The sequence below is a fragment of the Copidosoma floridanum genome, unplaced genomic scaffold (assembly GCF_036245765.1).
Source record: "Copidosoma floridanum isolate Cflo_tuat_1 unplaced genomic scaffold, Cflo_Japanese_pri ptg000020l, whole genome shotgun sequence".
Taxonomy (NCBI): Eukaryota; Metazoa; Arthropoda; class Insecta; order Hymenoptera; family Encyrtidae; genus Copidosoma; species Copidosoma floridanum.
The window spans coordinates 20,374,199-20,497,407 of NW_028321897.1; the positions used below are offsets into that span (position 1 = coordinate 20,374,199).

The 123,209-nt window shown below is 33.8% G+C and overlaps 1 protein-coding gene across 3 annotated transcripts; it reads right to left on the minus strand.

Annotated features, from left to right (window-relative positions):
• Positions 1–7,898: 7,898 nt before the first annotated feature.
• On the minus strand, positions 7,899–109,774 carry Rrp5 (Ribosomal RNA Processing 5). Of its 3 annotated transcripts, XM_089593898.1 has the most exons (7): positions 109,572–109,774; positions 63,957–64,016; positions 62,613–63,861; positions 61,165–62,358; positions 59,872–61,089; positions 59,631–59,796; positions 7,899–8,218 (listed from the first exon to the last, which is right to left on the minus strand). In XM_089593898.1, exons 2-7 carry the CDS (start codon positions 64,011–64,013, stop codon positions 8,044–8,046), a joined length of 4,059 nt encoding a protein of 1,352 aa, XP_089450024.1. In that variant the 5' UTR covers positions 64,014–64,016; positions 109,572–109,774; the 3' UTR covers positions 7,899–8,043. The 3 variants fall into 3 exon arrangements, with proteins under 3 accessions (XP_089450024.1, XP_089450023.1, XP_089450026.1); XM_089593897.1 differs by having other exon boundaries at positions 59,872–62,358; XM_089593900.1 differs by lacking the exon at positions 59,631–59,796 and having other exon boundaries at positions 8,158–8,218; positions 59,872–62,358.
• Positions 109,775–123,209: the final 13,435 nt, after the last annotated feature.

Consider the following 123,209-nt stretch of genomic DNA (forward strand, 5'->3'; position numbering starts at 1 on the left):
TTTTACTTCAGATAATAAATGTAATCTACCTCCGTAAATTTATGGCTTTCGTCGAAAATCAAATTGATCACAAACTCAAAATTTTGAGAAGTGACAACGGCAGTGAGTTCGGAAATCAGAATGTGAGCGAGTTGCTCAGTGCAAAGGGCATACAAGATCAAACCAGCGTACCTTGTACTCTTCAACAAAACGGTGTGACCGAACATGTGAACAGAATGCTGCGTAAAAAAGCAAGCACCATGTTGTTGTGTGCAAAGATAAAGAAGATTTTTGGGCCTGACGCCATCTTCACTACTGTTCACATGTGTTTTCGCTCTCCTCACTGTAAATTGAATGGCCTCATGCCTTACCAACTATGGCATGGCTATCCACTGGATCTTTCCTTGGTTGTACTGCTTACGGCTTAATCCCAGATCAATTCAGAAGTATGATTGAGTCTAAATCCAAGAAATGTATTTTCTTGGATATCCCATCAACCAAAAAGGCTTTAAACTTTGGGATGAAAAGGCTAAAAAAAGCCAGTACGGACAGAAGTGTCAAGTTTGTGGAGAGGTGCACTTCAGACACGTCACGTTTTTTTCCGGTAGACGTCACCCATGCTGCCACATCACTATTCTTAGTACCCCAAACGTTACAGCCATATCTACCTCCTTCACATGAAACTTGCATGGATATAAGCCAGGATGAGGTACAAACATACACCTCTGCGAATACGAGAGTTATTACGCCAGAGTTTAGATCAACGGCGAAACCTACAAGAGCAAAAAGAAAGCCATGATATTTAAAGGATTTTCAACTTTATTTGGCTGCTCTGGATAATCTAGATCTTTTAACCTATAAGGAGATTGTCAGTGGCTCAGAGGCAGAACAATGGAAACAGGCAATGGAAAAAGAAATTTCCTAAATTTACAAAAACAAGGTCTAGAACACATCTGACGTACCACCAGGATAAAACCATTTGGGTATTTAAAAGGAGAATAGATAAATCTGGAAAATCAGTCTATAAATGTAGATTGGTTGCAGAAGGATACGTCCAAATCCAGAGTATTGATCAGGATTAAACATATGCTCCAGTTATTCAGCTAGATTCTCTTCACCTCATATTGGCGGCTTCATCAAGATCAAAAATATTTTTTCAGAATTTGAACACTGAGACAACGTTTCTGCATGGAGCGGTTGAGGAGGAGATTTATCTTAAGCAGCTAAAGGGTTTCTAAAATTCGGATTATCCTGACCAATTCTGCAGGTTGAATGAAGCATAGTAGGGTCTGAAACAGGGGAGCAGGGTCTGGAACCAGAAGCTCCAGGATATGTTTCAGACTATAAATCTCACCAGATCCAGGAATGATACCCACGTCTATTACTATTGATCTACACCAAATCTTTTCATTATAACAGTCTTTGTCAATGATATACTAATTTTTACAAATAATAGCTCCTATTTGGAGGTTTTCAAAGAAAATTTTAAAAAGTTTTTTTTAGTAAAGGATTTAGGCCCTGTAAAAAAGTTTTTAGGTGAAAACATTTCATTTAATTAAAAAAGGACTGTTGAACTGGATTAGCTAGAATACATAAAGGATGTTTTGTTCAAGTTTAACATACAAGATTCGAATTCTGTTGAAACCCCCCTAGCTCCAGATTTTAATCAAGACTCTCTAATTCGATCCAGTGTCATCAATGAAGCACAACGAGAAGAATTATCGACCATACCATATAGAACAATCATTGGATGTCTTCTACACATAAGCCACTGTACTCGTCCTGTCTTATCTAATGCCGTAAGTCTAATAAGTAGATTTAATGATTCGTTTATTCAGAAATACGAGAATGTGATTAAGAACATCTTAAAGTATTAAAAAGGCTCGTGTAACCTAAAGCTGAAATAGACAGGCACTGATACAACCTAGCTCGAGGCATACTGAGATACCACAAATCTGTTACTGACTACGTATTTCTTAAACATGATGGACCTGTCAGTTGGAGTACAAAGACCCAAAGTACAATTTAAAGTACGGAGGTTAAGTACTGCTCTTTAACAGGAGTAACCCCGGAAGATCTGTGACTGTGATGGCTTATACAGGAACTGCAAATCAAGGACTGAAGGCCCAGTCATCTATTGTGACAACAAGGGAGCAATCTGCCGAGCTGAAAACGCTAGTTACAGCCAGCGCACGAAGCAAATAGATACTCGTCACCAGTTTCAGCAAGATTTGATCAGCAAAGGGGAAATCAAAATTAAATCTGTACCGTCTACCAATGTGCTAGCTGACAGTTTTAGCAAAAGTATTAGTAAAGTAATGTCAAAGAAAATTAGTGAAGAAACTGGATTCAAATGACTTTTTTTTTCATTAAGTTTTTTTAGTAGAAAATGAAAAGAAATGTTTTAATGTATTCGAATATTTATTTATTTGTTAAATGCGTTTTTTCGAAAGGAAAAAAAAAAAAAAGAATGACAGCTATTGTACGTAATTTTTTTTTGGGTTTCGTATAAGAAAATCATTATTCAAATAACAAAGTTCTAGTGAGTTACACTTTGACAAAAACAATCTTAAGTGTAAGCTTTTAAGAAGAGGATGCTATAACATCACGCCACGATGAAAATTATCCCTTCGCATCATGTTGTTACAAAATCTCAACGCGCTGTAGTGTGCCGAAGACTCTTCTATCGTGCTTAGTTGGATCGAAAACTATTCTAGGGCTATACGCTGCACCGAAAACAATCTCATCAGGTAGAATTGCGACGAAAAAAATCTGACAGTACTGTGCGACAACGAAGACAATCCCAACAATAAGCTTTTTTAAAGAGAATCTTAGTCCGTAACGCTGTGACGAAGAGAATCATGTGACCTCATGATTTCACGAAAATAATCGTACCGTACTATCCCACGCTGAAAACAATCACACCACTTTATGCTGCGATTGACGAATACTACTGAAATAATAACACACAAGTATTTGCTTATAATTAACTAAAAAAATTAATAAGTGGTAGCTCCCTTGCTTACATGACTAATAATTCTACAAATAATTTATGATAAGGATCGTTAAACAGCAAGTTATGTAACGTTTCAACCATCAGCTTTCCAAAGCCATATAATCCAGTTTGTTTAAGATCTTGTAATTTTTAAATAATTTTTTAATATTATATGAAATTATTAATAAATAGTTATACAACTCAATACCTTATTAAATAATAAAAAAACTATGATGTAACCGAAGAGCTAGTTAACTTAACTCTCGTTCAAGGAATACTTATCTGAAGGGATATTGATTTTAATTACAGATTTGTTACACCACGTTTTCCCATAAATAGGTTAATTATAGAAGCAATGATAGAATCGGTGCACTATTAGGTCTCAACATTAGGTATCCTATGATTATGACTCTACTAGCTGGTTCGCTTCATCTATCGAGTGATAAATAAATAAACGAATACATAAATAACGAAGTACCGGAAAGAATGTTAACAATCTTAATGAACAGGCAAGTGAATTCTAAAGGTTCTGTGGTTTTTGAAAAAATACATTAACAAATAAATAAAAAAATAGTGGAATGGCAAAGCTGACCATTTCAGACCCAAAGTAACCTAACCTTACATCTACATCACCCTGCCGACAGACGCACTTTAAGAGTTAAGTGAAAATAAATATTTTAATTCTGTTGGCCACAATAACCAATAACAATGACGCTTTTTATTATTTACCTTTCCCTTTAATAAATAAAAGGCGAATAAATACTGTTGCGGCCTTTTTAATTTCAATGTACGTTATAAAAGAATAAATTTTAAAGTACGTTAGAAACATTTCATGTCTTTCATGAATGAATTGTCAAGTTATTAACGTAATTCGAATATAAAAATGCTGAAACCATTTTGATAATTAAATTAAAATACCAAAACTTTAAAAATAGATATTCTGAACGTCATTGACTTGTATGAATTAATCGCTAGTTTTATAATATTATGGATAAAATTAAAATGAACCATAATGTAGACTTATAAAACCAATTTATTCATCAAACATAAATAAGTTTAATGTACGTTTTGCATTATTTTTCAAATTTTTAGTATAATAATTATAATTGAGTCGTCGTGAAACATTTATGACTAATTATACCTTTTACATTAAATACAATGTTTTAGTAAAAAAATAATTGAGCGCAGTTAAGAAACTCAAATTTGTCCATGTACATGTTATATTCGTTTATTTGAAATACGATAGTTTTTAATTATAAAAATATTTTTTTCGCACTGTCCGTGACCAAATAACCTTAAATTTTTTGGGCCCTACTTGATCTGCACGAGAAAAAATGTTTACGAATTTATTTTTGTTTACGAAAAAATAGGAGTGTTTTAGGCTCTTATACTATTGCAATATAACAAAAATAACAGCGCTTACCATTAAAATTGTATCTTATTTTTACATTGATGTTATACATTTGCAACCAACATTAGTTGATAATCCAACTTCAACTGAAAATATGAAGCGTTTCGGGACAGTCTTACGAGCTCTTGGCAAAAAAGGAGCGTTACGGGCATTTATAAATTTATTGAAAACTCATATTGTGACGCACCAAAAGAAAATAAAACTTTGCTTTTGTGCTTCTATTATGTAGAAAACAGTTTTATTTTAAAGAATGACCTTATAATTTGTCATACAACACTTAGATATATATAAAAATGCGGTATATCAAGTAAAAATTGAATTAAAGCGAGATGATGGTGAAACCATCAATTTCTATGCTACTTCTAAAGTATAAAAAGGAAGGAAATGAAAAGGTATGAAATTCAAATCTTTTTTTGCAAACCACTCAAAGAAAAAAAAATTTTTATGAGATATTACCAATTAAACAAACGTACACAGAAACACAGACATATTCTAAAATTTTTTTACATATTTAAAAACATCAGTTGGCAAACAGATACCAGTCTATTCAATGTAGGTAATGTATAGTCGACAGCTTTTCTTTCTGGTAGCTTGCGAAGTATTTGAGCAAGTTTATGTGACTCCTCATCAGGTTCTTCATGGATTTTTGGCGAAACCCAATTAATTATGCACTGCCGCTGTTTACAATTATCTCCTAATCCATAATAGTCATTAAAAGCAGATAATCTTTTGATTTCAGATATTCTGTCATTGCACTTAAAACGAAGTTTTTCACTGCATCCAGATTCTATGGCTTGAGGTTTAATTGACCCTTTTCTATCTATACCTTCATATTCTTAAGCTTTAGAATTTTTTGCGTTCGTGTCTAGACGTTCGTTGATTTTTTTACCCTTTTTCTTTTAACATTATCTTGCTCTTTTTTTCTTTTGACTGATCGTTGCATTATTTTTCTTCTGATAACACTGGAACTTTCTGTTGTGATCGAGTCTAGCAAAAAAAACAAAAGGGTGTATTGTATTATATGAAGCTAAACATTTTGCCTCAAAAAATAGAGACAGTTGTGTGAGTTTAAAACTTAAAAGTCAAGGTTTAATTTTGTTGTTTTTAAGGTCACTCAGCTTTGCATAGTGTTTTAAAAAATTTCCGTATGTATGTGTGTTTAAAACTGCGAGTGTGCATTCTTATAAATGTTTGTACGTGCGAAAATACCTACATGATACTTTTTCCGAACTAGTATGACTTTATTTACAAATAATTATTCTTCAGAAAGTTTAGTATACGTAACTATATTGGATGTACAAATACACGAGATGTACAAATACATTTTTTTGTTGATTAAGAGACCGTACTCGTAATAGAGCACCCTTTATAAGAACATGCACGTTAACTTTTGTTCAGAAACATCAATATCGTTGACGATCACTGAACAGTCTTTAAATGCGTTGTGCTTCGTGAAACATTCTTTTTAATTTTTTTTTATACTCTTAAAATTTTTATGAATATGATTAGGAACACATACACATACGCACAAGATGTACAATTATTGTGCTTTAACATACTTTCGAGATTCTAGGGCTTCGTCAACATCTCAAATAACTAAAATCTTTAATTTTTAGTTTCCAACCTCTACTATTATTTTTATTTAAAAAAGCAAAACTTGTATTTGAAATGAGTATGTCTAAATGAAAAAAAAAAATTTTTTTGAAACACTACGTAGGAAAAGAGACAACAATATATACGATAATCTTTTTTTTCTATTTTCAGAAGACATAAATATTATTCATTAAAATCGTTTTTATTGTTACAATACCCACCGCAGTGAGCAGCTTCAAATTTTACCGTTTCAATATTGCAATCGTCAACCAAGCTATTGGTATTTGTCAACAAATGACTAGACCAAGAACATATGCTTTCAGTTGCTAAAGTGGATAGTTGTACAAGCAATTGTTCTTCATCTAATTTTGTCGGAAAAAATAATTTTTTTGTAGTAATGAGTAAATTTTTTACAACTTTTTTAAGCCTACATAAAAAAATTTTGCAATTACTGCCAGCTAGCTGTTTCCTCATGTTTTTCATTCGTTTGAGCTGATAAACTCTACTTACAACACTATTACTGATAATAACGTTCAAAAATAAAAAAGTAAATATCATTTTAAGTTTTTGCCCGTTAAGAAAGTTGAAAATAATCTTTGCACATTACTTATACCACGAGAAGGTATATCAAAAGGCTGATTAGATCTCCTTCCGCCGGGAGTCGTCTGGATCTGTTAGCGCAAAGTAAAAGCCGGATGGTACTGTAAGGTTACACATGCGCAGAAGGGCCTGATGCCTTTGATGGCCTTCATGCTGATTTACCAGCAGACAGAGCAGTAGGACATTAAGAATATAGGCCAGAGTTTTTACTTTACCGATATCCCTACTTGGAGAAATTATTGTTAATTACTAATTATCTAGCTGTTCAAACTCAAAATAACAAATACAGCCCCTAAGCTGTTAATTTTTAAAATCAATCAAGCCCAAATTCAGTAGAATCCGATGTGAATTGAGAGAGAAAATCTACATTGCATGATCATGAAAAAGTAACTTCTTAATTATTTCAGGTATTGTAGGTGTCAGTTTTCTTTGCAGCTTACACGCGAAACATTTTCTGCGCATACAGCAGCAAATACAGTTTGAGTACTACTTACACCAACATCAGTAATAGTACTAGAAGTTGAAGCAGAACTAGAAGCAGAAGTTGACGTAAGCTCAGTTGTATTTATTAATTAAAAAATTAAAGTAAATTATTTTTAAAAAAATCAATGAATTAATTATATACAATTGTAATTTAAATAAGAAATTGGTATCGTATAATCATAGTAGTCATACATTCGTAAGTACACTCAGTGAGTAATAGTCGGAAAACATTTTTTTTGCTTTTGAGGCTTGTTTTAAGTAGATATTTTTGGAATTTAGAATACATATCTATGTCTAATTCTGCATGAAACAGAAAAAAAACTTCTAGATATATTTTTAACCTTTTCACCTTTTTTAAACATTTATAAGTATAAAATGCATGTTGGGCACCTGACGATTTTTACTGAACACAACGGGAAGAATTGACTGAATTGTTAGGTCGAACAGTTCCGTGATATCGCGTCAGCACGGTAATTTTTGTAGGACAATCACAATAAAAATCATAATTTTTTCTCTCAGTGTGATTTTGTATACTTATGTACTAACATTTGACATTAATTAAATGGTACCTTTTTTTATAGGACACCTTAATCATAAAAAGTTAATTTTAAAAATAATAAATATATCAGATAATACATCAATACTTTTAATATTCTTATAAAATTTGATAATTAAATTATAACTCGTTTAAACATTATTAAACAAAGAAAAGACGTTTCTGTACATATGCCAATTTTTTTTTTTTTTTTTTTTTTTTTTTTTGAGATTTTTTTGAGATTTTTTTGAGATTTTTTATCGTAAAGTAGATAGGATGCTGATTAACAGAAATATTTATTTTGGGTGTATCTTTAATTTTGTTGCTAGCATCACTAATATTAACATGAAATTTACTGTTTTTTTTAAACACTTATTATTAATGCAAATAATACACATCAGAAATCTGTCAATAAATGACGTTCTTCCAAGTCATTCAAAAATCAACTCATCTAACATTTATTACATCACACTGTTTCTCAATGTATTTTATAGCCATTTGTTTTATCCGGGAAACATTTGCTGGTGTACCAAATCGTTCTTCAAAATCCACATATTTTTTAAAAATGAATTTCATTTTTCGTAGAGGCATGGTGTTAGATAATGCTCTATCCAATACTTTCCTGTTGAAACATATAAGATATTTAGTACTTATTATCGACATTGTTGAAATAATTTAGACTACAATTATTTTACTTAGCTCATGTAAGTCTAAAATTATAGTAATAAAATTGTTTTATCACAATAGTATTTGACTTCTTGCTAAGACAACATTAAAAGACCCATTCCCACGAACAATAAAATACATAGTTATCTAACGAAGATAGAAGATAGAAGACTTATATTATTAAATCAAATGAGATTAGTAACGATTTAGTAAGTAAATCAATATACATCAGTCAATTTAAAAAATAAAAAAATTATTATGGCAAGAAAGAACTAAAAAACTTTTTTTTCTTATACATTCAACATAGATTCGTTCTCTTACAGAATTATTTATCAAGTATCTCTAACAAAATAAATTTATCAAAGAATAAACTGTTACAATAAATATTGTAAACAGTGGTTTTACTAAATGTATCACACATAAAGAAATACCACAAGCTTTTATCCACATCCTTCTTGTAAACATACTTGTCTTTCATTATCAAGACATACTTGTAGCATTTTTGACTTTTTTCGTGAGCAATATCAGCTAACATAAATATACATAAAAGTAGTCATTATACTTAACTATAGAAATATCCATGTTATTCATGCAAAACTGAAGCGCCCTACCGTAATAAGGTCGTGCAACTATAACACAAAAAGCATAAGACGCGTGTATGGTAGCAGGGATGACTTCAAGTGTGTTTTTTTCGACTAAAATGACCAGCCAATCACAGCGTTAAAACAAGCAGTCAGACATACAGATATTTCTAAAAATTGTCATAGTGGGAAAACAATACAAATAAGAATGATTTATACAAGAAAAATTATGTTGAAACAATTTCCCCGTTAGTTAATAATGATAATATTAATAATAATAATAATAATAATAATAATAATAATAATAATAATAGTTATAATAATTATAATTATAATAATGATAATAATAATAATAATAGTAATAATAATAATAATAATAATAAGTAATCACGTATCAATATTTACAAGAAAATCAATATTAGACGTTTATTTTAAAATTTGGTGGAAAGTTTGAAAAATGATAAATGAAAAAATGAACTTACTTCTTTTTTTTAACATTACAATTTTGTATAACTTTAAATAAAATTTGGAAATGAGTGTTGGGTACTGATTTACTTGTAAATGTAACTTACAAACTATATATTATTGTCACTATGAATAGTGTAAGAATATTCGAATAGTACAATACCTTGAGAGCAAATACATAAAAATCTGACTTTTCCAGAAAGATTTTTTTTACTTTGCGCCTATATTATAAAAACTACTATTTTCATACAACTACAAATTTCACCAGAAAGCATGTCAGTTCACTAGTGTGAGTTCAGTATAACACAAAGTCAATAAATATCATCACCGTGTTAAGAGCTTCCATGGCTTATTATTCAGCCAAAGTTTATTGTTTGGACTCTTAGCCGAAGAAGCTTAAGAGGTCGTGCTTTTGCATCTTGTCAATGGTTTCAGTCAAGTTTTAGATAAATTCTTTACATTGCGATTTCTTAATGAAAAATAAGTAAAAAAGTTTCTAAAAGATAATAAACGTGTGCATGTGTTCGGTTTCTTATAACTCAATTAATAATGTGTATGTACACATTTTAACAATTAATTTTGTTGCAATGATTTCTTAAAAATCTCTACTATTTATAGTTACATATCATAAACATTGTATTCTTTTTCTTATACGATTTTTTGTTTACAGTCATGTAACTACCTCAAGTCGTATCATCGGGTATTACGTTGTTGTAGTATCTGTAACATACCTGTATTCAAAATGCATTTTTGATAAAACTGTTTGTAAAGAAAAGAGTTCTTAAAATTTTTGTTTTTTTCACCATCCTGCATTCAGTGCATTAAGCTATGCATTTAAGAGCAGTGAGTCACCACTTTCCCTTTGAAAATGATACAAATCTAGTAATCGGGTGTCATGCTAACGCATACTAACCACGCCTGCATTAAGTAAGACAGCGTTAGTCAGTTAAGAGGGCGTTTGCTTTTCCTAATGAAAAAGTATCCGTTTTCTCTCCAACAACTCGATAGGCCATCTCTCAAGAAGAAGAGATTTCACTAAGATGCCTTAAATAATAAGCGAAAGAAAGAGAGACAACATCCGCTAACAAAAAATACTCGTTCAGGCTTGATCTTTATTCTCTCGCTACACGCTGAACTTCTTAGTAGCCTAAACCTCTCAAATATTTTGATACCAGAGTTTGATTTTCAGCCAGGAACGAAGGCAGTCTTTGGTACCATCCAACGTCACAGCTAGCAGCATCCAGGTCATGAGGCTCAGCCTTACCGCCTGAGAAAACCTCACCACCCTCTACCTTGTTGGTAACATCTAACGTGACAGCTACCAGCATTCGGATCATAAGGCCCTACATTACCGCCCGAGTAATCATCTTCACCCACCACTTCGTCGGTACCACCCAACGTCACAGCTACCAGCATCCAGTTCACAAGGCCCCATATCACTACCCGAGTAATCTTCAACGCCCGATTGCTCAATCTCCCCCCCCCCCCGACACCACAAAGTGGCCTGACCCCGCCCCATCAACCAACTCTCCCCGCGACCCAGTCGTGCTATAGCTCGAACCTCTCCAGCCACCCGATCAGCCTTTCTCCCACCACCACCTCTCCTCCACAGCCTTTCCTCCCACCACCAGGATAAGGGGAGCTTGGGGGGGGAGGAATGCTAGAACCCTTATGGTGTGCCTACTACTGCCTGTTTTTTACATCTTTTGTTTGATGATCCAGTACTACTTCGAATACTTGGTCATCATTTAAAGGTTACTAATTGGGTGTACCTATTTATCATATATCTGGCGTTGTTATAACAATACTAAAGTACAATAACGTACTTTTGCATAATCTGAGCATGCCTAGCCGTCAAAGCAAAGTGATACAATTTATATAAAATAATAATTACTAGCTTATAAGCAAAAGCGTAGTATCTACGCAACTAAAAAGTACTTAAAATAAAAAAAAAAAAATATTACTTTCCCACGGTTAAAACTTTGCAAATTTTGATTTGGTAAAACTGGTGGCTTATCTAAGCCTATGTCTAATTGAAGTCTCTGGATTGGTTCTATGATGTGAACATTTTCAATGAGTTGTGGATTATTTATCTGCCAAATTTTGATCGGTATAATCATTATTTGTAGGCTCAGCTGTTTTATTTTTGAATCTTCTAACATTTGTAGTTCGTTATCGCTCCACTGGCAATCTCGACATTTACACGATTTTCGTAACCAGCAGCCCTTCCTCGTTCTCTAGCTGCAAGAGGAACAGCTCTAAAAACGTTCTCTGCATCTTGTTGAATTGCTTTTAAGTCTCGTTTTTGAGCTAGAGGCATTTGAACTCTTTCTGGGCGTCCTCTGCGTCGCTCTTGAGCTGGAACTGGTTCTTGATTCTCACCACCCAACTCCAATTCAGGTGCATTTGCCAGTAAAGTTACATCTTAAACTGAAATATATAAGAACGTTTCGTCTGTATCTTAGAACTTTCAGCATATAATAAAGAGCAGTTAAAAAATAATTCTAATGCTATACAGAGGGATAGTAATCCCAATATCGTTGCTTAGAAAAAGGACAGAACCAATTCAAAAAAGCGATAAGAAACCTCATGAAGATGCTGAAATGCAATGTCTATGAGAAATCAGAGAAAATAGTTTCACATATCATTTATACTATGTTTGGTATGCTTAGTAAAAAATACATACTGTGAAAACAAACTTATACAATTTATTACTTACGCACTAGGAGGCGTTGTCTTTTTAAACTAACTATCTCGTTTTTAAATTATACCCCTAGTTAATTATAAAAACTTATTATAAATGGTTAAACATAAAAAATCTAAACGTGGAATTCTCGAGTATAGTTTCATTGAAAGCTTTTCAAAAACTTATCGGATAAAGAAATCCGAACAAGATACAATCAAACAATTCATAATACAAATACTTTTTTTAAAATCCATATTTAATCACAATGTTTATTGTTTGAAACAGACAAATTACAGAAATCATGAATTGTACTGCCGAGAAATGCAAACGGGCTTTAAGAGGCCTCTGTGATGATGCACCCAGGTGCATTATAGCTGGCAGATGTAATTGGTATGGATACTAAAGCCAATCTTAGCACCCGACGAAATGAAAAAGATTTTAACCTAATATTTATAGTATTTTATTGAGTAACTGCACTATTTATAATTTTTATTATTTGAGTGTATATAATGGTTCATTACGTCACTAGGGGCACAGTAAGTACAAACATGATCGCCCGAAGGGCGCAATTTTGGTATGGTGGTGCCCGAGTCACGTATAATGTTTTTCTTACCAAGGGCGCAAAGTGCAATTTTGTGCCCGTGGGCACACTTTGCCCCAGTAAATTACTTTGGGCCCTAGGGCAGAAAAGTACTTTGGGCCCACAGGGCGAAACTTTTTTGCCTGCGGGCCCAAAGTGATTCCAAGAGCGAAAAGTGTGAACCAAGGGCGCAAAGTGGCAGTTGCACTTTGAGCCCATGGTCAGAAAATAAAATATTTGTGTTCGAAAACCCTATCAATAACTTTATTTGAAGTTACAACGTCAAAGAATTTATCAAGAGGATCGCAAGTTCAAGATAACTTGAATTGGCTAAATGTAAGCATTGTTGTAGCTCAAAAAATTAACAAAATACATTGGAAATATATTCTGTAACACATTAGCCAGGGATTGCGACTAACCTGTGTGTACCGCACCGATGGCAGAACTTCCACATCTTGGCCCGGCGACAGTGCGCATACTTATGTCCCGACCCACCGCATCCCCAGCATTCAGAGTCATGGGCTGGTTCTGGTGTTGAGGGCCACTCTTCCATCGGGACTGGAGAGGGATTTCGCGTACTTCAAACTGGCGGGCATGGAATGTTGGCGGGCCACGTCTGTAGCAGCGTTTTTCAACAATGGCCGCCGGTGTGCAAGAAAAGTAGTCGTCCTGCTCCTCTCTACTAAATCCCTTTACGCAGAGAGACCGGTGTCGAGCGCCATTTGTTACACGTTAGCTGGGGACTGCGACAAACGTGTGTGTATACTTGAAACTTTACCTTCAATATTTTTACGTACTCTATGCCATGCAACTTTTTTGTTAAAGGGGATTGGGGAAGAACTGGGTATCACCAGTATTGTGCAGCACCGTGCAGCAATCGTAATTGAATAGCTTTTTTCTTTAGTCGGAAGCATTTAATACCCGAACACTAAGGCACTACTCTGTCACAGCTGCACTCGGTGCTGCCCAAGCCAAGACACGACAACAAGACGCACTTGATAGTTAACTGCTTATTTATTATTTATTGATGTTAAATAATAACGGTCATTGAGGTTACACGTATGGCACGGCACACCACAACGGCAACGATTCCTGTGTTGTGGCTTGCTGTTGCCACTAATTAGTAAATCGAGGTGTCGTTCACCTAGTAACTAGCGATAGGGGATTCGGGCTGACTCTATATAGCATAAGGTAAGGGTAATGAGGGACGACTACTTTCACGCACGCAATACACAACACCAACACTGTATACGTTCACCTACCAGTCTACTGCTCCAGTGGAGTACTTGGTGATGCTCCTGGCGATGCTGCGAGCACAAGTGTCTGTCCTTGTTTCGCCGCGCAGGTGCACCGTATGCTATGCGGCCCAGCACACACTATCAGCCAACAAAGCACCACACATAGGCCACCCCTACCACATTCCTGCTCCCGGACACCAACACACCGATAGCTGCCATTCACAGATTCATTCCTTTAGTAATGCACACACACATCCCCAAGGTACAGGTACAGGGCGAACGGAAGGAGAGTCAGACCAAGCTCTATAGTTACTCTTAATGCTACGGCATACGGGCCTGATACTGGAATTTCGTACGCTACAGCAAGCCACATGCAGGAGGGAACTAGCTACCTATGAGACTCTCGCTATTTATTGTCAGTGACAAGGATTCCGTGACGTGTTTAGATGTATATCTAATTCGCCACGTAACAATTCATAAATGGTAAAATACATCATAAACTTTTCTTTTAATTAACAGTTCATCTTCAAAATGGTCATGCAAAAAAAATTGTTAACAACTTCAGTGCCAGTGAACTAAGCGACAACGATGATGCTGATAAAGAAAATCAGGATAAAAATAAAGTGATAAATGATGTTTAACTATTTATGATAAGTTTTTATAATTAACTAAGAGTATAATGTAAAAACGATGTTGGTTTGTTTTCACAGTACGTATTTTTTACTAAGCATACTAAACATAGTGTAAATAAGTAAAACTATTTTCTCTGATTTCTCACAGACATTCTATTTCAGCATCCTTATGAGGTATTGTCTGTTGGAAGGAAAAAGGTACCATTAAAAAAAAAAAACGATAAATAGTACCAATTGAAAAAGCTGTGAGGTAGGTACCACTTTAGCCGAAGTGCAAAAAAATTATAAATGTGTAGGAAAACTACCGTGCTGCAGAATCGACCAATTCGGTAGCTTTTTACAGCTTTTTAAATTGGTACCTTTCTTATCGCTTTTTTGAATTGGTTCTGTCCTTCTTCTAAGCAACGATATTGGGATTACTATCCCTCTGTATAGCGTTAAAATTATTTTTTAACTGCTCTTTATTATATGCTTAAAGTTCTGAAATACATACGAAACGTTCTTATATATTTCAGTTTAAGATGTAACTTTACTGGCAAATGCACCTGAATTGGAGTTGGGTGGTGAGAATCAAGAGCCAGTTCCAGCTCAAGAGCGACGCAGAGGACGCCCAGAAAGAGTTCAAATGCCTCTAGCTCAAAAACGAGACTCAAAAGTCATTCAACAAGATGCAGAGAACGTTTTTAGAGCTGTTCCTCTTGCAGCTAGAAAACGAGGAAGGGCTGCTGGTTACGAAAATCGTGTAAATGTCGAGATTGCCAGTGGAGCGATAACGAACTACAAATGTTAGAAGATTCAAAAAATAAAACAGCTGAGCCTACAAATAATGATTATACCGATTAAAATTTGGCAGATTAATAATCCACAACTCATTGAAAATGTTCACATCATAGAACCAATCCAGAGACTTCAATTAGACATAGGCTTAACTGTGGAAAAGTAATTTTTTTTTTTTTAATTTTAAGTACTTTATAGTTGCGTAGATGATACACTTTTGCTTTGGTGGGGGAAGGAGAGGTTTGAGCTGTAGCACGACCATGTCACGGGAAAGGCGGTGGGTCGGGCGGAATTGGGCTACTTGGTGGTGGGGAAGATGAAGCCATGAGGTGATAAGGATTATTCAAGCGGTAACGTAAGGCCTTATGACCCGGATGCTGCTCGCTATGATGTTGGGTGGTACCAAGAACTGCCTTTGTTTCTGGCTGCGAATCGACCTCTGGCGTCAGAATGGTACGAGAGGTGTAGGCTACTGAGAAGCTCAGCATGTAGCAAAAGGAAGATGATCAAGCCTAAACGAGTATTTCTTTTCAGCGGATGTTTTTAAAAGCAGACGCCATTTTCACTGACCAACGCTGGCTCGCTCGACACAGTACCTATGGAGCTATTATTTCTTATCCACACAGATGCGTTAGCCGTGACCAATGGCTTTTTGCTTGTTATCTAGGCGAATGAAAAGTCAGCGCAAAAATTTTCTTTTCAAGAGCAGGTGCATTACATGATGCAATTTTTTCTTTTCGAGAGCGGGCGTATCAAGTTGTTGGAGAGGAAACGAATACTCTTCTATTGGGAAAAGCGGACGTGCTTCCAACTGATCACTGCTGGCTTACTCGATGCAGTACTTTGCCAAGTAATAGAGCTATTATTTCTTATCCACACGGATGTGTTAGCTGTGGGCGATGGCTTTTCACCTTTTATTAAAGCTTATAATGTACCAGAGTCATATTTTTTTTTTTTTTTTTTCGAGAGCGGGCATATCGAGTGATGTGAGCTATCAAAGAAAACATGTATACTATATTATTACTAAAAGTATTTCAGGTATCCCTCTAAATTTCTCAACGCTTACTCACTCATTCTTTTTTTTGATGCAGTACCTTGCCAATGAATACAGCTATTATTTCTTATCTTGATGCATGTATCAGCTGTGACCGATGATTCACCGCTTCTTACTTAGGCGTATAGTGTGCTTGCGTTAGATTTTTTTTTTCTTGAGAGCAAGCGTTTCGAGTGACGCAATCTTTTCTTTTCGAGAGCGGGCGTACAGAGTTGTTCGAGAGAAAACGTATACTCTTTCATTGGAAAAAGTGGACGCCTTTTCAACTGACTAACGCTGGCTTACTCGATGCAGTATCCTACCAAAGAATACAGCCAGTTAATGTACTTAAGTTTAAGTTTATTAGGATAGTATGTAAATGGTTGAAATAATAACAACAATTTTTTTTTAATTTATATTTTTTAAGTAGCTTTGAAAATACACCAATTTTTGATAGTCCTAGCAAGGAGTGATTATTTATTTATTTTTTTTAATATATCATATCCATCTTTTTTTAGATAAGAGCGAATATTTTAGGAATAATAATTTCCCTTGACTTTCAGTTGAGATGCTTCCACGTGCTTTGCTATAAGAGGTTTTCAGCTATTTTTATTCCACTCCTCTTTCTTACTGAGGCTTTCGTATTTTGGTTTGTATAAGTGCGGACCTATACTTTTTGATATTGACTGCTTAATCATCAGAGGATAACTGGAGCTAAACGAAAATTTTCATTAGCTTATAAGGCACTAATTTTTTTGTACTACACACAGTCATCTTTTTTGACTTTAACATTATCATCAGTTTTATAGTCACTATCAGTATAAGCAGTATTAAATTCATCAACGATATTCCAACTGAGAGGCATTTTAGAAATTTTCTTTTTATAACTATTAAGTGAGCCTATAAAACATTCTGTGTCTGCTTTAATGTTGTTTTTCGACAAAGACCACAGAAATAATTTAATTTAATAAGCTATATTAAGTACGAAAAATTTCTTTCTACGTAGACTTTTATGTACCTCATGAGTACTACACATTAACGCCTTTTGTTTCACATCCCATACTAAGAATATGACGTGATGGCATCATATATTGTTGAACGTCAGTAACAACACACATTTTGAGCGTTAAAGGGCAGAGAAATCTTAGAGGATCAAATACGGACATTATAAGTTTTGAAAATTCACGCACTGATATCGTGCTAGTTTTTTAAATTTGTTTTTCAATTATACATTTAAATCTCACGTTAAGCTTAACGGTGACTGCATTCATGTCCCAATACAACTCCAACGCTCGAGCTCGCTCTTTGTTGCAGAGAGGTAGACTCCCGTTCACGCTCAGCTGGTTGACGGTACGGTCGGTCATAGCATCAACACAAGGAGGGCAAATACTATACGCACGCGTTGCGCGTCGTATATAAAATCCAGTTGACGTGGACGGTAACAGCTGTTTCTGTGAAACTAGCGCGCTTGAAAAAATCATTCACGATTATTCTCAAATCAAAAGCCTCGGGGTTCGCAAAGTCGTTCAGCCTGATTTGTAACACGAACGTGCTTTAAAAAATTTAAAGGACACTAGTGAGTACTATGGAATAATTTAGGAAGCTGGTCTTCTGTAAAAGAGCCACAAACCTCTAGATTAATGATGCTTGAAAAAACATTAGATAAAGACGCAAACTACGTGATTTTGTGTTATATCGAGAATAAATGACTTACTAAGATCGGCTATGCCATAAAAATATACGACGTACCACGAAATATAATATAGTACCTGCCACACTTAGGCATGTGCAACGTTAGTACACCGATAAACTTAGGTTAGTCTTCGATTCGGCGACCAAGTCATCAGGCATGAGTCTAAATGATTAACTTGATTCAGGTCCAGACTTATTGCAGTTTCTTCCAGTAGTCTTGATTCGCTCCCGTCAGTTTCCAACAGGCCCATAAGGTAGATACAAAGAATATGTATATGCGTGTCTGCGTCCGTGAAAGAGATCGTGAAGCGTAACAATTTGTGAGGCAAGACGCGAGTCAAAAGGAGCATCTGTCTATGTACGCAATGACTTGTTGGTCCTAAGTCTTCGCTCTGTAGTGCATTTTTTGCCAAAGATTGGTCGCGTTTGCCGTAATTGAACCAGACGCAGTAAGAAAAATTGTGCAAAATACGTATGTAGACGACTTTTTGGCTAGCAGGTCCACACTACAGGAGACAAAAAATATAATCATGGATGTCGTAAAAATAAATTTAGGGGCTTATTTTATACTGTAAAGTTAGGTCAGCAACGATGCGTGTGCCGTTAAGGAGGTTATCGCCAACGAGCCGAGCGTTAAGGGGAATCTACCTCTCTGTGACAGAGAGCGAGAACAAGCGTTGAAATGAAATTGGGACACGAACACAGTCACCCTTTGGCTTAACGTGAGACTAAAGTGTATTACTGAAGAACAAATTAATAAAACTCTTACGCCAACAAAGCATGAATTTTTAAACTTATGATGTCCGCGTTCGATCTTGTAGGATTCTTCTGCCCTTTCACGCTCGAAACGAAACTCATCATGAAGGACGAGTGGAGAAGCGATGTTGTATGGGACGAACACATTTCAGCACCAGGTTCAAAGCAGCCTAAATTAATGACCATATCAAATAACAAACATAAATATGTACTTCATTATGAAGGCCTCAAGCAAGCCACAAATTATGGACTACGACTTACAAAAATTCATCGAGCCTTAAAATTCTGGCAAAGTACATGGCTTTAAGAATATATTGGTCTCAATAGCGTTGAGAGGAAAAAGGCTAAAATGTGTTAGAAAAAATGCTTTTCAAACTATTCAATAATGCGATTTTCGGAAAAACGATGGGAAACGAGAGAAAGCGTATCGATGTCAAACTTCTTTACCATTGGGATGGACGCTATAGTGCGTCAGCATACATTGTAAAGCCAAATTTTTACAGCTGTGATATTTTTGATGAAAGTTTTGTAGCCATACAGCTCCAACGTAGTGATGATGAAAAAGCCTATATACATTGGGTTTTGTGTCTTGGATTTATCTTAGACTATTGTGTATCGCTTTCACTACGATTATATGCTTACCAAACTCAAAAATGATTGTAAACTCTTACACACTGATACGGACAGTCTGATATATGAGATAACAAACCACGATATTTATAGAATGATGAAATCTGATATTAATGAATTCAACACATCAGATTATTCAGAAAATATCAAGTTTATGATGCCGTTAAAAAATAAGAAAATCATTGGGCTCATAAAATACGAGTGCAATGCAATAATATACTGAAATTTGTTGGGCTCAGAAGTAAGATGTTTAGTATTCTCGTTGAAAATGAAAATGTGATTAAGAAAGCGAACGTTGTGATGAGTATTATCGTAAAAGCAACTATCGGTTTCAGCGACTACACTGAATCGCTTCAAATCAATTAAAAGCAAATTAATGTAAGATCACGTCATCACGAGCTCTACACTGAGAGGCAAAATTAAATTGCTCTTAGTTCCCGAAATGATAATCGATACCTTTTATCAAATACTACAGATCTACTGACTTGGGGCCATTATAAAATCAAAATAATAAAAGAATAAAGAGCTAGAGAGTGCGTGGACAATCATAACAGACTAGCAGCCAATGAAAAAGCAGCCAGTGTAGGGGGAGAGATTTCTCCAGTAGTGGAAGAAAATCTATATCTTGAGCAGCGTCAACCAGCAGAGCTTAGTCAGAATTGTAGTGAGCAATTGAAAGTATTGACTAGTTCATCATTCAACGAAGGCAGTTCAGGTCAACAACAAACTCTTGAAAGAACAGGCTTGGAGTTGGAAAATTTCTACAGAAATAAGCAGATTTGTATAAGACAGCAAAGCTCAGATATAAAGGTTTGTAATATGTTTTCTTATTCATATTTATATTTTTTTACTGTTTTAAAACTCATGTAATTTTCTTATGTTTTAGGTAGCTGAGTTAGCAGTACTCAATCGACTAGCCTGTGGAAGATTTTTTTCAACAAAGAAGATTAACGAAATGGTCAAGGAGCGAAGTCATATGGTCACAAAGCTAAGAAAAGGTAACACTAAATTCAGCACGAAAGCTATCGCTGAACTAGATAGCCACTTACAGATATTTTTACCTCATGAAGTACTTGAGTATCTTGTGAGTAGTAAACTATTATTTATTAGTTTGTTAGAATCTATCGATAAAGAGAAGCTGTCAGTTTGCTATGATGGTGATAGCGTTGATTTTTTTAACTATAAACGTTTAATTCGACAAATACAAGAAAAAATTTTCTTTGTGGAACTAGTTAATCATGAGAAAAATGAATGATATAATCCATTAAATGTTTAGAATTTTTAATCATCTCAATGAACCTTGTGTAAGATATAACATTTGCACGTATAGTAAAAAAATTTTCAGTTGCACACTAAGTGGATTACTTTGAAAAACTAAAATAAGTTTTATACAAATTTCTTAAAATTTCTCACTTTTAATAATTTTTAAGTACATATTATTTGAATTCTTTGTTATTATCAACCTAACTGTCATGGGTATTATCGAAGCCCAACCACTTGACGAATATTTGACTTCCTTGTCAACGAATAATTTTTTCAACAAGATAAGTATTAGGATACTTGGTTTTCTGCAGCTTCTCCAGAAATTAGATGGCTTTGATAATCCTTCAAATGTTGGGCACAGCTCATGCTTACAAACATATGTGAAAATTGATGGTTGGAGTTCAATTATCACGATCTTTGTTAGAGCTCGGGAGAAGTTCTCTACGAGGATTTATCTACAACCTTTCGGGTCATTATTAAAGAATATGATGTTATTTACGTAAAGGTCTTAAAAAAATTAAATGGTTGCACTGTGTGCTATTTAATAGGTACATTACTCATAGAATGAAGTATATGTTTCACTAAATATTCACATAATATAATTATTTTATAGGTACATTTATGATATTAAGTAATGTCCATCTTTAAGAAAAAGTTAGCATAGATGATATTGAATGCATAAATCACAAATTTTATTGAGCTCATTGTGCTGTGGAGAATACTGCAGCTTTAAAAAATAGATTTTAAAAGAGAAGCAACGACACAACAATGTTCTTTACTCAATGTACACCTGATACACAATACTTATGCAATAAATTAGTTCTTCAGGAATTTATGTCTATTTTTTGAATTCACACCTCCTAATCACTGCACCGATTAAAATTTCTTTATTATATTAACTGACTCTATTCGTTGGTGAGGTACTGCAATGGCGAGGAGTAAGCCTAGCAATATTAGGATACGCTTTCGGTTATGAAATGTATACATGTTTTTTCTGGCAACTCTTATCACTCGATACGTCCGCTCGTGCTAAAAAAAATATTACGCTGGTGCATAATGTGACCGACCAAGTAAGAAGCGGTGAATAATTAGTCACGGCTAAAGCATGCATGAAGATAAGATATAATAGCTATATTCATTGGCAAGGTACTGCATCAAAAAAAAGAATGAGTGAGTAAGCGTTGAGAGATTTAGAGGCATACGTGACTTGCATTTAGTAATGATATAGTATACTTGTTTTCTTTGATAGCTTGCATTACTCGATATGCCCGCTCTTGAAAAAAAAAAAAATATATTTATGACTCTGGTACACTATACGCCTTAATAAAAGGTAAAAAGCCATCGCCCACAGCTAACATATCCATGTAGAAAATAAATAATAGCTCTATTACTTGGCAAGGTACTGCATTGAGAAAACCTGCATTGGTCAGTTGAAAATGCGTCCGCTTTTCCCAAAAAAAGAGTATTCGTTTTCTCTACAACAACTCTATACGCCCGCTCTCGAAAAGAAAAAATTGCACCACGTAATGCGCCTGCACTCGAGAAGAAAAAGTATTACGCAATCACACTATACGCCTAAGTAAGAAGCAGTGAATGATTAGTCACAGCTAAAGTATGCATGAAGATAAGAAATTATAGCTATATTCATCGGCAAGGTACTGCGTCAAAAATTGAGTGAGCAAGCTATAAAAATTAAAAGGAATACGCGACCTAATTTTAGTAATAAAATGGTATACACGTTTTTTCTGACATCACTAAATACGCCCGCTCTCAAGAAGAAAAAAATATGACTCTGGTACATTATACGCCTAAATAAGAAGCAAAAAGTCATTGGTAACGGCTAACATATCCGTGTAGATAAGAAGTAATGGCACCATTACTTAGCAAGGTACTGCATCGAATAAGCCAGCGTTGATTAGCTGAGAGGGCGTCCGATTTTTCCTATGAAAGATTCTACATTTTTTCTCCAACAACTTGATACGCCTGTTCTTAAGAAGAAAATATTGCATTACTCGGTGGGCCTGCTTTCTAGAAGAAAAAATATTACGCTAGTACATACACTATACGCCTAAGTAAGAAGCTGTGAATCATCGGTCACAGCTAATGCATGCCTGTAGGTATTAAATGATAGCTATATTCTTTTTTTTTTTTTTCTTTATATTATAGTGCTTTACGTCCGGCTCCTTTAATAAGGGCACTACTATGGGCACTTAGCACTTGGAAAGGGGACAAGGAAAGGGATGGGAGTCCTCCTATTATTGGGAGGGGGGTAGGGAGAAATTAGGCAATTATGCTGCGAGGAGGTCACCTAAACCCTCCTCGAGGAGCATTGCGTGGTGAAAAAGCACATGTGAAAGATCACAGAGGTACTTGCCCGAAAAAGTCGCACTATGGCCGGGAATCGAACCACGGTCTCCCGCGTGCCAATTAACGACCTAGCCGACCGAGCCACCGCGCGCTCTTGATAGCTATATTCGTTATAAAGGTACAGTGTCAGAAATAAGTGAGCAAGCGTTGAGCAACTAAAAGGGATACTCTATCTGCTTTCGTAATAAAATAGTATACATGTTTTCTTTGACATCTCGCATGACTCGATACGCCCATACTCGAGAATAAAAAATATTGCGCTGATTTATTATTACTGTAAATAGCAAGCCAAAAGCCATCGGTCACAGCCAACGTATCCATGTTGATAAGAAATAATTTTTCCGTAAGTACTGTGTCAAGCGAGCTATAGGTGGTCAGCTGAAAGGGCGTCTGCTTTTCCCAATGAAAGAGTATGCACTTTCTCTCTAACAACTCGATACGCCCAGTCTCGAGAAGAAAAGATTTCGCTGAGACGCTTTAAAAATTTAGCGGAAGAAAAAAAAACATCTGCTGATAAGAAATACTCATTTAAACTTGATCATCTTTCTTTCGCTTTACGCTGAGCTTCTTGGTAGCCTTTCAAACCATCCTGATGGAGGTCAATTCACAGCCAGAAACGAAAGCAGTCCTCGATACCATCCAACGTCATAGCAAGCAGCATCCAGATAATAAGTTGCTACGTTACCACCCGAATAATCCTCACCACCCACCACCTCGTCGGTACTATCCAACGTCACAGCTACCAGCATCTGGTTCACAAGGCCCCACATTACCACCCGAGTAATCCTCACCACTCGATGGTTTAATCTCCTCCACTACCAAGTGGCCCAATCCTGCCCGACCAACAGCCTCTCCCCACCACCTGGTCGTGCTATAGCTTGAAACTCTCCAGCCGTTTGATCAGCCTCTCCCCTTACCACCGCCTCTGCTCCTATTACCACCACAGAGGGGAGCTTGGGGAGGGGGAGGGTGCCAGAACCCCCATGGTTCACCTACTGGCAGTATTATAAATCTTTCTTTACTCAATTAAAGCCTTATTTATTTAAATCTACGTATGATAGAGGGACGTATTCATGTTTATCAACAAATTCCGCATAATAGTAAACCACTAACTTCATAAAATAATGTAGATACTAATGGTGAACCAGCTACCTTACAATCGAATAATCTTAAAACTGCTAGTAGGAACTACACCGGAATCTTGAAGTTATAAATACAGGTGATAACTCAAGCCACACGCAGTGTACGTAAAGGTAGATTTTATGAACTCCGAAAATATTTTTGAGGAAGAGTAAAAAGTGGTGTCAATCAACAGTACAATAATAAGACTTTAAAACTCTTTCATTTTGCAAAATTAAGAGAAAAAAGAAGACGTGGGTCAGGAAAAGCATTACGTACGTATATTATGTTGTTTCAAAGCGTTATTTTAAATAATTAAGTCCTCATACATTAATTTTAAGAAATCAGTACTTTATGTTACTATTTAAACTCACTAGTATACACGAAATGATGAGAGCCGTAGCATTTAATTATAGATGGTATGTTGTAAGATTGTCCTAAATATACATTTAAGGATCAATTTATTTCTCGTGTGTTTGTTTACTACCCAATTTGATTATATTTACCCAATACTAATTTTGTTGTTATTGATTTTAAAATAATATGTACTATAAATGAATGTATGTTTTCATAGCTGCATAATTAGTACATAATCGCATTGGTCAGTTGAGCTCATAATTCACGTACTACGTAAAATAAAAAAAAATTTGGTTTTTTCGCAGCAGTAATTCAGTTATGCAAGTAATGTAGTTAAAGACATTATGTTATCATATTTTTTCTTCTATCACACAGTAATCACGAAAAAGCTCTAGCCCTATTTATTATTACGCTACCGTTATCCTAACAACCCACGTAAAACAACGTATATACGTTATAAGATCTCTCACCAAGAACCCATGGTAATAGGGAAAGTTCTTTAAAAACTTATCAAGCTACCATGCAAATAGTGTGTATTCAAGCATATAAATTTACGTATAAATTCGTGTATTTTTACCATTATATCGTGTCTCTGCAAGTGGGATGGCTTACAACATCAACTAAAAGTTATAACTGCAGCGTTGCCAGCACTTTTCAAAAACAACGTAAGAAAGCAGAAAAAAATTCTATAAACTGTGTTAAAAAAAACTCGTTAAGTCAGATGGAAAAACGCAGCACTCACCAGGTTTACAAAAAAAAAAAAAAATGATTTGTGCAGCAAAACCAAAAAAAAAACAGCTGATCAAAAAACTCTTTACAGCTTATAACTTCAGTTGCTACCTTTATATATCGAATATTATCTTAATTTATCTAATTAACTATGTGTTTAAGTATCAACCAACTGTTTTAAGTTATTTTTAGTGAAGCGCTAAAGTATCTGTTGTGCTGCTTTATGTACGAACCATTTAAATGGTAAAAAATGTCGTCAAATGAACGTAAGACGCTAAACTCCACAAAAGTTCTGATTTACAAAACTATTTTGCATTATACTCACTTGTAGAAACTTAAAAAACTTAAATAGCTATATTAAAAATGACTTTGAAAAAGACGTACTTTTAGAACTCATAAATAAATGGAATAACTTTTTTTGTTTTTGGTTTTACGTTTTTAAAAGTTGAGTCATTTGAAACCTTTAATTTTTCTGCAAAATTAAAAAAAAAGTAGCTTTAGTTAACTGGGGGGCTTAATGAATTTTTTTTTCGATTGGGCATAACTACTTCAGAAATAATTTTTTTTATTAAAATTTTTGAATAATACACTCAACCGGTTAATCTTCAATGTACGAAATTTTCTGACAAACTGAATGATCGTTTCTGAGCTAAACCTTCTCCAAGATAATCGTACTTATATTAGACAGCATCGATTCACGACCAATGACATCATTGATAGTGCTTGGAAACCCACACTTATTCGATTCTGGCCGCTTAAAATCGAACCGACCGGAAAAAAGCAGTATCTCCTTTTTTTTCATCAACAATTTTCAGATGTTGCTGAAGACGGATATGCGTTACTTTACCGCTTATCTATACGACCATACTTTTGTTGGTGAAGTATTTCTCATTATTTGAAACGGGGTCCCAATCTGGTTTTTCTATTATACTAACATAAATTTAAATAATTAAGACTGAAGAACCTTATTCGAAAAATGCACTTCTTGTTCCAAAAAAAAAAAAAAAATATATATTTACCAAAAAAAGCTAATTGCAGTATACATGCCAACAGAAAAAAAATTTGCTCTCCACAAAATGTAAGTCATAACAAGGAAAATAATAGTGTTGTTACATTCATTATTATTTCTCTTCTACTTTTTAATTATCTCGGACCTAAATAAAAATTTACTGGTTCTTACGCCAATGATGTCAAATTTTGGCAGTGTTCTATTTTTTTGAGACCTAAATAGTCGTCGTCAACACTTATTTTTTCTGCAAAATAATTACAGCAATGTCAGTTAAAAAGACAGAATCGGTACAGAAAGCAAATTTATTAATATTTGGACTGCTTTTACGGAAGTTTAGCAAATGAGACGTGAGAATATTAGATAAGTAAGCTATGACTTCTTTTTAAAATATACATCTCCACCAAATTATTGTTATGTTGCGGTGTGTTAAAGTAAGTCAACGCTTGTGATACTACTAGTAAATTTCTTAAACTTTTGTTATGTACAATAATAATGTATAAAATTTACAGTGCACACGGAATAAAAAGTGTAAGATTTGTGTTGTGTACAGAAAAAAATCAAAAATTTTTTTTCGTGTACAAAAACTATGTGTACAATAAGTTGTTTCGTAGTATCTAGCATGTACAATTTTCTGTGCACGTCTAAATTTTTTTTATCTTACGAGTTTTAAAAAATTTGTACAAGAATGCGTGAACAATTCTTAGTTTGAATCATTATTACGTGAACAATTAAATTACCATTGTGTTTAAAAAGTTTAATTGAACTTTTGGCAAGCAACTACTCTGTGTCCAATTCTTATGTGTCCAACTCATACCGATGTGCACAAGACTGCATGGTCAATTTTTATTTAGAATAAGTATTACGTAAAAAATTAAATTACCATTGTGGTGAAAAATTTCAACCAAACTTTTGGTAAACAACTATTATGTGTCCGATTTTTATGTGTCTAACTCATACGCAGTCTAGTAAATTTGATAAAATGATTCTGATTCTATGTGGTAGAATACTATTTTTGTTAACTACCTATTTTTTTGTTACTGTTTTAAAAGAGACAGCTAAATAAATTTTTTAACAATTATTTACTGTTTAGAGGTAAATAGACGCCGTCATATTTTTCCTCGGCTTATCATCAGATTATCAACAGAATCTCGTACATTTGGTTTTTAAGCACTACAATAGCTCCCGAGTATTGTAGCAATGCTATGAATACCAAAGAAGAAGTGACAATGTGTAGCATACGCAACAAACTAATCTCACATCGATGAAAAGAGAGTGATCATGCAAAAAAAATATGTACGGCTTCATCAAGAAAATCATTATTATATTACAAACCAATTAGTTTATTCGGAAGGAAATACGTATAAATCATTATAAACAATCTGCCATTTTTATTTCGACGTGCATGTTGCAACTGTTTATTGTAATTGATCGTTCACTTGCTTGCATGGTACAACGTGCAAACTGTTTTGGAGAGAAAATTGACATTTTCCAAATGACAGGCTCGATATACACTATTTTTTTATCAAGTTTCTATGTATAGAAACATTATTCATAGATAGTTGCATCGATAAATTGGAAAAAGAAATGATAACCATGGCAGTAGAAATTAAAAAAAAAGGCTGCGTACCATCCGAAAAATATGCCAACAAGTATGTATCACCTACTACATTCTTGGGTAACATCAACGCAGATATTCCACGTGCCATCAAAAAACTTGTTGAAGCGATTGTTCTGAGAAATACGGCAGCTATGGTTTAGGGTATTTCCAAAATCTAAATGCTCTGTCAATCGTTGCTGATGTTGGTTCAACCTGCGTATATATCTAGACTGCATTTGGCTTTAGGGATACACCTCCTACGAAAAATGGGCAAAAGACAAATAATTGACTTACTGAACAAGTTGAAAGTTTGTGCGTCATATTATGCAGTACAGCTATTTGAATCATCTGCCACGTTCAATCCTCTAAAAAATCAGGTATCAGATGGCTCTTTTGATCTGTTTGACAATGCGGATCACAACGTCAGCACGTTTCACGGAAAAGAAACGTCTCACTATCTTAAAGGTATAGCCATTTATACAGCGAAGCATGCGTTATGTTTTGAGGAACATTTAAATAAATTGAAAAAAAGACCCTCAGGCTATTGAGGTATCGTCGCAGCACTAAATTAAAACAGTTTCCTTCAGCAGTTTTAATTGCAAAGTGTCAAAAATTTTATTTTTTGCCTAACGACTGCAATTAATTTCATGAAACCACCAGTTTTATTTCCAAGCTATGGCATGTACTTGTGGAGTCAAACTTTTAGACTCCCTAGTCCTTTCAGTTGGAAAGGGCTTATAAAGTTTTCATCTTGTGAGGTAGCGCTCAAAAAATCGTCTATTCTGTGTTAGCCTTTCATCAACCTTACACCCTCCGACTACACAACTATTGAAACAGGTTGGGATTCTGCAGCAGGGAAACGTCAAAAAAAAACTTGATGACATGCTTTGCCACTTTTAATTAACTGCTTTACTACAAAGTACACTGTATCATAACTTAAGGGACTAATAATAAAATAAAAAAATGTTAAAGTTCCTCTTGGTAGTTTCACTTGTTAATGTCCTTTTCCGGGTCGATTGGTGTGACCATGGACAGTTCTGAATTGGAAATCTTGTGGTCAGAAATATATGCGGAGAATTCAGAAAAGCAGATGATGTCCGGTCATGCCTTTGTGCGTGCCATGCGAGTGCACATTCTTTTTTCACTGAAATAAGTACACCATTTGCCGAATGATTGACAATGCAAGTACGCAAAAAGATGATTTCTTCGAAATTTTTAAAGAGTTTTGGAATACCTCTGTGGTTGACGGTTCATCAGCGCCTTCAGATATAAATTGATTTCTGCTACAAACATTTAGAGCCAAATTCGTTGAGTGTGAGACTGACAAGACTGTGCAAACCTAAACAAATTTTCTAATCGAAAAGATGAATGGCCTGGAAACCAGAGGCTCAACAGCGAAGTGGTGGTTACAATATTTTAAGTGCGTCACGATGGTGCTACTTTGTAGAAGCTGATAGGAAATTTCAAGCTGCACGTACAAAGTATACGATAAATTTTGCCACTATTTCATGCAACAGGTCGTTTTCCTTATGCTAACCTGTAGGATTTTGTAGAGTTGGAGAGTAAAATACCTGAAGTAGAATTTCAGGCGTACGCTCACAGAAGGTGATTTTACCACTCGCAGGTCTGACAAACCATGATCAGGTATATGGTTTGACATGGAAATTGAAACATTTTTAAATCGATTTTTTGGGATTCACTTAAAACACGGTCAAGAAGTTACGCCCAGTGTGGTGACTTGCTATTTAGTTGCAATGCTATTGGCGTTTTGATTTATTGAGAGTCTGGAGAAGTATTGCAGACAGCGAATAACGTCGAGTGAGCAGCACATGGACCTTAATAGGTCTCGAAAAGCACGTGATTTGTTTGATGTGAACAAGCTACTTTCGTGGCTTGGTTATCACGAGCCCTTTGATACGTGTACAAACTTGAAAACTGTAAGTAGTGATTTTATTGCAGATAAGCAAATCAATTGTCACTTGGCTACAGAGAGGGGTGAGAAAAGCACGGAGATGATGGTCGGCAAGGCAACTTCACAAATATCTTTATCAAGAACATTTAATGTAAAACCGCTGACAGCTGTAAAGAACCCTGTGCACTTTAACGACGTACAATTATTTACGATTGACACTAATTTGCTTTTTCATTGATACATTTAATGCATCTTTTTTCAAAAATCAGATATAATGTTACCTTACTACAAAAAAGAACGTTGATAATTTTTCAAGAAAACTACAGCTGAAGCAAAGACTACTTGTAAAACAAAGTATCCTTTATCATGATTATCCAAAAACCTTTCCGAAACAATTCGCATAAAAGCACTAGTATTGCTGATACAAAGCATGTTTCTATCATATACTAACTTCTTCTCAATCATCTTCTAGAAATCCATTAAGCATACATATAGTACGTACGTGTAGACCATGCTCCATGTATACGAGATTTTACATGGCATTTCATTTCCTAAATGTGATAATACAATTTAATACTGTATATTTATAACTATTATAGTATTATAAAACTTATTAGGAACGTCTCATGTTATGCACATGTATCAAACCATATTTAACTATCATAACTAATAGAGCAAAGGCCGTTTGAATTTTAGAGAATCCGTTTACTTCGAAGACCGTTAAACCGGATCGATATACTTAACAGTAAGCACCCAAGATGCGTGAAAACCTTGGGCAAGCAATACAAGCTCACAGTATATTTAGAATATAACCGCTGTTCATTACTTAGTCTTGCTGTACACATGTCTGAAGAAGGTAGTGTGATACCAAAATTTCCGTAATGTTTTCAAAAACGAATATGGTAAAGATCGACTATTTTATTATAAATCTATTTATTTAATCAATCTCTCAAGCAAATTTTATTAGATTGGCTGCACATAAGTATATCGGTTATAGGTAAAGATTGGATTTGTAAATTAATCATGACTAAAAAAGATAGCAATTCGGGTAGTATTTTCATAAATAAAATTGTAGACTACCGCTGGAGTCGGAAATTCTAAAAGTTCTTGACAGTAAGCTGGTGTCGTATAACGTTAAAGGGTTTTAAATTTTATTAAAGAAAAATGCTGCACCAGTTTTTCAAAAAACTCGCACCGTGTCACATGTTGATAAGAGAAATAGTCAAAGAAAAGTAGGAGGGGGGTTAGCCGCCCGAGCAGATTACCGAGTGACGTCCCGTGTGATGTATACTATTTTTCTCAATACTTTGGCCTACTACTACAAAAATTCGTGGTTCATCAGCCATCAGATAACAATAAGCTTCAGTAGTTAGTATAGTGATAGGTTATGTTGGGGGCAAAAGTGAAGGGCCTGTATCATCCGCTAACATTTACTAACATTAGTTACTAACAATAGTTAATAACATTAGTTGGTTAGCGAATGTTAACAGGCCGGGAAAGCAAAAGAAGTCGGTCAGAACAACTTTATTTTATGAGGTACTAAATGATATCATATAAATTTTATTATTTAATAAACATTTTTGCATATCAATAGCATTTAAACATTTATAAGCTAATATATTTATTAATGAGACTTCTGGGCATCAGTTGCTGCAGAAGTCACATGTTTGATGTTTATAAGATTTTCCAACTATCATTTAATCATGCTTTTTATATTGAGATTGATGTTAGAAATTTACTACGTTGCATATTACCAAAAGAGATAACATGCACTACACGACAAATTTATTGTTATACCCAAGTTGGACGCCTGCTCTGTATAAAAGTTTTCTCACAGCTCGAAAAAAAACAAATAAACGCAGCATAGGTAAGTACCTACTTAATACTTACGCACTTTTGCACTGCTGCTCGCGCTCTTTTTATCTCTCTCTCTCAAACGAGGAGAAGTAGGGAGCAGTAAAGCACTGCTGCTCGCTTTTCTATCGCTCTCTCAAGCAAGGAGAAGTAGGGAGCAGGAAATTTTTTCTTCCGACCCCCCTAACCGATATAGATGTCACGTCGATAGGGAAGGAACATTGGCTTTTGTTTCCATGCACTGCCACGAACACTCGAATTTTTGGGTGAGGTAGTATGAAAAAGAATATTTGTACCAGCACAATCTAGCGAGCGGGGTACTCCCATTAATTTTATTTTTTAAAGAAATGGTCGAATAACATTAGTCTCTTTCCTGGAAATAGACAGGCACCCGATACCTCTTGTTCAAAATGTTTCAAGTTCCAACAACCATAAGCGGTCATGCAGTACATTCACAATTAGATCTAAGGTAAGCGTATTACCCGATTAATTTTAATGCCACATTACAGGCGTTGAGAGAGCTGGTTCGCTCCCACGAGGAGGTGAAGGGGAGCACGTGTACGTGCATAAGGCACCGTGATGAAGTCTGGTGTACTAACCTAGTCTAACAACGTCCACTCTTTCGATTACAAAAAATGCATTTGTGTTCAACTCGCCAGTACTTATCAATGTATCAATAATACACTTTAAAAAGTTACAGAATACTCTTTAAGTTACCAAGTTTCTTAAAGTACAAATTAAACTTCATAAATTCTTTTTCTATGGAAAAAAAAAAAAAAGTAAACAGTGCAAGGGGGCACTTCTACCATCTAGAATTTATAATACCCGCTTTACATTTATACTTATATTCTTTTATTTATATTAAAAAATCCGTCTAATAGACAATTCAATTTTTTTTGTACATACATATATTTTATTTTATAAAAAATTCCTATTTTCAAATTCAAATTTGAACGCCGCGCGCGGGGAATGTGCGTCTAGTACGTTAAGAAAACGCTAGAGCGCGGGAAAACCTGCTACTCAAAAGGAAATAACGTTAGCATAAAAGGCACCAGTGCGCAATGCAAAGGCAGTTCATCTTCCAGCGAGCCTGGGATGCGGTATATCCGTTGCTCACCCAGACCTGGAACTTTCCCGTGCACCGGTACAATACTGCGACGAGCACGAAGGGAGAGAAAGAGACGAAATACGAAGGCTGATAGCTGAAAAGTAAGTGTGTACACTACCAGCAAGGTAACACTTCCACTAATCGGTACCTTCTTGGAATTTCGGTGCTCGACCGCTTTAAGCGTGGAGACGACGCATCCCCAAGTAGTCGAGGCACTAGGGTTAGCGACCACGTTCTTAGGCGAAGTTCCTGGGTTGACGACTTGAGCAGTGCTCAAGACACCCAAGGGCCCTGAGAACGACCTAACCTTACGTGACTTGATCGGATAGGTACCTAACACTAACTTTCCGCGGTTGTAATAAAAATTCGCATTAGTCTAACCTAACGTGTTCAAGCAGAGATACTAAGGAGGGAAAATTCAAATTGTCATTTTTGTAAAATTTTCTATTAAAAAGGCGAATAAATTCTAAGTCAATTGTCGAGTATATTATATATTGTTTTTTATTATTAACGTAAAAAATTGCGATCACTCAAATACAATTATTACATGTAAAAATTTAAGATATAATTTCCTTAGAATCATATGATTGAATAAATATAAGATAATTAAAAATAAATTGATTGTACTTATTTAAGCAAACCTTCCCCTTCACATAAGATTGCGAGTTCCTTTTTATAGTTTAAGATAAAAACTAGAAAAATAGCTGTTAAGATTTGAAATCGTTTAATAAACTGAGAATATTATCTGGACCCCAAAAAGAGACAGGAATAAAATAAAAAAGATATTAGATTAGAAAAATATTGAATAAGTTGAAAAAGATGTTAAATTATTAAATTAATTAAATTAAGAAAATATTCAGGAGAACTCAATAAAGTAATAATCAATAAACAATTGCTGTATATGGTGCAGGAATTAATTGATTATTCAACAGGTAAATTTTGAAACTTGATAATAAATATTTTTAAGTATTGTATATAATCGGCAATTTGAGTAATTTGTCTCTTTTACACAGGGCCACGAACCCGCCCTCCGACATATAAACACAATCATTGTTTGTATGTTGGTTCCTAATCTTAGAGTTTCCTCGGTACAGATAATATTCTTAGCCGATTGTTACCACCACAAATTAACCGGGGTTATACTCAAAGAAAGGGAAGTCGTAAATGGTACCCCTGGCGGGACTCGCAATTGTAAGAGGGAGTGTTGAAATAAGTGCAAAAAATTTATATTAGTTTCCCCGCAATATGTTGTAGATGCCAAAATCCAAGGCTAATAATAAGCCAACTGCGTACTCTGGGCTCCATTATCAGGCAATAGTGCGACGAATTGAGGAGCTCGAGAGAGAAAACGCTACACAAAAACAACAACTACTAGAACTCGAAGCACAAATCAAACACATATATTCCCTAGAGCCAGTCATAGATACTATTAACAGAAAAATAAATAAATTAAAATTAGTCCGACAAAAAGACCTTACCCAAATAACCAACGAACTCAACAAATTTTATTTAACTGATTGTAATTTTAACAGATACTTTACCTTCCTTGATTCGGAAATTACACACATTTATAAAAAACTCCCGAATTATCGAGCACTACGGGATTTTTCAAACGAATTTGAAGCGGCAGAGAATTTGAAAAGCGATCATAAAGTCACAGAATAGTTTAGTACCACTTCGGCTTGTATTATATTATAAATAAACACATTATTAAATTTTATTGAAAGTTTTGTATTATTTCCCTTAAAAATGGTTAAAACACGACGAGGGGGCAATATCGAAGAAACACAACAAGTAACGGCTCAGATCCACGGGGAAAACGAAGATAACTTAAGTGGAATTTTTCCATTAGAGGAGTCACCTCAGTCAAATACAGTGGGTGGAAATGATGGAAATATTTTCGAGGTCATAGGGGTCCAAAAGCAGCTAATGGCTGAAATCCTACCTCTCAACCCCGAGAATAATTCGGAACAAATTATTGACAAAGTAAATAAAGTCATTACACAAACGAACACACTGAAAGAACAATCGATGCGACTTACACATACGTACGATGCACTGGAGACCCATATAGAACGACTCACACAAACACAAAATCAAATACGTACTAAAAACGCACAACGTCAGGCAGAACTTATTAGACAATCAGAAATACTCGATAACTTAAATAAACAATTCGATCAACTTGCACTAAACATAGGGAAAACAACACAAACATTCCAAAAACTCAATCAAACAGTCACGGCACAAACACAAGCCATTGTCAATTTAGAACAGGAAGATGATCGCATATACGAGGCTATCGCCCAACACAAAAAAGACGTGGAATCGATCATCACCCGAAAATTAAATAACGTACAAGGCAGAGGAGTTTCTCAATTAAAAGTAGATTTACCCACTTTCAGCGCAGCTGCAAGTGATCGACCAATCAAATTCCTTAAAGCCTTAAAAACTTACATTGAAATAACTTCAATAGAAACTGACACGATTAAATTAGTATTATCTCAAGCATTAAAAGGCCCGGCACTTGATTGGTTTGAGCACACCGAAGAAAGAATAAATTCCATGAATGATTTTGAAACTTTGTTTTTGAATAAATATTGGAACGCGACGGTACAAGCTAAAGTTCGTCGAGCGCTCGAATGGAATGCATACGAAGCCACAAATAATATGAGCCGTAGTGAATACGTGTTAAATTTGTATAGTTACGTGAAAATGTTATCAGCACCACCCACTGAAGCGGAGGCCGTTAAGAAATTTGCAAATCATTTTGACGAAGTCATACAGCAGTCTATAATTCTTCAGAAAATTAACAAAATTGACGATCTCATAAAACTCTTAGATTCTATGGATGCAGTAGGCGCGTTAAATAGCTCAATTTCGATTCGAGAAAATTCATACATAGATTCCGGGAGACAAATAAACTCAAGCCCTACGCAGAATCATAGCAACTTCCGAGCCTCAACACCAAACCCTCCCAATAGCAATTAGTGTGACCGCAGTAACAATACAAGTAACACCACCATAAACCGAAATACGAACTCAGGCCAACAAACCAACAACAACATTAGTAGTTCCGATCGACCATACGTAGAAAGACCACAAAGTAGCTCATACAATCGAGGGATCCAGGGAACTCAAATAAATTTAATTGAAGAGATCCCAAATCAGGAAAACGAATAGACGTTGTATCCCAAACCCCTAAAGATTATCAAACCTATACTTCATGGGATACAAAGATCAGAGGGGGCATTACAAAGACGAGTATATTAAAAAATTATGAATCCAAGTCCGAACAAAAAAATAACATAAACACCTTACACACTACCACGCTACCACATGAAAATAAAAATTTAAAAATAATGTCGAAAATTAACATTAATCAAGGGAATCTACTTATCAAGGCCCAAGAATGTTTGATACCCCGTACATATACAGTTTTGGTTCCATTTCATAACCAGCTGGAAAAAAAAGTAACTAATGAGAATAAGTCTAACATTGTTACAAATGCATGCCATTCCTACTCAATTTGCCATAAAAATCAAATAAAAAGTTATTCAGTAGTCAAACCAGAAATACATACAGTATTCGAAGATTTAAGACAGACACTGCTAGAAGAACCACACAGCGAAAATCAGTTAACCAATAAAGCTTTTTTATGCCCGGAAATCAATATTGAGATAAAAGGCGTTGAACTAGAGGCCTTAATAGATACGGAGAGTAAACTCACATGTATATCCGAAGACACTTATGAAAAATATAACGATGCATGGAAAATTTTCCCTACCCTTCCGGTAATTGGATTCCAAGCATGCGGTTTTATCGGTGAAAAATCACTTAAAGTTAAAAAACAGTTCAGAGCAGAAGTAAAAATAAGAAATATTCATTTAAAAATTGACTTTCTTATAATACCAAAACTGATTCGTGGTTGCATACTAGGAATTGATTTTTTAAAGAAAAATAAAGTAGAAATCCACTTAGACAAAGACGAAATTATTTTCTCTTACGAACACAAACATAAGGTAATACAATTTAATACATATATAAAAGAACAAGACACAATAGAATTTATCCAAAACGAATCAGAACTCAGTAATTCCAATGATGAGGTTCCAGTTACAGATTCACAAATATCTGACAACGAGATATCTGAGAAATTACAAAAGCTAAAAAACATTAATAATACACATAAGAACCAACTTGAGTGCTTAATAAAACATTATAGACATATTTTTTGTAAAGAACCGGGACAATTTAAGTCATACACATACAAATTAAAAGTCACTAATGATGAACCTTACTTTTTATACCCTTACCCTGTATCCACCAAGCTAAAAGAAAAGGTCGATAACGAGATTAAACGAATGCTTAAACTTAATATAATAGAACACTCGGATAGCGTATACGTAAGCCCGCTTACTATAGTTCAAAATCTGACGGTTCGGTACGAATATGCCTTGATGCACGAAAGTTAAATGAACGACTATTAAGTGATCACGATGGAGCCGAGGAAATGGACGAAGTGTTAAGGAAATGTAGTAATATTGGGGTAATGACAAGCGTTGATCTAACAACAAGCTTTTGGCAGATCCCGTTGCACAAAGAATCACGGAAATACACGGCATTTTCGCATAAAAAAAGAACGTACCATTTCAAGGTTGTGCCTTTCGGTTTGAAGATAAGTAGCGCTGCTTTAACTAGAGCATCTGATTTTTTACTCAATGGTATCCGAGATTTTATAATCGATTTTGTAGATGATTATTTATGTGTGTCTAAAACATTTCCTGAGCACTTGAACCACCTCAGGATCCTTTTTGAAAGAATTTCAAACGAAAATATAACTATAAATTTTAAAAAAAGTCGAATTTTGTCGGGAAGAAATTAAATTTGTAGGACATATGCTATCTCTACATGGTATTAAACCCGACCCGAAAAAAATAGAAAAAATTAAAAACTTTCCAATACCCAGAAACGCCAAAGAAATCAAAGGATTTCAAGGGTTAGTAACCTTTTGTGCCACATTCTCACATAGTGTTTGGGGACAAATGTAACCATTACTGGAATTGATCCGCAAGGAAAAAACTTGGAACTGGGGAGACAAACATTTATAGGCCTTTAACCGGGTAAAGGAACTGTTCCACGACGATTTATTCTTAAATCACCCCAATTTAAACAAACCCTTTGTATTGTATACCGATGCAAGTAATATCGCACTTGGAGCTATCCTATGCCAAAAAGATCAAGATGAAAACGAAAGGGTAGTGTACATGGCCAGTCGTACGATAAAAGGGGCGGAGAAAAATTACTTTACTACAGAACTTGAATTATTAGCTATCGTTTGGGCATTACACAAATTCCGTTCCTTCATTTTGGGTACCAAGGTTTATATTAAATGTGACCATCGTGCGTTATCATGTTTAATGTCATGCAAATTTTTAAGTGCCCGATTAACGCGATGGATGCTTTCAATTCAGGATTATAATTTTGAAATAACATATATCAAGGGAAGCGAAAACGTTGCGGCCGATTGATTAAGTCGATATGCATATGAAAAGGACCAAAACAGGGTTGAGGAATTTAATATATTTACAATATTAACTAGAAAACCGGATAATAATATATTAAAACAACTTAAAGACATATCAAACTTACAATCAACGGATAAAAGAATACGCGCCATTAAAGAAAAAATAAAGAATGGACATGAATATACCCGGTATAAACTGGAAGGAGAAATCCTCTATCAATTATGTAATCATAGAAAGAAAATTTTCCTACCAACATGCCTCGCCAAAGAAATTATTATAGAAGTGCATGAGTTATATGCACACATTGGGGCCAATAAATGTGTAGCAATGCTCAAAGACGATTTTGCATATCCAAAATTTAAAAAATTTGCAGCAAGAACACTTCGTACTTGCGATACGTGTCAAAGAACAAAAAATATATACTACGGGATCACACTTTGAAACACGACCAATCATACCCGATGGACCCAAAGATTTAATTTCAATTGATTTCTATGGACCATTGCCCATTTCACGGGGAGGGGTGCGCCACATTTTGGCCGTAATCGATGTTTTTACGAAGTTTGTGGTATTGTATCCGATTAGGCAAGCCGACACGACAACAACAATTAAAAAATTATTCAATCACTACTTCCCGACATATGGTAAACCTAATCGTATACAGTTAGATCACGGAACTCAGTTCACCGCGAATGAGTGGCGGAAAACACTCGAAGAAGCCGGGATTAAAATTTGTTTTTCCTCTATACGACACCCACGAAGTAATACAATTGAACGGGTGAATCGGGAGCTAGGACGATTTTTTCAAGTATTAGTCAAAGACAAACACAAAAATTGGGGAAACTGGGTAGATTTTATCCAAAATTTTATAAATGAAAGCCACCATGACACAACAGAATACACCCCTACAGAATTACAACTAGACACCTTACCTATACGATTTTGGCATAAGCATATCGAGGCCCCTGATAAAACACCAATACCCTACATTGATAAAGTTAACTTAGCAGCTAATAGGATTGAAAGAAAAGGAAGGAAAAGGGCAGATAAATATAACACACTAAAGAAACACACAGATTATAAGTTAGGAAGTCTAGTCCTAATAAAAACAAACCCAGTATCGTTTTCGGAAAGCGGGATTACTGCTAAATTTTTAGAACTATATGAAGGCCCTTATACCATCACAAAAATTATAAATCACTCCACCCATATTTTAACTAACGACCAAAATAAAATTAGGGGAATGTTTCATGGTATTGAATTGCGTCCTTACCTTACAAAGAATGAGGACAAAGAGACAACAACAACGGCTCAACCGCAAAATAAAGCGGACTAAACAACGCCTAGAGACGTTATTACGGGAATTAAACCAGTCACAAATAAACCCTGGTCCATCAGAAGGCCCACTTAACTCATCACAGTCGCCTACAAAAAATCCGCCGCGAGAAACGAATACTGAGACACACGATGATTATATCGACATCGAAAATGACATCGCGATTGAGGACCTCGAGCGCCTCACAATACAATAAAAACAGCATGAGGTGAGGGAAAATGTGTTGTCAGTGTCGTCAGTAGTTTGGGACAAATATCAACCGTATAAGTATAAATACATAAATAACAAACCCTTAATAGATGGGGAAGAATGCCGAAAGGAGAATAAAAAAAAAAATAGAAAAACTGAAGAAAAGGGAGAAACAACTCCAAACACTTTACCATAGGCCACGTGACCAACGAGGACAGGTTGCAATGGCACGAATGGAAAGGGAAAAGGAGAAACATCTAGAAATGATGAAGATCCAGCAGATACGAGCGGAGCAATGGGTCATGGGGCTCCCGCACCCAACAGATACTCAGGCTCCAATCGTCGCACCTTCTAAATCTATCCTTCCTACGATTCCCCTTCCCCCACTTCTAACCCAAACCCCACCACCACTCACGACTCATCTTTTTCATAAAACCCCCACATCAACACCTATCAAAGAAAAATTGACAGTAAAATCTACCCCACCAACCATAACCCCAAATAACGAAAAAAAATTACGAGACGCCCTCGACACACTTTTCGGTCCCCCACCAAACAAAACAAAAATCACCTGCTCCCGACTCTTTGACTGCGCTCCTGTTAGAATCAACCAACCCATCATTCCAACCACACAACCAAAAATCAAATCAATCATAGTTATCCCACCCCATTCCAAATTCAGTCAACAAAACAAAATAACAACACATGAAAACACAACAAGCACGCCACCCAAACCCAAGTTGACACCTACAACCACACCCATCGCTACACCTACAAAAACCATCACACAACTCCATCCCTTAAACAAGCCTCGACCACATCGCCTCCGTAAAAAGTACAAGCCAGTACAAAACATTCAGAAATACTTAAAAACCGATGTAAATAACAATCAATAAAGCTCATTACTTCTAACCTAATTTGTTCAAAGAAAAATATTTTTTTTATTTTCACAAATTAGAGGGGGCAGATGCAAGGGGGCACTTCTACCATCTAGAATTTATAATACCCGCTTTACATTTATACTTATATTCATTTATTTATAATAAAAAATCCGTCTTGTAGACAATTTAATTTTTTTTGTACATACATATATTTTATTTTATAAAAAATTCCTATTTTCAAATTCAAATTTGAACGCCGCGCGCGGGGAATGTGCGTCTAGTACGTTAAGAAAACGCTAGAGCGCGGGAAAACCTGCTACTCAAAAGGAAATAACGTTAGCATAAAAGGCACCAGTGCGCAATGCAAAGGCAGTTCATCTTCCAGCGAGCCTGGGACGCGGTATATCCGTTGCTCACCCAGACCTGGAACTTTCCCGTGCAACGGTACAATACTGCGACGAGCACGAAGGGAGAGAAAGAGACGAAATACGAAGGCTGATAACTGAAAAGTAAGTGTGTACACTACCAGCAAGGTAACACTTCCACTAACCGGTACCTACTTGGAATTTCGGTGCTCGACCGCTTTAAGCGTGGAGACGACGCATCCCCAAGTAGTCGAGGTACTAGGGTTAGCGACCACGTTCTTAGGCGAAGTTCCTGGGTTGACGACTTAAGCAGTGCTCAAGACACCCAAGGGCCCTGAGAACGACCTAACCTTACGTGACTTGATCGGATAGGTACCTAACACTAACTTTCCGCGGTTGTAATAAAAATTAGCATTAGTCTAACCTAACGTGTTCAAGCAGAGATACTAAGGAGGGAAAATTCAAATTGTCATTTTTGTAAAATTTTCTATTAAAAAGGCGGATAAATTTTAAGTAAATTGTCGAGTATATTATATATTGTTTTTTATTATTAACGTAAAAAATTGCGATCACTCAAATACAATTAATACATGTAAAAATTTAAGATATAATTTCCTTAGAATCATATGATTGAATAAATATAAGATAATTAAAAATAAATTGATTGTACTTATTTAAGCAAACCTTCCCCTCCACATAAGATTGCGAGTTCCTTTTTATAGTTTAAGATATAAACTAGAAAAATAGCTGTTAAGATTTGAAATCGTTTAATAAACTGAGAATATTATCTGGACCCCAAAAAGGGACAGGAATAAAATAAAAAAGATATTAGATTAGAAAAATATTGAATAAGTTGAAAAAGATATTAAATTATTAAATTAATTAAATTAAGGAAATATTCAGGAGAACTCAATAAAGTAATAATCAATAAACAATTGCTGTATATGGTGCAGGAATTAATTGATTATTCAACAGGTAAATTTTGAAACTTGATAATAAATATTTTTAAGTATCTTACTAATATATAAAGCAGAAGCGCTAAAACCGTTGTAATCGCTAACCGCGAAAACTACTGAACCGATTTTGCTGAAATTTTGCACACTGATTCATGATACTTCCTAGATGGTTTAAGTATAGTTTTTATCTTGAAAAATTTAATAACAATAGCAATAAATGAGCTCAAAGTTTTGCAAAAATACGCCAGCTTTTTACTCTAGTTTAGTAAAATCCGCTAGCTGGCGTCGACATAAAATCGAAGCTACCTGCAACATAATTAAATAAGTGTGGTTATAATAGGCCGGAGCGTATCGATAGTGGTATAGTCGAGCTTCGGCAGCTCAACAAACTGTTCAGAGAACGCTGGTGATACTCCTGCAGCTGGATATCCCAGTTACGGACGACACTTTTCTCTAAGGGGGCAGGGACCTAAGTGTCCCTTCACCCTGAATTTCGACGAGTGCAATCAAAGTAAAATAAATTACTTCCAACCGATGCCGTCTCTGCCAGAATTACCAGGAGACATATCTAGCCAGAGCACAATCTGCACCAACTCTTCAGAGTTGTGTGGCAGTCCCACCTTTACTTCCCTCTGGTGGTAGTAGTGAATTTTTTGGGGGTTTAAAATCTTAACAGCTTTAAAAAATAGCCCTTTTCGTGAATTACACAGAAGAAACTAAATCAACAACTTCTTATAGCCATTAATTATTTTATGGCATAAATTTTGAGCATAATTATTTTTTTGAATTTTTACACCTTATTATTTCACCAAATAAACTATATGGATTACGAAAAAATATGTTTTTAATAAGAAGATTTTTGTTCTGAGATGTATCGGGAATGTGCGTAAAATTTTCTAACTAAAAATGTTTTACATTACATGTCAACAAACTACGGTGTTTTATTTAGTAAGTCTCGAGCGAAGCCGAGACGGGGGGCTGCTAGTTGTATATAATCGGCAATTTGAGCAATTTCGCTCTTTTACACAGGGCCACGAATCCGCCCTCCGACATATAAACACAATCATTGTTTGTATGTTGGTTCCTAATCTTAGAGTTTCCTCGGTACAGATAATATTCTTAGCCGATTGTTACCACCACAAATTAACCGGGGTTATACTCAAAGAAAGGGAAGTCGTAACAGCATAGCCAATCTGATCCTCTATCAATAAAAGTGTGCCATGAATTTTCGAAATTAAAGATTTTAATGACATAGCATTAAAGTACAAGGTCTCATTAAGCCCTATACCAAGTTTTAGATTATAATTTTAAGGAGAACGGCTTCTAGAAGTGATTTCGTGAAGAGCCATCGTGCCATGTGAAAAATTAAGCTGACGCAGACAGTGTACACAGTGCATCCTTGTCTCCCACATTAATGTAGCATACGAGCTGGAAACACATTTGTCTACGTTTGTACAAATATCTCCATAACTGCAGACTTGATTTCGTTGAAACTTTGTTAGAGATTCAATGAAATTATCATAAATAACATATCAGTTTTTCAAAACATTCTCATCGCTACGTCAAGCGTAATAGATAATATTGCATAACTTTTTTACAACTTTCGTTTGAGCCCACGTTACAGACGACAGAAAAGGAAAACTTCATACATTTTTTCTTGAAATCTGTAGACGCGATTGTGTTAATATTTAGTGACAATGTCCATACAATGTTTCTGTACAACATATATTTTTTTTGAAACATTTTCATCGTTAAGTGAATGGCGCCCTAACTCCCTTTACTAGTATTACGACACACAGTGGCTTCCAACGTTATACTCGTTCGGCTTATGATATCGCATCGACGCACAGTGGGAGATTCTGATTTTTTTTTTGGGCAGAATCGTAAATCTCGAGACAGAGTGCAGCAATCAAATTTATTTTTTTTTATTTTACAGATACGATGATAGCACTTGCAGAAAAATTACAGCCAACGAACTACTATTTTTATAAACAATTATAATTTTGCATAAACATTGAAAAAATTTCTTAAAAACGCTAGAATAGCTTATAAATAAACAAGTACATTAAAATTATCTTGAAATTTAGCAAATATTAGTTTTTGAGATCGCTGATTACGAATTACGGGTTACTTTTAGGAAATTAAAAATGGCGGATCCAAAATAGCGGAAAAAAATTATTTTTACTCTTATTATTCAATTAAAAGTGCTCTATACAATAACTATCATCTAGAAATTTGGCAAATATTAGTTATTGAGGTCACTGATTACGAATTAAGGATTATTTTTAGGAAATTTAAAATGGCGGATCCAAAATGGCGGACTAAATATATTTTTTTTTTCATTATTCAATTAAAAGTTTTTTATCGAGGTTTTTGTGGTCACTGATCTTGAATGAAAAGTCAGTTCTCAGAAATTTAAAATAGCGGATCCAAAATGGCGGGCGAACAATTTATTTCGCTTTTATTATTCGATCCAAAGTGCTCTGTAGGGGTTTTTGTTGTCGCTGATTACTAATTACCAGTTATTTTTTCGAATTAAGAAATGGCTAATTCAAATTGGTGGACGAAAATGGTTTTTTTACATACTATTTCGTGAGTAATGCTCTATAGGGGTTATTTCCGTCACGAATAAAAGGTTAGTTTTCGGAAATACAATAGTTAATTACATAACAAGTGCGGAAAAGACGATTTTCCGCACGAGTCATGATTGACTTGCACGAGTGGCTGGAGTTGACGGGAACAAGTGCCAGTTGAGCACACGAGTGCGTAGCACGAGTGTGATCGCACGGCACGAGTTACCGTCACCAGCTACGAGTGCGAGTCTATCACACGAGTGCGGGAAATTGTCCTGCACGAGTTGCGTACAAGTTTTTTCGCAATAGTGTGCGGAAAATAGGTGTTTTCCGCACTGACATTAGTGTGGAAAATCGATTTTTACACAAAGTGTGCGGAAAAGGTTTTTGTTACACACCTTTTCTGCATACTGTGCGGAAAAACCTTTGCCACACACTTTTTCTGCACACTATGTGGAAAAATCGATTTTCAACACTAATATCAGTGCGGAAAACACCTATTTTCTGCACACTATTGCGAAAAAATAGTACAAGGAATTTTCATTAAAAATTTAGTGTTTTTATCAGCACAAATGTTCTAGTGAGTGAGGAATAAGTAAGGCAAAGGGGCCAAAATATATTATAATGAGTTATACAAATCCCGAGATATGGCTGGTTCTAGACGTAAGCCTACTCTCACCTCCGCATACCAACACAATCAAGTTTTTAAATATAATCTTAATTCATTTTCCTAAATGATCAACAATTTTTTCGTCCGCGATTTTAAATCCGTCATTTTGAATTCAAAAAATAACCCGTAATTCGTAATCAACGACATTAACAACTAATACTTGCCAAATTTCTAGATAATTGTTAATGTATAGAGCAGTTTTAATTGAATAATAAGAGTAAAAATTTTTAGTTCGCCATTGTAGTTTTGCAATTTTGGATTCACTATTTTCAATTTTAAATAAATAACCCGTTTTTCATTATCAGTGCCCTTAAAAGCTAATATTTGCCGAATTTCAAGATAATTACTGATGTATACAGCACTTTCAATTGAATAATGAAAGGAAAAAAATTTTTTGTCTGCTATTTTGGATCTGCCATTTTGTATTTCCTAAAAATAACCCATTATTCGTAACCAGCAACCACAAAAACTAATATTTGTAAATTTCAAGATAAGTGTTCATGTATAGAGCACTTTTAATTGAATTATAAGAGGAAAAAAACTTTTCATCTGCTACTTTGGATCCACCATTTTAGATTTCGAAAAAATTACCCGTTATTCGTAATCAGCGACCTTAAAAACTAATATTTGCTAAATTTCAAGATAATTTTTAATGTACTTGTTTATTTATAAGCTATTCTAGCGTTTTGAAGAAATTTTTTCAATGTTTATGCAAAATTATAATTGTTTATAAAAATAGTAGTTCGGTGGCTATATTTTTTCTGCAAGCGCTATCATCGTCTCTGTAGGATAAAAAAATATCAAGTTGATTGCTGCATTCTGTCTCGAGATTTACGATTCTGCCCAAAAAAAATTCAGAATCTTCCACTGTGCAGCGCCTGTCTGATTTTATAGAGAGAAAAAGAAAAGAGAGAGAGAGAGAGAGAGAGAGAGAAAAAAGGGTTTGGAAATACTTTTGTTGCATGTTACAGGTGTATGAGATCTAATAAATTTTGAAACCCTAACTTGTTTAAAAATACTAAAAATATTTGTCAATTTTTGGTGTATTTTTCCAAGGTACTGGCAGTAACTGAAGCATCGACAATCGATATACTTTTTTTTCAATGGGGGTAGCTTTTGATAACATTAACTTTGTACATATTATTAATTCCTAGTAAGAAATTTAGTCATCCGTAATAAACGATCGTGGTTATTGTATACTTAAGCTTTTTTTGTTCTGCTACCATACTGTGGTTTACTTTTTTTTGAGAGTAAAAAAATGTTTCAAATTGATAAAAAATGATAACTATATGCAAAAGGTTTTTTATATGGATACTCCTATTTTTTATCGCGGATTCGCACACATCTTCAAATTTTTCTTCGAAATCGATATTAAGCTAATTTTTATTCAATGACTACACAAAAATTTATAGGTCACTCTACTTTTAACTAACCACTTATGTATCTCTTCATAAAAGTAACCAATTAAAAAATGAGCTTTCAAAAGTTGTTAAATTTGAAGGGGGGCATTAAATGGTGGAGTCAAGTTTAACCTTGAATTTGTCCTTAAAGTTTATTTGAAGGTAAATTTTTGTTAATTTATAATAAAACGTTTATTTATCCACTGATACGGGCCACCAATATCTCTAATTACCTTTGAAAGACTTTTTAAGGACAATTTATTTTTAATTTACGCATTCTGTTATTTTCTCTGGAAAGCCCCTATTTCGAAAATATTTTCAACAAATCTTGTTGAGTTTCAAGAGAGCCATCATATAGTGACCTTTATGTAGAACTTGACTTTGACCATTAAGGTCACTTAAATATCATATTATTTCCCAATGTAATGTACTATTTGTTACAAATCTATAAAAGGCGTAAAAGTAAACGTCGAGATTTTTTGTTGTAAAATTTTTGAAGCGAAGCTTTTTACGTCACGTTCTGACTTTTTGCTAACATGGCGACAAATAAAAAATCTGTCGCTACGGAGATGTCGCCACAGTGGAACGAAACGGGTTTCTTCCTTTAATATATCCTCACAACAAATTCAACATTCGCCATGATTTTTTTTTGGAGACTGCAGCTTAAAATAAACGCAGAGTATTGGAAAAGTGGTCAGGATTGTAAACACCTCCGAGGAAGGGTAAGCAGTAAGCAGCCCTTGAAGGCGCTTAAATTTGAAGAAAATTATTTAAAACTGACATTTTCTACTATAATTGTCAAAAATCTTTTGAAATTCAAGAAAGGGACGAAAAGTATGTAAAAATAAAAAAAAAGTGGATGATGGAGGTATATTGTATGGAGTTAAAACAACCCATCAATAGGCTTCATTTAATTAAGTTCCGTTAACACTTGAGAAAAAATTAAATCATTCAACTAAATCAACTAAACGTATATTTGCTCGAATCATGTACCCACTCTAAGGGTTGAAATGACTTAAAAGGGTAGAAACAACCCATAAGGAATATTAAATTATAAAATAATAAGATTAATCTACCATTCTTTAGTATAATTATTAAGAATCATTGAAAATTATGAGTTAAGATGTTAAGATTAATATATTACACAACATTTGTTGAGTTGGTATGTTGCACGGGGTAGAAACTTCTCTTAACTGAGCTTTAATGGACAACTTATCAGAAATACTATAGGAAGAATTTTGTTCGGTTATCTGATTAAGCTCAACCTTAAGATTTTTAAATTATGTTTAGACTGTATATAATATAATGATAGGCTGAAAACACTTCTATACGATGATACATTATACACGGAAATTTTTTTTAATTCGAATTTCGTTCCTAAGATTCTAAAGAATCGATAAAATTAATAGAGGATGAGAAAGTGCCGAGTAATCTATCATTTTGTTACAGGTCTAGGGCATTGAATCTACTTTTAAATAAGCTACAATAGACTGAATATTACAACTTTGGGTGATTAAATAGTTGGTAATCTAAGTAAGCTAAATGTCTGCATTGAAACATAACGTAGAAAATTTTTCAAATTGAGGAGACATAAGGGGCATAAACAACCTTTAAAGGTCCTAAAGTAACAAAATTATAAGTCGCACTTCAATTGTCGTATCTTAAATCACTAAGAATTAATTTTTTGTACAGAGAAAAAATATAATATGTTGTTACACACAAAATATTTATTAAGTACGTCCTAAAAAGGTCAAAACTATACAGAAAAAAAGCTAAACTAGAAAAATAAAATAAAAACTTTCGGAAATAACTGTTTTACTCATGTGGAAACTGCACGTATCAAGATGTATCGACGTCAAACAGCCATTAAATATATTAAAACCTTAAAAACTTATAAGTTTACAGCTTATATGTACTTACCAACAACACTGGAAAATGACCTAATACACCAAAAGTATCCAAACAAACGAAGGATCGGTGGTTTCAGTTAGATTTTTGGAGTTGACTTACAAATCAAGGGATTGAAGAAATGTTTGACAATTAAATAAAAAAGGTTTTTTTAAATAATTTAACGTAAGTAGGAATTAGATCTTATTTTTGAAAACAGTTCCAGGGTTGGGAAAGTTATAACTCTTATTAAAGTCACAAAAATAAAAAATAAAAATTATATTAGCAAGTTTTCAAGATACAATATTGTTTAGTATAAATTTTATTTCAATAATAGATGAGCCGAATGATTAAAACTAATTCAGAATTTGCTTTTGAGATTTTAAAATTATATCATTCATTGTGTTCAACAAAAAATGTTTCATTTATTCAAAAAATGCTTTTTCACGACAATTCATTAAATACCTGGAAAAAAAATAATTTAAACATTACCAAACTGTACACATTGTGCTCGTATAATCATCAAAACAGCATGGTTTAATTTTTTTGTATACTTTCATAAGTTCTGTTTGGATTCCCTACAATTCTTATTGGCTATAACGGCTTTAGCGCCAATTTTCATATCTATTTTATTTCAGTAAAATATATAAGTATTAATGTAAATGTTAGGTTGCGTAGTATTAAAATTTACAGCATTCACTTTATAATTAATCCTTTCACATTTTATGTCAAAAATCGTGAATAGAAATTCACTGTTAAAAATCGACGTAATTGCATTTAAAAATGATGAAGCTTATAAAAATTATAAGGACTGTTCCTAATACTTATGACTATGCTTTCATGGGTGATGATATATTGTTAATAAAATTTCATTATTCAGGCAAAGTTTCAAAGACTGTCATTAAACGTACATTTGTTGATGTCATTATGATAAGAGAAAAGGCTACTTTTGAGCCGTATATCATATTTTTGAAATATTTTTCAGCATCCTTACTTCATTATTTGATCTCATGCTGCTCCATACGATCTTTGATGTAGTTTAACGATATTTTGGGGGTTACTCATACTTAGCACTCTATAAAATGTATCATGCAGCTTCGCCTTTCGGGTATTCTGTCAAGCGTGTAAAACAAAGTTTTTTTTGATAAATTTAATGACATGCTTCTCGGGAATCTTTCGTAACCTGTGAACACTTGGACTTAAACGAATCCATTGGTATTCATCGTTGTGTAGTTTGTATGTCTCTTGACACAGCTCATTCAACTTCTCTAGATCAATTTCATTTTAAGAATTTTTTAAATTTTGCAAAGAAACAATAGCTTCATTCTCAGACATAGCAGTTTTGTGACTTGGTATCTTTGAGTAAATTTTGATACTTTTCTTACTGTACACTCAGAGAGCTATTCACAACGGAGACGAGTGATGCGCAGTACGCATACAGCAGAGTACTCAAAACCACGTAAGATGGCGTGACGCTAGCTTTTGTATCGTTGCTGCCCCTCTCGTGTGCTGTGATATAGTCTCCCAACGCATAGAGTAGCTGTCCTACCGTATAGCAGTGGAGGCATGTTTTTTCAACGGTTCTGTCACTGCTATACGCCGTGACAAGTTATAACTGTGCAGCAAGGTGCTTTGTACTAAGTATATCGCACGTATTTCTTTTGTATTCGTTGCATTGTAATATACTTTTATATAACTGAGTATTACGTTACTTTACTTCTAAAAACTGTGCCATATTTTCTCATAGGTAAATACTGTATTTGCTATATTCATGTATGTAAATAGTCTGGTAGGCCATAAAAGTGATTTAATAGTGACAAAAGTTACTTAATAATGACTAAATGTATACTATTAAGTATAATTATAATATAACAATGCTTTCTTTCTTTAAGAACACGTTATTTTAGAGGATCGCCAACGTTGAGAGAGCAGATGGTTAAAATATTATACTTCGAGTACTTAGTACAAAGCACCTTGCTGCACAGTTATAACTTGTCACGGCGTATAGCAGTGACAGAACCGTTGAAAAAACATGCCTCCACTGCTATACGGTAGGACAGCTACTCTATGCGTTGGGGGACTATATCACAGCACCCGAGAGGGGCAGCAACGATACAAAAGCTGGCGTCACGCCATCTTACGCGGTTTCGAGTACTCTGCTGTATGCGTACTGCGCATCACTCGTCTCCGTTGTGAATAGCTCTCTGAGTGTAATCATTTTCAAGATAAAATGCGAATGCAGATTAATTTGTATGTTCCACAAGAATATTTTGTAATAGACAATCACTTAGGCTAACTATTTCTTGTAATTTATTTCGCTATTCATATAATTGTAAAGACACTTTTAACAAATTAACATCACTTTTAGCTATATTAATAATCTCATCGGCTCGCTTATACAAAACTGTTTTACAGGCATTAGATACTGCTAGACATTTTCTACCACCTTTGGTGCTGTGCAGCGTTTTCTATTTTTTGGTCGACCATTTTGTCTGTCTGAATTCCTTTTTTTTCTGTTCCTTGAAGTCCTAGGCATTCTATAGAATTGAAATACATTTAGAGTACGCTTGTAAAAATAGCAATAGTTCTATCAAGAAAAATTATTTGTAAGTATAGAAATTTCAATCTTTTTAAAAAAAAAAAAAAATTATTTCTATGAAAAAAACTAATTTTTCATCCTGTGCTGGACCCCAAAAGAAATTATTAGCATCTAGTCCTTAGGCTGGGTAGAATTTCATGTGCAAAAAGGTGTCAAAAAATATAGGCCGATTTCTGTGTTATTTTTGGCGTAAAATGTAAATTATCTGGTAGATTTTGATTGATGGTCTGGGACATTTAAGTTAAACGCAATTGTTTCAACAGAAGAGATGAACAATTTTGAAAGGAAAATATCTTTTGTGATTTTTTTGACGGTTTCCCTATTATTTATTTGCAAAGTTTGAAAAAAAAATCGTTTTTTAATCAATACGATTGTTTTGTGGGAAAATTGTAAATTCATCAAAAAATTTACAAGAGAACTGTTCGGTTTAAAAGGAGGCAAAGAATAAAGGTATACATTTTTTTCTAAGGACATAAAAATTTTTCAAATGTCTCTTATTTGTTGAAACAAATTTTAAAAAGTTGCAAATAACTTGCAAAAAAATTTTTTTTTATTCCTTGACTCCTTTAAAATCGAAAAGTTCACTTGTAAAATTTTTTTAACAATCTACAATTTTACTGCAAAAAATTCGTAAAGACTGAAAAAACGCTATTTTTTCGAACTTTGAAAAATAATAACGGGAAAACCATAGGTTTTTCGCAAAAATTACAAAAAACTTTTTCTTTTTAAAATATTTGAATCAACAAGAGCAATATTTTTTAAAGGCAGAAAGAATGTTTATCTTACTTGTGTAAACCATTGAGTTTTGAAACAAATTTTTCGGGCCGTTAACCAAAAACGGCCGGAGGATTTGGATTGTACGCCCAAAATTACATAGAAATCACCTTATAAATCTTTTGATACAATTTTGCACAAGTGTGGCGGCCTCACCATCATTAATCCAGATGGACAACAGGCAACCTTGCCTAGTAAGAGAAAACGATCTGGCAACGGAGCACAAACGGAAACAAGTCCTCAGGCCGCTAATAGCCTTCTCTACAGCTGCGGAGCTACCAGAGCCCTCCCGATGGTCTACCTAGTCAGAGCAAGCTCGCGTACCGCGTTGGCTCAATAGCTTCGTCTGTTAACAATACAGCGTTTCGTTTCAGTGTTCAAGTGTGTTAAATATCATTATCTCACAAAGACTTTTGAAATAGTCCACCTGATCAAAGGTGTGCACATATATTGTAAAAAGGTTGTAAACAAATAAATCATACTAAATCGCTCAAAACTAAATAATTGTTTAGTGCTACCCAAAACAACCGCACAAGAGATTCTATCAAGCCCCAGAACTAAGTGCCATCATCGGTCAATTTAAAAACGATCAGTGTAGAATAATACATGCTTATAACAATTATGCCTCTATGTACCTAATTGTCAAGACTCAAAAGTTGCCCTTCTATAAACAAACCAGAATCAATGTTTATTTTATCTTATTTTGATGTGAGTCAATTGTTCTGAACTTATCTGATGTGGTGGATAAAAAAGTTTAAAAAATGAGAGAGTCCCAAAATATTGTAAGGATCAAAAAGAATGTCACGGCGACCATATCAAAGAAAATTTTCAGAATTAGGCAATTAGAATTGAGAAAAAGTAATGAATTTACTATTAGATGACTTGGTGTCAGAAACATATCATACATGTGCAAAAATGTTTCTTATATTAATAGACTCTACAGAAAAGTATATATCTTATTTACACTATAAACGTATCTGGTGTTGAACTTGGTGGCGGACTAATGAGCACCGTTAGAGATGTATACAGTTTAAACGGACCGTCCATAGCTCATTTAGATACATCTACAAGTAAAGTATAGTATTCAATTTTGAAAGAACATATGGGGAGAATCACGTCAACTGTCCCAGCGCCGCGGTGGACGGCCCGCGCGGGCATCAAACACGACGTTTTCAACTCGTCATTTTGGTGTCAAAACTTTGATAAAAAAATTATCTAAAAACATTTTCTTACGTATTTTTTCCTCAGCTTTCCAGTGGTGGCATCAGTTTTTCGAAAATTTGCTCTCATCACCTTGAAAAATGCACTTGTTTGAAAAACACGTTTTATCTCCATGATCTTCAACTTTTGGAATTTTTTTGATAGTCTAGATTGAAAGATGAGACATTTTTACGTAGATATTGACAATAAAAAAAGAGGGGTTTTTCGTTTTTATAACGTATTTAAACGATGAACGAGACGATGTGAGCCGCGACGGAAGGAGAAATTTGCATCATCTAACGATAAGCGAGAGAATCACGTTGCTCACCCTCGCCCCGAAATTATGGAACCGAAGAGAGCTTATGAAAGAATTTGGTTTCACAGATAGAGAAGCTAGGCATGCTTTAAATTTAGTTGCAGAACGTGGCATACTCTCATGGCCCAATAAAAAAAAGGAAAAGTTTTATCTGCTGATGTTGAGGTCTGCGTAAAAAATTTTTACGAGCGTGACAATGTCAGCCACTTGATGCCTGGATTAAAAGATTATGTTTCTATGAAACAGGATAATGGTCAACGTGTTCATGTACAATAACGATTATTACTTGGAAATTTGAACGAACTATTCATTTTATTTAAAGAAGAGCATGAAAATGTCAAAGTGGGTCTCACGAAATGAGTACAGCTCAGACCTCCCCACTGTATCTTAGCCGGAAGTAGTGGTACGCATAACGTTTGCGTATGCGTGCATCATGAAAACGTAAAACTGATGCTAGATGCACTAAATTTAGAAGAATTAACGAAACCCATGGCAACACCTCTTAAAAATTCCACGGACTGTTTGAACGCCATTGTTTGCGACAATCCTTCCGAAAATTGTTTTTTAGGAAAATGTTTAGATTGTCCCAATTTCGGAAAACTTTGAAGATTATTACGAGATTCGCTAGAAGCTGACAGAATTTCAATATTTAATCAATATTAATCATTATTTATTTCTTTATTATAAAAATTGTTGTATATATGAATAAATTTTATCAAAACATTTATTATTTATCCATTGTAAACCCTGGTTAACTAATTGTTATTTACATCGCCACTACTACTTTATATATTATATAGCCAAACAGACTCACCGTAGCAGACGACACGCGGAGGACGCGCTGCTGCCGCGCGTAGCCTGGCGGCTGCGGCTCGCATCGTCTCGTTCGTCGTTTAAATACGATATAAAAACGAAAAACCCCTTCTTTTTTTTTATTGTCAATATCTACGTAAAAATGTCTCATCTTTCAATCTAGACTATCAAAAAATTCCAAAAGTTGAAGATCATGGAGAAAAAACGTGTTTTTCAAACAAGTGCATTTTTCGAGGTTATGGGAGCAAATTTTTAAAAAACTGGTGCCACCACTAGAAAGCTGAGGAAAAAATACGTAAGAACATGTTTTTAGATAATTTTTTTATCAAAGTTTTGACACCGAAACGGCGAGTTGAAAACGTCGTGTTTGACGCCCACGCGGGCCGTCCACTGCGGCGCTGGGACAGTTGACGTGATTCTCCCCATATATAAGCTTCTTGTTTCTTATGTTTTACGTAACGTACAAAATCTTTACTGCAACACTTTACAGCAGTAGTATAAAGAAACTTTTAAAAAGTACGAAATTCGGATGTTCTTTTTGAAGCGCCACGATCAGAATGGATATCAGGCGATAGTCAAAAGTGTCTGTTAATGAATTTCTTTTGCTATTACTCTTACATTAACCTATAATGTATATATTTACATATCTAATAGACCATAACATAAAGAAATAACTACCTTTAGCAATAACCACTCACTGAATACAAACTAAAAAGGATTTCACTATCCTTGTTTTACTTTTGTTCATGCAGGCTTTTGTGTATAGTATATAAAATTTTAAGTTTACTTACTTATAATGAAATTAACTCAAGAATAACTTATTCTGCTTTCAATGAGAGACGTTGCTTAAACTCAATGTAGGGATGGGGATACTCCGGAGTTAAGAGATGAAAATCCTAATCTCATTCTGGACCTCGTAAACATAAAGGCCATTATACGCTTCCTTAGACTGCAGACAACTACGGCCTGATCACAAGGACAGTAATGCACTATAAAAAAGTATCCTGTACCAACACTCATTCATAACGGTGTATTCCTATATCAACGGACGCTTTTAAAACAATAAGTAATAATTCAATCTGTCTCTTAATAGCATACAATCAGTTTATATATAACTTGTATATCTATATATATATATATACACATTCATACATAATTTTAAAATATGTTAAAAACATCGTGCTGTTTATCGTTATCTGTAAATAAGATCCCATAAAAGCTAACTGTAAAAAAAAATTGAAAAATGTAATGTTAGTTTAAGAATTATGAATTGTGTTTTGTTTCGATCCTTTTCGGAAAAAGTAAAGAAATCTTAACAACCAACATAACAAATGTTACGTAGTATATCATACGTAAATACGTAACATATTAACTGGTAATTTTCAATGATTCTTAACAATTATACTAAAGAATTGTAAATTAATCTTCTTATTTTATAATTTAAAATTTCTGAAGGGTTGTTGCTACCCTTTTAGGTCATTTCAACCCTTAGAGTGGGTACATGATTCGAGCAAATATACGTTGAGTTGACTTAGTTAAGTGATTTAATTTTTTCTCAAGTGTTAACGGAATTTTATTAAATGAAGCCTATTTATGGGTTGTTTTAACCCCATAAAACATACCTACATCATCTATTTTTTTATTTTTACGTAATTTTTGTGCCTTTCTTGAACTTCAGAAATTTTTTACTATTAGAGTTGAAAATATCAGTTTTAAATAATTTTCAAATTTTAGCACCGTTAAGGGCTGTTCAACCTCTCTCCAGGGTGTTTACAATCCGGACCACTCTTCCTATATTCTACGTTAAATAAGCTGCAATCTCCAAATTAATCATGGCGATTGGTGATTTAGTTTTGGAGATATTTTTTTGACGGAACAAAACACGTTTTGTCGGTGTGACAGAATGAGTACGCCAAAAATTTCCGTTAAAAAAAAAAAAAAAAACGCTCCCACCGGGATTTAAGCTGGCAAACCTTCTGATTACTGCGCGAAAGCTTTACCACTGCACTAACGAAAGACTAAGAAAGTATTGAACTTATTGTCTATATTTGGTCCAGGTGTCTAACAATAATTTTCTGTAGATGTTTACGACGTGATCATTGAAAAATTTACGATTTGAATTATTGTTATAAATATGTTTAACAATTGCGCAGCAAATTCCTAAAACATAAAAAGATTTAAAAAGCGTGTATTATTTACAATTTCTTAAATTTATTTACTATTTTTTAGCACAATACAAATACTTGTGATTTTATCAATAAACAAAACTTTTTTATAACTTAAAAAATATTATGCTTAAATTTAAAGATGCGTATAAGCTTTCTCCAACAAGGGTATTTGGTAAGACCTGTAGCTTGTGTTAGTTCTGGACCTATGTAAGTTTCCGTCGGCCCTGGTAAAATAACTAGCAAAACATGTACGTTACATTGTATTTCTGTCCGTAAAATATGAATCTGCTTGTAAAAATGTCTAAAAAGGGGTACAATTTGTTTAAAATTCCATTGTTGAAAGAAATACAAAAATATGGGAACTTCGGTTTCAAACATTATTTTTCCGACAATATAGCATATTTCAAAAGAAGAAGTCACTTTCAATTGTAAAATGCTTCTGAAAAAGTTATCAATATGTTAAATTCCGAAATCGCGTATTTCTCATGAACTTCAATTGTTAATAACTTCTTATAGTAGTTCTTGACAGAAAAGTTACAAGAGAACATTCATTCTTAAAATAGCTGATTGATTAGAAACTAAATTTAACGAAGCATAATAAACGCTTTTTGGCATTTTTTACAATAACAGTACTTTTTTTAAAACAAGTATGAAGAAAAATACTCATGTTTAAAAAATTATTTTTCTCTTGATTCTTTGAGCCATTTTATAAAGTAATATTCTCTTAAAACTTTTCTGTAAAACACTGCTATAAGAAATAATAAGAATCTAAGTTCATAAAAACAGTTCGGTTTCGGGATTTTAAAATTTATAAATTGTCTTAGAAGCATTTTACGAGAATATTGCAAAAGATCTTTTCTTTTCAAAATTCTCGAATTTAGTAGAAAAACAAAGTTTGGAACTAAAATTAGAATATTTTTATATTTGTTCAAGCAATGACATTGAAGCAAATTGTACCACTGTTATTTCATACTCAAAAAAAAGTTTTCCCTTGAAGGGATCATTTTGCCCTGATCTCCTCTATACGTAAAACGATTGCATGAAAATTTAAAAATGCATCGTTTCTGCCACACGTCCGCGTCGTACACATTTTTTTTTGTATTTAAGTGACCTTGAGAGGTTACTTTGAGAGTTATTTACCAAATTATGTAAAAAAATTGACAGAAATTAAATTTTGTGGTGGAAGACCTATACAACAAACCAGGTACCAAGTTACTAACCATGACTTTTTTACTTATTTTTACGGTTATCTTAGTATTGCCAGAAGGAAATAGATATTTACTTATTTGGATCCCATAATAGGGAATGAAATTATTTTTAAATATCCTTGTGCAGGGGCCGATCGTTGCATCAAACCAACATCAGCTCCATCACCTTCAACGAAGCGGATCGACTCTCGCACGTGCCTTGGCACATAAGCGCATAAGTAAAACGATAATTTCAAATAAAATTGGACCGTATTTTTGTAAAATAGAAATGTAAACGAACAATCTCACCTTCAGTTACATACAAATGAACTTCCGGTCTTACTAGAAAACGTTGATCTTGCTACGAGGGTTAGGATGTTGTTCCAACAAGATAGAGCACCCCCACATTATGCTAGAATTGTTAGATGATAAACGATGGATAGGAAGAGGTGGACATATAGAATGGCCAACGAGATCCCCAGATTTTACATTACCGGACTTTTACTTGTGGAAATATCTAAAAAATGTAGTTTATCGTGATAATAGAGTTGACATGATTCAAAGAATCACGGAAGCCTGTCACAATATTCCAACTTAGGTTTTGTTGAGCACAATTACAAATATTTCAAGAAGAACTGAACATTGCCAAGGCTACTTTTGATCATCTATTTCCCTAGGGTACAGCTATGTTTCTTTTCGAATCAGTTGTACATGATATTCTTGTTCCATCATTAACTGAACCTTTTAGTATTGGCTTAATTATCTGAAAAAACTGTTATTCTTGCCTTAAATAGCTGAAAAACTTGTAGTCTTGCATTACTTGGTTGGCTTTTGTTGTGTTTTTGAATTTGTTTTTTAATACCGTACAGAAATAATACAGTCATTATAAAAAAAGTACCAAAATATGGTTTTAATATGCATAGTTGTGTAATTTTTTGTGACGTACTGTAGCTTCAATATTGTTTTTCTCTCTAATGTTTAGTACCGTTCGAGTGCATAACCAACAGATATTTTTCGATCAACATTGAAAATTGCCAAATTTCAAGTCCTACTACGCTAGAAATAGTTGTATGTAATTTTATTTTATTGACTTATGCAAAATTTTTTTCGAGAAAATAAAATTCATGAAAAATGATTGATATATAAGTCATTGGCGTATTAGTGGCGTTTATGAGGAGATAAATTGATTTTTAGTTTAAAATAGTTGGACCTTAGAACTGTCGTTCGAGGTCATTAAATAAAAATTTGCTAAATATCAATTTCGATGTAAAATCTGAAGATGTTTCGGAATCTGCAATAAAGAATAGGAGTATTTATATAAAAAAAGAATTTGACCTTTGAATGACCTTGAAGGATAAATTCAAGGTCAAACTTGACTCTACCATTCGATGTATTCCTTTGAACTTAACAACTTTTGTAGAGGTCATTTTTGAATTGGTGTCTTATGAGGAGATAAATTAATGCTTAGTTTGAAACAGTTCAACCTTAGAACTATCATTCAAGGTCATTAAATAAAAATTTGCTAAGTATGAAATTCGACGTAAAATCTCAAGATGTATTTGAACCTGCGATAAAATATAGAAGTATCCATGTACAAGAAAAAATTTGATCTTTAAATGACCTTGAAGGACAAATTCAAGGTCAAACTTGACTCCACCATTCGATGCTCTCCTTCGAACTTAGCACCTTATGTAGAAGTCATTTTTTGATTAGGGGATTGTTCACAGACTTATTGCCTTGAATGTTTTAAAATGGGACGACCGGTATAATACTGCATGTTTATTGACAATGATAAAAAATTGTGAAATGAATAACCAATATGTTGTTGATAAAAATTTCTTAAATTTTTTGAATTTCAGCTCAAAAGCTGAAGTTTTATTGGTTTAAAAGAACATTGGTTGCAAGATAGCTAATTTCTTATTTACTCTTAAGGTTCTAGAACACCTAAAAAAATTATAGTTTAAAAAGCCCAAGTAAAACAAAGTTCTGGCTGTCCTATTTTTGATTTAAGAAAACTTTAGAAAAGATTTGATTAATTTTTCATTTAGTGTTAACTATACAGAATTTTCAAACAGTATAAATTGCATCGTTCATATGATCGACTTTACATGGAAATTTTAGTAAACTTGTTTTTCTTTTACCTTGCAATATCAAAATCTTTCGATTTTATTAATACGTCTACATATTTTGACCAAATATCAGTTTTTTTCGGATATGATGATAGTATATTTTCAAATAAAGTTTGTGCCTTTTCTTTTGAACCAAATTTACTTTCTAAAAGTGCAAACTTTACTGTAAATTCAATATCTGTAAGTAATAATATTATAATTATCAAACGGACACTAAAGTAAATAAATCTCAATAATAGATTTAACAACTTACATTTACTTTTTGGCAAACATTGTTTAGCTTTTTGCATAATGTTTCTAGCTTGATCACACATACCAATCTTAAAAAAAACTGTTTCGCAAATTATCCACACCTCGATATCATGCTTGAATCTAATCAGCATTTTATTTGTGATATTTTCCAGTTCTGCAGTTCTACCTGCTTCGGCATGTACGATTAACATATGCTTAAATATCATTTTAGTATTATTCATTTTTAGAGCGTTTTGAAAAACTTCATTTAAAGACTCTGGTGAGCCAAATTGTGATTCCAAATTTAATAAAGCTTTCCAAATATTCAATTTTTCACCTTCTTCACGCAAATTTATGTAGTTCAAAGCACGTCTTGCTACGGATCTAGCTTTGTCAACTTCAACCCCATGTAGATGATATGTCATGTATTGAATCCAAATAAAAGAACTATTTGGATTTGCCAAGACTAATCTTTCAAACTGATCTATGGATTGAGGTATTTGATAGTTCGATATTGCGTTTTGATTTTTACAAACTTCTTTCTCTTTTTTTTTTCTAGTTATACTTTTTTTGTTCAGTTGTTCCTTTTTCATATTAAAATCGAGTTTAGTTTCATCTTCACTCTCACAAGAAAAACTATTTATTTCATAGTTAATTTTTTCTTTCAAATTATTCTCCCAGTTAAACCCGCACTCTGAAATAACTAAAGAAGATTCATTATCAGTTTCTTCTTTTTTAACTCTAAAAACATTTTGATCGCTGTTCACTTGATTTGTTGTGCAACTTTCTTTCTCTTTTTTCATAAATATATCTTTTCGTAACTCGACTAAAACATTACATTTAGTAAGTTCTTTGATCGGATGTTGACTACTTTTTCCTCTCTTTAAATTTACATTCTCTTCATCATTATTTTTTAATTTCTTTACGACGTGACTTTCAGTGCATTCTAACTGAGATTTTCTTTTTAATAATAAGCTGTTGGGGGATTTTTTACAAACATAATTGTGCATCTCAAATGCTGATTTTATTATACAAATAGGTATTGGAATACTATCATCTCTATTTACAATACCATAACATTTTACTTTACTTCCAACTTTATAAAGGGTAAGATCAGGTACAGTATCATTCAAGTTTCTTCTAGTCGGTAAAGCAACTAGAGAACCTTTTTTCTCATTTGTCAAAACGACCATGACAAACCAATCATTAATTAATACGATAACTCCTCTTAATTGGATACCTGTAGGAATTTGAGATAGTTTATTTTGTATAGAATTTATTTTATGAAAAGAAAGTAGTAATGTTATTTCAATACATTCATGTGGATAGTTAATCCAAACAATCAGCCCTTCAACTTTGTCTCCTGGTTTATAACTCTTATAAAAATTATCACGTTGAACTATCCCTTTTACATTGTTGTCAAGCTTTAATACAAGACCATTAAGCGTCGTAGTTTCTACAGTAGCTTTAATACGTTGACCTATAACAAATTTAGAAATAGGTCTATCGGCATAGTAAATATTTCTCGATAAATCGGATATTTTACTTAAGTACATATTCAGTACATCAACAGCTGTCAAAATATCCAAATCGTGCTTTTTAAGTTCATTGCATATTTGGTTCAGTTGCGCTGTTAACTTTATCTCGTAAGTTTTTTTGTTAATATCTAAAATTTTGCACAATAATATTTTATTTTCATGAATGGATTCAAAGTTATCAATACTTTTTTTATAAATTTTACAAGATCCTGAAAAATTTTCAATCGGTACTAAAACGTTTAAAAAATCTTTATCGATAGTAACTACGGTGCACATAACTAATTTTCCTATTGCTAAATCACTTAACTTGTAGTAATTTTTGGGTGAAAAAGTTGTACTCAATATAAGTTGAGGTATTGTGGAAAATACGATTGCTGATAATTGATATCCAGCAATGGTTTTCATTGCTAATAATTTTCCAACTTTTTCACAAGGAGACATATGACTTGCAGGCAAAAAAGCTATTTCATCCTTACCCTCGATTGTAACCCGAATGTGTACACCATCTATCGAAGAATCAACGACAGTACCATCAACAATATCACCAACATTAACTTTTGAACACTCTTTCTTACCATTAAAAAGTGATAACAGTAGTTTATTTTTATTGGTATCAATATTTTTTACTATAACTGAAACAGTTTGTCCCAGGGTAAGTTTAGACTTGCATGAAAGTAATCCAAAACTAGGAAAAGGTTTTAAAATCCAACCCTTCACATTACCAAAGAAATGAACAAGGACTCCTTTGTTTGTAATTTTTAAAACTGTACCATGATAAACTGAATTTAAACTAGCATTTTCTATTTTGTGTAATATAGGAAATTCACTATCAATGAGAGATTTTTTCAAAGTGAAAATAAGTTTTCCGGATGATTCAAGAACTCTTGCTGCGACACTCTGCCCCACCACTAATTTGACATGCGTTTCTGGATCTGACATATGGTAACGAGGAATGATTCCAACAGCTTTTCCTAAAAGAATATATATTTATTAATAAAAATAACATCAAAAAACTAATCATTACAAAGAATTATTTCAGTATAAAGCTAATGTCAGTAATGCACAGCTGCTAGATTGACGAGAATGTGGTTGGTCCGACGTTGATTAGTTTATGTTAGAAGTGTAAAAATGGTACTATTGAGAGCTAGCAACTATGTTATTTGGTACACTACTAACGTTAGCTTTGCAACATAAGAATTCTACCATGAAATGAGAAGGCACTAACCAACAGAAACTGTAATTAATTTGTTTATTTCATCTATATTAGTGACAGTTACGTCAGCTTTATCTCCAGGATTAAAATTAACTTTTCTCAATGACGTTTCTTCAATAACATTTTTTTCTATAGAACAGATGTACAGTTTTGAAATCAAATCATAAGCTGTAATCTTACATTTATGTAAAGAACCAGTAGAAAAATTAGAAGCAATATTTTCGGATCCAATTTCAGTGTGTTTTGAAGGTATAAATCCATGTACGTTCTTGTTTAATTCTACAATAACACCTTTGCGGTCGTAAGTCAATACTTTAACATTCGAAATAGAACTACCTATTAATGATGAATAATTTTTTTGTTCATGCTTTTGAGATACTAAGCTAAAAAAAGCGATTTTAAGAATCGGTAAAATATAAAGAAGTATTCCATCTAACTTCTGTCCGATCTTAAATAAATGTAATGGCTTATGTAAGTATAAGTAATTGACACAACCAATTCTGTTTCCATTAAAATGCACTTGAAGACCATTGTGTAAAATTTTTGTAACAATCAAACAAAATTTTGTACTAGGAATAAAATTATTCACAGATGATATTTTAAATTCCTTTCCTTCTTCATTATTAGATAAAGCTGATACATTTGTGATATAATGATTATCTACATTTTTTATATCAGTTATAACACATGTAATTTGTTTCCCAGGATACAAGGGATAGTTATGAACTACTTTGTCAAATGGCAAAAATGCCTGGAAATTATTTAAACCTGTTTCTAAATTACATCCATGATCTTCGACACTTTTGATACATGTTGTTACCTTCGAAAGTACTTTCAAACTACTCAAATTTAAAGTTTGATTTATCAAACGGGGCTCTGTAGATAATAAAACTCTTTTTCGATGAGGATTTGATTCTTTCACATAACAAATTAAATAATCACCTTTTTTATACAAATCTGATAAAAGTGTTGATTTATTTAACAATTCCTTTTGAGTAATATTTTTCAATAATTTTGTGTAAGCCTCACTAATATTAAATATACTTAGTTGTCCGTTTATTTGACCTGGTAATGCTACAATAATGTGATAATCTGTGGTTTCGTATACTCGTCCCAAAATATTCATACCCTCCTGTAGAGTTGAATGTGTTAAATCATTCACACTATACAATGTTGTTACATCGTTTTTATTTAATTCATCTTCTTTAGCCTCTGACTCCATTTTACTTTTATTCTTTTTTCTAAGTTTTTTGACATTATGCTGAAATATAGTATTTTAAATTATATGATATTTTTAAATCATTATCATAACACATTACTATATGTATGCAGAGTGAAGCAAAATATTTATCTTACTGTTTTCGGATTTGAATTTGGTATTTTAATACTTCCTCGGGGTAAGTTGTCCAACATGATCTGAAATTTTTAGAATTAATGTATTATAAAAACTGCTATTCTTTTGTGATCCTATAGCTATTTTTACTTTTAAATTGATACATTAAGAATAATTATACCGGTTGACAAGAAAAGTATTTGTCTACAATTTTTGTTGATTTTAAAGAGCTTTCGATTTTTTGTAAATAATGACAAGGTGACAAGAACAAATATTTTACATAGATTCGAAAGCATCAACAGGTAATAAAAGTAAGCACGAACATAATCAAATTTTCAGAGTAACTTGTACGGTCGCAGACTAGGAGTTCAAGACAATGTGTCTCAATAAGTGAAATTGCTTGCCAGCTGAAATGAAACTACTATGGACACTGGTATTATTTTGTGATTTTAAATTGCAGTGCTGTGTCTGCAACGTTAATTAAAGCAACCATTTTCTGGCCACAATTATAGAATATAGAATACACCTCTGTATGTACAGGAGGCTAAAGCGTCCAGTTTCTTGATGCTGAAAACTCACGCCCCCCCCCCAGCTGTAGTAGGCCACCATAAGGCAGGTGGGGTTAGCTCCGATGCAGCAGTTTCCAATATTAACATGAATGATTGGTAATTACCATGCGAACTGATGGTGTCCATAATAATTTTGAGAATAATGAGGAATACGCAGTTAAACAATAATATTCCATTGGAAAAGTAACGAAAACAATAGTTCTAAACTTAAATACACAAATTTTCAATAATTATCTCTAATTTTAACTCAAGCTCTCATTCCTGGTCAGACACTTTATACATGGCTAATAATGCACATGTCAGGAGCCTCATCAATGGCTACGTAGTTAAGACCGCAAAATTCGCTTTTGCGCTCATGCTTTTAATTCTTAAGGGCGATCTTTTTTTATTTATTTATTTTTTTTGCAAGTATATCTTTTCATAAACATTTAAGTTTCTTATCATCATACTTTGTCATAATAAGGATAAAAAACCGTTTAAATTAAAAAAAAAAAATTGATTTTATCGAATTATGCTACTGCTCTTCGCTAATGCCAATAAAAAAACTAATGCAAGCATAGATTTGAAATTGTACTAATAAAATAAGTAAATTTATGTAAAATAGGCATTACTCGATCGAATTCGACGAGAAGGTGGCAGTATTTTTCATCAGGGTAGGATACATATAGAATAAAGAATACATCAAATGTAAGGGGTAGTTAGTTCTTTATTATAAAGCTAGTTCTAATTGCCGGAAATAAATCCATACCGATCAATGCTGCAAAGAATTTAATAAATATTACTTACACATGTAATAACAAAAATTCTCTATGTAGATGGCTAATCTTTAGTTTCTTAAAAATCTTATATAGTAAAATGTAAATCTTTTATATTTAAAATTAATACGCTCAATAAGATTTGAGTAACAAATTATAAAATTAAAAGAAATTATTATTAATAAATTAAAAAATTCTAGAATTGAACTAAAATAAAAAGGACAGTTTTTGATGGTTTCTCAAGATAGTTTGAAATTTAATTTTTGAAGCTTAGCACACGGTATTAATGATTTTCATAAAGAGGTACGTACAATGCGCGCTTAACAGGAGTTAAGTAATGAAAGTCACTTTTTTCTAAAAACAAAATATAATATAAAAATTTTTTTTTTCTGGCATTAGCAAAGCTTAGATTTTAAAAAGCAAATTTCAACTAAAACATATTTTTTATCCTCATTATAACAAAGTAAAATGTTACAAAATAATCTGATCAATAATCGCAAAAGCAAATCTTGTGGTCGTAACTACGTGGCCATTAATAAAGCTCTTGACATGTTCATTATTAGCCACATATAAAGTGTTTCACCAGAAATGAAAGCTCAAGTTAAAATTGAAGATAATTGTTCAGAATTTGTGTGTTCAAGTTTAAAACTATTGTTCACGTTAATTTTCTAACGAAGTATTATGGTTTTACTGTGTATTCCTGATTATTCTAAAAATTATTATGGACACGGTCAGTTCACCTGGTAATTACCGATCTTTCATGGTAACATTGGTAACTGCCGCATCGCAGCTAACACTACCTGTCTTATGGGTCCTACTACAGCTAGAGGACGTAAGTTTTCAGCATTAAGAAACTGGCCGCTTTGGCCTTCTATACATAAAAAGATAAATTCTATGTTCTCTGCCACAATAGTATAATAAATCGCAACGGCACCACAGCCGAAAGCACGCAAGCTTCAGATATTTTGGTTATATCATGACCTTTACCTCTGGAGATACAGTTTGGAAATATCGTCGATGTACTGGAAAAAATTATTCGGATGATAGGTAATATCATTATAGAATTGATAAGTCTGAAATACAAGCGAAATTTTTTGTTGATAAGAAATCCATTTTATGACTTTTAAATCAACAAGATTAACAATCTACAATTACTTGTCAAGGATTATTTATGAATATAATTATCTGATTATCTGTTTTAAACTGCTTAACTGGACAATTCATAGAATTTGGAAATCTGGAACAAAACTTTTTCTGAGTTTACCTACATAGCCGTTTTTTCATTTAGCTTCAGTAATATACTTTTGAATATTTTGTTGTGTGTGCAAATCTAACGTAGAACTTATCATTGGAAGAATGTAATTCTGATGCTTGTTTATAAACGTTCAAAAATAATTGACTATTGCAAAAATAATGTTTTAGGGTTAATTTGGTTTTGTACTTGCAGAGGGTACGTGAGAATTGTAAATTTGTACGTTTTCTTAGTGTGCAGAAAAGTTATTTCTTAAATACTTAAGTCATTTTTTAAATACTTAATAACTCACGTTCTATATAATTTTAAGAGCTGAAATTTTTACACAAGGTAGATATGGTAACTATTAACATACGCACCAAGTTTCAGTAAGATCACTTGTTATAATATGTAAAGCAACTAAAAAGTAAAGATTATTATTACACGCATAATTCTTTCATCGTTGAATGATAAAAAAAATACGATAACAAGAAAAAAAAATAACACATATTTTTACTGATCAAAAAAAAAAAAAAAAATGTCTTTTTTCTAACAATAGTTAATTTACTAATTACTGTTAATAATTAGATTAGTTACTTCAATGATATTTGATTGTTCTGATCAATATCCAACAACACTGGCAAGTTCAAAAAAGGAAAAGCAGGAACGGTAGGTAATAAAAATCTATTAATTTCAATTTAATAGGTCCTCTTTTTATTTGCAGGAGGTTATAAATATGCGCAATCGTAATGTTATTACAAACTACCCCAATTAAAACAAAAAAAATTATCCATTTATCTCATTTGGTTACCGAGATATCATTAGACTTTTTAGGCACCTTTTCGTTTTGAACGCGCTCACTCAAAACCTCCGGAGCATGCATCGGGGAAAGTGGGCGCGGCCTCCAGCGGCAGCTCGCCTAGCCGCGATTCTACTAGCCTGCGAGAAAAAAGACCGTTTTTTGCGATCGATATTTAAGATACTTGTAATCGATAAAAATAAACGGCGTTTCAGGTACTTGTAAAGTAAACACAGACAAAGAGAAATACGTTTGAAAAATGTACCTATGTTGGCTAACAACTTTTTAATGGCCATTTTTTGAAAGGACCTTTTTTTGATTTTCACTGCGGTTCGCGATAAGTTTGCAACTGATCTTGCTAAAACTTGGTGCGTATGTTAAGAGTTATCATATCTACCTTGTGTTAAAATTTCAACTCTTAAAATTATATGGAACGTGAGTTATTAAGTATTTAAAAAATGACTCAAAATGGCAGTTTTTTGCGATTTACGAAAAAACGGCTCAACCGATTGAAACTCAACGTGGCTCACTTTGTTCGTATTAAAATTGCGCATCTTTTTTACACAACACTTTTTTTTGTACAATTCTTTGGTTGTCTTCTAGACGCGAAAAACATGTTTTGGCCATTTTTGCCATTTTTTGGGGCTTTTCTGACATGTCTACTTGTTAAATGCTATGTTGATTTGTTACCATGTATTCAAACTATTACTAAATTTTTTTCAAGTTAGTCAGAATTTTGTAAATATCGATAAGATTTTAAGCTAATTCTACCACACTAACTAATCAAAACAATGGATGTAACAGAACGAGCTAAAGCTGTTTCAACAGCGCCACCAGTAGTGTTTCTAGTAGTAGAAAAAACAAAACGGTAATATGTCTGATTGTTTTTTCAGTGCTTATCTACTTTAATCACTGTCATTACACAAAGACTGATGTACGCAGAAGTGCATAAAATTGATGTAAGCAACGAATATATTTTATGAAATTATTTCACTATAAATTATTTTATCAAAGAAATTTTGTAAAATAAAACCCTTTAACGATAGTTTTAAAATTTAAGAAAAAAGTCAAGCATGTGAGTAAGAAAGTAAGGCCTACAAAGTGACGCACCATTTGATCTACTTATCTGGCTTGTGCGTTGAGCTATTCTTATCGTACTATGGAAACATCACAGTCGAGCTGCTGCCGTGGACTTGTGATGTTCACAGTTAATTATTAGCTGATCCAATGTCGTAGTCAGAAGATGGTTTCCTAATGAGTACGCAATATGAGGACCAAAAACAGCAAAAGAATCGCTTTTTTTCTCGGTGTACTAAAACTGTAGATAAAATACGAATTTGAGGTCTCTAAACAAACATTTTTATACAACAATCTGGAATTTAATTCTTATCTTGAAGTTTTTAAACTTGGCCTAGTTGAAGATTTTTAGTTATCTTACATTTCAGCTTACGTAAAAATTGTAAATATTCAAAAATATTTGTCTAGTCGTATCAAAAATTTTTTTTAATAATCTCAGCTGCTACAATAGACAATAATTAAGCATCACACTAAACATTTTTTTTTAATCCCAATAAAATTTACACTTAAAATTTACTTGATAGAATTTTACTAAGCATACTTTTAATTCTAGTAATAGTCCAAAATTTCAAATTTTAACATAATTCTACAAGAATGAAAATAGACATGCTTCATTGTACTTTCAAACTTTTTAATAATTGTGGATGGATTAGATTTTCCAAAGCATCTTGGACAAAATAATTTTTAATGAGATTATATTGTAAATTGTATTCGTTTGTCACATGACTTTGATTTACTCCTGTCTATTGTCGTCATGTTGTAGCAATGTGACTATAGTATACGAGCAAACAGTAAGGCACACTACTTTTTCGACATTGCCACAAACTATCACTGGCATTACCGATATGACGGTATTGGCGTGCTAAGTCAATACCGTACGTGCAAGAAAAGACAGTGCAATAAGAGTAACGTAGAAATTAGAGCACTAGAAATGAAGGTAAGTGAGAGAATGAGAGAGAGAGAGAGAGAGTGAAACAAAGAAGAGTCATAAGTTTAAAGTTTATTCAAAAGTAAAATTAGAGGAGCTACAGAAAGTTAGTAGCACGGTAGGAAATGCTGAGGTGTCACCATCGATAGGCAACGAAGATGAAAGTGTAAATGATAATGTAGTTTCTAGAGTGAGTAAATCTCTTGATTAGTACCATTATTTGTTTTGTACAAAAAAAATCGTGTAAAATTAATTTATAATTTACATTTTTTATAATTCGTTCTAATACGTATAGCACTTGTAATATGAAAAAACCTACATTATATAGAACACTATCACATTATGTCTCATAATAATATCGAATAATGCTAGGAATACCTTTATGACAAACTCGTTTGTTCTTAGTTTCCATCTCTAATGAATATAATTAATTCAGATTCACCCAACAAAATCTTCACAACCAAAAAAAAATACAAATAACTTATTCTTAGTTGAAAATCTCTCTCCAAACAATACCCCCATAACCAAGAAACAGCTATTGCTTTTAGTTTGCTAACAAACTAACAGCTAACTTGTAACAACAATAAAAACGGACTCAGATTTGCAGCAAGTTGCTCTAAATCTGAGTGTTTTTGCTGCTGGTTATTGGAATACTGTCAATTTCCGGATCATTTTCGCATATATTTAGTATGAAAAATCTATTTTTAGTTTCACTTTCATGTAGCAAAGTACACTTAAGGATGTGAGATTTTTTTAGTAAAAGAAGTTGCTGTCTGTAATGTAAACATGGTCAAATAAAGATAAGTTTATAATGAACATCTGCTCAAACTTTGTAATGAATTTTATGTGGAAGGGGGCATTCACGAATACAAAATTTCCATCGGAAAATAGATGTAAATAGTATGTGATTTGTCAAAACCTTTGAATATTGCATGAACACTACAATAATTATACCTTCAAGATCTCTAATTAACTTCGAGAACGACAAGGATCTATTTGAAACCAATGAAGAGTTTCTGAATCGTTTTGTAGTTAAACATCTAGTATTGTCAGTATAACTTTTTTTTATACTCAATCCAAAAGTGGTAATATGCAAGCATATTTACAGTATACAAAAGCCAAAATTCCTATATTTTTCTCTAACACCCCGTTTGAACCCGATCATAAATCTAATAAGGTTACCTTATACAAGTTCAGCAATCTGACGAAGACTGACTAAGGCTGTATGATGGGGCTAACGGTGAGAAATCTTATTAGCTATAATCTAGCTTTAGCCTACACACAGATGATGCAGGGATACGTATAACATCAAACATATTGGAGTGCTCTTTACGTAAATATTAAAAGAATTGTATGCAATCATAAGTAATAAAATAGAGCAGTATGATTATTTACATCAAGAACTTGCAAAATCAATATGATGTTAGAGAGCAAACCTTAATTACAAGGAGCTTATTTCTAAATTTAAAATAAACTTAGCGCTCTGGAACAATAGTATTAAGGTGGATGTCCCAGTACTCGCTCACTTAAGCAGACGAAATGTCCCAATAGTCGGTCACTTTTTTTTTTATGGGCCTTCGTTATATTTTCAATTGGGTTTATACATTAACTTGTATTGAAAGAGTAATTGCTTGGTGTCTGAATAACTACCCGATTTATATATGTTTTGAAAATTTATAGTAAAAAAATCAACCAGATGACCGACTATTGGGACATGACTGAGTACTGGGACATCGACCTTAGTAACAATATTCATCAATAATTTTCAAATGTTTTAAAATCTCTTAAAATCCTAACCAAACAAGTATACCTACCATTATAGCTGTATTATAATATTGTACTAACGAGTATGAACATCGAAAATTTTAACTTAATTTTTTTATTAAAATTATTTTTATTAAAAATTAATTTATTGTGTATGGCTGCTACATTTCGGCATGTCAAAGACTGGTTTGAAAGGAGAGCTAAGACGTACATAGAAAGAAAAATTTTCTGATATATCACCTAATAAAGGCGTACAAACTTTTTTCCAAAATTATAATCTCAGTATTTCCAGCTTAGAATTGAGATATTATGATATTAAATATAAAGCTGAACCTACATAGGACCATAACTATATGATATTAATTTGCGACATAAATAAACAATCCATAGATTCCGACATAAATAGACTATCCGTGTGCCCCATTAATTACCTCCTGATGCTCTGAATAACTAAGTAGGCAGTGTACAAAAAGCCTTTCGACTGGTAATCTACGATTTTTTATCAGGAGTTAGTCAACTTCCTTGAGAGACGCTCTAGGTAAATACGTAGAATTCCAGATTAAGTAAAAAGAAAGATTGAATATTTTTATTTACCATCAGACCTAATAAATATAGAGGAAGATATAGTTTTTTTTTTTAAGTTTTACTTCTATAGGCCCGTGATGCACGAGAGTAAATTAACGATTTCAGAATTCTGATCTTAAGAAAATATGTGACAAAAGTGAATTTTTGTACTTTAATTCCCCTTCACCTCACGCCACCCGCCACTGATCACTGCACGCCACATAATGCCACGTTACCACCACAGCACACTTTTTAACTTTTATTGAGTTTTATTTCTTATTCTTCAATGAATTCTTTGAAAAAAAACCTTTCCTCAAAATTTGAACCGCTAATCTCTTACACACTAAGTCCCTTACCTACTTTGATCCCAACATAAGAAATTTAATTAATAAATCTTTTAATAAACTAATTTTTTTAGTTCAATACTTTTTTTAAACTGAAAAATTAGTAAATTTTAGCAGAGCAGCTTTCGTCTGTATAAATTAATATTTGTTTATTTACCATAAATTTTTATATTTTACCATAAGTAAATAATAGTTTACACAATTTTTTATTTTTCTCATACAAAAAAGTTAGAAGATTCTTATACATTATATAAAAGCAAGTTTACGTAATTCTTTGGTAAGGAAACATGTTAAACTGCGGTTTTTGTCGATAATTTGTACGCTATTTCGAATATACGTTCGATTTTGAAATAATATTTGCCGAAAAAACGTATGTGTGATAAACTTTTTAAAGGGACATTCACAAGCATCTTATACTACCTTATTAAAGAAGCTATACTACAGAATATTTTTCTTAACCTTTTTGATACAACTATATTTTGGGTACTAAACATGGACCAGGAATGAGTGTGTGAGCGTATGTCACAGATGTGTTCGTTACATTAAAAATGTAATCAGCGTAAGCGGTAGAAAGTTGTTCCGAAATCCTCGGAAGATTTGATAAAATCGCACAGTTCCATATTGGCAGGCCTGGCAGCACTTTGTACCATGGCTTTAATTTAAATTTTTCTTATCTATTGTAAGAAGTATATTTTTTATAATTGTTCATTTATTAAATACTAAAGTATTTATTCAAACTACACCCAGTTAACGAATATGTACTTATTCCAATGATAATTGCACCACTTTCGTACACAATATCATTTCGTAAAAAGTATATTTTTATAGTGGTGTTTAAGTGGTTTTCTAAATTTAAAATAGAAAGTAAGTTGTAACGCTACTTAATTGATAAGATTGAAACGACACAATCTCAGATAAGTATGTTAAGTGGCACTTAATAGGGTTTTCAATGTCCGTAGAGTGGCTGATGTACTCCCACGTGGAGTATGTCACCCGAGGCGAAGCCATCCATCAGCCACCTTACAGTCAAGTGACGTATACGATTTTTTGTCATCCCGTATAAAAAAGTTTGTTCAATTTTATTTCAAAAGGTTGATATAGGTTAACGTAGAGAAAAATGAATCGCTTGGTACACCGTACATTCTTTAAGCATTGGTCCTATACACCGTGGTCCTAATGGGGGGTGAAAGAGCGGATGATGGATAATGGAGCGTGCCCAATAATGGGTACGTTTTGTTTGTGATTGGTCTTTCGGTTGTTCTGATTATTTCAGCATGTATATCTATGTACGTAGTAAATATAGATATACTTTCTTACCAACACGATGGCTCAGCGATAGAGTCGTAGTCCCGTTGATCACCAGGGTTAAGCCGCATTCGGCGTGATTAGTACTTGAATAGGTGACCGTTCAAGTTCGCTTCGTGGATCGATTGACTGTTTCTCTGTCTCTTTGACATTATGAGCAGAAGGTGTGCCAAATTTCTGCCCCGTTGTCTAAGTCTACAGCTTAGACCCCGGGTCAGAAATAAGGCAGACACACCAGGCTGTTCCGGATCAGGTTTTTCCTACGGGAGACTTCCCAGGGTTTTCCCTTTCCACATGATAATCGTCATGGGCGAATGCGGAGTAGTTGTTAAGGCCCCACCCCTTTCCAATCACATCCCAATCCCAAGTGCTAAGTGCCCTAAGTAGTGCATCTACAAGAGAGGCAGACGGAAAGCACTATATATAAAAAGATATACTTTCTTGACGAATTGGACCGACCGATCGACCACAAAAAAAGTACGCATATTTCAATAGTGAATGGTGAAAGAATACATATTTCTTTTTATAATTCTTCAAAGTACACTAAAAAAGAACTTATATCAAACAAAACTTTATTACTAGATTGTAGTCTATGTATTGAATATGTGCGTTTTCATATAGAGCGCGAGACTTTTGAGGTAGCTGTCCAATAGCCATGAAAATTCACTCACCATTACCTAAAAGTACTCTAAACTTGAAATAAAGTTAGTAAAAAAAGCATGAAGTGCTAATATTGAGTACACGTACATAAGAAACGAGAAACAAATTATACGGTAAACGGTAAGTAAGAGAAAGTAAGAAAACAGGCAACGCTATAGTTAATACAGGGGCAAGTCGACTCGACGCAGCGACAAAGGTGAATAGCAAAAGGCACTTAAAAAGTAAAAATACAATGCGCACACGCATATGAGGCATTTCACGTCAAATCGCACAGGCTGCGCGCGAGACCACTTTTCATGCTTTGATTACAGTATCAAATTAATGAGGAAGATAAATCGGAGTAAGCATTTCCGACGTATTTTAACCTCAGCTTTTCAATGAAATTATTAAAATTACAAAAAAAAGTCAACATAACCTCAAAAAAATACAAAACATGTTATATCTTCAAAAGGGTGTCTCGAATCTTTTTTTTTATTATCTATAACGAAAGAGGAGGTTTTTTTACGTTGGTATAGTGATTTTCAGAGTGTCCACTATTATATTATTCGAGAAATCTAACGTCAAAGTCTATGCTCTCGTGCCGCCGCGACGGACGGCCTGGTCGGTGGGGCGCGGTGCGGCGCTGCATGCGTGCTATATATAGCAATTTGTGACCCACCGAACCGAGAAGTCTGCTTCTTTAGCCTTAAATTATTAGTTGATGTTAATACAGTATTATTTTTTTCAATAATTATTTAGACATATCGATAATAGTGTTGATATCAGGCGCGGTTCTCCTCCTCTGAGTTCATTTACAGCAGCAAAATTTTTTACTCTATTAATCGTGATAAAGGTTACGGCATCAAATAATTCTGAGATTTGTTTGCTTGAATAATGTATTTTGTGAATTTGCTATTCTTTGTGGAGTTTATTGAATTTTGAAAAAATTTGGTAAGTACAACTGAAGGTTCAGAAGTTGTCTTTTTAATAAAAAGTAAGGGTAAAATGATACCAGGAACTCTTCGATATCACGCATTTATCCCTCTTGATGAAAACACATTTAAGCTGCGTCATACATCTTTAAGTTCAATATTTCAAACATTTCCGAAAATTTCCAATCCAAAAATTAAAAAATCTACTTTCAAGAAAACTGCAAAGGTAACGAAAAATATTTAATTGTTTTTATACGATACAATAATATATTGCATAGTGTACAGTATTAAAGTTTAAATAAAAGTTTAAATAAATACAAATTGTTTATTATTATGTAAACATGTCAATACTTTATTTAATTATAAAATATTTATTAGGAATATTGCGTTGTTTTCAAACGTAAGATATGGTACGAATGCGGCGCTACGTCCGCCGCCAGGCCGTCCGTCGCGGCGGCACGAGAGCATAGACTTTGACGTTAGATTTCTCGAATAATATAATAGTGGCCACTCTGAAAATCACTATACCAACGTGAAAAAACCTCCTCTTTCGTTTTAGATGATAAAAAAAAGATTCGAGACACCCTTTTAAAGATATAACATGTTTTATATTTTTTTGAGAATATGTTGACTTTTTTTTGTAATTTTAATAATTTCATTGAAAAGCTGAGGTTAAAATACGTCGGAAATGCTTACTCCGATTTATCTTCCTCATTAATTTGATACTGTAATTAAAGCATGAAAAGTGGTCTCGCGCGCAGCCTGTGCGATTTGACCTGAAATGCCTCATATGCGTCTCCATCTGGCCGTCAAAAAAAATACAACTACAACACAACACTTAGCCACCACATATACATAGACGCAAATATTTTGTATGGATCTTATATATATAGATAGATAATCAGTGTGCATTTGAGAGCATAGACCTCGTAGAAGCGCCTCGCTCAGTGGACGTAAAGAAATCCAGCGGCCATACATTTGTCGCTTTACGTCTTACTATGCGGACGTAAACAACAAACTTTACTGTCAGGAATGACTAAAAAATATTTATTTTAAATTTATTGAAAACAGACGTACGCATAATCGTTAATACTTTTAAGAATCTTTTATCTTGACAGTTGAAACACACTGTTAGATTAATATCACCATTATATTACTATTACATTATTATTTAATGACTATACTAATATTATTCTTCTAACTATATAGTAAAAGTATTCATTTCAGTAGAAGAGTTACTTGACATGAAATTCACAACACTGTCATTTTTTTTTTCACTCGTTTTATTATGATATCTTTCGCTATTTGTGTACAAATTTATTATTGAACTTGCAATTACGGCTGTTCGTACAGCTTCTTTGGCATTCCTAATACTTCATGCAATTCTTTCAGTGGTTCTTTAAACTACATGAATTTAGATTCGTGACCAAATGAATAAGATGTTGCTGTTTCTGCTTGGTTGTTGCCACCTGAATCGATTTCAGTGGACCTCCCTCGCTTTTCCTTGCTCCTTAGCGTAGTCCAAGACCATTGATGTACATGAAGTACACCCGAGTTGTTTCAGCCAACACGATAGACCTTTGATGTCATTTGCGTATTGTGTACTCACGGGGCGCAGGAGTCAAAAGTTCACCAAAATTTTAAAACACTGGTATTAAACGTAAAAAGAGAGCGATTTTTCCTCTTTGTAAAATGTTTTTACAGGATTTTGGAACGGAAAAAGAGAGCCTTTAAGTTAAAAAGTAACACACAGTTAAAAGTCTGCTTACTAATCAATGTTTAAAACAGAAATGAATGCCCATTTTCACGTTGAAAATTTTTGTTTTGATTATACATTAAGTAAGACCATACAACAGTATCAGATATTTTTAGCTGACTTGAAGAATCAGTTAACAACAGTGTAACTTAGTAACATTGACACAAGTTACCCATAACTATTCTAACATTTATATGTGCATGTATACGTACATACATACATCAATTCCTAGACATCGTATTATCATATTGTAGTGTAGCTCTATTCCACTTTTAACATGCTTGTACATCATGGGTGACATAAACGACATGCTGCAAAGTTGTTGAATATACATAAATACAAGTATAACACATACGCTCTGGTCGCTGCCACAGTGGGACCAAATCCAAAAAAGCTGGCCGAAATGGAAAAAAAAGTTACTGGATAGGGTTTTTTTTTGGGGGGGGGGGGTGGCTCTAGGACACCTTTAATAGTAAGGAATCAGTCGGGAAAGGTTAGATTTGTTTCTACAGTCCGCAAAATTTGCGGTTGCTGTTGACCTTTGTTCGTTTGTTATTCAACCCTAATATTTAATAAAAAAGGTGTATGTAGGCAAAGCGGTATAAAAAGTTCACAAATCAAGAAATTGCAGTCGGTTCAGATGGAATCATCTGTAAAAGGTATGTTAAGTGTATTAAAATTTTTTTATGTATTTATCAAGCAAGTACACAGTGCGTAGTAAGCATCGACTATATGTAATATTTATGAATGAAGATTGTAAAAATGCGATATATTTTACACAAAAAGTAATATTGCACCCCTTTGCACCCCTGCAAAACTTATCGGGCGTTGCTAGTAAAGATATAATCTACCACTTCAAAAAAAAAAAAATTTTGCCCGTAGCTGCCCTTCCCTGTTATAACGGGTTTTTTGTAAAAAAAAAGTCGTAATATCGAGTAAATAACTGCACTAATAGTTGATAGCAAAAGTCTTTCATAAGTAATTTTATTTTAAGCTAACCTACAAAAACGCATATACGTGTGCAGCAGTGTGTGTGTGTGTGGTATATATATATATATATATATATATATATATATATGTTGAGTGCTGTATAAATTTTTTTTTTTTTTTAATTTATCATCGTCCGTAGGCTCAGACATGGCATTTTTTACACAAGCATAGTGTTAATCAGCCATCGGTGCACCTGAATCATGACCAGATGTTTATATACGGATATAAACATCTGGACCAACTCAGTCACACCTATGATCACGTAGACGAAGCGTCAGAGAAACAGTTAATCGACCCTCGAGAATCAAGAGCACAGGCAAAAGGGAGAAACCTGGATGGTGACCAAACGATTACCCATCCAAGTACTAACCGCGCCAAATGCAGCTTAACCTCAGAGTTCGACGGAACTGCAACTTTACCGTTGCGCCACCGCGACCACTATGCTGTATACATATTGGCTATAAATTGGCTATTAATAAGTGGCAGACTTGCGCTGCTGAAGAAAAACAAACAGTGAAGTTAAGGAAAAAAAATATTCAGAAAGGTTTCAAAACAAAGTTTGGTTTGATAGTTGATAAACCAAAGCCTGGATATGGAAGTTCAAATGATGGCAGCACCGCTAGACATTTTTTTGAAAATAGTGAAACTTCTGCAACCATAACTGGAGTTGATAAGGATCTGATTTATCAATTTCACGTTATATTATCAGCTTTATCATCTGGTTTTAATATAAATGTTTAGAAATTCCATCAGTTTTCATTGGAAACAGCGAGAAAGTACGTAGCTCTTTCCAGCTGGTATCCCATGCCTACAACAGTTCATAAATTATTACTTCATGCTCCTGTAATAATATCGCATTCAGTATTACCAATTAGTCAAATGTCAGAAGATGCCCAGGAATCTTGCAAATAAATTGATTAAACAATTCCGTGAACATTTTGCACGGAAATTTTCTCGAACTAAAACATTACAAGATGCATTTTTGAGATTCTTGGTAAAATTTGACCCGCACTTGTCTAGTTGTTGAGATTTATCTGCAAAATCACTGAAATCTATGTCAGCAGAAGTTGATCTACTGTTACCACCACAAGTACAAATTGATGAAAATGTTCTACGCGATGAAGATTCAAGCTCTGAATGTTCAACATCAGAAGATACAGATGTAACTTTTACTTGCATTCACAATGATTTTCGTCTGTAATTCTTAGAAAAAAATAACAATTTTTTAATAATTGCATTTTAAACAAATATTTTTTCACCGTCCTTAATGCACAGTAACTTCCAGACTAATGGAAAAAAATATTAAAAATTTTTTTGATTTTGATTTGCCACTTATTACTTAACAAATATAAAAAAATATTCCGAAATTTCAAGCCATATTCAACAGTTTTCTACAATTTTGGTGGAGGATTTGTAATCAGCGACATCTAAAAACCCAGGTGAAATGTTTAAATATCATTTACTGAAGTGTCTCACTCCTTGAAGAGGTTACGTTTACCATATTGTGTCCACCATTCTGAAAATCGCAATTCTAATACCAGATTCGTAATCAGCAACCCCAAAAAACTTAAAAATGATGTGTGACTCAAGTACGATGTGAAACATAAGATATTTTATGCAATGGGGTGGTGAATTAGGGGTGAAGAGGCTGAAATTTAGGAGGTGCGACATTAAATTTGTAATCAGCGACCTTAATAACCCCTGAGTAAGAAATTTCAGATCAATTACTTGATTTTTCGATTTTTGGCCAGCTTTTTTGGATTTGGTCCCACTTTCGCATACTTGCGGTTCAACGGTTTATTGGAAAAGAGACTTCCATTGAAATTGATAATAATTAGAGTATGCATGAGACGATCACTGCACCCTATGGATAGTATTTAGTAGAATGAATGACCAAGTAATTTAAGGGAAACTTTGAAAGGGGCCTACACGGAAGACTTGCATTCTTGGGAAAAAAGATAGGAAATTAAGGAAAAAAAAGATTGTAGAGATAGGGATTTAGCATTTGTAAAAACCCTGTTATAGTCACATCAACAGAAATTATAGTAAGAATCTATCCTAGAAAGATTTAATCATTATTTACAAACAAGATGCAGTAAAAAATAACGAAAAAGATTTCATAAAATCAGTCAGTTTATAAATTGATTCCTGATTCTAACAATTGAAACAATAATTAGATGCAAATGTTAAAATACACATAATAACTTAACAATGAAAAATATGATTGTTGCCACTAAGACCCCGGTTTTTTAAGTTTTAATATTTATTGGTACGAAATATTTGGATAACGGTCAGTTAACGTTTGTGTTTAATTTATTAACAAAGAGGTAGGTTTATACCACGTTATTATATGTATTAAATACTTTCATAATTTAATTACTATTAAAATGAATTAATATTGGGTTTTTTAGGTAATGGTAAGGTTTTTGTCGAAAATCAGATTACGTACGAAAAAAAGTTTTTTTCGTCATCCGTAACAGTTAAGTTTGTTGCTTACGTCCACTGAGTAAGGTGTAAACCGTCAAATGTGTGGCCACAGAATTTTTTTACGTCCACTCAGCGAGGCACTTCTACGAGGTCCGTGCTCTCAAATGCACACTGAGTATCTATATATATGAGATCTGTAATAAATATTTTTATCTATATATACATGTTAGCCAAGTGTTGTTTTTTTTACAGCCAAATGCATGTGCACATCGTTTTTTCAGTGCCTTTTGCTTTCCACCTTTGTCGCTGCGCCAAATCGGTTTTGCGCCTATATTAAAGCATATATTTAATACATAGACTGCAAAACCAGAAATGAAGTATCGTTTGATAAAAGTTCTTTTTTGGTGTACTTTAAAGAACTATAAAAAAAAAAACAATTCCTTTGGCATTAACTATTAAATTATGCGTAGGTTTTCTTGTGGTTGATCGGTTGGTCCGATTTCTCAAGAAAGTATATCTATATTCACAACGTACATAGATATACATACCGGAAGAATCGGAACGATTGAAAGACCAATCACGAAAAAAACGTACCCATGATTGAGCACGTTTGATCGTTCCTTGTTTGTTCGTTCGCACTTCATTCGGACCTTAGTGTATAGGGCCCATGCTTATAAGGAACGTACGGTTCACCAAGTAATTGTGTATATACATAGTATACACAGAAAATTAGTCAATAACATTATACTTAGATGAGATTTACATTTTTTTGTCATGTTTCTATTTTTTGTACATTAGTTTTATAATATTTACCACTTGGTACATGGGTAAGGGACTTTCACTGATGATGAGCTTAAAGAGTTTAGTTTCTTTTTAGAGAATTTATTGACCATTGTAGTTATTGAAAAAATATTTTATTTAAAATACATAATGCTTTTGTTGTTTAATGCTTGACTAATAAATAATTTTATGCTTATTTTAACGTGAAACAATGAAAAGACACACGAAGCTTATGCTCCAAATGATAAATCAAGCCCAAACTTATAGTTTAGACTATGTACTATATGTACATTATACTTTTGCAGGTTCTTCGTACTTTTAACGGCTGCAATAAATAGACGCCTGCTTTTATCTACACGGAATAAAAAAATACTTACTTATAAAATTTTCTACAACTTTTGCGATTTGTGTTTTACCATAAAATTCTTAACTGTAAAGATATTTAAAGTTAATTATAAATTACATGGATTTGATGCCACTGGCTTTCAGGACTACAACTTATGCCATGGGCTGTGGCGTCACCTCGGTCCTATTGAGTAGGAGTACTACAGATACAGATTCTAGTTTCTCCAAAGGAAGATGGAGCCTCTAAAAAGCTTATAATCCTAATGTAACACAATATATGTGTGTAATTGCTTGAGAATTAAATAAAGAGTTTAACACTATATGTGTGTAATCTTAATTTTTATTTATTATATATGTGCTCCAGTTGGCAGGTTTACACTGACTTGCCACTATTTGTTAGCTTTATACATTCGTAAGTTGTGACTTATTACCCGCTTCTCACGCACACGCTACTCGCGCACACGCACGTATACACTTTTTTACGTTTACTTATTATGTGCACAAGCATCAGATCTAACCTAAAACTTCCCTCTGACAAAGAATTCTCTATACCTATGTATAATTTAATCGGTCATTTAATCTTTCGTAGTTATATTAAAACTATAAGAATTACTTTTGGTGAATGGAACTTCTCGTTATTTTTGGGATCTTCGTTAAATTTTTTTGGTGTGTACTTTGAAGAGTGCGGGTCATCTTCTATCACTCGAGATTTTGTATTAGCTACAGCAATTTCTTCCTCTAAAACGCAAAAATTTAGAAATTCTTCTGACACCTCTACATTTCCTATATGGCGCGACTGTCTACATGTTTTGACCATACTCTCCTGTCACGTAACTTAACTTTTTTGTTATTAACTGTATTTTTCTAACAGTTCTCATTTTAACTTTTCACTTTTTTTGTTGCCAAGCTTTTTCCAATTATGAATCCTCTATACCTTAGATTTTCATTAAATGTTTTGTTTTGTTTCATCTCGTTTTGTATAAGCAGGTCTAGTTTACACCTTATTCTTCTACGAAACATTAATTCCAACGCTGGAATTTCCATTTTTGCATGAGGAATTCGACAGTATTGTGCTAATATTCTTTATAAGTTCAATTTAACTTTTTGCTTACTATCTAGTTTATATAGTGACCAATTAACTGTTATAACATATTTTTTAACTTATACGTTTATCACCGGATACAATGGTGCCGTTTTTTAAGTGAAATTAGAATTATTTTAGGATATTTCTGGAATATTGCGAAAATAAAAATTCTGCCATTATTAGATACTCATACTTTTGGAATCACAAAACGTCTAAAAATTTATACATACAACGTTACACATTTGCTGGAGTTTACAACTAGTATATATTACTACTTTACTTTTTTTATTAAACGGGATAGAAAATAATGTATAAATGCTACCATATAGCACAAACAGCAACAATTTGTAGCAGTGTACAACACGTGTCTACCCACAGACATACTGCCTCGACATGCTTGAATGTGAACAGTCTTTTTCATGAAAGACGTACTTAAAGTCACTACTTTCTTATAGCCACGGTTAGCACTACACAAGGTAAAATAAACCACGCACAACCCAGATGACAATGCAACGTATATTAAGTTGGATAATCACCTTGATTACGTATGAAATAGTGGCACGCAGGTGACGATCCCAAACATCGTGACTTGCTGTCAAGAATAAAACTTTTTATTAACTAGATACACAATATTCAACAACTCACGATAGAGGAACTTGGGTAGACACAATGTTTTGTAGGTAGGGTAAACAGGGACAACTATCTTTGCTCGACACAATACCCAGCACCAACACTAGGTATTTACACCTACCGGCATATCTCCAGTGCTGTTTTTAACGGTTTCTGTACCAGAAAAATTGATAGCAAAAATTTGTGTCCGTGGTTTGTGGTCCACAATAAACATAAATTTATTTCCATAAAAATGTTGGTAACACTTTTCAACTGCGAAAACAATATCATACGTTTAACCTATCTACCTCTATTTATTCGCTATCTGCTTAATCTTCAATGGAATTGTACAAATATTTTACATATACTTACGTGGAACGTGGGACCACCTATTCTATATTGTATACCGTGGCTTGGACCAATGTCGGAATCTTCGTAGCCAAGCTTGGACCACCACAGAGATATTACTAATAAAGTTGAGAAATCGTCTGAAAATGCGTTCTGTTGGTAGAAAGATAGGGCAAATTAAATGATCCTTCGTGCATAGATATACTTCCAAAGTGGGGGGGGGGCAAGTGCCTGGAATTTTTATACTTATTGAAGGTAGAGTGATGAAAGGTCTTTTCATTATCTGGCTTTCTCTTCCAACAAGACGTTACACTTAGGATGCGTACACATGCTGCGGAAATTTACACGACGGAACTCTGGCGCCAGTACATCAGAGTAAATACATTACCAACGTTTATTGCCGCTCCGAAAGGTCTATGGTCAAATTCTGTTGAAAAGTGTTGAGTCACTATTCGTGTGACAGTAATGAACAATTAAACATCAACAACAAACTAGTTAAGTATTCATAGGTTATGTGAGTGATAAATTCCGTAGGAAAAATTACTCTAAAAGCATTAGAAAATTGGTTGCAGAGCAAAAGATAACCGTTGGTAAGGGATTTGCTTTGACGTACCGACACCAGAGTTCCGTCGCGTAAATTTTTATAGCGTGTAAACGCAGCCTCATGCGTTAGGTACCCATTTCCCTACTCTATTAGTAATATCTCTATATTGACCACATCCTGATTTTAATTTCCAGTCGAGTCCAGGAAGTGTGCCAAAGTAGAAACTGTTGTTACCCTGTTAGTCGGTGCTGTCAGAAATAGTTATCATGTGTTAAATACAAGCTGAAGTTGTTACCATGTGCATCGTCCTAGTTGGTAAAGCAACTGAACTTTAAAGAAATTTTTTTTTGAATGTCCTCAATTATTTGTGACCACAATCAACTTGTTAATATTATAAGTTTAATAAATTATATGAGTAATCATATACGCAGATATTGCGTATGATTTTTATGGGTAAGTATTACGATAATGTTTATCTGCTCTTAACTAATTTTACTAATAAGTATACTGAAAAACAGTTTTTTGTAACAATTGTTATATGTAAATGTTAATCTGCTCTGACTGTTTGACTAAATTACAGAAATTACTTAATGGAAGCCAACGTGAAGGTAGCCATTTTTTCCATCAGAATGTAATTGGAAGAAATCCATTAGTTGTCTTATTGCCACGGGGTTTGTACGAGTAATTCGATACGGTGGAATGCATATTTGTACGTGGTTTTTTTTAATGTGTACTTATTAGAATGATTGTGGTAATGAATCTATGGCTTTCGGTATAAACCGAATAACTTAATTTTTTTCAAAATTGAGTTGAGACCAAAAAATATATCCTGTTTTAGTGTACTTCTGACTTTTCTCTTGATTTTATAATGAATTTCAAAAAAAAAACATACACGTTATTCCTTCTTAAGGATTTTCTAAATTCCATGGCAATTAGATAAAAGCAAACAATTAATCATAAACACAAATCAATTATAATCCTGCTCATTCGAAAATCAACTGAGTTTTTTTTTGTATATGTATGTCATTCTTTTATAATTTTTTTTTATGAAAGTTCAACAACATATAACAATGTACGTGTAGTAAAAAATATAACAATTAATTTATACATATTTATCAACAATAATAAATTATTCTTTGTTGAACATGCCAACTATTTTTAGACTGTAGAATACACATCGTCTTATAGTGCTATACGCACGACGTTTGTTAAGGGCACTACGTTGAGCACTGAGCACTTAAGAGAAAAAAGAGAAGAGGGATGGGAGGCCTCTCATTACTGGGAGAGGTTAGGGAAAACTAGGCAATTTTGCTGCGAAAAGATTGTCTACACGCAAAAAAAGTAGAACTGAAATAGTTCAACGATCCGTTGTACAACAGTTCGTGAAATAACCGAATCACTAGGATTTGGCAATAAGCAAGAAACTGTACGACGTTTGTTGCTCCGTGGTTTAATGTATTGTCGAAGACTCGGAACTTTACTATGGGGGCGCTTTAGTCTAATCTTCGGAATCTCCGAGTCCAAACTCTGAACGGTAGGGTTGCGTTTACTTGTTGTTTATGTAAACGAGACGGTGCACATTTAGACAAGCAACCACTTCGCACAAATTTGTTAGACCCCGCGGTAGTGTGATCAAATTAGCTGAAATGTCGATAATTTTTTTAAGAAATTCATACTAGCACGAAAAACATATATTGTACAGAATTCAACTAAGGGAATCGATTGCAATAAAATTATAAAATCAAATAGATAATATTTCTCTAGTGCCTCTAAGAAAATAGCACAATTGTAAAACACGGTTTGTAGCGTCGGAAATGAACAGTAAGCATTGAAAAAAAAATAAATAAAAAAAGAAGTATGTGTGATAAACAAAAGAACAAAATAAACTCCCGTTGATCTTACTTAGGTCTTTGCATGAAAAATTCTATTTCGTCCCCCTCGTGCAATTTAAAAAATAATCAACACATGTTTTATTTTTTTCTTTTTTTTTTTTTTTTTTTTTTTTTTAATCAAGGAGGTTCAGGAGACTCTTTCAAAGAGACGAGGAAATAAGAGTCCCTTCTGCCCGCGCAGTTTGGCCCCCTTTACCGAGCACCCCCTCTTGCACCCCACAGACTCAATATTTTCCTTACGTTTAACGTTTGCATCGTTTAAAATGCACTATAATATGCCTCTTAATTTTTCTCACCGAATAATTAAACAATAATTAACTCGTAGGTGGATTTTTTCAATACCTTTGCATTTTTCAAAAAGTTTTGTCCATTTAAGCGAGACAAAGAGGTTACTTTCTACAAGAGCCTATGTTAATCACATGATTTTTGTATATATAATTCTGTTAAAAATGACCTATAACATACATTGAAAAAATTAATATAAGTTCTACGTATTTTAGACTATCAAGAAAACTCCACATTATTGTGATTTGTGAGGAGCGGCAGCAGGCGCGAAGCAGCCGCCCGTGCCGCACGGTGACTCGCACTTATACATTCATCGGTCCAGTACTTAAAAATGTTAAAAAATTCTTTTTTTTTCATTGACTATCAATTAGAAAATCGTCTCATTTTTTGATCTAGATGGTCAGAAAAATTCTAAAAATTGTACTTTATGAGATTTAAAGCATTTTAACCAACATTTGCATTTTTATAGGTTATAAAGTGAAAATGTATAAAAACTGATAGCGTTATCAGAAAGCTGAGAAAAAAGTGCATAGTGAGTAATGCTTTTGTGATTTTTAAAACATTTTTCTTAGGCTCAAACGACGAGATAAAAAAGTCGTCTTTTGCGCTCATGCGGCCTGTCTGCGGTGGCGCTGGGGCAGTTGAGAAAATTCTCCCCATGTGTATTACTTTCAAATAATTGTAGAATTTTTAAAAAGTATATCGACGCTTAACTAACTTTTAATGTTTTTTCATTAGCAATGACTTGTTAACATATAATTATTATGATTAAAATGAATTACTGTATGCACTGGTTTATGACGATTATTTTGTGCCCTTTATTATGTTTTTCGGGAGAGCCACTGTGAATTAACGAGTCCGAAATCTCGTGCCACAATGGCAATACTCACTAAACTTGTGTGATGAACTCTAAAATAATCTAGTACAATATAACTGTACGAATAACGTGGATTCTCGGAATGTTAGTGAGTCAATAAGGTCGTTTACGACATGCCAGTAAAATTTCAAAAAAATTGGATCAAGCTGTAATTTGCGTGCACTTACGATTACATTAACGTCAATATATGTAGTATTTTTAGCTTTTGAAGGTTTCTTATCTTCTCGAAGCTTATTGTCAACTCACTTGGTGATACACACCTCGTACCAATGAGTTGTAAGTATAAACTTCGTAGTCAGCACAATTTATTCGCGAGATAGACGTATCTTTTTTTCATATCATACAGTGTTTACTTTTGTCACTAAACATGTTTTTCTTTGGTTAAACGAAACAACGATGAGTAATATGTAGAAAATAAATAGTAGCAACTGCAGGTTTGTATAATGCCCACCGCAAATATAACATGAGACTCGTTAAAAAAAGTCTCCGTAGAGAAGATAGTAATCATATTGTAGAAATTAAAAACTGTAATCAGATGCTTTAGTCTTTTATGTAGAAATGGATAGTGACGTAGATTTATATGTTTATACAATTCGCACGACATACGTCTTTTCTGTCAAAATTATCACCGAAAAGTATTTTACTGTAAGATATAAAATGCAACACTTGCATTTTTTTAAATTAGGGTTGTATGGTGCAAGATTTGATAATCGATAAGGACTATCCAAGGCTCCGAAGCCACAGACTCATTTATTGTCACCGGATCTACTGCGCTTTTCAAGGGTACAGATTGGCTACTTACTCTGACTCTCGTGCGAGAGCCAGATCTGCTGCGCTTTCTTCCTTTCCCGTCTCTGTTTGTAGCAAAGAAGATTCAGTGATATTGTGGTCTCTGACTGTTTTATCATTTGTAACAAGTTGATGTATTTGATGTTAAAAATAGGTATTTTCTAATTATTAATTTATTCACTAAATAAATTTTCTGTGTGTAGTAATAATTGAATCTTACACTTCATTGCCCAGAGACAACAAAAGTACGATTGGATTTTCTGTGTTTCAGTAGATAAAAAAAATTGGTCATTTCCCTACAAAATTTTCCCAGAAATACAGAAAAAATATTTTTATCTAAAATAAAAGTTGGCTTCATTAATTTATTTTACAATTATGAAAAAATGCAAATTTTTTTTTTAGTTTTTTTGTTATTGTTATTTTTTTTTTTTTTTAAACTCAAGAACTTTGGATCGACGGAAAAAGAACTACCATGGTAACTTAAACACAACTGTGAGAAAACATAGATATTAAGTTTCGCAACAAATGGCTATTTGTAAAATTGCAAAATAATTGTTAGTTTTTTGTTAAGTAATTCTTAACGTGAAACTTCAAAGTGGTATTACAAACGTCATGGTTGGTTTAACATTTTGCTTTGATAAAAACATTATATTGAATGTTAGTAGTAATAACAAATACAAAAAAATGAATTTTTGTAAATTTTGACACCGAAAATTGTATTTTGTAACGTAAACACTTGCAAATGTCTCAGTCAATTTTGCATCCATTTTTTCCCAACAAACGTTATTGAATTAGTCATAAAAAAACATCAACTAAAAAAAATTTTTTTTCAATTCTCCAGCTTACTTTGAAGCCAAGATATAACAAACGGGCGCTTTTAGTAATAATGGACTGATAATTAAATTTTTTATTGCGAAAAAGTTTTTGTATCATCTTCATGTTTTACTGTATCATAGTACCAGAGTACTTTATCAATTTTATTAAAGGAAACACTAGTAGATAAGCTATAGCGATTCCAGCCCAGGTGGGATCGAGTCACCAGGCGATTTCAGCCTAATCCCTCTCCATGGCGAGCGGCTCCTCTTTTTGGGTAGAGTAGTCCCTCCTGCAGCTAATGGGTGAGCAGGAGCTGTGGCTTCCTCGCACTCCTTGGACGTGCGCTGCTTAACATTGCATGCACTACCTACAGCACTGCTTAAGTTTACGCGCGCTGTTTGAGTTTATGCACGATGTGCTTTAGCGCCTGTAGCGCCGCGTGTGCCAGCTGGTGACCTGCAACACAGTTTGAGTTTGCGTGCGATGCAATGTGCGTAAGTCGTCTGCAGCACTGGATCGCACGCGCTGTTTGAATGTGCGAAATCGTGTGCAGCTTGTGCACGTGGTAGTTATATGCATACAACAATGTTTTTGTGTTAGCGAGCGCGTTGTATATTAATGTAGAATGTGGAGTGGTGGGGAAATAACTGTTAAAAATTTTTTGTTTTATTTTTAAAATCAGTTTATATTAAATAAAAAATGTACACGATTTACAAAACGATTTTGTGAAACATCTTGTTCTTAAAATACAATACAATGCATTCTTACAGCTCTATATTATTATCGTCATCATCATCAACATCACTCCATTCTATATTAAAGTAAAATTTTTTTATTCGTTTCACATTATGTAGAGTACGCATTAATTTGTAGGCCCCGTTGTGATGTGTGCAAGTAGTAACCAATCTTAGGAGTTCGAACAGTGGATAGTTTCTCATATCAGTGACCTTCAAACCAAATCTTACGAACGACTTTTTTTTTAAAAACTCAAATGACATTTATTTTTGTAGCATTTTAAAGATTCTTCCGTAAAATATTTTCAATCGCCGTAAACTCAGTTTTTCCTGCGTCCCAGATTAGTCCGTGATAGCAAAGTTCAAGGTATAAATTTTTATGTTTACACTTTTGTGGCAATTTTCGCAAGGTAGAGGGTGCTTTGGAAAGAAATACTTGTGCTTCTGCATAGTTAGTATTGAGCGAAAGGATAGACAATTCTTTGAGCACATAATCATTACCCGGTTTCTGGAAACCTTGCATGTTCACAAAATACTTCATCTTCTGCTATTATAATATTAAATTTAATTTTTTTAAATATTTTTCCGTAAGCTTTATTTTAAGGATAAGATCCTTTGTTGGTTGAACATTTATCGACAAAGTTTTTCAGCACGGTTTTCTTATTTCTATCATCATAATCCTTTGTTGAGATTTTTTGATACTTAACATTAGTTGTAAAATTACTCGCACACGGTTTATGTGACATATTAATTAGAGTAAAGCATATTAAACATATTAATTTTCAAACAATCTTACAGTCTTTATCTTTCGATTTTTCCACAGATTTTGTTCCATCAACTTTTATGTCTTTCTTCTCGTTTCTTCTTATGAATTTTTTCCACTCTTTTTATCGCCATTTGTTTTCTGCTTTTTCTGTACTCCAGCTATTGCTCCGACCTTTATCCAGGGTAGTTGAAAATAAACTGATGCTAGCAAAGCCCTAAATCGACTTTAAACATCTTTATACAAGTTTCTTGACATATCTACTCATCGGACCATATTAAACTATACGGTCGTGCAAAATTAAGCAATAAGCTGGCATATTAGCAGGAAATTGTATGCAACTCAAATTCTAGCCTCACATCTACTGGAGAATTTTTCAATGACTCGTTTTATTTCAAACAATCGAGAACGATTAAGGGTATTTGATTGAGAAAGTAATGTTTGCCTAGTGAAGGTGCACAATCTTTGCCATAGTATGAATTTTGAAAATTAGCATACATATGATATAGCAATGCATACTGATTACGCGTTATTACAAGATTGAAATCACCATAAGGATAAAATTGTAAATTTAAATAGAATTTCACATTTCTTATATTGCAGTGATCAAACATACTAGCGCTTACATTTTTCTGATTTTTACGGTTAGTTTAAAAGGCTAAAATAACGTCAAGTGTCTTTTCCAACTAATTTAATGTTTCATTGTCCTTATATTTTCGGATGTGCTAGGTAAGAGGGGATACTCGTGTAATTCTTAAGTTCGAAAACTCATAGGTACAAACATAGACATATAAAAATAAGACTGCTCGTTCTTATGTACGGTGCTGAAGAACACGTAGAAAGAGACACAATATCGAACGTGTACATCTGTGTCTTTCGCATGTTGCTAACAGTGGAAAGGTTGCATTAGCGGCCTTAGTTTACTGATCCCCACCATTTGCAATGTGCAAGAGAGACAGATACCTACATTCAACGTTGTGTCTCTTTCTACTCGTGCTTTAGCGCCGTACATAAAATTAAGCAGTCTATTTTTCTTATATGTCTATGGGTTTAAACTTGTCTTTTTGCAAACAATTTAATAAACCAATTTTATGAGAATCTGACATTACCACAAAGGGCATAAGCCACTCAAGCTTCAATATTACTATTTAAAAGTCTTTCCAAGTTGCTACGGTCCCGAGATCAGGAGCATTGGCATGAACTGGAGTTTGCAACAGGGTATTTATATGGTTTTTTGTTCTTGTAAGTATAAGCTCATGTTTTACATTAACAACTATCTTACGATAGTCTTCAACAAATCCTAAAATCATATTTAGTGGAAGCATGATATCAAAGAAGCTGTTATCATCAGTCTTGTCTATGGCATTTTTCTCATATCTTATTTCTTTAAATAAGTGGCAGATGGCGTTGTTTGTCAATGCAGTATTTGTTACTGCTGCATTTCCATCTACTTTGACCAATCTTCCATAAACATCTTAAGAACTTCTGGATGGTGAAAGACACAAATCTTGATGTGGAATTAAAATACGAATTTCATCGCCGTTACGATATGTTGACTATGCAAACGGCTGATGAGCATGAATCTCATAGTGCGCAATAGATTTATCAAATGTGACTGGAGACTAAATACTTAAAATCTCGTCCATTTTGTATACAACAAAAAAGTATCCAACTGATTTTTCACTAGTGTTTCTTATTTTTAAGCCGAGACTTTTTATAAACTGTGTGTTTTGATGAGTTAGTTTTTGACGTGTTGGTTATTTTTTTCGATGTCTCGATGCTGTGATGGACTGTTTTTTCTGACGTTTCAACGGTTTGAGAGCTCGTTGTTGACTGAGTGCTGGAGCGCACATTAAGATGCTTCTATGATTTGTTTGATTATAAATTATACCTTTTAGAAAGAGGGTTTTATGTGCAATCTTATAGTTGTAAATTCTCCACGAAGATTGACTAAATCACCATCTTGATCTGCTATATATAGTTGTATATAATCAATGATACGCCCAATAATCAGTAAATAAATTATTTGTGAAGGAACTTCAATAATTTTAGATCCCGGTGGTACAGCTGGGAAAAATTCATGAATCATGTGCACTTTGTTGCTATTTCTGTAAGCTCCACTAGTAATGTTACATTCAACTCTTAATGCGTTAATCTTTAGAATAGCTACTAGTAAGTCTGAAATATAAGTGGTGTTATTGTTTAGAACTCGCTGAGTAAAATCTAATAGATGACCTATAGAATCGTTAGGTCTAAAATCAATGGTATGGCTGCACTTGATAACACTTCGAAGCGTATTATTTTTCATCGTAACAGCAAGAGTTATGTTGCGAGGTTGTAGTACCTCAATTAAGAATGACTTAATATCATCGATCTTATAACTACCGGTTGGTAATACAATAACTTGATTGTCAACGTAAAATTTATTACGATTTTCATCAATATTTGATATGTCAATATTTCTTCCATTGTTGTCAAAGTAGAACTAAGAGGTTTCTCTCGATGTAAAAAAGTTATATTTGTTTTGAAAGAAGCTTTAAGCAAAAATGACCGCAGTTGTAAGAGTTAAATTTTTGATAACGCTTAGAATTATAGTTCACCTTATCAACTTTTTAATATAACATTAAGTCGATAGGTGGCTGAAGATCTCCAAAACAGTCAAAATATACAACATTATTACCACGTTTTCAATAAATCACCCAGTGAGTTTCCAGTCCATTTATATCATCAAGATTTACTATAGCTGTTTCAGAAAACCGTGGGCCATCAGCAGGTAAGTTGATTCTCATAAATACTTCCCGAAAACGAGGGATTTTTAAGATTTTAGAATATTTAATCAAATATACGTTGGTCAGAAACTCGATCAGATTGTTTTACTTTTGGAATTTTTTTTTTTTTCTTCAAACCTTTTCCAACGTTAGACTTTAAATAGACTCCTAATCCAATTTTATAAGGTTTGAGATAATCAGCTTTTCTGAGGGCTCTAGCTTCTATGGTTTGATTATGTCTCTGATTCTCGGCTAGCTGATTTTTGGCTGACTTAGTGGCATTGATGCTCTTAATAATTCCTACTATTCCATTGGCTATAGCATCAGCTCCACTTGAACCAGTAAACAAGGGAATCAAGGAAAAGCTCCGCCGATTTGAGTATGAAGGCGTAAGATGCGAGAAATTTTAACATGCTTTTTACCAGCAAATTTTTCAACTGCAGTACGAGAACCTTTCAAAGCATTACTAATGACATCTTGAGCTTTTTTGCTTTTCGTATTCATGTCTTGTGAAGCAGCTTTAATAATTGCACTTAAAGCACTACCTTGTTTGTTTAAGCAACTCTACATTAGATCACAGGTAAAAATATATAATTTAAGTTCGTGATAAACGATAAATAATTACCTATGCGAAATGGTTATAAGTAGGTTATCATCTTAATTAAATATTTATGATTTACGATGAAAGAAAGCGTGGAGCGTTTGTGTAATTTTTACTTTTTTTAGACAAAACGCTCCACGCTTTCTTTTACAATAAATTGTAGTAAATATTAAATAAAGATGATTACCTATGTAATCTTAACTCTTTTTGGACAAAACGCTCCATGCCTTCTTTCATAATGAATCATAGTAAATATTTAATAAAGATGATTACCTACTTATTACTATTTCGCATAGGTAATTATTTATCGTTTATCTTGAACTGAAATTGTTTCTGTTTTATTGCGATCTTATAAAGAATTGGCAAACGGAAAACTCTTGAGTCATCAAACTAAATGTCCGAATTATTTTTCAATTTTTAGTGCGTGCTAAAAGCATGTTTTTTAGTTTTTTAAACTATTATTGTTATTTTATACTTTTTAGTCTTATAGACGGTCGATCCTCCTAGAGTTCCATGTAGGGGGGCAAGACTAACTACAATAGGGTTGCGCCCGGTGCCCATAGGTGACGTTAGCAACATGATATTTTTTACCACTCTTATACTATTCAGCCCTCGGCGCGTAACTTACCTTGGCTAAGGTGAGATCTCATAGACTCAAAGTCCAATCTTCATATTCTTCTCGTCGAACCTTATTGACTGATATCGATTACATAATAATTAGTTTAAAAAATGTCATTTTGCATTATTTTCAGCAAACCCTTTCATTTTATACCTAAATCATAGGGCTGCATTTCAAATAGCCAATCCACCACTTTGGGACGGCCACTATGTTGGATTTAGGTCACGTGATTTTTATTTTTTTCGTATCCTATTCAGCAAACCCTTTCATTTAATACCCATGTCATGGGAGTAGATTTCAAACAGCCAGTCCATCATCTTCGGGAGGCCGCCGTGTTGAATTTGTAATGACGTTTCTTAGCTAGTCATGTTATGTCATCAAATCTCAGAGTAAGTGCAAAATTCCATCCTAATCGAAGACCAGGAAGTAGGTCAAATTAGGATTCCAAGATTTTCTTACGTACATAGTTAGTTACAAGTGAAGCTAATAAAAGCGTTTTAAAAAAGTACAGGCTATTGAAGATTGGGGAAAATGAGGCTGAAAAAGTGCTTAGTGAAAGTTTGAAACCGATTACAGACCCTCTAATGGAAATTGTTGCCGAAAAAAAAAAAAAAAAAAAAAAAAAAAAAAAAAAAAAAAAAAAAAAAAAAACAATAATAATAATTCTGTTGCTCATAATTATTTTTGTAGTAAAAACGATGAAGAAAATAATAAAGTTAATAATGAAAAGCACCAAAAAACAGAGAAAAGATCAGTGAAAGTGATATAACATTCGAGTCTGCCATTAGTGAAAGTGATAATAATACTGATTTAAATAATACTATTCCAAATCAATACGTTGATTTAGTGCAAATCAGTAAGAATTTTAAGAAGTAGTGAGAATATCATCTAATAATTTTTATTTACAACTACTTGATCAGAATCAAAAAGATTCATTAGATTTGAAGTATGGAGTACGAAAAGAAAAGAGGTGTACAAGCTTGGTGATTCGCGAGTAGACTTCGAAAACAATCGTATCAAAATAAACCATTTAAATTATCCAATGAGTGCTGGATTAATGGAGCTACTTGTTAAAAAGTATCCTAATAAATCTGTAGTAGTACACGATGATTCGCAAAATTAATACACAATATTACAAACTTCAATTGTTCGTAGAAAAAGGTTTTAAAAAACGGAGCTATACGAACCCATAACAGCAATAAGTTCAATAAAATTATTGCTCCATAGTAAGAAATCGTTGTCTGCAAAAAAGGCGATTCATTGCTACCTTATTATAACACTGCTCAAATAACGCAACAAGTAGATCATATACATTGGGATGATCCCAATGAGTTAGTAGATCGTTTACGCTTATTAACAGCTGAAAAGTCAGCAGGAAATGCAAGTCTTGACAATGAAATTTTATCAATCATCGAAGAGCTTCGTGAAGGAGGGTAAATATATTGATGTGCACAATTTTCGCTCAAGTATCAAAATGAGTGTCGATGTATTCGGTCGAAAACTAGGTAAAACCGAAGGTAGTAGCCGAAGTCCTCCTGGTATAGGATACAAACTTACAACAGATAGGCAGTATGACTTAGATAACAAAAGATTGTGCAATGTTGGAGCACCAAAACTGCCTTAAGTCACAGTAAATTATGCTTACTTAATTAAAGTAATTAAAAGGCTTGAAAAAGAAATAGATGGCTTTCGAATTTTTATGTTCAGCTTACAAAAAAAAACTCCCATTTATTCAAGCTGATTCAAAAAACTTAAATCTAGACAATTAATACATAGGGAAAATCGTTGAGGATTTGCATAAGGCAGCAAGGCGTAATTATCTTTGCCAAAAATTCAACATACGTGGTTTAGATGACACTTGGCAAGCAGACCTTGTAGAGATGCAGCCTTACGCTTCCGAAAACAAAGGATACCGATATATGCTCACTGTAATAGATATTTTCTGCAAGTACGCATGGGCTGTACCCATCAAGAAAAAAACTGGTGAAGAAGTAACTGCAGCAATGCATTCGATATCAAAAAAAGGACGGGTGCCAGTGAACATGTAAACTGATCGCGGCAAAGAATTCTACAATGCAAACTTCCATAATCTCATACAAAAGTATAAAATAAACTTATACTCAACTTACAGCAATCTTAAAGCTTTTATATTCGAGCGATTTAATCATACTTTAAAAGATTTAATGTGGAAAAAATTCAGTTTGCAAGGCAATTATAAGTGGTTAAATTTGTTACAAACGTTAATTAAATTATACAACAATAGGAAACACTGAACAATTGGTTTGAAACTGAAAGACGTTACTACTGAAAATGAAGTTCAAATCTTAAAAAAGTTTTAAAAAAGATGTAAAAATAGCAGTGAGCCAAAATTTCAAATTGGCGATAAAGTACGCATGAGCAAAACAAAACAAGCATTCGAGAAAGGTTATACACCGAATTGGTTGACAAAAATATTTACAATCACGTGAGTAACAGCAACAAATCCAATTACGTATTATCTGAAAGATTATTAAGACCAACCTATTTCTCAAGATTTCCACGAGCAAGAACTGCAAAAAAAAAACATCCTAATATATACCTTTTATAGAAAGTCCTTCATAGTCATGGCAATCAAGTTTTTGTCAAATTTTTGGGCTTTAACAGTACTCACAATAGTTGGACGAGTAAATAAGTAAGACATTTTGAATTACTTCAAGTTTAAAAATCATAAGATTGTAATATGTATAAAGTAATAATGAAAATGTTACATAGAAAGAATGTTTTGAATAAACACTCAAATTTTAGAGAAAATTGTAATTTATTTTTTTACTTTTTTACATCACACATAAGAAAATTTGATGTGTTTTCCGTTGTTTACTATGAATAATTTAAACTTATTCACAGCATCCAATAATTTGTTATGGAATTCTTCGTTTTTGAACAGAGCTGAACTTCAACTAGTCTACAGAAAAACTTGAAAGTCATCGTCAAGGTCTGCAACTATCTTAGGTCTGAATTTTGTATAAACTCTTCTTAGTTTTGACACCATGTAGTTTTGGTCAGGAATCAATACGGAAAGTTGTTTCGTTGGCAGAAAATCACTGTCAGCGATTTTGTTTAATGTCGCAAGATCCATCTTTAACAAAACAAAAAAACATGAAAGTTAGCATAAATTATTCATAAATTACATATGCTGTGTGAATATGCACAAATATTCACTATAAAAATATGTTAACTTGACTGTATTTAGATTTATTACTAGGTGGTTCACCTAAAGGTGATGCCAGCTTATGTTGATTAAGTTCCACCTTACTTGGACCTCTGCTGGAAGATGTAGTGTAGAAGTTATTCGAGACAACTCCTTATATAGTATGAATGAGATCGTTTCAATGAACTTCTTAATAAAACAGTGAATCAAATTAAAGTGAAAATCTCAAAATGATTCTTAAATGCACATTTAAATTTGAATGAACATTAATTTATAAAATAGCTTTTTGAACGGCGTTGAATGAGACGTTTACATTGAGAGCACTATCGCAAGGAGTCGATGACTCATTTAAAACGGCAGAAATTTGGCTACATAAAGTTTTCTAGAAATATACTGATAGTAACAGAATAATTTGTTTGTTCATACTCCACTCGCGCAAACGTACATGCATTCTATTGAACAAAAAATTGTCATATTTGCTATACTTACAACGTTTTGTATAGAAATACATTTTTACCTGAAGCGTAAGATAACTCAAGTACGCCGTGTCCCTTCTTTTTATTTTTTGTTGCAAATCCTGAAGTCTTCTTTCAACATTGCCAAGAAGGGCTCTGTGTCACTCTTAAGCTTTTTGCATATTTTACTTAAGGAATCTTGAATTTTGCCTTTTGAAAACTTTTTACTGTTTGGATTACGATTAGCGTCGAATAACCTATGATGTAAGGTTGTTATTGTTCAAATGATAAATTCACTCGTTCACATTCTTCGTACGTTATTCGAAATGGAGTATATATACTTGAATTTTTTCAATTTCAAAAATTTTTCAATGGTTTTAATGAATATAAAAACTACGTGCTATTTATTTTACCATACCTTCCCCTCAAGTGGTTATTACATAGCAATTAAGTAGAACTTCCTTCTCTTCAATTCCTGACACGTGGTTTATGAACGTTCCTTAACATGTAGTTGGTGCGCGTTTAGCAAGCACTAGGTGGGTACTTGGTGGGTATTTGACTACTACTTAGTGGGCACATGATAAATGGTTTGCGGGTATTTGACTGCCACTTAATGGGCACATACCAGATAGTTAGCGGATACTTAACGAGAACTTAGCTGGTACTTGGCGGCTACTTGATGGGCTCTTGAAAATCACTTGTGGAGCACCTAGCTGGTACAGTAAATCATAAAATATCTGATAATTGTCAAGTGTCTGCCAAGTACACACAAAGTGCTGGTCAAGTACTCGCCAAAAGTCCGTGAAGTACCTACCAAGTACCGGACAAATACACGCCAAGTGCCCGTCATGTACCCGCAAAGTACCCACCAAGTGCTTGTCAGGTGCCTGCAAAGTACACATCAAGTGCCCGACAAGTTTTCACTAATTAAATGCCAACTTAGTACTGGTTATAAAATTTATTTTATGTACTTTATGTATTTCATTTACAACTATCATTATAAGCAAACAATACTCTCAAGTTGAATGAAGTTAAATTATTAGTGAGCGATTATGAAAATCCTTAGTACCCTCAATTGCTTTATCATTTAAGGTTATCGTTTTTATAACGTATTAACTAGTGGTTTTATTTGGTAATATATTTAATGTTTTACACTACATAAAGTATTTTCTTTGTGATAGTAAGTATTAATAACTTTCGTTTAAAGTGGGCTGAAATTGAACAAATTTATACAATATCCTTAAAATCCATAGAACACAAAACTTCCGAATTCAAACGCATGTATGCGTATATTCAATTGTGTGCATTTGCGAAAGGGCTTTCTAAGGCAATAATAAATTTGTTGGATTTCAATCCTGCAAGTTAAACACCAAGTCATGTATAAAGAAATTTACTCTTTTTTTAAATGCATAGAAATGTTGTTAACGTTAATAACTTTAAGATCCTATGGCATAGAAAAATTAAAAAACCCTTATTTCTATTCCAAGCATCACTATAACTGTAAATTTACGGGTAAGACGGAAATCCGTAACATTGGTTTAGCTTTTTTTCCACCTTCAACTAAAGCAATACTTTTTGTGGTGTCAAGTCTTTTGTACCTTCAGCAGAAAACTGTCTATAAATATTTAAAAAGTGTTCAGATCGATCTCTATTTGCACGACGTTGTAATTGATTATGACGCAAAATATATTGTTTTTGTAGAATGAACCATGCATACATATCCACAGTTCAAGTATAAAGTCTCCATGAGCCTTTAATGGTTGCCAATCAATCTCCGAGCAGTTTTAAGATTGTCTCCTTACTTTCAACTAACGCAAACACATGAACAAGCCTGGACATAAATGTGAGGAAAAATTAATAAATGCAGGAAAAAAATATAATACAGAAAACGCTCAATTTTTCTACGTAGCTCTTTTTTCAGTTTTAAGTCATATTTAATACTGTTAATTTAGTTCTTACCTTGACGTAAAAAAACCTTAACTACGCCATAGTATTTACAGTTACTGGGGTTGCCAACACTATTTTAGCTAAATATGTATTTTAAGAAAATACTCATCAAAAATTTTGTACTTAAAAAAGAAAAAAAAGTGCAGATTTCATCAATATTTAAAAAAAAATACACGCTTATGACATGTTCATTTTTATAACAAGTGTATTTTTTTGCACTTGTTGCATTTTTTACATTATTCTATCCGCAATTAAATAGTCATGTACATTATCATAAGCTATTTGTCAATTTAAATAAATTTAAAGCTCGTTTTTATAAATGAGATACTTACTTAATTTTTATCTTTACGCCGTTCGAAATTCTGTATTTAAACTGCGTGATTTTTTTGGTTTAATAAAAAAAAAAAAAAACAGTTTTTAATCAAAGACTGTAATATTATTATCATCTAGTAGTTTAATAGCTGTATTGAAGATACACCGGAAATATCTCACAAAATTTGAAAAGATTGGAACATTACTGCATCTTCTGCTTTCATTTATCATCAACATAATGAGGGTATGTTAAGGACAATTATTTTCTAAGCTACTACAATATCAACTATAAGGCTCCTAATTTAATAGTATATTGTCCACACAAAGTAGCAATGACAACTATCTGATACTGACGCAATGGATTTATCAAAATGGCAATAAATTTTCAAAATTATGTTTTCAACACCCACTTGCAAAAAACTTATTGCATGCATGACAGTGTTATAAACTATGTGTGCATGACAATTTCCCTTTACCAAATTAGAAACTTCTTGCTGTATATTTGTAAGCCAAGAGTGGTAAGTACTAAAATTTGCACTGGTATTATCTGCACTTAAACCAAAAATTCTCTTAAAAAAAAGGCAGTGTTAATTTTTTTTTTCAATCTACTAATTTATTTTGCATTTGGTTTCAAACTTTAAGATACTAAACATACTGAACAACGAAAAGAAATTTTTTTGTTGTAGCTAGCATTACGTAGGCTTTACAATAAAATATTAGCAATGAAACTTTTTAAGAGAGGCTAATTTTCTACACCAAAATACAGTACACGTTAACTTTATTAATACAAGTACACGTAACTACAAACAGCGTCAATCACAACTAATGTCAAGCCAAAGCAATGATTCAAAAGGTAAGCAACTCTATAATTGCAACAATTACAATACTACTAAAGGCAGTGACTCTTGAGTCGCTGCTGCTGTATCCCAGCGTCCGCGTCTGTGTATTTGTCTGTGGTTCTCCTTTTTTTCTATCTTTAGACGTGCTTCTTTCTCCTCCAAAAACAACAATTTCAGGGCCACAAGTCATTATGAACAACTTTCATCGCTGCACGTATTGCGTCAGGTAGAGCGCTGCTAGTCCAGAGGTCATATTTGCTTCATTACATACATAATTTACCGATGACTTTTATGTAGCTGGAGCAAGCCTTACACCAAAGTAGCCTCACCAGGGACTAATTGAGTAGAAGGGGCTTTAAACTTTTTTTTACTTATTCCAGCTACAAATCAATAAAAATCATTAGGTATGTACGCGTATCATACAAAAAAAAACCACTAACTTTTTTCAAAAACTTTGTGCTAGTATAAAAATAAATATAAGACGTTTTTACTGCTTCCACACACAATTTCTATATGTTCTTCAAGCCGTAAAAGGACGTCAGGCTTGGAAAATCAAATATTTTCTGTAGATACGTGTACACTTGTACCAGAAAAACCAAACAAAATACCTTTCTTTAACCTCACGATTTCCTCATGTGTTTTTAAGGCCGTAAAAAGCCGCTAAGCATGAAAATTACTCAGTTTTCCATACATACTTACATAAATGAATAAAATAGAGAAAGCAGTGGCTAGTGGGTGCTAGGGTACTTAAGAATGAAGGTATACTTCTGTAAAATTAAGTGTCAAACAATATAATTATAAGTATAAAAATACCTTTTATGAAACAATATTGTGTACAAACGTGTTCCAGCTGTCGTGGAAATGAGTTGATTTGGTATGTTTTCAATTCATATTGGATAAGTTTACGAATATAAACAATATGTTACGGTATAATACAATAAAAATAATACATAGGCTGGCTAGCACAAGACTGCGCTTTCATCGAATCTTCCGATGGTTTCAAAACGACTTCCTACTGCCTGCGCTGATAACATCGGTAACGTCAGGCTTATACACTCCGACACTCATTCCTAGTCCATATTTAATACCCAAAATATGATTGTATCTAGAAAAAAAAGAAAAACCATCCTGTAGGATCGCTTTTTTCAGTAGGGTAGTACTACATGCCAGTGAATGTTCCCTCAGGACGGTTCACACACAAGTTTTTTTGACAGTTACTATGCAAATGTCAAACGTATATTTAAAACAGCATAAAAAATAATTTAATGTTTCCTACCACTGAAGAATTTTTTTTACAAATGTCGGACTGTAATGTGTTTTCTAAGTTAGATTTTACATTAGCCTATTCACAACTGCAAGTTGATGAGAAAAGTGTGAAGTATCAACAATAAACACGCACAGGATATTCAAATGTCATAGATAAATGTACGGTATCGACCTTGCATCAGCAATTAGTCGAGAAAAAATAAAAAGCATACTTTGAGGTACATTAGGAGTTTAAGTCTTTTTTTAGATGATGTTTGAATCGCAGCACAAAATTTGACGTAGTTTGCGTTAAAATTAGAAAAAGTATTCAAACTACTCTGTAAATACAATATTAAAATAAACAAAATTAAATTCAAATTTTTTATCTAAGAATAGGTCTCTGTGGTTACACAATGAATAGAGACGGAATACGTAAATATACGAGTACATTGAAAACATAAAATTAGGTTATGAAGATACCAACAAACATTTCTGAATTGCATACTTTTGTTAGTTTTATAAATTATTACTCTAGGTTTATAAAAAAGAATGTTATTTTAATATTCGAGCATTTAGACAAATTACTACGTACACAAAATAAATTTTTTTAGTCTGATCGCCAAGAGGTGGAATTTTTTAAAGCAAAGAAAGCATTTAAAAGCAAAAAGTGCTTAACATATTGATCCGAATGATTAATCCTTAATATATAATGATCCAAAATCATCTCTCATTCTGAAGACGGATGCGAGGCGGTATTTTCACATTATTTTCTTGATAGAAGCGTAAGATCGATGAAATATATTTTTCAAACACTTAATACAACGCAGAAGACCATATATATATAGTTATCCCACTAGTGTTAGCGAACAGTAGTATAATACTAGCGAAAGTAATAGTGTGTTGTTTGCTTAAAGAAAATCTGTTCACATCAAATTTTATCATACGCTGTATTATAATAAAATAATTTTTTTTAAATAAATAAATAGTAACGAGTACACTAAGGTTATGTTAATTCTGATAATTTCTTATATTCTTGGCTGTATTTTAAAGTGTCGTTATTAAATATGTTTGCCGATTGCCTTAATCACCTTAATCTCATGAAAACGTAATGATGTAAAATTTCCACAGTTATTTTCTCTTTATGTTCTGTAGAAGGGAACATATAATTGTAATTGCGTATGATGCTGTAAACAGTTGAAAAAAATATTATATACAAGTTGATGTAGTATACAGGATTAAATGGTTCCTATACTTAGAAAATAAATTTGGCAGATACTTTTTTAACAACACTTTTTATTGAGAATGTCGTTCTCGGTAAAATGTTTACCACATAATATAACTACTTCTTTTAAGAATGACATTACAAGCCATTTTGTAACAAGGCAAAATGGCCTCCGTGTTCCAAAATGCTCTCGCTGATTCAACGTATGTACAAAGAGCAGAAAGTCGAAGCTTGTCCAAATTTGTTTGTTTTTTGGGAGCTGTATATACGCTGAAAGGAGAAGAGGACGCCAACAGACAACAAGCTGAGATGCAGAGACACAGCAGTACCAGCGGGAAAGGATGAGAGAAATGCGAACACGACTACTGAGACACACAGCAGCTGCTATGTCAAGAGTGACTGCGAGGAGAGATACGTGGTAGCAGCAGCGTCGACGGCCATTGCTCAAGCGAGAGATCGTGAGTTAGTCTGGAGTACAGCCTCAAGCTGTGCGCTCAAGTGCGAGCAGCGAAAGCTTCGGAGATTTTGCAGGTTTTCGTGGCAAGAGTTGAGAGAGAGAAAGAGAGAGAGAAAGAGAGAGAAAGAGAGAGGGAGAGTTGAGAGAGTTTTTGAGAAGGTGCGTAGAGTGTTGAGAGAAGAGAGGTGTGTGAGCGGAAGTCTAGCAGCTGCTGTTCTTCCAGGACGACGAGGTCTCCAGGTCGAGAACTACGAAAGCCGCTGAGACAAGAAGAAGAGGATAAGTGAGAGAAAGAAGAGAAAGACTGAAGCTGTAGGACGAACAACCCGCTCGGACGACATCGAACTGGGTTGGACTCGCGAACATTTGACCAGGAGATGAGGCTAGAGGCAGAGAGAGAGAGTATTGCAAAGACAGTGAGAGAGAGAGAGACAGAGTAGTGTGTGGGTGGACGACACGAGGTGTACGAGAGACCACAAGGTGCATGCTTGGGAGTGCCACCATTGTTCGCGCGTTTTGTTATGTGTGAGGGTAGATGGCAGAGTAGAGAGAGAGAGAGAGAGAGTGAGAGAGAATATAGTAGTAAGTGAGATTAAGGACGGAGTGTAAGTGTGTGCATAGTAGCGTGGGTCTAGGACGAGCAGAAGCCCCTCCTGGTCCAGGATGAGCAGGACGTGGTGGACGTGCGCTCGCGGCTCGCGTGGTGCGAAGCGAAGTCGCTGCAGCGCAGTCCAGAGGACGATGTGAAGCGTTGCGTAGTGTATTGTGTACAGAGATACTGTGTATTAGTGTAAGTGAATGAATAAAGAAATAGTTTAAGGTATATGTTGTTAGTGTGTTGAATTGATAGTTCTCCCCGTAGAACGGGAGAACTCCCGCACCAATCGCCCTTTTTCAGGAGAAGAAACCCAAGAGGTCAGAAGGACTGAAGTGACGAACGTGATCTAGATTTGCTAATGCTGCGTTTGCGCCTCGTTTTATTTTTACGTAAAGAAACAGTGTTGTTACAATTTAAACAACCTTGCTTTATTATGTTAAAAGACTTTCGTCATTGCTTGGTGCACTAAATAATGTTGAACCACTTGAACATTTTTTCACACAAAATTTTTGGCCCATTTTTAACAATTTATGTTTAAACCGAACAATACAAATTATGATATAATTTTAATTAATTTTAATTTTACATTATTATTTTGAATTTCTCCCTTTCAAAATGTTCAAAGATTGGTCGGTAGGTCAGTTCGATTGCTCACGTACATACTTCTTCGAGCAATCATTCGCAATATATCAACCGACCAAACGTTAAAAAATGCACCTTATGTCTCAATCCCAAAGTTATATCTAACACCATGGTCCAAAGCTTGGCAGTAAAACGGCGCACTGGCCAGGGCGTGACTTGGCCTGATTGCTACTAAGTCACTGCCTGAGTTCGTTTAAATATGTATATATTACGTATCGGTATACTCAGCGAAAGTTAAACTCTTGTGATATATGCAGACATTGTTGTGTTGAGTACATATACATGTTATATGCATTGCAAACGAATTCCGGCAGTGACTTGGGAGTAGTTAAGGCAAGTCTGCCAAGTTGCACCTTGACCAGCGCGCTGTTTTATTGCCAAGCTTAGACCAATATTGGTTGCCTGCATTGGTCTCAGCGATTAAGCTTGTCAGATAAGGTAGTTTGATTTCTATTACCATCGGGTCCTCCTGACGTTAACATCACCTACCTTATAGGGTACTAACAAAATATATATGCCTCAAAACTTAAAAACATAAAAAGGTCACCCTAGCATTATTTATACGAAGAGACATATTCTATATTTTTTACCCCTACAAAAAAATTAATTTAACACAATTTTGAATTATATTGTTCTAGGAAATTATAACACTTGCTAGTAAATCTGGGTCCTCTTATTTTGCGATTTGAAATTTTTGTCTCTCTTGCTATTCTGAAAACTTTTCAGAAACAAAAAAGTGCACACGAAGCACACTGTTAAGGGGGCTCCAGCGGGAGGAGTTAGGAAGTCACAGGTAGCTTAATTGATAGATAAGAACACGCTGATTCCAACGGTGTCCTTATTTACCCCTCTAACCCTGAAAAATTTTGAGATATTTGCTCTTAAAGTTCGTACATTATACATAGCCTCTCATGGAGCAACGTAAAAATATCGGTATTTTCTAACAATAATCGAGGAGTTACATATCAGGACTGCAACTGTTTTATAGAAAACATCTCAGCTTTTAGATGGTACCTTCAAAAATATAGGTAAGCCTGGAAATATTTGAGATATTTCGTAAAGTATTGATCAAGTTATTGAATTAGTAGGGTCATGACGGGATGCCATCTTGTTTTTTGTAAAGCGCGCGCTTTTGAATATTTCAGAATTACACTGCAAGTACTTACATAGGATTCCTGTCATTTGTAACTCTTTTTTAATCGTGTTCTCCTATGGATTGCTTACACTTATTTTTTTTTTTAAATAAAATGGATCATTGAAAAAAATTTTAACTGCAATTATTTTTTATTTAATCACAAAGTGCGTCAATAATTTTAATATTTGAAGTGACTCTTACTTTTTTATTTACACTCATAGATAATAATCAGGTGATACCATTTGTAGGTTTTTTTTATATGTATCTACTAATACTTCTGTTGATATCGATTCCTTGGCCATTTTATAAATCATCTTATCATTAATAATACCTTTAATACACTTAATTTTTGTTTGTTATCATTAGTTACTTTTTCATTTCTTTGTTGCTGTTGCAAAATCATTTCAGCATCCTGCAAGTCTTGATGACTCTTACATTGATGTATGATTTTTTTCATTTTTTATAACACGAAAAAACTAATTCTAAATAAAACGCTCTGTACGTGACAGAAGCTGCTATTTGTTTACCATAAGTACGGATACATCATATATATAGATGGTGCTCGCATATATATACACGTATATATAGATATATCTCACAGCAGTGATACCAACTACCCGAACAGAAATGAAAGTCGGTTGCCTCTCTAGTTCGTGAGGCCCTACTTAGGCAGCCTACTGAGGGCACAAGTAGGCGCGTCAGGGGGCGTGCGTGAGGTACTCATTAGGCAGCCTACATAACCTACCTTTATCTTATTTCTCGAATAGTATATATCGTTGTATCAGCTACAGTTGCAGTGTACACTATAGCGTAAAATTATACACAGGTACACAACCTACAACTGTTACAAATGTCTTTCATTGAGTCCTCTACAAATGATTAATGAGTATTCTTATACATATGAGACTAACAAAATCAATCGACATTAAATTTGTTGTCAACTAAACAAAGTTTTCCAAAGTACTGAATTAGAAATAATAATTGTTGCTTCAAAAATTAGCAATAAAAGCTATTTGAAAACCGTACTAAGATTATGAAATTCAACATTCAACAGCTTGTACACTGTCATTTAGATGTTCGCCGTCGAATCAAGTTCATCTGTTATTTAATTGAATCAATATGTTTTTGCATGAAAGAAAAGTAAACTGCAGTGTTAGCATTTAATTTGTATTAGTTTCTTGATGATTATTTGATAGTTCCTCAGAATTAACTCACGAATCACATGTTCATATTGTGAACTTGATATCAATAGCGAATGAGAGATATTTTTTAGGTGACATTTGTATCTTTATTTATATAAAAGTTCTATTTATTTTAATTCTACATTTTTGTAACTACACGTGATCAACAATGCCGTGATGAAAAATTTTCATGAAGAAATAGAGTATGATTCGTTTTAAATGAAGCATGACTTTTGTTCAATTATAGTACACTGTGTATTTTCATATGTACATATCTATATTTATCAATTGAGAGTTGGTTATGTTACATCAATAGAGGCAGCCTACTTAGGGCCTACCAAACGCTACCTGACGCTGCCAACGTACGACCTCAGTTGGCAAGAGAGGCAGCCTAAGTAGGCCCTACTGATCGCTTACTTACAATTTCCGTTCGGGTAACCAAATAGTTTTCAGGTTGGTACCAGTGCTCGCTGGAGCCCTCTTAAGGTGGCTTGGGTGATTTTTATCAACACCTCTGAAATTCTAGAGTTATGTAAATAAAGTATGCCAAATTCATTTGCGATAAAAAAAACTGGGGTCAACGACTTAATTTTTTCGCAAATCACTACTAAAAATTCCCCTATTTGACATGCAGTCTTATGGAAACTGTCACTAACATGGCTATAACTCTAGAAGTACTTGATTAACCTCAAAAATTTAAAATAGTTCTCGTGTATTTTTTTTACAAAGAATCTATTAAATTCTTGAAAATATAGGGTCAACGACTTCACTTAAGGTGGCTCCTCACTAAATCGAAACACTGGAGTATTAAATGATATTTTAAAGGATGATTCTTGAAGGTGCAAGGAGTCTTTTCCCAAAATTTTAGACCTCGTCACCACCATAATTGTTGAAAAAAACTAACTGGAAAATAGACTCTGTAACATAGCCTCTTATGGAGGGTCATCAAATTGGTGGCGCAGGTTGTATGATTTCTCAGGAAAGATACTGTAGTTCTTAATAGAAAACTGTGTAGCAGATAGAAGAAATCAGAATCTTTCCAACGACATTCAGGTACTTGGACATTACCATGGGTTTTATAGGATATTTTGTGAAAATAGTAGATAACTGCAAGTCACGGAACAGATGAAAAGTGTGGGGAGTCTGCTACACCACAGAGCGGTAGCCCGCGTAGTTTGAATTGGTCAGAAAGTTGTACGTAAAATGAATAGGAGTTGTGGGGAATCGTAATTATAATAAAAATAAATGAGACGCTGAACTAAGAAAATAATTTAAGGCGGGGCTGACTTATGTACTTTTTTGACTAATAGATAAAATTAATAGAATATATCACGATAAAGTTTTTTGTTAGGTACTTATCGTCAGCTTATTATTATTTACATACAAGGGTTATGTTTTCAGATTTGTATACATACGTCTGCTCGGGTCACTGTATTGTACGATATAGGTCAACGGTGTAGATGTGACTAAACTTTTTTTGAAGGGACTATAGGTACCTATCCATTTTTAGTCAAAAACCTCCACAGCCAATGAAAAGCTGTGTTGCAGTATGCTTACTCTTCTTGTGGGATTTATAGTGAGGAGCCACCTTAAGAGAAAATCAGAAAAAAAGTATGAAATATTGATCTTACTTGCCTGGCAACATTCAACTATATTTAATGAAAAATTTATCGTCAAAAACTGTTGATTTTATAGGGGCCTTTATGGCACCAGATAATATAGAAACACATACCATAAAGGGATGTGCTTTTATATTCTCTGATGGCACCCTACTGTAGGTACGGTACTAACCGCCCAAGCCACCTTAAACGTTTATAAGTGGCTCATAGATTAATATGTACATAGCAGGCATTTGTTTCATGCATGCATATGTCACAAATATCAAGAAATATTAGGATAGAAATAACAATGGTTATAAATTAATGGTTACAGTTTACTATCTGCAGATACAAACTATAACTCTCTCTCACTTCAAACCTTTGACACGTTGAAAATCATGCCACTAGATAATACACCTGAGCCAAAAAAACATCTGAAAAACTAGCTAAAAAGTCAACTTTTAAGCACAATTAAATGACAAGTCAATTCGAAATTAATAAATACTTAAGGGAAAGTGTTCTATCCAGGGGTTACAAAATGTATTATTGTACTGAATCGTGATCCTGAATATGATACTCCTGACAATACTTTTTTTCATAAAGACAAAACCAAGATCATAAAAAAGACGGTTACAGATATTTAAACAATTAAAATATGAAGAAGATGGAATATATTTATTATCTTATTACCCTACTAAATTAAGAAAAAGAATGTATATGTGATGGTAAAATTTTAAAATAGAAAAATTATGGGAAAATAAGGTAGCCATGACTAAAGTACGAACATAATAACATACAAGTTCATGTGATGCTCAATGATGCTAGAGGTATTAAAAAAACAGGATACTTATGTCCATGGCAATAAATTATTAAAACATTAACTTACTTGTGAAATATATTCCCACAGCTCATTCAGTAATACACAACAAAAAACACGTGGTAAATTATCGAGACATCTTCGTAAAGTATAGTACACATGCGCCTGTCAAGTTACCAGAACTGGAAAATTGAGTCTATCCTATGGGCCTACGGTTCGATACATCGATAACAACCTGAGATTTTTCTTTGGTATCGATACTTTCAACGAGATTTCTAAGGGTCTTCCCGACAAGAAATGACCACTAGACGACTAGACTTATAGTTTAGGTGCCAGGTAGGGTCGTCCCGTGGCCTTTTCAATTACAACGGACCCACCAAAGTTTTTTCCATGTATTTTTGCCTGCTGAACACGATTATCGATGGTGGGTCGCGATCCGGATGGACAATTTTTTTTATCAACAAATTTTATAAGCAAATAAAAATTATTCATTTTTTTGGAAAAAAAAATTTTTTTCCTATTCTTTAGCTCATTTTGAACAAAAAAGTTTTGTATACACCATATGCCTAAACCCAATACTTTTCCCGTAAAAAATTTGACAACTTTCAAAAAATGCGTTTTTTGCTATTTTCAATAGCTTGCTACTTAAAGCTCGATTAATATTTTTCAACTCAACACCTCTCAAATTGTGAGCCAAACATAGTATTTGATGAATATGTAAAGACCAATTGATTTTATTTGGTTGTTCTTATCCAGCGAGCTTGACGGTCTGTGCCTTTTTAATGTGACCGTACGGCCTCGGCGCAATACAATATATTCTGGCATTGAATGTTTGTTATCTGGACAGCCATACATAGATTGTTTTTTATGTATTTTTGCCTGCTGAACATGATTATTGATGGTGGGTCGTAATATCGAAGGTGATCAATGTTTTTTTATTAACAAATTTTATAAACAAATTGCAAAAACGTAATTTTTTCTAAAAATAAAGTTTTTTCTGCTTCTTGAGCTTATTTTAAACTAAAAGTTTTGTATAATGTTCATCTGTTAAGCCCATACTATTTCCGCAAAAAAACGTGAACTGTAAAAAATTTACTTTTTCCGTTTTTCACACAGCTGCAACGTAGGGCTTTTATTATAATTTTTTACTGAAAAGTTTTTAATTCTCCAGTTCATGCAGGGGTTTAAGAATGTCTTATAGTTGATGATTTTATTCGTTGTTTATTTTTGTTCAGTGAACTTAGCAGCTTCATGCTTTTTAACTCTAAGTAGAAAAATGCAAGACAATCCAACGTCTTTAATACTATCCCCTTCTTTTGTCTTACAAAAATCGTTCGAAAACAATTTATTTGTGTTACGTATACAATCAATTAGTAAAGTAAATTGATCAATGTGTCCCTTGACTCGATAGCAAAGTAAAATTTTAATTGCAATGCAATTTTTGAGACATTAAAATTTTGAATTTTCGTTGTTTTCCCGCGAAACGATGGGAAGTCCCTGTAGCGTTTCAGACTTGTTTAAACTTGTGTTTAAACAAGTGAGCGCGAGTATTTCTGCATGCAGTTCAGAGTGCAGTTCGATGCGTTCTTGTGAGTTTTCTGATAGTGTATTTTCTAGTAATGGCAAATACCAGTAACACCCCCCCCCCAAAAAAAAAACATGTTAATATATCTAAAAACATCAGAAGATAGAGCTTATCGATTTTCATGAAAATTTTGACTATGTTCTAACGATAACAGTATTCAGTGTTATTTTTATATTACTATATTTTTCAGATTACTCTGAGTCAAATTTGAATGAAAGTATCACCAAGGCTGAAGAGTATTTTGGTATCTGTTGTTAATAAAAATTCAAAATGCAATAGCTTTGATAAATGCGTGCTTAATTGAAGATCTACCTCCGACCTCTAATTCTATCAATTTGCACATTTTAAGAGCATATTTCGTAGTATATTATCAAATTAAATGTTTGAATGTTGATGTTGAACAATTAGATCCGAAAGAGTGTGGTTACATAGAGTGTGACGATCTCTTTATGCCACGAAAAATTGAAACTTTAATTCCACCTTACGAAGAATTATTACAACCTTGTTCTTGTAAAGTATGCAGTAGAAAAACCTGCTTATGTAGTGCAGAACAAATACCGTGCTGCACTTAAATTTTTGTAATGGTAAAAAAGAAAACACATGTAAAAATAAGTACAGTGAAAATTAAAATAACAAAAATTGTGGTAACTTCGTAAGATATGTATATATGTACAAGATGCAGTATACTATAAAATAGATTCTAAACAAAGAAATGTATCGTACCTTAATAAACTACGTATTATCACATTATTATACTTTGGGGTAGTCCTGTTATATTTTCTTGAATTTTATTTTGCAAACACTAATAAGATCAAAACTTTTGATAACTGGTTTATGCTAATTTGTTGACAACAAAAAACTGACTACATAGCTATATATATACTACCATATAAGCCCCTATATAAACTGGAGAATTAAAAACTTTTTAGTAAAAAAATATTATAAAAACAAAAAAAAACATTATTTTTAGAAAAAATTACATTTTTGCAATTTGTTTATAAAATTTGTTAATAAAAAAACATTGATCACCTTCGATATTACGACCCACCATCAATAATCATGTTCAGCAGGCAAAAATACATAAAAAACAATCTATGTATGGCTGTCCAGATAACAAACATTCAATGCCAGAATATATTGTATTGCGCCGAGGCCGTACGGTCACATTAAAAAGGCACAGACCGTCAAGCTCGCTGGATAAGAACAACCAAATAAAATCAATTGGTCTTTACGTATTCATCAAATACTATGTTTGGCTCACAATTTGAGAGGTGTTGAGTTGAAAAATATTAATCGGGCTTTAAGTAGCAAGCTATTGAAAATAGCAAAAAACGCATTTTTTGAAAGTTGTCGAATTTTTTACGGGAAAAGTATTGGGTTTAGGCATATGGTGTATACAAAACTTTTTTGTTTAAAATGAGCTAAAGAATAGGAAAAAAATGAATAATTTTTATTTGCTTATAAAATTTGTTGATAAAAAAAAATTGTCCATCCGGATCGCGACCTACCATCGATAATCGTGTTCAGCAGGCAAAAATACATTAAAAAAACTTTGGTGGGTCCGTTGTAATTGAAAAGGCCACGGGACCCTACCTGGCGCCTAAACTATTAGACAGCCGTAACTATGAACACCAGGTTCTGGCCAATATTGTAATGAGGTTATCGAAAGAGTATGGCCACTTGGCCAGGCCCTGATGATGGGATACGTACATAGGTAAACTAGATAACCTTCGAGCCTTCGAGACGTGACACCTGACACTAACATACACATACGTGTGTGTGTGTGTGTGTACACACACACCTGCTTCCATTAATTCATCGTGTGTTTTTTTTTGTGCTTGTTCATTCGTTTATAATTATGGGTACATTAAACGAAAGCTAAATGACTAAAAGGAAAAATTAAGAGTGCGCAAATTATAAGAAAAAAAAAATTAGGCCTAATATACTCAGTATGATTACTTCGAGAACGAATACAATCAAATAACCAACGTTAGACTGCTTTTCAAGTGAATCACGAATAATTTGATCAAAATAGTAAGTATTTCTCAATTTGTAGCTACAGTCATAATAATTTAAAAATAAAAAAAATTAGATTTGTAAAAATTTAATTATCATTTTCTTCAATGTTTCTAAAAATTAGCCATTATATATCACTCAACAGTGTTTAATAAAGCAGCAATAATTTGCTCATAAGATTTTCCCTTATCATTTGCTAAAATTACTCATCGTTATTTTTTATCCAAAAGCGTTAAATATACATATACATATGGTATGTATATGTATATTTAATTTATGTAACCCCAACTGTAGTACGTAGACCTGCTAGTACTTAAAGACACATGTTATTGTACCTGAACAAATAAAAGCGCGCGGTAGGTAGCTCGGTTGGCTGGTTTGTGGGACGGCACTTGGGAGACTGCGGGTTCGATTTCCGGCGCCAGTACGACTCTCCCGAGCAAGTACCTCTGTGAATTTTCACATGTGCTTTTTTATCACGCAATGCTCCTCGTGACAGGTTTAGGTGACCTTCTCGCAGCAAAAATTGCCTACCACATAGATCCTTCGCTCTCAAGGTGGTCTATGTGACACATAGAGATATTAGAATAGAGTGCGTAATATATACTGCTGCCAGTAAGTTAGCCCGTCAGACGGTGCGAGAGAGACAGATGCAAGAATCTCTCTCCGTCTCTCTCTAGCCGATCGCTGTGATTGGCTCTACTCCCTCAGTCCCTCTCCAAGCGCTGAATGGCTGGAAAACAGAGAGAGACGGAGGGAAATTCTCGCATCTATTAGCGCACTCTATTCTAATATCTCTATGATGTGACATCATCACCGCACCAACAAACTACAAAAGTAAATCCAATAATGTAAATGATGTAAGGCTTGTCTGGCCAGGCCTGGGTCTTATAGCCTTTGGCTTACATTCTTGTCGGGTTTTGCACACAAATGCGATAAGAGCAAAGAATGAGAAAATATGAACATGAAACGAGGGGAATCAGGAAAATTACAGCAAAAACAAGCCACCCTGTAAGATACACCGGTGGTCCTATTTGCCTATGTTACTGACAGTAGATTTTTGTAAACATTTTGTATCATTTTCATTCCCTCGCACCAGGTGTCACATAAGAAACGGACACCGAGTAAACGTAGATAACTATATGTTTTTTTTATTTTTATTTTCTATATTATAGTGCTTTACGTCCGGCTCCTATAAAGGGCACTACACAGGGCACTTAGTACTTTGGAGAAGGAAGGGAAGAGGGATGGGAGGCCTCACACTACTGGGAGGGGGGTAGGGGGAAGTTAGGCAAAATTTGCTGCGAGAAGGTCGCCTAAACCATCCTCGAGGAGCATTGCGTGGTGAAAAAGCACATGTAAAAAATCACAGAAGTAGTTGCCCAAAAATGTCGTACTGGCAGGGAATCGAACCACGGTCTCCCGCGTGCCAATCCACGACCTAGCCAACTGAGCCACCGCGCGCTCTGATAACTATATGTGACCCCCAGAACCCCCCTAAGTCTTAACTCACTGGGCGAGTTCGTACCTGGTAAAATCGGCTCATGTACGTTCTACAGATATATGTTTTACACAATTTGAATAAAGCTAGGGTTACATTTGCATGAAATATGGTCCTTACACATTTGTATTGCATATTACAATGTGAGTTAATAGCTAACAATAATCTTATTTTCTAATAATACAGTAAGTGATGTGCGGTGTTTTGAGATATTATTATTTTTTGTATTTTAATATATAATTATTTGTTTGTTTATACATTATTATTATTTATTTGTTAATTATATTTTTAGGACTAACTAGCTACAACTGTGTTTAAAATTAACACTTAAACTAAAAAAAAAGTAAGCAGGCAGCGCCACTAAAATAAGAAGCTATAGCAGCTCCCCTATACTATTGATGGCCCCGCGTGACTACTCTAGGTGCGCGGCAGGACTAAATTGGGCGGGCCGCATGCCTAACGCCTAGCGTGCTAGCTTCTGACAATGTTACTTAGCTCGGTCAACCCTGACAAGTCTCTTTCTCTAACCAAGTTATGAATATAGACCAAGAGCTGAGGTCGAAGGGTGATCAAAATTTTAACCAGCCGCCACTTTTACCAGAATTGAGGAACCTTATGATTTGTCGAGGACCACAATATTTCGGTCATGCTTTATTGTAGTAAAAAGTTATGTTGTAATTATAGTTGTGCAATATGATTTTTTTTATTAACCAGCCTCAACTTATACCAATGGATAGAAAATCAAAGTTATCACCAGTCAGTGCCATTTGTCGAAAGATTAGAATGCATCTTGTATCAAAAATCGACCTCCAAAAATATAGATATTGTTTTTTTATCTACAATGTTATCTATAATGCCTTATCTATTATCTTAGATGAGTGTTACAGATAAGATCGGGTAGGGAGTCTATATTTTTTAAGGTCAATTTTTGGGTAAAAGATGCATTATAATCTCACCGTAAAGGGCATTTCTAGGCAACAACTTTTTATTTTCCATCCATTAGTGTAAGTTGTGGCTTGTTAATATAAAAGACTATACGGCACTACTAAAATAACCTCATAACTCTTCAATCGAACATATATCAGTCGTACTCGTCAGCTCAACACCGCAATGACACTAAGAGAAAATACTTAGATGTCACCATAGACATATAAAGAATAGACTGCTTATTAGCAGCTAGGGCAGTGAAGCTCGCGTAGAAAGAGAGAGAAGACGGGGGCAGTCAGTCTTTCTCTCTCGCACACTCGGGGAGTGGGGGCGCGAGGCAGACGGACGGAGAAGGGGCACAGTTGCATGTATGTGTAAACATATATATGTTTGCATGATGTTTGTTTACTCAGTAGCAGACGATGCAGTGCAGGTCATATAGGTTGATGCATGACACAGCTGAGCAATTCTCAGGATAGTTTTAAGTATAAACATTTTGGAAGCAAGTTAATTATTTAGTGAATTGGTAAAATTATGTATAGTATGTGCAGCAGAGCATAGTTCAGCTTATAGCAACCGATCTTTTCATAAGTAAGTTATTTGAAGTCTTCCGATGACTTAAAGAATTAGGTATTTTATAAGATGCAACTGAAAATAAAAATTTAGTTTTCGAGGATTCAAAAAGATGAACAAAGGAAAAAAGAATGGTTACAAAGTATTGGTCGAGAATCTTGCTACAGTGGTGCTGTAATATGCAGCGACCATTTCTCTTCAGATGATTTTTTTAACACTGATGGAATTAAAACTTTGAGGCGTTTACGACCTTCTGCTACTCCCAGTTTGAAAATCAAGTAATTTTGTACTAGTGCACTTATGTTGTGATCCATCTGTAATATATTTAATGAAAATTATGAATGATTTCAGTTTAAACTTTGTAAGTGTCACCAGCCAAGTAGATTCTAGAACTGTCAGTCATGAAGAAGTTATCATCCCTGTGGCGTCTACGCTTGACAACAATTCTCAAGTATTGCCAGCCAGACCGATGGAAAAAACGATAAACTCATATGAAGGAGTCAGCATGCCTGGGGGCCTATCGAAGTACCGAACGCGCGCGTGAGTGAGCGAGTGAGCGCGAGTGAGCGAGCCCATGGGAGGAAGCAAACGCATACTAGCGACGGGATATAGTTCCGGCCAAATTTGGGAATTCTCTAGGACCCAACCTCTCTGACGGGGGAAATCACTAGATCAAAAAAAATAGTACCGAAAGTGACGCGCGAGATTCAAATAACCTCCAATAAAACAAGTATCTATCACCCAATGACCCAGGGCGCTAACTGGCCACTCTAATAAACAAATAATTTTTAATAACACAAGCGCCTATTACCCAATGACCTGGGGCGCTTACTGGCCACTCTTTTTAATTAATAATTATTAATAAATAATACAAGCGCCTATCACCTAATGACCTGTAGCTTTTACTGGCCACTCTTTTAAATAAATAATTAATAATAACAAAAGCTCCTATCACCTAATGACCCGGGGTACTTACTGGCTACTATTGAATAATAAATTATCAAGTAATAACAAGAGTGCCAATTAAAAAGATCTTTGTCGTACTAGATAAGCAATCAAAATTGTGATATGTTAACTTATGTTATCAATCTACTTTTTACTATTTAATAGTGTTGCAAATAAGTGTCCTGGATCATCAGGAAAAAGGCGCTTGACATATTTATTAATAATTATTTATTTACTAGATTTGCAATTAGCGCCCCAGGTGATACGGTGATAGGCGCTTGTGTTATTTTAATAATTATTTATTCAACAGAGTTGCCAGTCAGCACCCCGGGTCATTGGGTGATAGGCGTTTGAGTTATTAAAAATTATTTATTTAACAGAGTGGCCAGTAAGCGCTCCGGGTCATTAGGTGATAGGCGATTGTGTTATTAATAATTATTCATTTAACAGAGTGGCCAGTAAGCGCCCCGGGTCATTGGGTGATAGGCGCTTGTTTTATTGGAGCTTATTTGAATCTCACGCGTCACCTTCGGTACTATTTTTTTTTTTTTTGATCTAGTGATTTCCCACGTCAGAGAGGTTGGGTCCTAGAGAATTCCCAAATCTGGCCGGAACTATATCCCATCGCTAGTGTGCGCTTGCTCCCTCCCACGGGCTGACGGGCTCGCTCGCGCGCGCTCACTCGCTCACTCACGCGCGCGTTCGTTGCTTCGATAGGCCCCGTGCTGAGTCAACGCTCGACGACATTTCTCATCATAGTCTTGATGGTGAAACGTATGTGGTAGTTTAAAAATTACTCTTGTGAAATATGCATTTTTTTTGTAAAAAATGCATATATGAGTGTATTACACTATATTTCAGAGAAGCTTCTAAAAAAGAAGTGACTTCAAATGTAAATAAAAGAAAGAGCGATTCTTCAGATCAAAATATTAATCAGAATAAAAGGTTTGTTTACAAAACAATGCAGAGTACCAATAAAAAACAATTTTTACATGTGTTTCTGTTTTTGGATGAAATCAGATCATAGCGAGCTAAAGGTTGGTAACAGAATAGCAGTAAAAACATCTCGTTTTACAACTGAGTACTTAAAGAGAGAGGATTTCACTTCAGATGAGGCATGGATTAAATTTGTGAGACATATACAATTTACAAAAAACAGGAATCGAGGCGCGTGAGGTAAAAAAGTCGTCGCAAAATCGTGACAATGAAAACTTTTAAAGATATGCTTAATAATTTGACGTTCAAGTACTTCATATCTGATTCTGATTTGACAAATCTTCAAGTAAGTTAATTAGAAAGTTTTCTTTTAATGGAGCTCTAAAAAATTGAACAAATTTTTTTATTTTAACTGTATGATTTTTTTATGTGTATTTCATAATTCATTAGGCAGGATTACAAAAAAATTGTAGCACACAAAAAAGCAGATATATATATATATTTATTTATTCTCTGTGTAATGTAAGGCGCTAAATTCGATTTCGTTGTTCACATTGCTTCATCAGGTCAAGATTTTTTTTTTATATCAGGATGAAATAACATTATTAGATATCATAGTGTCACCGTGTATAACGTACGATATGCGTGGCACATCGATACGCTTTGATACCCCATGACTTTAAGATGAGAAAAATCTTGATGTGATGGAGCAATTTGGACAACATTCGGATTCTTTGCCTCAAATTATATTGGGAATATATCTAGTTAAATTGCAAGAGTCCGAGGGATTACATTTGGCAACAAAAGTCCGCAGAAGACACATAAACTATCAAGATAAAAAAATGAAAGTTAATTTGGCTGCCCAAACTTTCAGTAATAGCGTTGCAAGTGCTTTAACTTATTTGCAAGATCACTTAAAGTTGCAAGATTTTCAAAATTCTCGTGGAACTGCTAAACTATGTTAATTTGTTAATGACATATTTGATGTACTTAATTCTAAAAATATTTATGCAAAATCAGAGTCAAAACTTCCAATCAGTAAGACAAATTTAAATGAATTGAAGTACATGGCAAGGTTACACTTTACATAGACTACATAAGTACTTTGAAAATTACTGGTGTGCCTGTTTTACAATCAAAGCGTCGCACAGGATTTATTGAATTAATAACTGATTTGAAGAATGTTTGTAAATTAGCAGAGCAGTTGATAGCAGAAGAAAAAATAAGTTTTCTTCTCACATATAAGTTGTCACAAGACCATTTGGAAACTTTTTTTGCATATATACACGTCGAATAAACGGATGGAACAACAATCCAACAGCCAAACAATTTAAGTCTGCGTCTAAAAAGCTTCTCTTACATGTAAACATGTTGTGGTATATGAGAGCGCCGAGCGTATAGGTACGAGGGCCACCGAGAGTGGCGACTGTGAGTACCGTAAGGGAGTAGGGAGGGATCGCACAGGGTCAAGAGAGTTGTGTGCTTGCGAGTTAGTCACGGGCCTACGGGCGTATGTATACCATCTAATATGTAACAGTATGAATATACCTATTATATATACTTACCATGGTTTATAATTACATCACCTAGTTTCCCCTGTATCCTAAATGTCTTATACATTACAAGTGGCGACGAGGATAAAAGTAAAATGAGAGCATAGCATGGACACGTGTCAAGTGTCCATTTGGAAATGAATATACGAATATCACTAGGTGAAGTATTCGCGTGCAGAAGGGAAAGAGCATGCCGGATACTAAGTGCAGGCAGTGCGGATTGGATATAGAGGACGTGAACCAAAAATTAGAAGATTTAAGGGCTTTGAGCGAACAGTCTTTGAAGGACAGTGTAACATTAGATAAGTATACAAAGAGGAGCTGAGTAAGACAAAAAGTTTGTTGGAAAAAGAAATGGCGTCGAAAAGCTACGTTGGATCCATCGAAGCCTTTAGAGAAGACGATGAGTGGACGTTGTGGCAAGAGAGACTGGAACAGTATTTCGTGGTGAATGATATGATAGAAGAAAAGAAAATGCCACTCTTGCTCACACTAATTGGAAAAAAAGGGTACGCTTTGTTGCGAAATTTGTCAATGCCATCGTTACCGTCTGAAAAATCATATAGTCAGTTAACAGAATTAATGAAAAAGCATCTGCAGCCCGCCCCCAGTGTGATAACAAAAAGGTATAAATTTAAAATTTGTACACAGAAGGAGAGTGAGTCGCTGAACGAGTTTTGTTCAAGTTTGAAAAGACAAGCAATTTATTGTAATTTTGGGACAGAGTTAAATAATAATTTACGTGATCAGTTTGTGTGGGGAGTGCGGAGCGAATTAACGAAAAAGGCTCCAGTGGCCTCAATGTTAAAATTATAAATAACCCAACCGAGGTTAATAAAATTGAATTATATTCTTTGAATTCCCATCTTTCTATTCGTATAAAAAAAAATTAAGGTTGACGATAAAAATTGTAAGAAATCGTGCTCACAAAATCGTAGTTTTAAGACGGGTTGGATAGGAAATGCAAGCTTACGCGAGATACAACCTACTTCTGCACTTATATAAATAACCCGTAAGGTGTAAAAAACATACTATCTTGTATATATTGTTACGCAGTTTTCGATGACATGAAAAAAGTGTCTTGTTATCGAACAAAATCTTTAAATAATCGGAGACTAAGTATACAGTTGCGAGTGCAAGTCAGCTCTCAGCTGTCTGCATTCTGCAGAGTACATATCTCTATTGAAAATAACCACGTGGTTTTACCATGTGGTAAACCACATAGTTTTACTACGTGGTTTACAACGTAGTTTTTGTCTCAAAATGCCACATGGTATTTAAAACCAGGTGGTTTTGTAATACCACGTGGTTTTTTTACCAAGAAGTTCAATAGTTTTCACAAATATAACCTTCTTCTTTCTAGTTCTATTAATGAATTTTTTTCTTGTCTTGTTATATACTATCGTAATAAATACTTTTACAAACAGTTTTCTGAGCGATTTCTGTTCCCCTATTGAAAAAAATCACGTGGTTTCACCACGTGGAAAAACCATGTGGTAAGCCACGTGGTTTTATATCATAAATCCCGTGGTTTTGTTTCAAATTAACACAGGGTTCTAAAAATCACGTGGTTTTGTTACGACTATGCAGTTTTTTAAGAACCATGTGGTATTTTTAGACAAAATTACGTGGTTTATGATATAAAACTACGTGGTTTACCACAAGGTTTTTCTACGTGGTAAAACCACGTGGTTTTTTTCTATAGAATCCTTAACTTAAGATTCCACTCAAGAGGCATCAAGGAATGCTATTAGTCTAGATAATGACCTTTATATTTTTTCTGTACATTAATTGACTAAATAACTTACTAACGTACTAGAAAGCTACGTATACTTTCTTATTATAGACTCCGATTATTGCGCAAGGATACGTTTTTTTAATCTACGTAATAGAAATATCAAGCGATTGTTTACGAAATGTTTTAGTACCAACTCTTCACATTTTTTAATATCCGTCATTGTATGATCCACTGGAGGGTCTCTTTAGTTATACAACTTGATTTTATGGATCCTGTTCTCGCAATTTTATAATAGATGCTAAGGCATAAGAGTCTACACGACTATTGAGACATACTATTAACATATGATTTATACTTCAATATGTATGTATTATAAAGAATAGAAAGAATAGTATACAGTAAAAAATTCTGGATGGCAAAAAACATCAAAAGTATTATTTATTACATAAAACATAATTATGTCTTATCAATTACATTTTACAACAACTATACCTTGGAGATAATGATAATTATTATTTTAACAGTAATAATAAACACTAATAAATAATAATAATGTCTTAAGTGAGAGAGTAAACTTTTCAACTAACGTATGCCCAGGAAAAAATAATTTATAAGAACTCATATAAGATCTTAAGTAAGATCTCATGTCAATTCTTAGATACAAACTTATATGAGCTTTTCTCTGTTATTAATAAAATGAAAAACAAATAAACACTTGGAAGAAACTAATGCCTTTTTACCAAAATCTTCAAAAGCAGAAGAAAAAGCCAGTTTATTAAAAGAATAACTGACTTAGACTGCCAAAAAAACAATATAATTTAGTACATTTAATTAGTTAGAGCACCCTCCACTGTCATATGATATAGGAGTAGAGATAAGTGATCCGTTGGGGGTGAAGCGGGAAAATGACATATACGAAAGTATTTAACATTTTCCATAATAAAACTCTATATGTAGAGCTCCTTTTGATGCATACGTCCAATAGGGGTAAGTGTACCTATCTCCGTGGCACGTACTGAAAATTTCAACTAAAAAATGGTATACTAAAATTTTTTGGAATATTTTTTTTTTAAATCTTACATAATCTCTTACGGAATATTTAAAAAAATGTTATGAAGCTAAAACTGCAGTAGAATATTTTTAAAACGAATAAAAACGGTATGCTGGTATTACCGTGGTTGTGTACCTATTACCGTGTACGTATTACCGCGGATGTCCCAATCACCGTGTCTGTATTACCGTGGGTTAAGAAAGTTGCATTTGCGGAATATAAAAAAAAATGCAAATTTCACCTACATTTTCTACATGACTTATTTATTGTTTTAAAAAAATATTACTTTTTTTGTACTTGCTTATTCATTTAGTAGGAATCTTATACAATTTTGAGCACTCAGCAATAGATTTTCCAGAATAGATACTTTTCAAAGCTAATTTTAAGTCTCTGGAGAGTAACACTTTTTGTTTTTCTTTATTTCGATCGATTTCTTGCCTTTCTTCCCTTTTTTAGTTTTCTTCATCTTGGTTACGTTAGATCGACGTGCTTACCTACTAATTGATTACGCGTTAACTGTCGTGCGTTCTGTAAGTATAGGGTTATGTTTACGTACGCTCACCGCGGAAATACGTGCACAATCAGTTAATGAGCGCGTTGTACCGAATACCGTGGAAAATAATTATTCACTCAAAATATACACAAATATTTCTGTTTGAATTGCATCTACATTAACGTCATTATAGATTATTAAAATTGAAAAATTATTTTATATGAAACATTTCTTATTTTGAGCAAGTAATCATCAGTTTTTCAAAATCCACGGTAATAGGGCAGAGCACGGAGATAGGTACACTTACCCTTAGTTGCATTAGCCCAGTACACTGAGAAAGAACTCGCGCGTCTGCTGCTCCACAAGTACAGCCGTTGCGCGAATTAACC

Excerpts from the sequence above, each read along its gene's own strand:
- Rrp5 (XM_089593897.1), bottom strand. The coding sequence starts at position 64,013 with ATGTTGGACAACTTACCCCGAGGAAGTATTAAAATACCAAATTCAAAT. Across the intron at positions 62,359-62,612 it reads ATTAATTACAGTTTCTGTTG|GAAAAGCTGTTGGAATCATT; the intron begins GTTAGTGCCTTC and ends ATATTCTTTTAG. Across the intron at positions 8,219-59,630 it reads AAAGATTTTGATATTGCAAG|GAAAGTATTGGATAGAGCAT; the intron begins GTAAAAGAAAAA and ends ATGTTTCAACAG.